Here is a 142,566-nt window from a genome sequence, read left to right on the forward strand (position 1 = left end):
TCTTTCTGTCTTCCTGCAGCCTCTCTCCTGGTGGTTGCATCTTCTCTCCCATGCTCACGCGTTGAGCTTAGGAAAATGCCTCCTGACTGGTGGGCCTAATTACTGGCTCTTCGCTGACCCGCGCCGGGCCGAGGCCTCGTCAGAACACTGATTCAACATGAGCCCCGCACCGGCCAGCACCTCACACTAATGAATACTAATGAATAATTATCACTTGCTGGCTGGCGCGCCGGCCCACTGCAGGGACACATGTTAACACGCCCGCATGTAGAGCTGTAGGAGAGGCATCGAGGCCTCTACCCAGATAACAGGCAGCCCGGCCGGTGCACAAGGCTAAGCGGGAATATGGACGCCTCCCCGAAGGGATGAAGAGGAGCCGCGCAACCCCTCAAGGTTAAAAGTAACACTCAGCGGTGTGCAGCACGTGGACCCTTTGCGTGTTGTGATTGTCACGGCCGGTGCAAGGTCTAATGTATATCTGGGGGGGTAAAGCTGTGGCACTTGATTTAGGTTAAACCAGACGCTCAGAGACCATGAGCCGGACGCTCGCTTGGTGATATTATGAGCCACGTCAGCTCAAGTGCAGTGTCAACAACCGGAGCGATGCAAACCTCTCCTCTGCACACTCCTGCTGTACTCTGAGAAATCTATACGGCTGTGGAAGGGGCCGGCTATCGAGTTTCAACCGGGCACAAAACAAATAAGGTCGACAACCTCCGACCTCAAGTCTGGAATCGTCATCAAACATTACAACTAGAATCATCTATCGACGTCCTCTCCGGTACGGGGAGGATGAGAACGTTTAGGTTATTGATGAATGTGGGCAAAACTGTCAATATCTATTGATATTTATATTTCATTTGCAACAACTCTTCAGCTGATGAGTGTTCAACAGTGTTTGTGTGAACATCCTGCTATCGTGGAAGCAACTAATGGCAGACTACTTTACTTTTACCTAAATAACATATTTACTACTCTAGGTATATTTTACTTCAACAACTTTAAAAGCAGCACTTTTACTTTTTGTTATTAGACGGTCGTCAGTCTGCAGAGACAGCACCAAAAAGAAGGGATGATATGCAGCCAAGGGCTGTGGCCTGAGTGAAATAAGCGCCGTCGTCTTGGAGCCATTGCTCCTGTTGCAAATAGCCTCTCACTTAATCTTTGGGTCCAATGGGTTGAGGGGAGGGGCGTCTGTGGATCATCCCACAGATACCTGATCAGGTTGGGATCTGGTGAATTTGGAGGCCAAGTTGTTTATGTTTTATGAGCTGCTCCTAAAGACTTTTTGTGAGTGTGTTTGTGTCGGGCTGGAGAGAGCTGCTCCCAGGAGAGCGGAGTGTCATTGCTACGGGGTGGGGGGTGGGGGGTGGGGTGCCTGGTCTGGTCTAGGTGGGTGCTACATGTCTAAGTAACATCCACATGAATGAATGTCAGGTTTAATAGTTTCCCAGCAGAACACTGTATTATCGCAAGATGTTATTTACTTCTCCTGTCCATGGTTTTAATGTTATGGCTGATCGGTATATATCAACCAAGATATTTATACATCTCCTAAGATGAGAGTTCTCCTTCATTGTTGCAGAAAATGAATAAGCTTGTGCAATTTTCTGGAAGTAATCTACACTATGTACAGAATGTTTCAACCATTCCTATGGAGTCCTAAGTTAATACCAATTAAATCAACAATCTTTTAATTTTCAACCCATCGTAGTAGCACCTATGTCTGTGTGTGGTACTTTTCTACATTACATTACCTATTACTGAGTGTGAGTGCATTCATTCGCATGCATGGCTCTGAATCCCGTGCATGTGCATGTGCGTGTGCGCGTACGTGGGCGCAGCGGCGTGCACAGCTCCCCGTTTCTTTTTGCCCCCTTGTGAGGAAATGTAAAACTTCTTGGTGCGTTATTTTTCTCCCCACCGTTTGTTCTTTTGATCTGTGTGTACATTATCTCCAGCTCTTTGAATTTCAATTTCACTGTCATGTAAGCTCTTTTCATCACAGCCGACGGTTGCGGCTCTAATAATATTCAACTTTTAGGTCACAGTGGAATGCTAATTAGATTGCTATTTTAATTAATATGTCCCTGCAGGTTTCCATATCAAATCAGTTTTAACACTGCATCGTGCACTCTGAGCCAATAAATTACAACGAATCCCCAAAATAAAACCACTTCAAAAAAAAAAGGAGGATTTTAAGGTGTACAGGAGCAGAGCTCGTTTGAACTGTGTTTACATAAATTGCTTATTGTTGCTTAATAAAGTGCATAATTTTAACCATACGGAGAGGAGGGGAGGGTTGAAACTGCTTCAATAGGCTATAGTGGTCTATTTTCTAATAATAAATCCATACATGAACAAGCTGCCGAGATAAAAGCCTCAACTTAGCTGGTTATTTCCAAGGCCAGCGTGGTGTAAATGTGGTTTAAACAGAGGGAGATAAGTGCAGGTGCTGTTACAGACTCTCTCTCTGTGTGTGCGTCTGTGCGCTGCTGCTGGTGGCATTTAAGGACTTAAAAGTGCTTCACTTTCCATCAGAGTGTCATTTGTCTGTCAGCATTTCTTTGTGCGTGCACATGGGTCCGCTCGTGTGTGCGCGCGCGAGCGTCACCCCCAGATTCTCAAATGGTTGTTCTGTCCTGCAGCTCAGGGTGTCCCATTCATCATGTCGAGAGGGAACGGGGAGGCCTGGGATATGAGCACCGCGGTATTCCTCTCATAATCAAAGGTCATATCGGAGCCCGGTGTTCAAATTGCTTTACTCCACTGCAAAGAGGACACACGCGCACATACAAATTAGTTGATACCAAACACTGTAGGTTGTGTATTTCTCAAAACTCATCTCCTGCACAAATATGTGCACGACGCAGCGTTATTCAGTGACCTCTGCGTATAATTTTAGCTTTAATTCTCCATAATAATGTGTATTTTTTTTTAACTTTATTGTTAGAGCTTTGAACTGTTGTGATTAAAACAATTTTTTTTTGTCTAAAACTACACACTTCAATTATGCTTTTACTAAATATAAATTCTTCCTGGACCACATTCACCAAACCCCTACTTTCTGCACAACCTCTTTTAAGAACAGGAAGCTCTGTGCTTTTGCACACTAACCAAAATTTATATTCATGGATGAGGAGAGAGGGAGGGAGGGGGGGGTGGGCTATTTGGATGTTTATTATACTTTAAAATGAAGTGATCCGCATTTCACTGCCTGCGAGGTAATTAATGTGGGGAAATCTTGAATTAAAGATGTAAATCCTGACACTTTGGCAGGGGGGCCGGTAAGGGACAGTGGTCTCCAAGGTCTGGATTATTCTTAGCGTATACCAATTAACACCATGTATCTTCTTTTATGTTCACTTCAATTAAGAGCCTTTACAATTTTTAAGTTCTTTTCTTCTCAGTAGTTAGAGAATGTCAGAGAGGCTGATCAAAGGCATTAGCTGCCGTCCGTGCACCATAGGTAACGCTGCTTTGCATAAAGAAATCTGCATATTGCTAAGAAGGTTTTCATTTCACTTTGCATGAATTAAAGAGCTGTAGTAGACGGAGATGCCGAGGTACGATCGCGCACCTTTGCACAAACACGCCGGAGAAGTCTTCCAACTTCGTCAAATCTTAGGAGGATTTTTATTTACTTCTTTATTTTATCGCGGTGACACCATCAGCCACCAAACAGGCCACCGCCACCAGTTGAATGCATACAATTTTTCCCCCCAATTGTAAAAAAAAAAAAAAGGAGATTTGGGTGATGCATGCTGTCGCTCACCAGTAAGTGCTAATCCGAGTGCACAGCAGTGTTAGCACCCAATAACTCCAGCTCCTGAAGTAATCACGGCCTGATTTATGTGGGTGATTTTGGTACAAGTGTCTCACAAAGCCCTGCTTGTTTTCCAGATGACCATCTTCTAATAGGCCTGCAAATCAGCCCGCGTCTAATAGCCTTCTCCGCTCAGCTGCCTTTTTTTCATCCTGCTCATTCCGTCCCGCTATGTTTGAATTACCTACTTTTTAGCCCGGAGACCTTCTGTCTTCGGCGCGGGGTCAAATGAGAAATCACACAATACACACAGCGCTCTTGGACTGCAGCGATTCTCAAATGATTAAGCGGTTGTAGGTGCGTGTGCGACTGTACTTTTTCATGCACGGCCGGCGTTGAAACTCTCCGCACCGCAGAGAAGAGATGCGGGAGAGACAAACAAACAACCTGTTCACCCGTGATAATCACTGCTACTTAATTCCATTACACTGTCAGCCACCGATAAATCAATGAGCAAATGAACTGACCGGCTATGAGGAATCGCGATCCAGTGCGCGTCTGTATTATTCTATCGATGCTGCACAAACGGTCGTCCTGGAGATATTGAATGCTCCTTAAGCGAAGTGCTGACATCATAATAAAAGGCCACCGCGAACCGGCCGGCCGTGCGGTTTGGGAGCTCCGGGGCTAAAGAGACGGACGGCCTCTGAAGGAGGAAGAAGAAAGGCAATCTTCAAAGTCAATACAACCAAGTGCTCTATGTGGTCGCATTTACTGCACGTAATGAAACTACAAATAGCCTCTTATACAAAGCACCGCACGGAGTGGATTCACAAATGGCACTGCAGTCAGAATAATTATACGATAACTGGAGTGATAAATTACGTGCTCGGTGGTTTCTTTTGACACTAATATTACCCCCGACTTGTTTTGAAACCTGTCAAGTCTTTCCCGCGCCACGACGAAAAAATCTAGACGCGCGGGACGCATATCAAAATTGACACTGCACAGGGTTTATTTTTAAACGCACTCGAATGCACTTTCACCTCAGAGAGCGCGCGCATCTGCGCCTGACTTTTTCTGATGACAGTGTATTTAATCCATTGTTCGTGACTTCATAAAGAAGAATGAAGGGGCTGGCGAATAATTCAAACATCAAAACTTTAAGTTGGGAGGAGGGGGGGTGGGGGTGGGGGTGGGGGCCGCTACGCCTGTGTTTCTGTGTGTTTTCATAACCCAAACGTCTCGAAGCATTACGAACAAAAAAAAAAAAAAAAAAAAACCCTTTTTGCTCTGCCTTGCATTTCTAAGGCCAATGAAAGCAGCGCGAGGAGAGGCTGCACCGGTGCTGACACACAAAGCACACGCAGCACAGACAGCCATCTAGTGTCGGAAGTGAGCAGATGCACACGTCCACCGCTGAGGGGAATGGCACTTTCATACTGCAGCCTGTAAACCGCGTTTGCGCCCCCGTTTGGGATTTAAGGGCCACATAGGAGGGATATTTTAGTCGGCGCAGAAAAAAACATTGTAATGGACAAACAAAGGCCGGATTAAGAAGCCGGTTATTGGTCGTGTGTCATCATTACACCCGCGAATTGGAGGGAAAACTCTCATGTGCTTTTGTAGCGGGGAAGAGGTCACCGTCGATGCGCTAATGGTCAGAACTTGTGTCTTCAGCCTCCACAGAACGCAGCGCACCCTGGTTTAGCCTAATAGCTAGCCTGCTGCGAGAGCTTAACCTCCCCCAAGGACGCTAGTGAAATAACAAGGCATCAGTTCCTAGTTCCTCATGTCCAACTCTTTTTACAATAAACCTTCCGTTAACGTTACCTTTCACCCCTGTTTGTGTAAAGACAGCAAACGAAACAAAAATGAATGCTAATGAATGCAACCCAAATAAACAAGGATTATAAACAAATGTGTGGATATTGGGAGCATGAATATGTATTTGTCGAGCGCTCAAACAAAGGCACAAAGGGAGGCCCAACCTGTTGTCAGCTCTGCCCCCTTTTTTTTTCCCCTGCTGCGCAAACCCTGCTCCCTTAATAATCGCACATCATTATGACAATAGGCGTTAGGCAAAACGCATAAGCCAAACAAGCGCGTGAGCAAATTACACGAGGAAGACGGAAGCACGAGCAGACAAAAACAGAAATGCGGCGTGCATATCATCACAGGCTCCTTCTCCCCGTACGTAAGGGGGATCTGATTCAGGGCTGATTCAGGGATCTCCCGGCTGCTGTAAAAGGTCCCGGCCCCTGTAGTCACGCACACGCAAGGCCCGCTCCCACAGACTTATCATCTAATTGCTTTTCATTGATCCTGTCCGATCAGCCGCCTCATGTTCATCCTTTCCCCAGCGCTGCACCCAGAGCACGTCTGACAGTCCTAATCTGAGAAGTGTGCGGCAGAGAAGGGTTTTTATAGCGTTTGAAAAGGTTCCAACCAAAACCTCAGCGAAAGGGGACATTCGCTTGCGGGTTTATTTAGTTTATTTTTTTTTATGAAACGGGATATCTTCTGGCTTTTAGTCACTTCCCACATTTGCGCTCATTTTCGTAGCATTAATTATTTTTAAAGCATCGCGAAATGGGCACCGAAACAGAGGCGTTTCGTTACCTGAAGGCAGCCAGAAAGCGTGTGTGTGTGCCTTGGACAAGAAACAGTACAATAAGGAGTGTGTTTATGTTGGAGGGTGGACAGAAAGGATCATCCTGTAAGGTGAACCAGATCAAGGATTTGGGACAGAAACTCCGCACTCCTAGTGAGGATTAAATGATGTCAGCATGAGAAGTGAAGGCCAATGTGCGTTGGCAGGCGCTGAGCTGGACTTCTGAGGCATATTACAGTTTGTATGACTATCAATGGCGGCACATAACTGAATACATTTATTTTGGCTTCTTTATTTTTTGTGTTTGTGTGTGTGTGTGTTTGTGTGTGTGTGTGTGTGTGTGTGTGTGTGTGTCTGTGTGTGTGTGTACATGCAAGTACCCCGAACCTGGACCGCAGCCACGAGCACGCTAACATGTACAAAATTCATCCGTCTCGGAGGAGATGTAGCACAGCTTCGGTTTAATATGCAGGCCAGTTCTTGGTGGTATCAGATCAATGGAGGGTTTCAAATCAGACGCAGCCACTGAGGCAGACAGAAGAGACCGTCTTTGGCGCACATAAGAGAACACTTTCCTTCCCCTCAAGATCACAGTTATTCCTTTTTTTTTTTTTTCTTTTCCTGATGGAGCCATTGAGTAAGACTCAACCGTCTTGTGATGCCCATTAAAAATATTAACTTTAAAAGGTGGAGAGTTTTTTTTTTTTTTGTTGTTTTTTTTTTTGCTTCTTCAAATTGTGGGTTTGGGTTACTTTGAAAGTAGTGGCTTAATTACACCAAACTCAATGTATTATTATACTCGCCCATCTCTGGAAAGATCTGAAATGGCGAAACCTTGACTGCTTTGTTTTCAGTTGGCCTTTTTGCCAACTAAATACTAAATCCTAAAATAAAACATATTAGCCAGATATTTGAGTCAGTTAAGCTCACATTGTGTTCACATTGTGTTCTTAAGCTTTTGCTGTGCATGAAAAAAAACAAAAACAAAAAAAAAAAGGATGCACGCGTGGCCTAAAAACAGCACCACCTACGTTCCGCTCACCTCGCAGTCTGGCGCTGCAAAAATTCAAGATGCTCTATGATGCATTTACCTCTCCTCATGTATATCCTAACTGCTCCACACATATATACGGTGTAAGGAAGCAATCATCCGACTCTCTTTCGAGCCTTTCCCTGCCCTCTCCCGTGCATAATTCAGTCTTTTCCTCAAGTAACAGCCGCCCTCTACATGCAGACAAGCCGACCACTAACACGCCACACTAATGTGATGTAAAAATGAATGATGAAATTCAAGGAGGCCAAATGAAAGAGAAACCGGTGTGTGTGTTTGCGTGTGCGCGCAAACGCTGGCCCTGGTGTAAGGCTGCATACGTGTGTGTGTGTGTGTGTGTGTGTGTTCAAAGGTGAGGCCTTGGGTGATGGAGAATAGGATTCCCTTACCTCCTATAAGTACAGAGGAGGATAAAAGCCAGCTGTAATGACCTTGGTATAATGAAGGCCTTGCTGATTTCCATGATTTTCTTGCTTTCATGCCACGAATCGGCTATTCCATAGGAGGGCCAAGAACAGGAAAAAGAGGGAGCTTTGTCTGGCCAAAGATTAGCAGCCAACAACATTTGCCCAGAATCGAACACAAAGTCTTGTTCCCATGTTCAGGTCGTTATGTAAACGATTATTATCTCGAGGCGAATTAATAGATGAAACACATTTCTCCTAATGGGCTTTTTTTGTTTTTTTTTCTTTTAGGTGAACAATTTACTCGCAATTTCCTTAATTCGCGAAGTTATTTAGAAAGTGATGTAATGCGTGCCTCGTTTTATCTTGAAAGCGAAAAGGCAGCACGTCGTCTAGGGCCGCTCGGTGCAGCTAATATGGCACGACGAAATGAAAGGGCTTCAAAAGGAGCCGCTCCACTCGGAGGCTGATGTAGTGCCGTGGCCGACCTCCAAATATGATTAGACTGCAGTAAACACGACAATAGCAAACAATAAACAACTGGTAATTGGTGTGATCCTCCGTTCCAACCAGATCTTTCTTGATTTGCTATGAATTATGAGCGTTAATGTGTCTGCGCTGCGTGCCCCTCTGAGGATATCAAAAAGCTCCCACTCCGTCTTGATGGGCTTGTCTCATTAAAGAAAGAAACGGAGGCCGATGTGGGACGCTCATGTACAGTGCATTGATCAGGATGACTGTCGTGAACTCACCTCTCATTCATGCTGCCTGTGTTGCCTCATATAAGATGATCACACTTGAAATGTTTAGGTGCATGCCTCCATCCACATGTGTGCGTTAAGAGAGACAGAGAGGAGAAAGGTGTAGACCTGAAGCATCCCAGGTGAAGTGCGCCCTCTACAGGAAGTTGTGAGAACGTCCACACACTTGCACATACTGTATATCAGTAGCAGTTTAAGGAAGCTGCAATAAATAACATATCACATCACGTAAACACAATATGAGCCGGTTCCATATCTGTTAATGCGGTTTTCTAGCTCACAACCTGGTTTCTGCTGCTCTAAGCTCTCCAACTCCACACATGCCACCTCTTTCATTAATATGTGATGAGAGAGAAAATCTCCAAAGACCCCAATAGACAGAGGCATTGTTTCCCTTTTAAAGTCATCTCAGATGGAAGGAGCAAACTTCAGAGCCGCAGCGAAGTGTCTAATGAAAGAAGTCTCCTCCTCTGTGGCTCCGTTTCGCATTAGGAATCTAAATGTTGACTGAAGACGGTTTTGATTCCCCGTCTGTGATTTTCTCAAGGAATTAAAACAGCGTGGCGTGTTTACAGCGCCGCCATGAAAGGGCCGCGAGGAGGCTCGTCACCGCCTGATGCCATTTTTTTGGGAGGCGGAACGTGAGGTTTCGCCACCGCCGTTCATTTGAAAGCCGTATCAAACGGAGGATGTTGAAGAGCGACATGAAAGCCTTCCTGGTCAGAAATATCACGAGGCTGGAAACGTTCTCGCAAACTTCACCGGCTCCACGTTGACGGCAATTTTCAACAATGCCTGGTTATTACTGGAAATAAAACAGACACCGTGCACTGACGAGCGGTGGCAAAACAAACAAACAGACACATCAGGACTGTTGTGGTAATTCAGGTAGTTCAGGTGCAGTACACGCAATCGATATCTGAGAGTTTAAATCCCCCTGTGAGGCAACAGTATATAAGCCCGTTGTCACTATTAAATTTCACTGAATCGGGGCCCTACAGTGTGTGGCCTTTTCTTTACTTTTTCCATTTTATTTATTTTTTTCCAGCTCAGCACCTGCACAATTTGTGGATGTGCGTATGTATTTTTCGCTCCAAGAGCACATAATTATTCCTAATTCTTAATTTAATAGTTGTGCAAGAACAACAAAATAGGTCCTTAACTTAATGTTTGTGAGGTCTGATTGTTTTTGGAGCTTTATTTTAATGATGCAATCACAAATAAAACATTTTACCTCAAATATAAGGGGGTGTTTCTGCAAAAAAAGAATGAATGAATTCAGCAATTTTTATTTTAGACATAGGCTCCAAACTAAATGAATAATACAAAACAGAAAAAATAATACTCCAAACTCCTATAGGTAAACAGCGAGGTCTAAATTTGTTTTCTGGAGTCAATGCTGGATCCCAGTTCCGTCTGGCGTGTCTCAAGATGTTTTTTTTTATTCATCTAAACCAACTGCGGTCATGTCTTCCGCTTCAGCCTGGATAAAAGAAACAGATGCCAGGGGAAGATATAAAAGAAAAAAAAATCCATGATGCCCTAACTCGCTCCGAGTGACTACGAGTTGTTGAAAAGAGGTGAAACACTGTCTGTATCAATATTACTTTTACATACATTTAGTTATCGTGCATTTTGCCTATAGTTCATGTATAACATTGTATTATTATAGAAAAAGTGTTGTGAAGAGTTATTCTAATAGTTACAGTTATTTTGTGTAAATAGACTAAATAGATCATTTAGTAAAGTGTCTACCGCTGCGTTTCAGACAAAAGAAGAATAATCCACCTCTTAATTATACAAAAATACAACAGAAATCAACGTTATTAATATGTGGAATAATATAACAGCTGCAATATGTCCCTAAATAAAGTACCTTTCTATCTGTTTACCTGATTTCAAAATGATTAAATTAAATTAAATCCTAGCAAGTTGCATACGTCCTGGGAAATGCGTTAAAACTATGTCTGCAATTTTGGAAAATGTGGAACACATGTCGAGCCCATTTGTTTTGTCTGACTCAGGTTCGTTCTTATCTCTGGCTCACACAGAAACGCAACAAAATCAGATGATTGACAATAAATGCTGAACAGAGAATTTGCTGAAGGACCGGTTCAGCCAGAGGTGGTAGAGCAAGCTCAGACATGTGATCTCCAGGATGAATTTGAATTAGGGGGAAAAGCATGAACAGAAAGAAAGGTTAGCAACACCAGAATCTCCCGAACCTTAGGATCCGTGATCTATTACCAAGTGTCACATTAGTTTAAACCTCAATTTAAGTCATCTATATATGTTTAAAAGCACTTTTTCACACCTAAAGAAGCTAAAGAATCCATGGAAATTATAACATTACATTATTTCCCCTTTACTTAAGTGGAGATAAAGTGCCAAAGACAAGAAACAAAGAGAAAAAAAAAAGTTATATTTCAACTTATATAAGGTCAAACCAGCTTAAAATAACCACACTCTAGCATGTGAATATGGTACGGTCCAAATATCTCCACAGCGCATAACTACAACACAACACTTTCAACTATATTCACCCTCCTTATTAGAGCAGATTGCTTATCGTGTACTTCACAGAGAGCCCGTATAGCATAGCTGACAGCAGTAAGGGAGAGCTGCACACATGAACTCCTCACTAACACTTTCCTACGCTAACCAGCTGTCCCCCTGTGGCTTCAGCCTCGGCCAAACCTTTGAAATGTCCTTCAAGGCGTGAAAAAACAACATGCACACTGCTTTGGGTAAAATCCTATTTGTACACCATAATTACACTTTGAAAAGTTGCAAAGTTTAAAGTTTCGAGACCTTCACTTTTTCTCCGCTCATTTCGGGATATTGATTGGGCTCTAAAACGCATGTAAGGCTCGCCGTTCCGCAGAACAAAGAGGTTTCTCATTACATGCGGCGCCTCAGACAACTTTGAATGTTTCAGATTTGATTTTGCCTGCGTTATCAAGGGAAGCAATCAGGAGAATTCAGTCAATAATTTTCACAACTGTGGAACCGCTGTTAATCTGCTCTCAACAACAAGGCTACGGGCATGTTGAACGCGGCTGTTAACGAGATGGGAGCTCGAGTGATAGGTGTCCCTGATGTACTTTCATGCTGAAAACGCAGCGAAAACATCAGACAGGCGATATTTAGTAAGTCAACATATAGCCGTGCTGCTAAAGAATGCCACGGCTGCGTCTCAGTCGTGATGCAAAATGAGAAATAATTAAACGCAAAGCAAATGATACAAAAATAAAACTTGAATCTAAAAAAAAGTGTTTAGGGATATATTTTGTCATTCCCAAAAGGGACAGATTAGTCTAGACAAAATTTGTTATGCTGGCTGCACCGTGATAAGTATAATTACCCCAAAACCCCTGTATTTACCGAAACATACTGTAATTAAGTTGTTGTTTTTGGTTGCAATGTTTGCGTAAGCGAAAATAATTTCAAGCGAAACTGTTATTGCACCATTAATACCTGACCCCCTTGGTCATGAAATTGGTTTCACTAATGGCGTATACTGTATATAAAGCCGAACGTTAGGCACTCAAACAAAATGTGCATTAAACTGAGATGGCTGTGATCTTTTCTTGTTATGCAAAAAATGCCAAATTGCTGAAAACAACCCACTCCGTTTTGGGGTCAAAAGTAAGTGTCGATTATTTAACTGACCTTGTGTTGCGTGCTTTCTGCACTGGGGGTGTGTTGAGGTAGCCACTGTGTCTGGGACCACTGTAATCAATAAGGATGCCCAGCTCCACACACACCAGGTGCTCGGCCCAGCTGCTTTGAGATGAAGCCTACGGGGAGAGAAAAGGGAGAGGAATCAGGCACAGATGCATCATTGTTATTCATGCAAAGAGAGCCGGGATCAAGTTCATAAGAGGCTAAATTAAACACACAGGACTAGTTTCCTGGAAATGAACGCTGTGGTGATGGCCGGCTCAAAATTGGACTTTGCGATACACAAATCAAACCAATCATCAAAATGAACAGGCGAACTCTGCAGCAGAGGTTTATTATACATGTGGGGGAACATTGCGCATTAAAATAAGTTTGTTAAGCAAGATAAATGTCTTCCAAAAACAGACTAGGTGAAGTAGATACAAATATATCTTTTTTTTTTTTTTAACCTTACAGGCCTGTAGCAATGAGAGCACATGTCCCGTGGAAGGAAAATGCTTTAACTTAACTTATATATCGGTGCCTTGCATTGTTTATTGTGCTCGAACAATGTGCAGATTATTAAATTTAGTAGTTTCCTAATTTGCAGTTCTACCTTATTTTCACAGGTATAGGTTTTACTTTATTGTTTTGATACAAAAACACATAAACATAGTAGATTAGATGTACATTATCAAATTTAGCTTGAATTTGTCAGCAACCAACTTTAAAAAACATTTTGTTGATCAGTTCTGTATCTGGTTAAGGATGTGAATTCTCTCTCCACCGCTGGTTAGTGGCGTGCAGAAGGTGGAAAGGTGAAAGCACGATGCTGTGAGGTAGAAGAAACAAATTTATATTTACTTTTTAAGGCCTGTTTCAAACTTACAGGTGTGTGTAGCGTTCTTCTTCTTCTTTCCGTTTAATAGCGGGCGGCACCAGCTTTTGAGGCGCATTAGCGCCCCCTTCTAAGCAGGAGTGTGAGTCAATTACCCTCCTCTATCCTTTCCTCTTAAATTCTCTTGTATTTACGACGAATGTGTTTATGACAATTAAGAATAACATGCTCCACCGGCCCTTCAGCGTTAAACTGCTCACATAATCCTGGCAGATGTTATGGTGTTTGATTCTTTTGGTAAGACAAAGGAAGTAGGTAAGATTTTAAATACCTGACATGTTTAGACTTTTTAAATGGCACGTCACCTCTAACAGATGACGCCTCTAAAGAAGACTACAGGTGATGTCGAAACATGTCACTCGTGGTATTTAAAATCTTACCTATTCCCCCTGTCTTACCAAAAGTATCAAACTCCATTATTGAAAGTTGAAGAAGACAAAATTAACATTTCTGTGCCTTACAGATGTGGTTGGTTAAAATATTTTCCTCCTCAGTTCCTCCTTTTAGCTGCCCTGACTGGGCCCTACTCTTGCTGAATTCAATAAAGATGTCTTACCGTGGTCAATGTATCCCACAAGTGTAAAAATGGCCCACCAGAGGGTCTGATCTGGCCTGTGGGATGAATTTGTAAAGTGCAAAAATTACAGTGCAGACATTAACTGCAATTTTCCAATAAAAGTAACTGCTATTGTGACGTTTAGTAAGAGTTGTGAACATAACACAACGCTGAGACATAGAACAGAAATTGCACTTCTTTTTTTCTTAAGAAATGTCCTGTTGCTCATTACATGCTTTGGGGCAGTGCTGTTCATTAAATGTAAACATTTTCATGTTTACATTTAAACTAAAACAAAGAGAAATATTTGGAGTTGCTGTTATTTATAGGTTAATACGCTATTGTGTTACTGGTCTGGCCCCCTGCAGAATGAGTTTGACATCCCTGATCTGTATTTGCTGCCATCCATTGCTTAAAAAAAGGTCTTTTGATTAACCCCTTGGCCTCTGCCTTGCTAAAAGAAATCTATATTTCTTCATGAGTCCTGTTTTGCTATGATTATCTACAATTTCATTCCCCTTTTACACACCTCTGTGTGTCCTGTTACCCATATAAACGTGATCAACCTGTTCCTATTCCTACTCCTGAACAAAGTTTCATATTATCACCCTCTTAAAATAACCAAATATTAAACTACATATTATATTATATATAATATATTCAAAATTCAAGATCACTTTATTGACCATGTAGGGAAATTATGTTGTCCAAGGAGTCACGAGATAAGAACAACATATATGAGCAAGGCATATATGTATAAGAATAAAATAAAATAAGAACAATATCCTACGGCGTGTATGTGTGTGTAGACACGTATTTGCTTTTATTTGGAGGGAAAGGGGAAACTCGTTCACCGCCGTTCATTCTGGGCAAGATCTCGCGATAGCGCCGTGTGTGGTTACCGGGGGAACGCGAGATTGGAAAGTTGTCTCCTTCTTCTTTCCTCCAGAGAAATAAACACCGGAGTTGTATCGATACATTTGGGCTTCACTAATAAATATAAACATGCGCGTTGCAGCGTCGCCATCGGAGCCGTAATGTGGAGTCGTATCTACGCATTTGATTCTGCCGTTCGTTCACTATAAGGTTGGTACGCTAGTTAGCCTGTTAGCTTGCTAAAGCGGTCTTACCACGGAGCACTTGCATTATATATTTTAGCCAACGTTTAACGTCTGCATTAACTATGCGCTCCGTTGCTCTTGTTTTCTTCTGCAATGTGGGGGTGATTCGGCGTAATTTCTGCTAAGTAAATAAGCAATGTTTACACAACTGTGTGTTCAGCGGAGGAGATAAAATATGTGATGAATGGTGCAGATGATGTCAGTAAGGGTTCACGTTTGTTTATAGGGTTTCCGCATGTTTTCAGGGTTTCCGCATAGTCTTAATTACGAGCATATTTTGCATCGTACGTCTTAAATTGCATTTAGTCAAGTCTTAAATCCTTACGTCCATTTGCTACCACTCCATTTGCAGTATGAGCCCCTCTGGCCCCGGCCTATTATGTTTGAATGACAATACATTTTGTTATTTTGAAAGTGAGCCTGGGTCTCTGATTTTCAATATTTATTGTACATCGTGTAGGTCTTAAATTTTATCTATAATTGTCTTAAAGGGGTGTTTAAAGTCTTAAATTTGACTTAATCAAACCTGCAGAAACCTGTGGCCATGTGAGGGTTAAAAAAAAAGCATTGACAGCGTTGGAAAAAAATGCATTGACACTTCACACTGAAATTCAATAACATGCTTAGCATGTTTTTAAATCTAGGGCGACTGACAACAAGCTGCTGTTAGTATTGTTTTCTATCAAACAAGGGCTTCATTTGCAGTGATCTTAACCAGCAAATTGTACAGGTGGACGTGCAAGTTCCACTGAAATTAAGTAATTCATTAGGAAATATACACGATCTAAATGAAAAAACCGGAAGGCATCTATATTAAACACAAAGGCATGTGGGAGGAAGGTGGGTTTCAAATGTAGGGAAGGAAATATTGTAATGCGTCTCAGAATAGCTCGTAAAGGTCTCAGTCACACATTACACACAAAATAGGCAAGCACCCAATTGGAAAATGCACACAGTTTAAGCAGAAACAAACAATAGAACATGTTCTACTTCACAGTACGCAACGTATATAATGTCCAGAGGAAAACCACACGAGTTTACATTGGGGAAAACAGCAGGCAAGACACGCTATGACATCATTAAATTAATGTGCTGTAATTAACAGAATCTAGAGTTGGTATTTTATTAAGAAGTAATCTGAACCCATTTTTGATGTGTAACAGCGTCGTCCTGTTCATTGATGTTCATGTTTTTTGTGTATAGCTCCAGAGGGCTTTGCTTTGAGGTTTGTTTTATTTATTTATTTTTTTAAATATATTTCTACACAGGTGCGTTTGACAGAGAGTAATTAGTCAACAAAATGCCATCTCCACAAGTCCTCCAACCGGTTCTCAAGATGAAAGTGGACGAGCTGTTTCTCAACTGGCTGAGTGATCCCGCGACCCAGTCACTGCTCAAAGATTACCTTGACCTCATCAAAAGTGGACAGCACATTGATATGGGCGTCGGGGATGCCCAAGACAAAAGGTCACTGAGCTTCAATGAGAACAACAACGTGGCGTCCCAGAAGAACCTGGCGGACAAAAGGCCTGCTCATCTCAGCACTCCCTCCAGTTCTGCCAGCGCCCTGCCATCACGCAGCAGCAGTAACACTAGACTGACGGGACCCAATGGCAGAGTACTTCGGAGGTCTGTCAGCACAAAGAAGGTAAATAATTGATTCAAGCTGAAAACGAAAAGATGTCAGACTTTTATAACTGTGCAGCGCATCTGTATTCTTAATATAGACATTCTTTAATATCTAAATGGTTATGAAAAATGTTTGCAGGTTTAGACAAGGTTTAGGGTTGTTTTCTCACATCACGCCCCACAGGGCTAAGGTTGCTTGAATAAAATATCAAAAACAAGGTGTGTCCCGCAGTCCTCGTAGTATTCTTCCCTGTGTCACCTGAGGTAGACTTTGCATAATTGTGTGTTGCAAAATCGGTCTCGTGATTTCACATCACGTGGTTTTAAAGGGCTACATTGCATGTGAGTGCACTGTTCGCTTTAAAGATGTGTCCGAAGATCTTTGAGTCCAACACCTTCAACGTTAACATTTAAACTAGTGACGAGGCAATGCTCCACGGTTAACAAAATATATAATGAGGACACCTTTTCTACATATCATCAAAGTAAGTTTGGCATTTCTGTATTACAAGTGAGTGGACTAAACACTTTATGGGGCTAGCTCTTCTGCACTTTTCTGTCCACCGAATCACCTGTTTATCTCTGCTGTTAGATTCACTCCAGTAAAGGAGCTTGGAACAAAGTTGTTATTTACAAAGCTAAGTTAAGAATCTCTTTGATGACAAGCATGTTAACTTGACTTAGATGACCCACGGATAGAAGACAGTTGCAAAAAGGACGCGTCCACCAAGCATTTTTTTTTAAGATCGCACCATTAACCATAGAATGTAAACTTACACACACACACACACACAGTGATACAATATCTTGAAGTGATCTGCAGCTACTGTAGTTGCTTTGCTTTCAGAGGTATGTCATTCTGAATGCAGGCTCACTTTCACACTGTTTATCGGGAAATCTGAATATAAGAGATATCAGGGCAGTGTTTTTAATAACACTTGTTTCTTGACGGGTCAAAATATATGCTATCAGAAAAACTAAAATATAACTGCTCTTAAATATTATTTTTATATTTCCTATATTATCAAAGAAGTGGAACGTGCACCAGCAGCATAGCTCCTCTAGTATCCTATTCACCAAATGTGTTTTCATTCTCCCTGGCTGGCCACAAGGGGTTGCTGAGTAGCCTGGGGCATCAAAGGCGTTGAGATACTGTCCAATCTGGACTCTCACAGTGAGGCCTCCTTGTCTGTAGGCATATGTGCTGTTTATTAGTCAAATACTTTCCAAATGTTCAGGCCTCACCCACGAATTAGTGTGGTATGAGAGGTGGGAGTGTCTGAACCTGGCCTATCCCTGGCACGCTCCATATTAGCCCGCGACTTGCGTCTCTAGTGGTAAAGAGCATTCAGCTTTTGGAGTGTTTTAGTTATGGAAGTGGCATAGCTGCACAAAAGCAATTAAAAAGCTCACAACGTTTGGCATGTCTCCTCAAGGACTCGCTCTCTGTCTACATGAGTAGGGAAAGGCTGCGCTGGCGGAAGATTCTGCACATCGGTGAGCGCGATGACAGTGAGACAGCCAGACAGCTGGGGGCACGTGCTCCTCAAGACTCTAGCTTCTGCATGTAGTTGACGCGCTAAAGATGGGCATGAGGGGACGTCCAAGGAGTATCTAATGTGACATCTGTTCTCCTTCTGACTTAGACGGCAGGCCAGGAAAGCAAGGGTGAATGTGAGACTCGGAGCAAGATAATGAATGCTTTTATGTCTAAATGAGGACGATGCTAATTATTATTGTGTTGTGTGTGTAACCACCAATAAGCCTCCGTTTGCAAATTCGCAGAAACCAGTTAGTGTTTTAATCTACTAAAAAAATAAGAAATATGGATTGATTAAATTCTCCATATTTCTTTTACCGCAATAATCAAACAAGGTTTAAATATCCATTCCTGTTTCTCATCTGCTACGTACTAGTTACTTAGAGGTCAAACTATAAACATGGGCTGACCAAAGCCTTTTGTGCGGTGATTACAAATAACTCATAGTTAAAATAGCCCGGCCACCGGAGGGAGAAGCATTGGTTGCAGATTAAAGGTTTTCTAACTAGAGTCATCATTCGGCTGTAAAAACTTTTAAGAGCTTCCTCTCTGCAATCATTAACTCGTACTGTGTAATGGAACAATAACGCGGTTGACAGATGGATCTTTTTTTTTTTTGACGTCCACGTCTCTTTCGTTGGCTCCCAGTGCCCTTTGACCTCAAACGCCCTCTCACCCCGGATTAATATAAAGCCACTGCTAGGCAGTTTCTGTGTTCTGCTCCGATGTGTCATGACATGTGGTCGCTGCGTGTCACTCAATATTAAAGGGATTTCGACGCGGCGTAAATGTAATACTTCTATTTTAAGACAACAAAATGAATTCCTGAATACTGATGCATTCTTCAGAGGATTACGCAAAAATTCAATTTATGTCCCACTGATGCTGTGTGGAACAGCTGGTCTGACTTTGACATCAGACACTGATATAGATAGCCTCGGTTCCCTTGTGTTGGCATTAGATACCCAGAACTCTGCCAGGGAGATGAGGTGTGGCAGCACATGCATCCTTCCTGTAATTTACTTTGAAACGGCTTCTATTAGATGCTGCTCATTGTTAGGATAGGTGGTCGCGGATGTTTCATTTACACTATGTACAGTAAATGTCATTCCTTCGCGAATTCTTGGCTTACAGGTCTGTGACTCGACACGAAAAAAAACGGGTCGCGTATGAGGGCAATAGGTCGCGCACACAAACACCCAATAGAAATACAGATTGGTCACACTAAGGTATGTTTGAGTGTGTGCTTTCTTCTGTCCTCTGCATCTGCATTTAGGATTCGCTGATTTCCTAAGATGTCTTTTTATAACGTGGTCGGTTGGGCTCAGCAACATAGAAGCTATTTGAAGCAGGGGGGTCCGAGGTCACGTTATCAGTTGCCTGACCCGTCAGAGAACGTGGTGTTAAACTGTTTCCCGCAACTGCTTTTATTTTGGAGTCTTAGTCACTTGTGAGTCTGCGGTGTACTCTTGCAAACTGTGGTTTCCAGCTCGGACGTGATCCTGTGTGTAATGCGTGGTTGGAAGGAAATGGGAAGTTGGTGCTTAAAGATAAACACACAGTTTTCAGTGTATTAAGTTCACCGGTGAAATCAGATACATTCTCCTATACCTGCACCCAGCCTTAGCTCCGTGACGTTTTACTGTATTCAGATTTTGTTTAAAATGCCTGAGAGAGCTGTTGATTCAACTATGTTTTCATTTTGGAGCCTGTGGTTTATATTGAATTGTGTTGTAGCAACACTTGGTTCTGTTATGTTGGGAACCCTGTTTTATAAATTTATAAATAATTTAAACACTTCTTAGTTTAATTCAGTCGAGTTTAATAGCGCCACAGACTACATCCTTCAAAATGATCATGTACTTCAATTAGCACAGAAAACTGCAAAGTTTTGGCAAGTGCAAATGTGAGGTGCAATTTTGTGTTTTAGATTTTAATTTCTACGTCCTTGTTTCGTCATTATTCTCAATTTGCATTTTGTAATAAGCTCTACAGTAAGTCCGTGTGGTCTACAAGCTGTAGCCTGTTTTTAATAACTAATTGCTGATACATAAACTCCACTGCTGTTGCATAAGTAAACGAGCGCCGTTTTCACTGGGACCTCTCATCTGCGGCTTCTTTCTTAAGCACCCAGAAACATTTGGTCCACTTCTCCTGCCATGCAGACGACATTTCAACAAACATTTTCGAGTTCGACTCCGCCGTCGCATTGCTGCTCTGATAAGATCTGCTAGCTGAGCTGCTCGCATCACGTTCAACCCCGCCGGCCTTTTCCCGGAGGCTACTGTGCGGTCGGTCAATCAGGCCTATTTCTGGCACATATTCACATGAATCCCAAATCCCAGTCTCAGACATCCAATCGCGGTGGCTTGAGCTGGAGATTTGGGGATTTCACAACAGCATCGGTTGTGTTAACAGGCTCTACCTAAGGACTGTGTGAAGGTTCCCTCGGTTTGGAGGAAGCCGTTCGTCTCCCTGGTTCAGTCATGTCAGATTTATCTTTTTATTGACGGTTCGGTAAAGCTCATAGTGGGGGTTGTGATTAGCTTTGCTCTACCCCCGTGTAATGTATTTCGCCTCAGCGTGTGTTTGTCTGACCTGCATATCGTCTCTTAAATAATCAGTGCAGCAGTTGACCTCAGTCATCTGACTGCATCGGATTCCAACATCTACCTACCAGCGGCCTCTAACTCCAGACAGCATGTTTCATAATCTTATCTTTCACAAAACGAAGTGAACATGACTGGACACATGTTTATGCGCAAATCAGATTTAACAGTTTACAGATTGGACACCGTGTCGGGTCAGCCTGAGTTTGTCACAGCGACCTGTCAGACGGTGGATGTAGTAGCAGCTTGTCTGACTGTGTGCGTCTGAATGTTGCTCACAGTGGCCCTAAGATGATTTGGTTGAAGATATTATTGCTTAACGGTGCCCAGTCTGGATATTTGAAAGCTGTATGTAATTTTATAGGATGGTTAAAGTCAGAACCTGCAGTTCTTTTGCAGCTTTTGTATATTAAATCACCACAAGCACAGTTTTACGAGAATAAAATAACACATTATCATCCCTGCTGCGTTGCGGTGCCTCCGTTTGTTGAAAGGTTTTTGTGCTATTTGTTTGCTCACTGACCTAACTGACTGAACAGTACATTGGAGCTGATTGTTTCATGTGCTCTGCTATTTGTTTTTTTATTTTGCCTTGGTGCTTTTCTTTCCATGTTTTATTTGAGTTGATGTGCTTGAACAAAAGGCGGCCTGTGTGCAAAGCCTTCATACCAACAGCTTATCAAGCCTGTGCAGTGTCCTGTGTGGAGGACAACAGGAACTGGGGTTTGAGCAGAAACCGGTGGAAAACACTGGACTTTGTGATCCTGTCGTCTAAAAATACTGTGGCCGCACTTTTAGTTTCCACATACATATAACGGTGACATTAGTAGGTGTACCATTTCTGTTTAATTAGCATTTACGTCAGTAGGCGTATGGGGCTACCCGTGCCTTTAGTTTGCACCGCGAAGAGCTGTTAGATCAACACATTTACGGAGAATTGATGTAATTGCCGTCACTCCGAGACAGCAGCCACCGGAAGTGGATGTTTGTTTGAGGAGTAAATAACCATATCCACTTTCTTGGATTGCCCAAACAGCGCTCCGCGGTGCTTTTAATAGGCGCAGACTGGTTCGGTCATCTGTCTTTGAATTTTGACATGTCCCGTTCCCTCCCCTCTATTGCCCATCAACTATAATAAGACATGGAATGGCTGGCAGCCCAAGCTTGCGAAGGGAAGGCAAAACAAAGACCACCATAGTGTAAGATGCAGAATAGTTGGGAATACGTGTGTCTGATAGTTGTGTTAGATCACGTTTTTGATTTGGCCCACCATCTCACATGCCAGTTTATTGGGTACACCAGTGAAAATTATTCATTCTAATATAACAATCCCTCATTAAAACTCCTGCTTCATGACAGCTGTGATCTTTCAACTTTATGTTTAAGAATTACTGGATAAAACTGTGTTGATTTTGTGTGTCCATTGAGAGCATACTTTGTGCAGTAACACTGTGTATTGTAGATTTATTGATCCCCTTGGTTCAGGCCACAGTTTTGTTCATTGTTCACATGCTTTATTTGTTTAAAAGGAACTCTGCAGGAGCTTTATTTATACATTTTATTTCACATTTGCTATGTTTACTTGAGAATTTACGCCCATCTATGTCTCCGCTCCCGGGTGGTGCAGTACGGGTGATTATTTTGGAGGATGCTATTTGTGGTGCTGTTAAAGTAGATTGAATTAAACACAAAAATGTTAAGTCTAGCCAACTGAATAAATTGGGGTTTTCAAAATAAGAGAAACACGTGTCCGTATAACACAATACACTTCAGTAGTGCCACAAACCACAGCTTCAAAATTGAAAACATAGTTGAATGAAGAGCTTGCTCAAAAGCGTAACCTTTATGAAGCTAAGAGCTGCTATCTGCATAACTATCGCATGCGAATGCATTTGTTTTCGCTAGTGTTCCCACTGAACTGTGAAGTATGCGCACTCACACCTTGGTTATCTTCTTTATTTGCCTGTTCCTCCTTAGTTTGTTTAGTGTTTCTTTTGTCCTTGTGATTTGCACCTTCAGGCAGAGGTAATAATCACTATTTTATTTAGAATTTTCAATCATCATCTCTTCTCGAAGAGGAGCCCCGTTGTCGGAGCTCAGATCAAAAGTTTCTCTTTCTGTTTTGCGTTGTTGGAGCTTTTTTAGAGGAAAAGTTAGTGCACACGTTGTGTGTCATCGGCCCGTGAAAGGTGCATCCTTCGTTTCCACCCCGTGGCCGTTGCAAGCTGCAACAACAGGTCTGTCCCTTTACATAACCTTCTATGAGCACTGAGGAATGCAAACTGGAAAGGGCAGATCCACCACACACACACACACACACACACACACACCCCTCCCATCACACTCGTACACTAAGTGACTCCCACAAACATGCACCCAGTCACTCCTTATCTTCCCAGCAGCTTTGAGGCAAGGGCTTCCTGACCCTGCAGTGTGTGTGTGTGTGTGTGTGCGCCCGTGTGTGTGTGTGTCTGTGTGTGTTAGGTAGAGACTGGGACAGAGCGGCAGGCTGAGCTGAGATTGTGCGACCAGATCTGGAATGGGAGAGAGAGTCACAGTAGCAGCTGCTGCCTTGCATTAAGAGGCTCTCACACTGACAGAGGACAATCACAGGGACATACACACAGAGGACCTCCACTGCTTTCCACTGCCTTTTACTGGCCGGCTACAAGTGATCCGTCCAGCGGAGAGGACGGCGGCGGATTGAGCGCCGCGCTCGTGTGTGTGCGTTCCCCCCACCTGTCCGATGCGAGGATGAGGATGAGGGAGCTGTCCCTGCGTCAGGACCCTGACCTGAGGAAGGAGTTGGCTTTGCTGGCGCGCGGATGTGACTTTGTTCTGCCCTCTCGGTTCAAGAAGAGGCTCAGAGCCTTCCAGCAAGGACAGGCAGGTGTTTGTACGAGTTGTACCCTCTGCTACCCTCTACTACGCAGGCTTTACTGGCCTGGCAGCCAAGGGGGCAGGTCTATTAATGTTGGCTGGTATTCGTGGGCTTCGTGTCTTGGTATTCAGTTTGCGTTATAGTGGAATAACTGTTAAATTACAGTGATTGTTGGGGCAAATTAAGAGCTATCTCACATTTCTCTGTGTTTCAAACCTTGCGAAATGCGATCAAATCATGTGATTTGACATGTGAGCTTTGGTTACTGGATGTTGGTTTCGTGTTGTGTGGCATGTTGTACTCAGCTGTCTCTTTGCTGTCCTCTTTCAGACCACATCATTGTGAATGTGCAAAATGTCATGTGGCTTAGCAGTTGTACTCAAGAGCTCTGCTAGTGGCTAGCATGAAGTGAGAGAGAGAGAGAAAGAGGGGGACAGTACAGGGAGGGCAACAGGAGATGTTTATGTCCTTTTATAGCCATGGCTGACACCAACACACAGAACAGAAGAGCAGAGGATCAACAGCATTTATCACGTTAAAAGAGCAAATTATCGCTGCACAACATTTTCAGTCGGCGTTGACACGCGTGGATGTCCCATTAAGCCCGCGTCCATAATTTTATGGCTTTGTTAAGATACTGTTGAAAGTTTTACGGCTGCAGATGCAATGTCATATGTATATATTACACAGACGGCGGGTTTGGATTTGTGTTTTCATGCCTCGGCCGGCCACTGTGTGTGTTTATGTGATCAATGAAGGCCTCACAGAGCAATGCAATTAGCAAATTCTTCAAACATGTAAATAGTCTTTAGGCATGACACGACGATTGAGAGCAAAACAGTCTCTGCTCGGGCTGTTTTTAGTAGCTGACTGCTATGTGCAACATCACAACATCCCGGGCTCCAAGCTTTTCTTTTTTTTTTTATATATAGATTGTTTTCTGTGCATATGATCTGCTCAGTTGTGAATAGTGAATCATACCTACTATTTTGAGATGAAGGTTTGTCCTCGAACTTGACGTCTCTGTTGTTAGAGTAGGAATGTCATCGTCAGAAAACACGCACTCTTTTGTGTTATCATGCTGCAAAGCTGTTATAAGAACACAAAACCATGCACTGGTGCTTATATCAACAGGGACGCCTACATAACACAAACTACTCCACCTGATGTGTGAAGTTCAGACATAACACAAGCTGTTCATACGCAGGCCTACACTAATTCTGTCTCTGGGTCAGCAAAACAACTGTAATTGGTTCACTATTTAAACTACAAACCGTTTTATCTCCTTTGTTATGTTCTATAATTAAGCAACACACACTCTTACATCCTTTTACATTTAATCATTTAGTTCTTTGTTCCACTACAGACAATCTTAGGTTTCATTAGTAACATCAATAATGCCAGTACGTCATTTCTAAAATCCTGATATGTGCTGACTCATTGTGTATTCATTGTCATTTAGTGCTTTATTTAGTGAAAAGATAACAAGACCGATTAATTGCGGGGAAAAAAACTTAATTAATTTCTGGTCATTGTTCACCTTGATCGAGGCAGTATTGTTAGAAATTACATTCATATTAATGCAGTTCATAATGCATAGGGAGTTACTTATTAAAATTAACTTTATTTAATTTATATAACACCTTAAAAGCAAAGAGCATTTGCACCAAAGCTTTGCTTCACAGGCAAAATGTGTAAAAACATTTAAAATCAAGATCAGTTTATCAAAGAAATAAAAAAGTTATTAAACCACAAAGTTATTAAAACCCATGGATGTAAATTAATAACAGTAATACAGTCACATTGCAGATGCTGCTATGAATGTGTCAGCTGTTGCAGATGGTGTTGGATATAGTCATTGTCCATTAAGAATTGTTGAATATCTGTGATTTTATCTTACGATGCCAAATAAAAGAGTTTTTAGACGACTGAATTACCTAAGATGAGTTCTTCCTCTCACTAATTCATTAACTCATAATGTTCATTAGAGTAGGATGGTCATCACATTATTTATATTTATAATAGGATGATATTAACAAGGTTTTAAACTGACTGACAAACAATTCCACACACATTAATAACAGTTGACACACTGATTAAAACCTGCAAGAGAACGACTATTAGAGAGGAATGCCAGTCGCAGTGATATCTATTGCACATAATGGAGATAATTCCTATGATTGCTGAGTAGTCACAACTTGTCACTAACGTTCCCTCAGGCCGCCGAGAGGTACGGTTACACGCAAATACTGGATTACATCTGCTGAGAAGTGTTAGCGTGTCCTAGCATCGGCCGCTAACAGTTTGTCTCTCTGTGTGTCTGTCCCAGGCCCAGGTGAGGACGGAGGAGCCAGTCACCACAGCATTGAGTGAAAGCATTCCCAAGTTTTACTTCCCACAGGGCCGGCCCCAAGCCAACCTCAACGTCGACAGCCTCATTTCCAAAATTGAGAAAATATTTTCCCAATTCCCAAATGAAAGGGCCACCATTGAGGACATGGGGCAGGTTGCCAAGGTGAGAATGTGATTTGTAACGTGGAGACCGAGCTGCCACCCAGACCCAGCAAATTATTTTCATTAGTGCCGTTTAGCTTCTGACTTTACGAATGTTTGCTGATTTTAAAAACCCACGGAAAAAATGATTTACTTGTCTCGGAGGAATGTGAGAAACCAGAGTGAAGAGTGCAGTGACAGCTCGGTTTCCTCTGGGAAGTCTCATGATGCAACGGCGCTTTTCCACCGACAGGATTAGCTGTTTTTTTTTGTGCTCTTTTCTTTTTTTAATGGCCACATGTGTATTTATGAGTTTTACATTATACTATTAAGTGTTTTCCTCTTTGTCTTCTCTGCATCCTTTCCACGTATTGCCTCATTTCTCCTGCCTCCTCGTCTCCTCAGGCCTGCGAGTGTCCCCTCTACTGGAAAGTGCCATTGTTCATCTCAGCTGGAGGCGACAGGACGGGCTTCGTGTCCGTACACAAGTTTGTGGCTATGTGGAGAAAGTAAGACAATAGCTGCTCTTATTCTCACTAGAGCGCTGCTACATTCACTCGCAGCCAAATGGCTCATACAATCTCCTCCGAAACAATGATGACCACTCGCTGGGGGATCAGACGCTGCACGCACATCTCTGCTATTATGACCTAAACACAAATCACAGCTCTCATCGGCTCCACAAGGGAAAGTCGCTGTGCATACACAGCGCATAAATGAAAACATCCCTTTAGTGTCGTTCTGCATAAAAAGGGACACCACTGGGCTTTTATATTGGCGACTGCGTGCTGTTGTGTGCAATAGGCATGCTCTTGTGTTACTGTGTGAGCCTCCAGAGAACTGGACAGACCTGGCCTTTTACTTAAACTCGTGAATGCGCCTTTTTTTTAGATGAGAGGCAACAAGACACGCTACTATAATCCGACCAGCAGTGAATTCAGAATCCTAATTTCCAAATCCATCGTACCTGTGATGCATTAGATATCACTTTAACTGTGTAAAACAATTAAAAATTAATAAATGAAAAATAGACTGGTCTCTGTGACGACCCAAGAACTGTCCTACTCTATTTTTTAAAATAAACATTAAATACAAATCAATTACTGAGTGGAAGAACTCATCTTAGGTCTTGATTCAGTCTAAAAAGTGTTTTATTTGGCACCGTAGTGTAAAATGACAAGTATTCAACAGTTCTTAATGGACAATAACTACATCCACCGCCATCTACAGTATCCTACACATCCATAGCAGCATCTGTAATGTAACTGTGTAGTGGCTCTGATCAACAAATAGACAAAACTGGACCCACTTAGTGATCATTAAAGATACATTTTAATAAGTAAATGTGCTATTTACTGCATAAATATATGTCATTTATAACAATACTGCCTTGATCAAGGTGAACGAATGAAAAACAGCTAATCGTGTGGTGCCAGTTTTCACAAAACACTTTAAATCCCTTTTGAAATAAATGATAAAAAAGACCAGAGCGAACATCACAACCAAAGAGGACGTAACCATCTGTTATCTTTTTTTTTTTTTTTTTTTTTTCCTCTCTCTCTCTCCAGAACTCTGCAGACCTGTCACGATGATGCTTCTAAATTCGTGCACCTCTTGGCCAAGCCCGGCTGTAATTACCTGGAACAAGACGACTTTATTCCATTCCTGCAGGTACTGGCCGCCGCACACCCAGGGAGAGGGCTGGACTTGGCAACGAGGGGTGGCCAAATAATTAAATTGGCTCGTTCGGTGCGAAACTGGACCACCGCTTTTGGACTGCCCTGCTGAGGCAGTGCTTTTTCATGTGGCGGAGGACTAATTCAGCGGCGCTACTTTAAGGCTGGTAATATAGTGGAGTGCAGTATAGGGGACAGGAGACTCCCCTGACAATTCAGGATTCGGGCTCAGCAGTTATTAAGGGAAAATAGAGATGTAAATGTGTCTCCTGTGTTAATCACATTACAGCACCGAAATAATCCATTCGCTCCTAATTTATTTGTACGACAGCTTTAATTGAGTATTTCTCACTGTTTGGACTTGCTGTGGTTGGCTATTTGTTTCCTCATTCCAGCTGACAATCGGTCAGTGTGCCACGCTCGCCCCGCCCTAAACCCGATTCATTTTCATGCCGGTTCTGAGCCGAGCGCCCGTTAGCATACGGGCGGAGATGGCTGGTGGCACCCGCTGTTTAATTTGTACGGTCTCCGCTCCGCGAAATCGCCTTTGACTGTTTTGATGAATGAAAGGCGGATTGCAGTGGAGTAGATTTGACTGTCCCCGCCTGTTTCCTGTGCCCCGTGATTTATGTGTTTCTCTATGATTTAATTTCTCACAGCGAGAGTCAAAGAGGCACGACGGCTGCCCTGAAATAAGGCCTTTTAATTTCATTGCCGCCTTCGCATTTGTGTCAACAATTCTTTCCCTCCGTAGGCAGGAGAATGTGGTGGAGTAAAGCGCAGGCACGGGGGAGTTTCGTGGCGTATAGCTACAGTTCATTTGAGGTGTGGCACACTGTGTGTCTATATGGCCCGAGGACGAAGAGAAGGTTAACAGCCGTCTCTGGCAAGACTCTTCTTTCCCGCCTTCCCATCACATTTCTGTCAAATTTGAAAGCTCATTCTCGAACCGGTTGACCGGGTGTTTTGTGATTTCGACGAAACGTTTTAAACCGTATGGCCTCGCCCAATAAGGCTCGGAGCTATTTCTTCACAGAGCACACTTTATAAAGCATATGGCATGACAGAGTGACGTAGATAGCCCCTGGCAACCTCTCACGTCCTACTTTGTCATGTGTTCCGTCTACCAAAAAAAGAAAGAGAAGACAGATGTGGTCTGCCCTTCAGCTTGTCTCAGAAAATAGCCGTAAACTTATTTCTTTGTATGTATTTGTGTGTTGCAGGCGTAGGACTCGGATTGCCAAGTTCAAGTGTTTGTTGGTTTTGTTATGGAAATGAAGCGTGTAAAGGCTGACTCTATTTTACGTTTGCAGGATGTGGTGAACTCACACGCAGGCCTGGCATTTCTAAAAGAGGCGCCGGACTTTCACTCACGATACATCACCACGGTATACCGCCATGACACAACACAACAACACAGCAGCAACCGGTGACACACGGCAATTATACCAATAAACGTTTCCACTTCGTTGGTTGTTTTTCAGGTGGTTCAGAGGATATTTTACAATGTGAACCGGTCGTGGACTGGGAAAATAACAGGTTCAGAGCTCAGGAAAAGTAACTTTCTTCAGGTAAATCTTCACTTTCTGTTGATCTTTTTCTATTTGTGCTGAAAAATAGTCATTCAGGGGTTCTACGTGTCTCTAAAACTACTAGAAGTTAGAGGTACAGGTGTTTTACACAAACAGTCCAGCGTTTTTGCAGAAAAAAACATACATACCCAAATTAAACTGTATGCTGTTCATGAATCTCAAGACTCTTAAGTTTATATCAGAAAAGTTTGAATCAATCTAAGTGGTACTTGAGTCAAATAAGTTAAAAAAGTAAGAAGCTGTTGATTTCACCTGATTTTTTTTTTGTTTTGAAAAAATGTATTGTTTGAATCCTTTAATGACTTTTATCAATGAAAACTGAAGAAAATTAGACATCACATGCAGCATTTACTCAAACACAACTCATGTGCAGAGCTACTTCTGTCCCTGTACAACTTATACAACCCAGCAGAATCTAAAAGGGTTAATCAAATTATTTAATTTATTGTTGGTGCCACTAAGCACCACGGTGAAAGCTCTCTACAGCCAGCGAGATGTGTGCTATTAAATCAAAGTTAAACTAAGAAGTCACAGATTTATGGTTGTACGCGCTCCTCTCTAGAGATGTAACTACACGTCGTGGTTGCACAGACTGAAACATTGTGGTTCTGGTCATGTGTCTCAGCAGCCGGACAGACACAAAAAAAAGTCTCCCTCCTTATGCCTCTTGCATATCATCTGCTCAACATCTTTGCTCTGCATTTCTTTGCATTGTACGAGTTCAAAACTTGCTGTCATTCAACATTTCTTAACTAAACTCCAAAATGACACAAAGAAATTCTACAAGGTTAAGGTTGTAGTGGCTTAATCACACAACAATGCCAATACACAAGTGTACTCCTTAAATAGATTCATCACAAACCAAGCTCCTGAGACCCTGCGTCCTCATATGAGGACGTTAAGTTTTAGGTTTTATTGCAACTTATTCTGCTTCTTTTAAACCCATTGTCCCTATTAGTGGACACTTTAGTCTGCTATCTAGTGGTAGCAAAGGTTAAACCTTATTTATTTGTGCTTATTAACGTTTGTAGTTTGATATGACGCTCAAATTTGACAAATTAGCAATTTTGCTAATTAGAAAGTGCTCATTTTAGGGCGCTGGCACCTCGTTGTTTGCAATTCTTTCATTGTGCTGTTACTGCACAAATCTTTAACAACACATGTTCAGGTATTAAGATAAACAGTTTTTATATTTTGTCGCATATTGGTGACTTTATAATAATATAAATAATGAAATAATTCCAGTGTCCACATATGAGGACATTGTTTTGTTTTTTTCAAAAACTACTACTTCCTGTTCAAAGATGACAATTAGTTTTTATACGTCTTAGTTCCTACTGTTCCAAAATACCCTGGAGGAATTAAAAATGCATACTAAATAAAAGCTCGGGTCTCAGGAGGTTAGGTCTGTAAAGTCCCCTAGATATTTAAAGAGCCTGTACACGAATTCATTTAACCGTGTTCAATGATTATGATTCATACAGAATGTGGCGTTGCTGGAGCAGGAAGAAGATGTGAACCAGCTGACAGAGTTCTTCTCCTATGAACATTTCTACGTCATCTACTGCAAGTTCTGGGAGCTGGACAGTGACCATGACCTGTACATCGACCAGAAGGACCTGGCGCGGCACAATGACCAAGGTGCGCCGACGCACACTCACTTTCACCCCAGATTTGATCGTTGTTTTTATTTATTTTAGCGTCGCGTCAAGTCAACGCGCTCGGTGCAAAAAATACTTCAAAGGACGACCCTGTCGGAGCTAAATGAACTCTCCTTAAATCTTCCTTTCGACTTGACGGCACAGTGACTACAATGAAACCGCGTGTAACAGTTAGAAGAATTTGTAAACGTTATTCGCACCGAGATTCTTCCTCACACACAAATGCGCAGCCAGGAAAAAAAAAAAAAAGATCTGACGCTTTCTCCCCACTCACTCCACACCACATGTTCTTGGTTGATGGTCTGTGAGTGAGGCAGGGGAAATGAGACACAAGATCAATAAGAGCAGCGTATATACTCCGCTCCAGTGACGCTACGTCTGGAACAATTTCTACCGCTATATGGTCACAATGATGACCAGAGGATTTATGGCATTGTCAAGATATAAAAAAAAATATATATATATAAAAAAAAATAGAAAGAAAAAGAGCTGCACTAGCCAATCTGGATTTACAGTCTGTGAGAATGGATTACATGTGTTGTGAAAGATTTGTGCAGTAACTGAAAGAGCTGTTGTCTAAGAGAGAAAAGACATGCTCTGTTCCCAGACTGGGTTGTAACCTCTTGCTGTGTGCTTTTCCAGCCATCTCGCATAAGATGATTGAGAGGATATTCTCAGGAACAGTAACGAGGTAAGTTGGAAAAAAGTAAAAAAATAAATAAATAATAAAAAAAAGACGATGGCGTCGTCTCCACTGCTGGTTCTAATGTTTTTTTTTTTTGGTTGGTTTCTCTCATCAGGGACAGACGGGTGTATAAAGAGGGACGGCTCAGTTATGCCGATTTTGTCTGGTTCCTCATCTCCGAGGAAGACAAGAAAACCGACACCAGGTATCTTGAAACTCAAACTTGACCAGTTTGACTTGAACGATTGTAGGATTTCTCACACGTCTTCATCTCTCCATCAGTATCGAGTACTGGTTCCGCTGCATGGACCTGGATGGAGACGGGGTGCTCAGCATGTACGAGCTGGAGTACTTCTACGAGGAGCAGTGTCAGAAGCTGGAGTCCATGGCTATCGAGCCCCTTCCCTTCGAGGACTGCCTCTGCCAAATGCTCGACCTCGTCAAGCCCGAGGTCGAAGGTCAGACCGGGTTTTACATTTACACTCGCCCTCAGGAGTTCTGACAGGTTGCACTTTGTCACACGGTCACAGCGGCAGAGACACATATATACGTTTTCAGGTCAGAGCATTGATCACTGGCTGAGTGAACAGTTATAGATGAGACCGGCCGCCTGCTGCCAGCTGCTGGTGTCATCCACACTGTCAACAAACTCCCCCCCAGCACTTAGTCCTTCCACTGTGTTATTTAGAACATACGAGCGGCACTGTGAAGTCTGCACATGTTTATTAGAGCCGGCCACAGCGAGAATGTGACCCTCTGGTGGTCCGGTGGTATTCTGCACCGCTGGAGCTGCGTAATATAACATGTAACGTGAGATGGAACGACTTCTTCCCTGAATGGTTGAGATGTTTGAAATGGCTAAAAAGTCTGTTAAAAATTTTGTGACGGCGGTGAGACGTTAGATCTGTATTACCTGCAAATGAAGCTGTAGGTGGAGGTTGTTTTGTTGTTTTTACATAATCAAAATTATGTAATCACAAGCAGAAACGAACATTTTCTCTAGTTTGTGGTTTATCACTGGTAAAAATCATAATCTGTTGGGTTTAGACTTTGACACTAGTCCTGAGTAGAAATCGACCGATATGGATTTTTTAGAGCCGATACAGATCACATCAGCGTTGGCCAATGGTCAATACGTGCAGCCGATTTTTGCTGAGCCAGTATTTAGAGCCGACATTCTCCCTCCATTTACATGATAAAAATAACACAGTGATGTTACGAGTCTCAATTTAACCAAAAACATTGAACATTTATTGAACTCAAAGAATATTTAACACTCTCATGCATACATGCAATCTGTTAGAGGGGGAGGGGCAATGTATGGGCTGCACAGGTCTGCAGCGTCTCAAGCAGCACAGGGCTGCCTGTGGATGTGCCCGTCTGTAAATCTTGATGGGGGAAAAAAAATATATTGTTAAACGCACCCGTGTAGCAGCCGATACCGATACTAGTAAAAAAAATTTTTTAAAAAATGGTCGACCGGCTGATGTATCCGTCAATGAGTCTTAAAAGCTGCTATAAAAGACGGTCAAACAGGTAGAAGACGCCTCTGTCCACTTTATTGAGACCGTTTGTCTCAATAAAGAAAGAATTATCCTCTAGTTTCTTAAACACATAAATACATTTTCATACAAATCCAGGAACTTTGCTCTATAAATGTCATATAATGTAATATCATTGTATTGGAATGAACATACTTAGAATCCCTGATCTTGGAAACAGTAAAACCCTTGTAGTGAAACTGTTTAATAATTCCTATGAATCAGCAGTGAAAGATTTAACCCTTGACCCTTAATTTATCCCTTGCAGGTAAGATCACCCTGCGCGACCTTAAGAGGTGCAAGCTGTCCCACATTTTCTTTGACACTTTCTTCAACATCGAGAAGTACCTGGACCACGAGCAGAAGGATCCTTTCTCTGTTATACGGGTAAGCGGAGTTAAACCCAAAACCAGCATCATGACTTGTTTTCCCGCCAGAGGTCAAAGGTCGATTGTGTGACCTGTGGTGTTTTTTAAGGAGGCGGAGACAGACGGCCAGGAGGTCTCAGACTGGGAGAAATATGCAGCAGAGGAGTACGACATACTGGTGGCCGAGGAGGCTGCCAACGATCAGTGTAACGATGTGTAAGTGTGGTCTTTTATCTCAGTGCTACAACAGATGTACATTATATTATACACAAAAAAAGAGTCGTCACTTGGATTTAACGAAGCAACTTGCTGCAGTTGCTCAGGCCTTTTTTTCCCCATAAATTTAAATTTCTTTAAATACACCTCAACATGCACCCAACGTATTTTAGTAAAGGCATAAGGGCTTAATAGTGAATAATGATAATAATATTGTATATTCATAATTAGCACTAGGTCGAGTTTAATGTAGAACACAAATAAAAGGTGGGGGTCCAGTTTAAAGCACACATGTGGTCACTTTCTACTATTAGCTGTTAGTAGGAGTGAGCTGCTGGGTTCATGTGTAGCGTTTGATAAACAAGAGTCCTGATAGAGGAATTACAAACATGTGTCACGATAATCATGTCAAGGTCCAGTGTAGCGTTATTGTTAAATGATTGAGTTTCAATAAGCATTTTGTCTGAAAGTGAAGGTTTGAGTATTTGGAGGTGAGGTCCAGTTGATTTCAGTCATTTTCTATCTAAGTAGACAGTCTTCATAGCGGATTAGCAGAGCCTGACGCCCCCTCCTCCCCCCCCCTCCCTCCTAAGAGCAGAGCCCCTCTGAGAGTGAGTCAGTGATAAATGAGGCTGCTGACAGCTATGTTGTGTGGCGGTTTTAGGAACACCACCGACTCCTAAAGGCAGGCTGCTAACCGCTAACAGCAGGTAAGACACTCAGGGTACCAGCAGAGACTATGTGTTCTCCTCCTTGCTCCTCTCTAGTCCTTTCACCCACTCCTAGCTTCCACTCACCCCCCCCCCCCCCCACCCCCCCCCCCCCACAGACCCGAGCATACCGTTGACAGAAGGTAGCTGTTTGTCAGCCGGCACAGTGTCGTGTTTATGTGGCCACGTCGCGGAGCTGGGGAGTCTGTTTTTGAAGCAGACGGCTTCTGTTTTTATCCTTCCTCTATTTCTGCCTCTGTTCATGCCTTCGTGTGGTGGCTCCCGTGTCCTTTCCAGCCGCACTGGTTTGTTTAGAACCTCTTCAAGGAGACGTACTTCTGAATTTTGGGGACTACGTTTGTTTGCCTTCTTGTTAAGAATCAGATGAGAGGGTTGAAGTTTTTTACCAAAGCCACCAGTTAGCTTAGCATTAATAGGCCACCTAGCATCACCTCTAAATAATGTTTTTTAACTATTTGTGGCTTTGATTGGTTAATTAATGTATGAAAACATTGGTTTTTTTGCCTGGTACAGTTATTTCTGTCTATTTATTTCATCATATAGATAATTATGATGAACAATATATTTGTGCTGCTCACATTTTTGCATTTTTTGTTTGAACAAATGCGTTTCTTTGGCTGTCACCATGCTTCATGTTCACGTGGTGGCGCCAATAAATAAGCTAAGCTAAGCTAAGCTAAGCCAAGCTAGCCGGCGTGCACTCTCCATCAAACTCTTTTCAAGAAGGCAAAAACGTTTTTCCAAACCATTTTTGCAACATAATGGTCCTTCCATTCACCACAGTATCACTGCTGAGTGTGTTTCAATGACTATATCATATATACCTTGTTTGAAAACATATTATTTGTTTTAGAGTTTTTGCTTGGTGTGATCATTCCTCTTGTTCATACTGGCTGCTATGAAAGGGAAGTATAATAAAAAAATAATAAATAATAATAAATAAAAATAAATAAATATGAGGCTTAATGGCACTTTAGTTCGAAATTCCTCTTTTAACTTCCTGAGACCTGGTGTCCTCATACGGGGACATTATTCTTCTTCGTTTAGACCTGTTGTCCTAATAAGGAGACACTTTTTTCTGCCATGTACTGGCATCGAAGGGACAGTAAACTTATTTATTTATGCATGAAAATTTAACAAATTCACAAGTTCTCGTTTGAGGACGTTGGGATTTCATTGTTTCCAATTTTGCGTTTGCATTAAAATAAACAGTTTTATGTTTTGGTTCACATTAGTGACCTAATTGTAATATACAGTGAAATAATTCCTGTTTCTGCATAATAATAGTAATAATAAACATAATTTAAAAAAAAAAACTACTATTATTTTATACTTCTTAGGTCGTACTAATGCTAAATACCTATAAATATCTTAATCTTATTTTAAAAGATAAACAGAAGGAATGATTTCAACGGGGAAAAAACTGTTTCACTGTTCACACAGGCTCCTGATTATCGTGTTTTGAATCTGTGCAGGTATGAAAATCCTCTGAGCCCGTTAGGGCAGCACATCTCCAGTGAGCTGGGTCTGACCAAGAGACACTTCTTTGAGATCCCCAGTCCGCACTGCAACCTGGACCTGGACGAGTACGAGTACGAAGACGACTTTGAATGATGCTTGATGTGTTGCCGTTTGTTTTTGTTTGTTTGTTTGTTTTCTTTTCTGTTTTCCCACAAACCTGCTGATCAGCCTCCGCCCCCAGAAGTCGAAGAGCTTGTGTCGGTGGTTGAATCACGTGGACTCGAGATCACAAGATCTGGACACACTTCACTAAACAGAGTAAACAGAAAACCAGAGGACTCAGCTGAAGCTCTGAACAGTTGGAGAAACGGACTTTTTATCACACATTTGACAAACGGGAAATAAAAATATCTCTCGGTGCAGACGGTACATGTTTTTATATATATATATATATTTGTTTTTCACACTTCACCACAAGCAGCATGTCTTTTTTTTGGCCTTTGCTCCCTCCACGCGAAATAACAGGCTGTTTTTCTGCATGTAATCTTTCGCGTCAATAATGTTCGGAGTTTTTTTTTCTTTCACCCGTGTCGTGTGATCATGAGCCGCGTCTCTTAAAACACCGGAGCTCCCCGAGTCGTCGGGCAGAAAACCACACGCCGGGTGTCGGACTTATTGGCTGACGTCACATTCCTAACGAAGGGATTTCTGCGAGTCGGAAAGTTGCTGTAAATGCCAAAACGAAGCCACCGTTGAGCCTTCTGGAGACACAAGCACACACTTCACACACACACAGCGTTTGTTGTACAGGTCTATCTATATTAAAGAGTTTAATGTATGTGTGACATGGGCTTATATATAAATTATTAGAGATGAATTTATAAGTGACTGTAAATATTTATTTTGTGCTTGCTGTGTTGTAAATGATTTGGGCAAGTGTTTTTTTTTTTTTTTCTAAGTCACAAAGTGCGTATAAATTGAACGTGCTTTGACAAAAACAAACAAAAGGAACCATTTTAAGATGTTTTGCTTTTTGTTAAATTAATAATAAAGCCTTAGTCAACGGAGTAAAATGTGCGGTGTCATGTGGTGCATCCGGTTAGAGCTACTTTTGATATGTTCACTGCTAGAGTTTATGTACCGCAGGTGAAAACAAAAATAAAACAAACGTATTAATACAATGATGTTTTTCAAAATGTAAAAAATAAAAGTTTTGGGATTCATGCTGCTCTGCTGCTGCTGTACACAAACATTCATGAATGTACGGAGGAAAAGATGTAAAAATAAAAGTGGAACAAGGGTGTAAGGACATTTACAGGAGTGCTTGGATATGTTTTTATTTTATTTACATGAAATACAATAAAGTGGCAAGTAGGGAAACTAAAGCACCTGTCATGATTATTAAATTACACCTGGACCTGATTGATTAAAAGATAAATATGTAGTGTCACCTGTAACATTCAAGTAGATTTTACAGTGTGCAAAAAAAAAAATACATAAATAATCCTCAAATTAAAGTGGTATGAGAATAATGACCATAATAATGCCACAGAAGAAGAAGATGACTGGTGTTGGTTAATATTTTCTTATTTTTAACAAATTCCATGAGAAGACTAAACCCGGCTGACTTTGACAAAAATCCATTAACAAACATCAGTCTGCTTAAAATATTAAATTAATTTAGATAAACATCTGTAGCTTTTAGCAAAAGTCTCTATAAAGTGGGTAAACAGTGCATTAGCTGCGCATTTGTATCATTTATATATTACAGGTATTTTTGGCAGCAGGCTAAAAAAAAAAAAGAAAAAGAGAAAGAAATACTGTACACACTGCAGTAGCACAGGACCAGGACCCATTAATGCATCTATGTAAGATAAGACACACGGATCAGCCACAACATTATGACCACTGACAGGAGACGTAAATAACATTTAAACCATGTTGTGATAATTCAGTGTTCTGCTGGGAAACGTTTGGACCCGACATTCATTTCTGTATGTTACTTAGACATTTAGCACCCACCTAAGACCAGACGAGGCACCCCATTCTGCAGTCTGACACAGACACGCACAAAAACGGTTCAGGAGCAACTCCCCAACAGACCCCTAACTAATCAAGTGTCTGTAGGATGATCCCCTCCCCTCGACCCATAGGACCCAAAGTCCCCCACTAACAACAACATCCTGTTTCCAGACACCACAGGACGCCCTCAGAAGGCCCGTGTCCATTCTCTGATAAGTCACAACTGTTTTGGAGGCACAAGGGGAAACCTATTTATGACTATTTGGTCATAATGTTATGCCGGATCGGTTTTGAAAATATTGCACCAGAGCTGCTTTTTATAATTCTGTACTTACTCTTATAGATTAAAAAAAAACAAAACATCTTCTAGTGGCTCAAGAGAGACAATAAACAGCAAGAATATGAGAACATTAACAATTTACATTAGAATAATTTCAACAATTTTAAGATTTTAAACTGATTCATGATTTCCTCGTGGTGGTTTTAAGGTGGTCATAATGTTACGCCTGATCGGTGTATGTCAGACATGTTCATAATTCATAGCTGGTTTTGGCTTTTGCATGACAGAATATCTGAAGCTGGGGAGATCTGCTCCTGAAAACATGACATGCTGCACGCTCAACAAAGCTCAAGTTTGGTTGCAAGGTGCAAAAATAAACCAAAAGCGATGGAATCATCTCTGGGATGTGATGAGGTCCGGACAGAATTGCTCTCGGCCGCACTTCACAGTTCGACCTCCACGGTGTCGTCGTCCTCCGGCTCGTTGCCAGCGCTGAGGACGGACCCCTCGGCGTTCAGCCTCTTTGCGGGAGGCTCCGACAGAGGGACAGACGATGGATCCGTGTCAGCCGTCCTCTCCTGATGGCTGAGGACATGAGTGACATGAGATGAGTGGCTTCGTAAACAACCTCTAAAAACAAACAGAGCGTCCTGAGTCTCACCTCGAACTGAAGCTAGCTCTGTGAACTTTACCAGCTTTGGGATCGGCGGAGCTGAACGGCCCGGGAGACTTGCTCCCTGAAAACACACACACAAAAAAAGAAGATGCACATTTAGCTACTGTGCGACAATAAGGACGTGCAGCGTATCTGTGTGCTGCTGTGAGTCGTGTTGTACCTTCCAGTTTTTGTTTGAAAGGAGAGCGGCTGTGCAGGCAGGGCTTCCTGTCGGAGCTCACGTACGACACAGCGTCCTCGCCCTCAGCCACGGCCAATAAAGACGCGCGGTAGTAGATAAGCGGCTGCCAGCACTCCTCCCTGAGGTCAATGATGTGCTCGGCGGTGTGCTTCTGCAGGTAGGAGAACCTGCACAGACACGAAAAAAAACTCTCAGCAGCCTTCAACCAGATTTACCTGACACACAACAGCGACAACAATAGCACTCACACCAACTTCTTGTCTGGTTTGAGGAGTTTGCTGGAGAACTCGCTGAGGATCGTCAGGTAGGAGAGGTACGGAGGTGTGGCCGACTCCGGGCTCTGACTGAACTCTTGGAACACAAACTCTATGCCGTTTCTAAAACATGTAACCACAAACAATTTAGACAAGAAACTTGGCAAAGACAGTCTACAAAAAAAAAAAAAAAAAAAAAAACACTGCGAAAAATCCTCGCATCAAAGAAATACATCTTATATTTTGTTCAGAGAACTTATTTTAATAACTTTGTGCTAAGATTTTCTGTCAAGCAAAAAAAAAAGTATTTTTTTTCTAAATACAAGATGATTTGACTGAATACAAGAATACTTTGCTTCTTTCTAGTAATGCTGCTTTTGCAGTGCAAGGAATAAGCGGTGACTCCAGTGCGGCGCTGCTGACCTGTGGATCATGACGACGCACTCGCGAAACTTGACGAGGTCCCCCAGGGTGAGGGCGAAGCGCCTGGCCAGCTCCTTGATGCTGGTGAAGGTCTGGACTCCCGGCTGAGCCCTGCCGCCGCTCTCCTGCTCCCGCTTCAGTCGCACAAACAGCTGTGGAGGAGACAAAAACACACACAGCGTATTTCAGCCATTAGACAGTTAGAGCCTGAAGTTTAATACATATATATATATATATTTTTCCGTGGACTGATTTTACCTGCTGCAAACACAGCACCAGTGTGCGAGCGCTCTCTATCTTGTCTATCTGCCTGGTCCTGTACATCGTCTCCTTGATGATGTCTCCGAAGTCATTGTAGTACTGGGGACAAACGGGGACAAGCTTTCCCGTTAGCGGCTAGCTTTGAACATTCAGGTCATGCACTAAAGTGAACTCTATTTCCTGAACCAGGAAGTCAGAAATAACATGTTTCCACTCTTTTTTTATTGTCAAACAGAAGAAATATACATGGAAAAGTTGAGAAGAGTTGTGTCTCTCTGCAGAAAACAGATGCTCAAAGATGAAATGTAATCAGAATACATAAATCAGGATGTCAGTGCACAACACACGGTGAGGATGTCCTGTGTGGGAATCTCTTCTTCTTTTTTAGATGAAGTGGCGTTCCTGTCAGATCTATCAGACGGTTCACAGACAGACCGACACAGGGCCAGGGCGAGAGAGTCAGCACCTTCACGTCTGATTCTCTGCATGGAAACGGTGGAGGGATCTTTCCAAGTTGGCGCTAAGCGAAGGAATTTATCTGGGGGTGTTGGTTCATGAGTGATGGCAAAATGGAGTGAGAGATGGACGGATTGAACCACCGGGGTAAAGAGGGAGGGGAGCTGACGTCAACGATACAATTAGCTGAGGTGAGTATCCTCTGGGTTCAGCTTCAGAGGAAGGGTTAGGTGGTTCAGAGCAGAACCACTGCTCCTTCGTGTCATAGAAAGTGCATAGTGCTAGCTGGAGCCAGTTAGCTTGCTTAGCTTAGCATGAAGACTGTAAGTGGGGAAACTGTCAGTGTAGCTCAGCTGAAAGCTAATAAAATCCTGTGACATTCCCAAGGGCAATAATTATCTGATCTGTTCACTTAAGTGCAAGATTTATTACACTCGTCACTTCGGAACATGCTAATTCCTGCTTATTATAATTATTATTGTTCTCTCAGGTCTCAACTGCAGAGTGCACAATTGTGCAGTATTTTAAGTTTTTTTTATATTACTATTTTTTTATATAAAGTGGCAAATCACCACATTGTTTTGCTTCTCATAATAGCTCTTCATTAATTGTGTAGACCCCTTCACTGCCTACGTCACTGTGATGTCACAACATTAGCTGGAGGCAAAACAGAGGGAAGCTTGAGACAAACACAGTCACTGTCAACCGAGAAAATGTTGTTTCTGTATATTGCTGTATTTTAGGCTGACGAAACCGAACAAGCAAAAGAAAAATAAATAATAATAAAAAAAGAAACCTGCCACTGCTAGTCATAAATGACTTTGGTTGAATGTGATTTAAAAAAAGATTGGAATGAGACAATCATCAACAACACTTGTGTTTGCAGTGCATATTTTATATCAGGTGAGATTAACATTTAATGCATCATCAGTTTCAGCTTGGATAATGTTATGGTTCAGAATAAATCGTGACTGAAATTACGATAAATTAATCATTATTTGGGGGATTCTTGTTACACGTTCATACTAATGCTAACCGCTATTCTAGCTAACTCAACGTTAGTTGTATGTTTCATTGGTGTCCCAGCTGAAGTTGCATTCACTACATTAGCCTCCACAGTGGTTACACTTAGTTCTTGTAATATCTTTGTTGTAGAGGCTTCACTTGAGAAAGACAGACCAGACTTCGTCCCCTCTGTGTCCTCTTTTGGTCAAATTGTCCACCCAGTGAGTGAGAGTGTAGGGTGGGTGGTCTCAGGGACTGAATGTATCAGTGTATTATCTAAAATAAGTGTTTTCCTCCTCCACTCCAGCTGTTGAAATATGCTAACAGGCGTTTACAGGCTGTAGTGTTTTGCCTCCAGCTAAGCCCCGCCCCTCTAAATATGGCACATTGTTTACAAGCTGTTAAGAGGTCTATATACTTACTGATCAAGTTCATTGTGTGTATCTGCTTCTGCCCGTTACTTCTTTCTCTAAATTCTTTTATTCTGACGCTGTACCGTTTTTCTATTTTTTACGCTTTATTTTTACGCTTATTTAAGAGCTTTGTCTCGTACCATTGAGCAAATTGATGACTTATGTGTAACAGCTCGGTTTAAAGTTTTTATGCTAAGCTAAGCTAACCACCTAGCTTCAGATTTAGCAGTCACAATGAAGGTGTCTCCTCAGTGGACCCCCCCTCCACAAACCATGTCCACCCTTTACCTTCATGTAGTACATGAAGACCTCCGCCGCCATGCTCATCTCCAGCACTCCGTGAACTATCAGCTTGCAGAAGGCCGCCAGCAGATTCCTTCTTTTGTGAAGGTCCTCCAGCCTCTCGCCTCCAGGGCTTTCGCCGGCTGAGCAGACCAGATGCAGTTGGACGCGAAGTGGTCGAGAGCGGGAGACGGGGGCGAAGTAAGAAGAGCGATCAATCATGAGAAATGGCACAAGAGAAAGAAAAGAACAAAGCAAAACGCGAGGAACGGGCGTTTCGGTTTCAGTGTCTCGGGCCGATGGCTTTAGCAGGTGGAAATCAAAGATAACACAAGTCTGGAGTTATAGTTGTGACACCATGTGGCTTCAATCTTTCACAAGGCTAATAAAATAGGCTCGGAGGTGAGCCAGAGTTAATGGAATTTTCTCACGGAAAAGAGATTGCCCTGATTTTATGATTTAACTCAGTGGCCTTGCCCTCCGAGTGATCTCTGATCCAGCAGCTAATAGAAAACACTGTCTTTATAACAAAATCGTTACCAGGCAAATCCAATAAAACAATAGCTTTTTATTACATGTTCAAAAACCAATAATCCTGTATCGTATTTGGGGCGAACATTTAAGAGAGTCCCACCAGGGCAGTTATTGACTTCTATGGACCATCGCATATTTGGATGCAATATGTCTCCGGGAGTAGAAGCTATTGTAAAGATAATAAAAATGTTTTAGCTGGGAATGAATTCACGCGTTTACCTGCAGGACTTGCACACGGGGATCTGCCCTGGGTGTGCGTTTTTCCCAACACATCAATCCTCATTTGGGAACAGGCGGCGGCACGGTGCAATTTACAAGCCGCGTCGCTTTGCATAACAAAGTCTAGCGTCTTTTCGCGCAAATTAGTCGACCCTGTTTCAGTCTGAGGAAATTAACAAGACCTCCTTTGTAACTGAGGGTCAATTGTCAGGTCAGGTTGGAAATCAGAGCCCATTTACAGTCAGCAGGCAGCTCTGCAGCGACTTATTAGGCCGAATGTGTGGCCGCGCATTTAAAATCTGCATGTGTTAAACACCACGAGGCCAGAAATCACTCTGAGGAGGAGGAGAGGAGGAGGAGAGGAGGGAGAGTGCCATCTACAGTTCAACATGTCGACTCCAAACAGCAGGGACGATTTTAAGGCGTCACAGTTCAAAAAAAAAAAAAGAGAGATTCTCGACATGTCTGTATTTATTAATCAGCTACAGTTATGTTTTCTGATTTTACATTACAGTCATATCAGTAAAATTAAGCCAACAGTTCCCACGCGCTTTGCGTCAAGTTTCACACGTCTTTAAATCGTTCGAGCTTTTCCACCGAAGAGACGTTTCCCTCCTGACGTCTCACATGGTTTCATTTAACTGAATGTCTGAGGCCCACAGAGGTCAAACAGCTTCACGGCAAAAGAAGAAGAAGAAAAAAAAAAAGAGAGTAGGGATTGTGAAGAAAAAAAAAATGAATGCAAGTTTGTGCATCAGAGATTAGTTTTCTGTTACTTTTCCTGATTCTGTAATTGTTTTTACTGTGAGCTTTATAAGTGGAGATCTAATTAACTGTAGCCACAGCTACAGCTTTCACTGCAAAGTGTCTGTATTGGTGGCTGCATTTTGACTTTTGTGATCATATATCAGCAAAAGAGGATGATTTTCTGCATAATCAGAACGTATTTTACTTAATTTTGCAACTCAGACTTTCAGTGCAACATTTTAAGTAAAGATTGTGTCATTTTTTTGATCCCGCGTTCCTCTGATCGTCATCAAAATAAATGAAACACAATCGTCAACTCATCTAAACTGTTATAAAATGATTTTAAAAAAATAATTTTCAACATATAAACATACTCTTCTTAAAATAATTAGTGGCTGCTGTTTGACTATATAAGGTTAAATTAGTTCATTGTGTTGTATTGTCATTTAAAAGTGTTGAATCTGTGTGTTTTTAAAAGTTTAAACACTCCATAAGTCGCCTACGTCCAAAATTTTAAAAAAAAAAAAAGTTCATTCTCAGTTTATACGACGCACTGATTTGTCTTTGAGTGATTTTCCAAACTATTTAATCGTGATTAAATAATTTTAAAAAGTCACAAGTAGGTGAACTTAAACAGAGCAGATCACACACAATCACACACAAGCGGAGCTCAGACTGCCTTCAAAGAGAAGCAACAAAAAGAAAAACATATTTTATAATCGTCTGGGAATTTGTGTTTTTGAGTCTTTGTAGATTAAAATCTGCACGAAAGGTTGAAGTGGAAAAAAAAAAAGAGCACTCACCCCTGTTCTGTCCGTCAGAGTCGGAGCCGACGAAGACGTGGCTGCATACGAAGGTCAGCAGCGCCCTCTGCAGTTTGGGGCTGGGGGTGTAGAGCAGCGGGCCGAAGGAGGTGGGATCCCACAGGTGCAGCTGGTAGGAATGAGCCGTCAGGACGTCGCACACGCCAAGGAAAGCCTGAAATCCATTCAGATTCAGACGCTTTTATTAACCCCACCAGGGGTAACTGGTTTGGACGGTTTGTATAATATTACACAACACATATATACGATAGGAACAGATAAAAGTGGAATAAAAAAAAGCAGAATAGAGCAGGTAAAATGCTGAGGAGCACAGTGGAATCAATAAATAGAGTAAATAGATAAAACTAAACTAATTAAAAAAGTTAGATAAAAGATCATATAGAATTTCAGAGAATTTAAGGCAGTTTGAAAAGGAGTGAAATGAGAAATGAGATGAGGTCAGAGAGGAGAAGTCGTAACGGTGAGTGTGGTGAGCTCCATCCTACCTGCTGCCTCACGCCGTCGTCGCCGTGGGAAAGACAGCGATGACTTCTGTCGCAGAAGAGACGCAGCTGGAGCCTCTGGGATACGGCTTTCTCCTAAAAAACACACACACACACAGAGGGACACATCTGATACACAAACATGTACAGAGTGGGAACATTTAATCTTATCAATGCAGGACTCATGAAACTTTAGTTCATTTAGTTAAGTTACATTATTAGTTACCAGGAAGTCTGCACTTTTTTTTAGTTCAGAAGATCAGGGCGGTGGAAGGAAATTTCATTTTAAACAGACGTGCATTTCAAGGTGTGGTTTCAAACCCCAAAAGAGTTGAAAATGTGTGTAAATGTGTTTCATTTAAAAAATATATATGTATAAGAATAGAATATTTAGGCTCTGTGAACTTGACAAGTGATGGCTGTTATGTAGGCTGTAAATGATCGTGTGAAAGATGATTATCTTTTTGTTGTTTAGTGTTGATTGTCAAGTAATTGACTGACAGACCGTCTGTTTGTGTGTTTATGTTCAAGAAAAGGAGCAGGAATTATAAGATTTTCTTCTTCCTGCTCCTTTTCTATCATGGTGCTGCACCAAGATTCGCTTTTGATCTGTTTTCAATTTGAGGTTGTGCATTAACATGTGCAAAATAAACATAAATACTGACACACATTATTCATCCACCGTTTGACTATTTTTATTATTTCTCTGTAGGGATGAAACTAATTCATCACTTCTTTTTTGATTCACATTCAACAAAAAGTCTGAAATATTACGTTAAAAAACCAATAAAATATTTAATTTTCAAATGAAAATAATTAAAAAAAAATTGAAAAAGCTGAACTCATCTTCAACAATTATTAAATTAATAAAAAATAGATATAGATTGTAGATTAGATTATTTCAGTTTTGTTCTACTTGCTTGGTTGTTATTAATTCTATTAAATAATAATATTCTATTATAATAATTTAAATAATGTTTCATCTCAAAAAGTCTCCATCAGAGTCTCCTTTCCACTTCTCCACCATCAGCGTCTTGGAGGTTTTGTCCTCTCGTCCCTAAATTCATAAGTTCATGGATTCAGCTCCGTGACACTGCTGCCCAATAAATGTTCATTTTGAACATGTGATCTCTTCTTATTAGGTTCATATTTCTCCAAATAACGTACTTTTACTCACTTTTTAGACTTCACCTTACAGCATTTAATGATTCTGTAACTTATAATGACCGATTTCTTTTAATGTACCTATTCAATGGAGTCTGAAATAAAGAACTGAATGAATCTTTACTAAAGTCTCATGAATCAAAAAACTCTCGACGTACCAATCTGAAATAGCGAGCGTTAACGTCTCGCCACTAAACCCTGACGAGCGTCAGCTTCCTGCCTGAGAGGTAAAGCAGATGTGACTCACTCTGCAGGTTAGAGTTTCACCGCTGGTGTTGAGAGACCAGAGCATGAAGTAGGACAAACACTGCAGCACCTCTAGCAGCACCTGCAGACGATCAGAGGAGGATATAACGATGAAGAGGAGCAGGGTGAGGAGATGAATGTGTTGTAGTTGTGGTGGTGGTGGTGGTGGTGGTGGTACCTCTGGTGGTGGTGGTCCTGCCTGGTTGATCTCCTCCGACAGGACAGGAGACAGCAGATCGAACAGGTTCCACTGACTGAGGTCGTGGCAGCTGCACGTTCAGCACATAAAACACACAATCAGTTCTACGACGACACGGCTTCACAGACGACGTGTCAACAAGCGTCTCATCTTACTTGTGGAAAGCTCTGAGTTTCCTGAGTGGAGCTAAAATTTCTTTTATTCTGTCGTCGTCAGCAGAGAAACTGTCACCCTGCAAAACAAAGAGGAAACTTATTTGTTCTGTGTACGGGTGGCCGACGTTTGGGAACGGTTTTACTTGAAGTGAGTCCAAGCCTCCTCGCCTTGAGGGACTCCCCCAGCAGAGCGGTGAGTCTGTCCACCCAGCTCTGGACCAGAGCGTCTCTAGCAGCTCGGGCGGCGGATGTCCAGGCGGCGCCGTCCCCACACAGGCTGAGGTACGTGCGGGACGCCGCCTCCAGGACGGCGGGGCTCGAGTGGACGTCCAACGCTGCTCCCATCTCGGCCATCAGGCTGGACACCGCCTGCAGGAACGAGATATTAAAATGTACAGACAGTAACGGCTAATAAATTAAAGATCCCCTTTTTTTTTTTTTTTCCAATCTGTGGGAAACCGGTGGACAAATTAACAATTCACTACAAAATAATCGTCCTGGTTAGAAGAGTTTTTTATACTTTTTCTCACAGCTGTGCCAAAAAAAATAAGAAAAATTTACTCTATTTTGGAGGCGCAGACAAAACTACTTCATTGTTTACAGACTTGAAGTAAATGAAGTAAAACAGAAAACTGTAATAACTTGTTAAAAACACAGAGATGTGAATAATTTGTGAATAATTTCTTAGTTTTAATCTTTTTTTGTCTTTTAAATTGAATCCATTCAGTACTTTGCATTTGTTCATTTGATGTTTGTGATTATTTACAGAGTTCATGATGGATAATTATAATTAATTATATATATATTTATTATATAAAACATGATAGATATATCAAATATCTGCTCTAATTAGTTTAGTTTTATTTATTTCAGACATTCAATCGAAAAGAAATGCATCAAATGCACATACAACTGAAAAAGACAGAAAAATAAAAATACTTCCAATAAGTTACTTAAATTACTGGTAATGATCTTAAAGGAGTGGGGGGAGGCAAATAATAATAATGATAATAATAATAATGACAGCAATAACAATGACAATAATAATATTTAAAGTGCTTTCACATTTACATTTTACAATTAAAAATGTTATAATACTGTTCTGTATCTATTGGGATAATCACACTATGAATTTCATCATTTTTCCATTTATTTTTTAATAATAATAATAATACATCTATAATGAACTATACAGTTGTAGCAATCAGACCAATAACAGTGATTTCTCATTTAAACAGCCCTGATGTTTAATGGTTTAACACTACAGTCTTAATAATTGGAGAGAAAAACTCATCAGAGTTGAATAATCGTGGTATAATTTGTGTAAGTGAAGAGTGAAGCTGTGCAGACCTGTGTGTTCTCGGCCTCTGGACACTCGGGGAGGAAGAACTGAGGGATCCTCATCAGGGAGGCGACGATATCACCGCTACTTGAGAACTGCATCATCCAAACAAAAAAAAAAATAATAATTATTATAATAATCATTTTAATAAATGTGTGCAGTACAAAGGTCTGAAAACTATGGAAGCGTATTAGGGCCACCTGTGAGAGGAAGTAGATTTTTTTTCATCATGCACTTTGATAAAAAGATTAAATGTTTCTCTTTTTGAGATTCTAACAACCAGTGGATGTGACTGTTTCTACAAAATGCACATTTTTGTAAACTGCAAGAAAATAGGGAAGAACTCTCTGAAAAATAATTGATTTCCATTTTAGAAAGAAAGAATGTCACGATGTTCACACGTTAAATCAGACAAAGATGGTTACATTGATGAAGTTTAGAATCCAAGTGGTTCTAAACTGATTCCATGATTTATTTTTTAACTTTTATTTTAACTTTATTTAGTCTATGCTTTTATTTCAGAGTAAAATATTACTGTTCTAAATAAGTTATAACCGGTAGTGTATGTTTGTCAAAATGTGGATTAATGTGCATTGTCCCTTTTGAAATAAAGAATAAGAAGCTTTTATGTTGCCACCTCTTCCAAGCTCGTGTGGTTTATCCTTCGTAAAAGTCTCAGTTTTCAGCACAGTCTCTTCAAAGTCCTAATACTGAGAACTACTCTGTGTTCGTGAGCTGAAAGATTATTTCTTTGTTACTAGAGCTGAGTCTGAAGTATAGTTCACTTATTTCTCGAAGTGCATGACGATAAAAAATAAATAAATAAATCCACCTCCTCTCCTTTTTTGTCCCTCATGGATGGCACTAATACTCTTCCGTAGAACTCAGACTGACTTATACATTAACTGTTCTTGGTGGATTAAATACCTTGGATAGTAACTTGGGAAGCACCGCGAGGAAATGCTCGGTGAGCTTCAAACAGTCGTCAGTCTGAATTTTCTTTTCTCTGGCGTTCATTACCTGGAACACGAAGGAGCCCTAATGTAATTCAGCAGGTTCCAGGACGTCCGTCACATCACATTTTAAGTTTAAGTCATCAAAGGTGCAGATGGATCTCCCACTGACCTTCTTAGCTCCGCTCCTTCCCGCCAGCGCCGGTCCCTCCGAGGCCTGACGCACCGACGCCGCCAGGATCTCCACCAGCACCGCTTCCTCCACCTGAGTGAAACCTGCAGACAGGAAGAAACGAATTAAGGCGAGACACTTGAATGAACTTATTGAAAAGTTAGTGTGATATTATAGATGTTTGAAATGATTAAATGATATATGGTGAAGGATTTGAGTAGATTTGGTTTTGGTTCATGGTGGTTTCCAATAGAAACATAGACGCTTTTGCAGTGAAATCAAAATGAGTTTTTCTTCGTACTCTGAGCCAGAAATCTCCACTTCAGTAGCTTTTACACATCCCAAACTTTCCAGACTTATTCCTAATTACATTCTGCAGGTATTTACAGAAGGGATTTTTCATACATCATTCAGAGCCTGACTTATATGACATTTTACCCCTGAAAACAACGCAAAATTAAGTTTTTTTTGGACTGTAGACAGTATTTTGTGATTTATGGAGTGGTAAAAAAAAAGATTCCCTCTGTAAATACCTGGAAATCTAATATGTTAAAAAAATGAAACGAGAATTCTGAACCTTTTTTAAGTCATTGTTCAGATTTTTATTCTGGAAATTCATGCAAATTAGCGCATATTTAAGTAGGTAATGCCTAATTTGCATATTTAAATAGAAATTACCAGCAAACTTGTAATACAAAAAATTATTGTATTTATGTAAGAAATCAACTGGAGAAGTTTCACAGTGATGTCTATTAGTTAAAATTTAACCTATTCACCTGTGGTGTCGCTCCTGAATGTTTTCTAGAGGTGACTTGAAATTATGTGTATTTTCCTCAACATAAGAGAAGGATGGTACGGAGGAAATTAAGTGAAGCACCAAACGCTTCCAGTAAAGAAACAAAAAGACGACTCGATGAAATGGACTCTTTCTACACGCAGACATTTTAAAAGGCCTCACGTCGGTTTGAACAGATTAAAGGAACAGTTTAGTTTCTTTGAAGTGGACATCGTTCCGGTTTGAAGAAGAGTCGGTACACAGACGAGTACCAACACAGACGCAAAGCAACGAGCTGAGTTAGCACCACAACATATCTCAGACACAAGGTCCATCTTTGAAGAACATCTAGGAGCTGCCTTTTTCAACCATGGTCTGTGTGAGACTATGTGAGTTTACATGTTTATTCAGATCCAAACAAACATGCCAACACACCAACGTCGCACAAAAACACAACCAATCGAGATATAAGTGGTTAGAATAATACTTGTAGCTGTTGATCTAGGTAACAAGGTGGCTATATGTACAGTATACTGTCAGCCACAACATTATGACCACTGACAGGAGAAGGAAATAACATCAACCATCTTGTGACAATACAATGTTCTTCTGGGAAACTTCTGGACCTGGCATTCATATTTCAATAAAACCAAAAACAAACAAATAAAACATGCTCTGACCTGGACTGAGTGAAGGAGGCTCTTGCAGCAGTGTCGACGTGAGCGTGGGCCAGTCCTTCAGCAGAGCTCCACCACAGTCCCACAGACTGTCCACCAGGTACACCACGTGTTCGTGCAGCTGAAAGTGTTCACATTGGCCCAACCGTCATCGTGACATGAAGCATGTACTCAGACTGAAAAGATGTTCTGAAGGTCTCACCTCAGACTCCTGGTAGAACTGCAGCAGAGCCTTCAGTCTGGCAGATGTTTGTCGTTTATGTTCCTCCTCTTCATTCATGTCATCCTGAGTATGAGCTGCAGGAGCTTCGGCCTTGAGAAGCCTGGCAGAGACAAACAGCAGCCAGTATTAATATCAAAGAAGTATTTGTTTGTTTGTTTGTTTGTCAGATAATAAAGGCATCTATACCTCCAGTAGAGCAGCTCCCCCGCTGTGGCCGCTAGGGGGCGCTGTGAGGAGTAAACAAACCGCAGGAGCTGCTTGTAGTCTTCTGGATCGAACGCATCGTCACACGATCTGAGGAGTGAGGAGGAGATTGAGGCAAAGAACAGCAAAAAAAAAAAAGAAAAAAGAATAGATAAATAAATAAATGAAGATTAGAAATAAAAACCAAACTCACTTGGAGATGAGCACCAGTAGCTTCATGGTCTGCACAGCCACTTCGTTGTCCTTATCCAGCGTCATGGAGATCATCCGGTCCTGGAGGACGAACAATAAACATTATGCATGTAAGGAGTTTTTTAAGCCTATTTTAACTCACTGTTTTGGCTTAACAACCAACAAAAACGACTCATTGACGGCTGGTGTTTTTCTGAAGAGTTGGTGGAGAGCAAAAAGGAGGGTTACACTATCTAACAGGGCGCTCATGATTTGAGTTGGCCAGACTCTCTCTAATATACGGCTCTGTGTTTGTGTAGATTTGTCTGCCCCCTAGTGGACGCTCCCTTTGCTCAGCCTTGATGTGGCCTGATTACCTTGAAGCGGCTGATGAACAGGTCAAGTTTAGGCAGAAGGAGAGGATCATCGTACAGTTCCTGTAGACTTAACACGCACTTGAGACGCACGTCCGGTATCTGAAAGAGGATTTTCATTAGCATTTCCTGGTTTTATACACATACATATTAAAAAGAAAACACAGCACAAGCATATAAAAAAAAATGACACATAATCGTGCTTTGTGGTCCACCTTGTCGTGCATCATCCAGCCCATGTATTTGAGGTAACTATCGTTGAGAAACGCGGAGCTGTAGAGCTTCATCCACAAACCCAGCTCCTCCATGCAGATGGAGCGGATCTCCGGCAGAATGTCGCTGCACGAGCAAAGAAACAGTTTTTAACTAACGACGACTATGATACAGATTAAAGCTGAAAACAACTACTGTATGCCACAAAAAAAAAACTACCGATATCTCTTGAGGAAAACTCCTTTGAAGATGATGTCCATCATGCTCTCCACCTCCGCTCGCTTCTCCTCCAGCTTGAGGAGCATCCGGAGAAGCCACACAGTCAGTAAATGATTATTTAAATGGTTATTTACATTCTAAATTCCTTCATCCTACCTCTGTGATCTTCTTCTGTATTCTCTCCAGCTGCTGAGTGCTTTTCTGCCTCACCGATTTTGTCTTTTGCACCCCGTACAGTTTCTGGCTGTTTTCGATCCCAACGCTGAGGCTGAGGGCCACGTTCACCAGAGAGCTCAGCAGCTTCACCGCTTCTCAGAGGCGTCCACGTCAACAAAAAAAAACAAAAGAACAGAGCACGGATGAGCTAAATCCATGCATTTACTGTACATCGCCGTTATCTTGCTGTAGGATGAAGCCCTGACCAAACGATGCCAGAGGACACGGCGTGCGGTTCTAAAACTTTTGACCGTCATGCTTCATGCATCTCTTACCCGCCAGCGTGCAGGTGTGTCTGAACGCACGGACGTACGAGTCCGACAGCTCGGCGAGCAGCGAGATGAGGGCGTTCATCAGGTAGCCGTCGAAGACGACGCTGTGCTGGCACTGAGCCACCAGCACCGACACGAAGTCGCAGAACTCGGAGTGGAACCAGCGGCCGTACGGGCCAGACTGCACCAGGGGGTACTCTGCACTGTCCTGCAGCCGAGGAAAAGAAGCAGAACGACATTAATGCGCAGCAGCAGTGATCTGGAGGATAAACCTTTGATGTAGTATTTCCTGTGAGACTGGGACAGAAAGCAACAAAATAAGTTAAACTGCAGTAGGATGGAGAAGCACAGCACTATAAAATAATGGTAAATTAGGTTATCGAATGTTAATAAAGTAGAGGGTTACTTTGTGCAAGTACCTCTAATGTTTAAAAACAGATCCTACTTCTAAAAAAAAGGAAAGGTTATCTGTCTCTTGTCTGAATTTTTTTTTCTATTTATCATGTTTCATGTGCACTCCTGATTGCTTGTTTTGTAGTATAACCCTGAGTTAGTCCTCTGAGGGGTTTCATTTGCAGCGCGACTGAGCATGTTTAGTTTAAGTTCATTTGTGAGTTTGGGGTGAAAACGAAAGTAACTGAAACTGATATGTACAACAGTGTCTTCATGCTCAGTGAACCTGCATAAACAAACATTGCGGCACTCACTGAGCAGGAAACCAAAACCACTTCTTCTCTTCTCTGTTGACTGTTTCTGCTCTCAGTCATTTACACCCTCACTGCGTGTGTGAATTTTACCAATAACACTCGTATTATAATAATTGAAAAGGACCAAAAAAATAAAAATAAAAAAAATGCAGCGAGCGGGTACTGACTGTGTCCATTGGCCACGTCACTGTGAGGATCCACGGAAAAGCCAAAAGCTTCTTATACTGCAGACCAGTGACCTGAAACAAACACACAGATATTCTCCAAAAAAAAGTCCCACAACAAGCACGACACAAAAAAAACATAAAAATAACCTCCTACCTCGTCCAGCTCCTCCACCATCTTACTCATCACGTCACCGTCCTCTTTGCTCTGACACATCTCTGCTGTGACCACACCTAGGACGAAAATAAATAAATGATAAATACATAAAACATGAGTTCGTCCTGCATGTGCTCATGTGTGTGTCTGCAGCTGCCGTCCGTGTGTCCGTCCTTGCCTTTGCAGCCGCAGCACTGGATGAAGAAGCCGATGAGGTCGAGCAGAGACGTGTCTCTGTCGGTCAAATACGCTTCGATCCAGTCGTCGATCACCGACTGCGCACGCGTCACAAAAAGAGACGGCCAGTGAGAACGCGCTAACAATATGAACAGAAGGTTTGACAGACGGTGGAAACGTGACGTCCACCACGGAAGCCAGGGTCGGACGTCTTTACCTGCATGGCGCTCTTCCCCATGGTGATCACCTCAAACAGGGTGACGGCCTCCACGTGCTTCTGTTTGCCGTGGCCGCCTCCTGCTCGCCGCACGCTGCTGCCGCTGGCTTTGGCCCGTTTGCTCTTGACATTCTCGGAGGCCTTGTGCGCCCTTTTCCTTCGTCTCTGCAGGGGGGCGGGGTTGAAAATGTGATCAGGTCAAATGCATATTTATGATGACAGACTCCACCGTATAATGGGATAATGCATTAAAAACTAAAAAACTGGTTCTTTAGACCGTCTCTAATATCGGTTTATGGCATCTGCTGCACAATAACAACACAATTCTTCTCGGTAATGAGACATAGCTGTATTCACTCACCCACACCCCATATATCAATCATAACTATCATAACTACTTAACTACTTACATAAATCCCGCTTGTACAAAACTGAACAATATGTTCAGTTTCATTCTGATATACATCACCCTGCAGAAGACACTTAATAAAACATGACGCATTGTGTCGAGATATATGGTAGTGCATATAAAAATAATACTTATCGTAATTTAAATACCCTTAAATTGTATGATTCAGTTGAATTTAAGAAGGTACAGATGTTGTACACAATAATTTACTTAAATTTTTACCTAAAACAAGAACTAACACCAAAAAACGGTGCGCTTCTGTTCGAGGTGTCAACCTGTGGCATAGCTACGCTGGTGAAATGAAAATGTGTAGTTCAATTTCCTCATTTAAATACGTGTTTAAAACCAAATTATTACAAAAAATACAGAAATTAGCTGTGAGAGATGAGATGAAAGCTGAACGCCTGCTGTTCTAGAGACCTATGATTTAAGGCAGATCACGTATTTTAAAAGTTGCTTTGCTAAGGATGTTTTGTTTGTAACAAGGGTCGGCGTAAGAAGCATAAGATTAGCTTCATCCCTTGTTGTGTTTTGTGTGTGTTGAAAGTAAATTTTGTTTGTTTGAGTAGAGGTGGTTAAGATCACTTCACGGCACAATGTCAGCTAGAGGCAAAACAAAGGGAAACTTGAGGCACTGTCACTTTTAGCCATGAAAATGTCGTCTTGTCGTATTTTTGGGGGCCAAAACCAAAAAAAGTGAAAAATACCAGTACCAGTCACTGCCAGTCGTAGACAACTTTTGTTTGGCTTTAGCGATTAAAAGAAAGGATTGGAGCCAGACAATCAACTCAATCACGGCCTCTGGGAGTGAGTGTATTAGTATATTCTCTAAAACATGCGTTTTCCTTGTCCATTCTTGCCAAAACAGTCGATTGAAATATGCTAACCACCGTTTACAGGCTGTTGTGTTCGAGATGTTTTGCATCCAGTTAAGCCCCGCCCCTCAAAAAACATCACATTGTTTACAACCTGTGAAGAAGTCTATAAAGACTGCAAATGCACACATAGATTGATGTATGAATCTAACATGTGTTTTCTTAGTATGTACAAAGTATATTTGCAGATTACTACATTTTCTCACCTTTCTTGTTGTTTTTCTGCTGTGTCACCCTGAATTCATGCAAGACACACATTTATTCTGGTAATAAAATACCGACTATCGCCTTGAAACGGTTTTCATTTACACTCTTCTTGTAAATACATTTATGAAGGTAATAACACGCACAAACACCTACCACACTCTTTTGTCTGTTCTCATTCCCCGAATCATCCTCTGACTGATTTACAGCTGCAGACGACTTTGCCCCATCCTGAGAGTTCTTACTGGAAAATTTGATCAAACGAAGAGAAAATAATTACATGTGAGTATTTAAGGACATGCAGTGCATTAATAAGATCCATGTTCTTACGTCTGCTCCGAGGACCTGGATGCTGCTGAGGGCTCAGGGATCATGTCCTCCTCGGATCTTCAGGTCTCAGGCGTCTCTGCATCTGCAAACACACATGTTTCAGTGCAACCACAAATTATGGCTCAATATAAATGATGCATGCATGAAAACTTGCCTGCCCTATCCACAGGGAGGAGCCAGTCTCTCTTTACATTGTTGCTCAGTGACACTTCGGCACAGAGGATGTTTGGACCCATGAGGGCTGAACATTTTCATGTCCTGACGCTAACTCGCAGATATGTTTCCAAGAACAAACACAGCAATAATGTCCTGGGATAACCTAAGTCTCTTTGTTTATTGCATGCAACAGCCTCAAGTAAAACAAACACACGGACAAGTCGCGCAGAAACTTTTCAGACTCACCTTTTCCGAATAGATTCATTCTGACGTGATGTTCGTTAATGAATGCTTTTAAATCCGGAGCCTGTCTGGAAATAATGATTCAAGTATTTCCACGGGTCTATTTCCTTCCTTGACCCAGCTCTCACTGTCAAGTTGCAGGACAGCCTAACAATGTTCTGATTGGCTGCCGCGCAGAAATGGAGCTCTGTGATTCGTTGAAACGATACGTCATTCAAGGCTAAGTCCTGCCCTTAATTATGGAGTCATGAGAGTGACACGAAAAAGAAAACAAATGTATATCTGTAAAACAATAATAGGAACCAAAAATAAACGCCCATGTCGATGAAAATAAACGAATGCAGAAATAAATTAATGAATACTTGGGGAAATAGAAATAGAAAATACTTATACGCTTAATATACTTATACAAAACTAAATGACCAATAATAATAATAAATAATACTCTTTTTTTAGATAGATCATTTGTTTTATATTTAATCTCTTATTTCCACATTTATTGTTATTCTCTATTATTATTATGATTATGATTGTTATTATTATTATTATTATTATTATTATTATAAGCCTCGATTTACACTGGAATATTTATTTTTGTATTTCTGTATAGTTTTCTCGTGTCTACATTTTTTTTTTTTTTTTTTGCTCCCTGCCGCTGTGATATCCTACTTTCCCCACGTGGATAAATAAAGCCATATCTTACCTTATCTGATGTTATCTTATCTTACTTCATCTCTTTATACTTCACATATTTTATTCATTATTTTCTCTAATTTTCTTTATATTTCCTTATTTGAGCTTTTGTTTTATTTTATTTTTTTTATATTAATTTCCCGTTTTTGTGGGACTCATTAAATGCCATAAAATACAATATAGCATACTATATAGTTTTATTTATATATCCTCCTGCGTGTTTTTGTTAATTAACGTCACTGGTTGCTGTTGAATCAGGAGGGAGCTGTTCTGATATAGCCTGAGCTTTTTACATGAACTGAACACCAGGGGGAACCATTTACTCATTTTATGCTACTAGGTGTCTTTTTGTTTTGCAGGTAACAGATGAGGCTGTGCAACAACTATACCTCAGAATATGGGAACATGCACTTATAATAGTAACATTATCATTATTATTAATCATGTTTATAGTGTCACAAACTTTATTGGCACTAAATTCATCAGTTTTGTTCTTCAAGATTAATTTTGCACAATAATCTGCTTTTTTACACTACCTATCTTGCACAAATTACCTCATTGTCTACATTTTTAAATTTTACCAATTATATTATATACCAATTTTTAGCAGTTTTTAATCCCCAGTCCACAATATATACAGTATACAGAATGTCAGAATGCTGTATTTTTTGTATATTCTTTCAAATTTGATATTGTCATTTATGGTTTTTTTATATATTAGGGCCTAATTCTACTGTGACAAGGAAATTTCCCATACGTGGAATTAATAAACATTGTCTTATGTCTTATTTTAATATAGGTATTTGTCTGCAAGTCTGGAGAGACAGGAAGACAGCAAAACACATCACCCTATTGCATCCAGTTTTATTATCCCGCTTTAAAAATGTGTCAGTAGTTATAACATTAGTGCAAGAAGGGATTCAACAGGCTTACATTCAATCCCAAATAACTCACTCAGCACGGGGACAATTAAGGGCCACATTCAGGAACACAACATTAAAAAAAAAAGAAAAAAAAAAGTGATTTTGAAATGTACGTAGGCTTTCCAGTCCCACCATTATTCAGCTGAATCAAACTGAGTAGCACCTTTTCACAGTCATATCATCATCAGTTCGTTCAGAAGCAGGAGCCTCTCGATTAAAGAGGCGTCCAGTCAGAGTCAGGAGATGAAATGGGACATGAAGGACACGGCCTGGTGAACGTCTTCCATCAGCTCCTCTGGCAGAGACAACACGGCGGACGTTAAGCTTTGAGTTATTTCTAATATCCTGCACAGAGAAAAAAAACAAAACACGAGGGCAAATCAAACCACTGCCGCATTAATTAATCCGAATCTCCCAGTTTAACATTTGTATCTGAACCCACCAGTTGATATAATGAGCAGCCAGCTGTGGTTCATGCCTGGAGCCTTCCTCTGCAACCAGAGACTGCTTCATCTGCTTGAAATTGGCCTCAATATCCTTCTTGATTTCAGAGAAGACCTGGATTCCCCTGAAAGAGCTGATGACTTGCTGCAAAATAATAATAAAAAAAAAGGTGCACTGCAGAGTTTAGTGGAATGGACACTTAGGAAATGAGAAAATTAAAAAAAGGATTAGAGAAGAAAATGTGGGCGTTAATTTGAGTCTCCTTACATATATGACCGAGAGCTGGTGGGCGATGTACTTATGACTCCCAAGGTGCCTGATATCCTCTTCTAGCTGCTGACTCAGCACCAGGAGCTGGTTCAGTTTAGCCACATGGAAGAAGTATTCTGCAGCAGTAACATCAAATTTGTTATTGGCGCACCCCTTAAAGTTATATCATCATAAATCTAAGAATAAATCCATAATATGAGGAAACGTTGACTCTAATCCTCTTCCGCAGCACTGTTAAATTAATAATAGATTTGCATTAATACACAACAAGAATGTAATGTAATTAACAGCCAAGATGGAGCTGATTTTAAAGTCACATTTCAGTTTTGCATGTAAAACAAACTAATACGCTTTATTTGACATATTTAGATACAAGTACAAGAAATTTTACTGTATCAGGTTGCATCCATCTTTTTGCACAAAATGCACATAGATTGAAAACTAGTAGTAGCACTACTGTGATTAAACTGACATTGATGTGATTAATTTCTGGTGTTTTGACTGTGAACCATTCATAATTTTATAAAAGTACTCAAACCTTTTATTTAAGTTTATCCACCATCATGCTCTAAATATATATAGACATTACTTCTGTATATGCATTGATTATAAATACCAATATGTATTTTTGGTGACCCATTCCCACCCAAGTTACAAATTAGCTTTGGATATAAAGTGTTGCTTCTGCAAATGTTTCTCTGAACGGGTCCCTAAAACAAATAAATAATTCAGAAATACAACTTTTACTAGTGTTTTTCCGATGCTAAGATAGCACAGCATAGCATAAGGCTTAATAAGAAAATCTATGTAATTGTGGTCCATTGCAGATACCTAGATCACCATAAAAAGAAACATAGATGAGTGTTTTCCGATTGGAAATGTGATATGTCCTAATTTTTCTTGATTTTTCTTAAAAAATGCTCAGAAGCCTTTGAAAACTGCACGAGTCTCAGCTGAGTCTCACCGTCCATCTGTGGGCTCTCCAGCATGTCGACGGGGCTGCCTTGAATGAGAAACACCTCTACGCGAGGAAACATCGCTGACAAACCCACCATGTCCAGGTAGTCCTGAGGAGACAACATTGATTTTTTATTTGTATTTTTTTCACTTGATGTGCAACAGTGACGTCAAACCAGAAATCCTCTTCCATCTGGACAATAACAGGTGTGATACCTCCAGCTGGGGCATAGGCTTTGGTAGGTGTTCAAGGCACTGCAGCATGTGGTTGAGAATCTCTGATCCTTTAAGAATATTTAAGCACAAAATAAATAAATAAAAATCATTAAATGTGTACTCAAGACAGACTCTTGGAGGAGCTGTTGGAAATACCTTGAGCCTGGAAAGTGTCTGACTCCTCTGGGCTGCAGCCTTGTCCTAACTGCTCCTGGAACTGGAACATAGAAGAAATCAGGGACTTTACTAAAGTAAAACTACTAATACAGCAATAGAAAAAAAAGTGCTGCATGAAATCCATCACTCTCACTCTCACTATACTTTTCCAAGGTGATCAATCTCCATCATTTAAAGTTGCTGCTGCCTTTCTGTCCATCTCATTACGGTTATTAAGTAACGGGTTTCTCCTTATTATTGAACTTATATACAGTTGAATACAAAAGTACAAATAAAACTAATGAAAGAAGTTTTTGAACTTTTTTGTCTACATTTAAAGAAGTTTAAAATGTTAATTTGCAGACAGACGAAACACATATTTCTTTCTATAATATGTGAAAGGCAGAAAACTGTCTGCATCTTTTGCAATATTTTGCATTTTTTTCAGTTTCCTATATTGTTTATTCTGTAAAATCTTAATATTAAGAATAACTAACAAGTAAAACTGTTAAATTAAAGTGGTGGAGTACAACGTACAGTATTTTCCTCTGAAATGCCGTGGAACAGAAGTATAGAGCAGCAGAAACTGGAAAAACCAAAGAACAAGGACCTTGAACTTTAATGCAGAGCTTTAGTTGGTTAATTTTCCACCGGGTCCAACGTGGCAGACAGCACACTGGACATGAAACCAGGTTAGAGAGCAAAAACGTCTTGAACTGACTAAACCAAAGATCCCCTAGGGGTCTACGGAGGTACTGCAGGAAGGGGCTGCAAAACCTTTGGTTGATTAGAAATATTTTTGACATATCTTTTAGGGATCCTTGGCCTGAAAAACGGTGAAGACCCCTGGAATAAACATTTTACAGCTGTAGTTGGCACCAGCCTCACAGAAATAACTCAAAGACACAGTCAGTCAACTGGAAAAAAATAAAATAAAAATGGAAATTTGTCCAATTCAGAGTAAGGAAGAGCAGCTGTCTGAAGTTGGCAGTTGCTCACGATTAAATAGAAAGAAAACGAAGCAAAATTTGCTGATTTTTCTTCCTTGATGGTGGAAACTCAGATAAAAGACTGGACGATTAGAGCTGTTTCCTGATGCTGATGATGATTATAGTAAAATACAGTAAAACAAACACAATGAAAGATTTGTTTAAGAAAAAACTCCTTAGAGATGATGGAACATGAGCACTAATGGGTTTCTTGGGAAACGTTAACCTTACAGAGCCCACCCAGCTTCTAACTGACTCTCATTTAAGGGTTCATTAGCCATGTCACTCCCTTAACGATGCACGTGAGAATAATTAGCGTCTGATGGAACATTGTCACATTAAAATGTGAGCAGTGGTGTAATGTGGACGTAGTGGCGCGGTTACCTGCTGCGTCTGCGCCCTGATGAGGAGGTCCAGCTGCCCGCAGAGACACAGCATCTCCAGGCCCACCTGCTCGGGACTCAGCTGGACGGGCATCAGGGGTCTCTTCACCTGTAGCTCCACTGACCACACAGCAATCACACATCAGTTCCCCTGCCCCTCTTTCTACCACCACTTAATGATTAAACAAGCAGGCGCAGCATCACATCTCATCTCCTACAGGGTCCAAGAAGAAGAAGAAGAAGGATGGATGAGGACAAAAAAAAGGTGGTGGGGGGGGGTGTCAGTGGCCCGGAAGGCTCATTGAAAAGGGGGATGAGATGAGAACGCCTTAAATGAAAACAAAAATAAAAACGCCGGGGCTTACCTTTGAAAGCTTCATGGTAGGCGCACGGCTGGATGAGCGGCTCCGTGATGCTCACAGCCATATCCGAACAGACCCGTCCTGTCACACCTATTCTCCTAATGCCCCCTCGCTTTTAAAGGCCATATGAAGCGCACTAACTTGCCTAGAAACAAGCAGATCTCTCTTATTTATTATTATTATTATTTTAATTTTTTATTGGAGACATCCGTCGGCCGGGGAGCGTTCGAGGCGAAACGGTCTTTCTCCATTTAGATCTCACTTCCGCAAGGTGATGAGCGCATCCTTCGCTGCGCGCAGCGGCAGCCGAGAGACTGATGGATTTATAATTACCATAATAAAAATAATAAGGATGAAAAAATAATGAAATAATGTCCACGCCCTTTGCAACAGCGGCCGCGCGGTCACAGTCTGTCATTTGCAGCGTTTAACGCCCCTCGAGCCCCCACCTCCCACCTCCTCCACCCTCCCACCTCCTCCATACACGCTGAGGACCAGCCTTTTACAATGATGTCATGTTTTAGGGAAGAGGATGAGGATGCAGCCATAATAAAAAGAAAGAAAGAAAGAAAGAAAGAAAGAAAAGCAGCGAACTGACTTCAGTCATGGAAATTACATTCTCTCAAGTCTTGTCCTTGAACGTTGCTCACTGACTGTTTTCATAATTTCACAATTTCATGTGGTTTTTGCTCCAACTTATTATTATTATTATCATTTCTTCTAAGGCTGCAACTAATAATATGCTCATTTAATGCTCAACTAATTCAATCAACTGATCTATATAATAAAAATTATTCATAGTTAATCAAGATTTCCTGAATAAACAGAAAGTAACGAGGAAATAATGAATATTTATGATTATGATCTAATGTTCTCAAGTCTGTTTATCGTCTATCTCGAGTGACTACTTTTCTCATTAAGATGTTTTTTTTTTTTCATCCATAACATTTAAACGTACAGAATTATAAGAAGCAATATTTTACTGGTGCAATATTTTCAAAATCGATCAGGCGTAACATTATAACCACCTCCTAATAGTGTGTAGGTCTCCTTTGTGCCTCCACAACAGCTGTGACTCATCGGTGAATGGACATGGGTTTTCTGAAGGTGTCCTCTGGTGTCTGGTTACAGTTAGTGGGGGGTCTTTGGCTCCTATAGGTTGAGGGGAGGTGTCTCTGTGGATCATCCTACAGATACTTGATTAGTCTTGGATCTAGTGAATTTGGAGGCTAAAACCTTGTGCCGTTCTTGTTTGTTTTGAGTTGTTCCTAAAATGTTTTTTGTGCGTTTGCCTATCGAGGAGTGTCATTGCTATGGAGTTATACATTATATTGTCAAGATGGTCATTGTTTTGGTGGTTTTAATGTTGTGGCTGATCGGTGTACATGCACTGAATAAGTAAATCTGTAGATGAAATTGTATATTTTTCATTAAATGCATTTGTTCTGTGGGAAATTTTTTGTAAAATTAGTTTTGAACAGAAAAGCCACATTATTATTATTATTATATTATTGGCCTGAGTCCATTTATAAAAGCAGTAGGAGGTAAAATCAAACATCCAACATATTTTTTCTTCTAACTGCATGTGAGACTCTTCGATAACGAGTATCTTTACTTTTTACTTTTTATTGTTAGTGCTCCTCTACAATGGCCTTGTATTGGTGACGTTTTCGTGTGGTCGTGCGGCTTGATTTATTTTACCACTGCGAGAGGAATATCCTCGAAGCACAAACCAACTGTGGGCTTGGTTTATTAAATAGGAAAGTCAGACAAGATGCCTCGAGCCGCCACCAACTGGGACTCGAAATAGGTCTTAATAAAATACAACTGGCTTATAAAGTTTGTCACAGTTTTACAGTATCCAAAGAGAAAGTGGGAAATAAAAACGCAGAGGTATTGACAAAAGTAAAGGCAAGAGGACAGTTAAATAGTTTCGCTAAGGAATATATCTCCTGATACTACAATAATATCAGTTTGGCATAAAAAAAAAAGGAAAAAAAAAAAAAAAAGACAAGGCTCTAGCAAAAATCTACCTCACCTGATTCTTTTTAAACAAACAAATATACAACAATTTACATATTTTTCGTAAACAATCTCATTTTCAATAGATAATCTTGTTTACAAGTGCAGCTGGAGGAGAAAAATAACATTTATATCCTTTTGCATCCAATGACATCCTCGTTTACAAGATCTACCTTCGATGATAAATCTCACGTGTAAGATTTAAAGACTGTGGTCCACGACTGTACATGTTTTAATGCCTTTCCTAACAGCAGTATTTTTTTTTTTTGCATCAGGTCAAAAGTCCAGCCGCTGAAGAGAGAGAGGATTTCGGACATCTTGGGGACCACAGCGTTTGCTTTTCTCGTGTCTCGTCGGGTCGGGGACGATCCGTGCGCCATCTTTAAAGAGACTCCAGTTGATGAGCTTCGGCACAACAGCCTCCGAGTTTGTTCTTCCTACTGACGGGTGCCGGGCGGGAGGGTGAGGTTGGCCATCAGCTCGTGGACAGACGCAAATATGGTGCACTCACCTGGGAGGAAGGAGAACGTGATGAGCAAAAAGTGTCCACCACAACAATAACTTGTTTGCGTTTGAGGTCAGTGAATTATTCAGCGCATCTCTCACCCTGTCTGGCGGGATGCAGCTCGTTGAACCTCTTGAGGATATTAGACACCATGAGAGCTGCCGCCCCGGAGGAACTGGGCTGTCTGGGGATGTCGGCCTGCTGAGTGAGGCCTGTTGCCATGTCGTACACAATGGGCACTATGATGCTCACTGGCTCCTGGGGCACTGGGATACGCTGGGTCAGCTGCAACTGTGTGGGGGGGAAAATAAAAAACAACCAAATCTATTATATACTTCACTTATGGTGCCATACATGACATACTGAGCAGGGGGTTTGGGGAACAGTTAATAGAGGGTCTGCACTTGAATCACAGAAAGTGAGGTCTCCATGGTTACGGGAACCGAGTGGCAAAAAGTGACAGAGTAGTTTGAATCATAGACTCTAATAGCATCTAAATTGTAAAATTAACTTAAAAAATGTGAAGAGCTGTTCTGTGATTGACTGAACCAGCAGATTAGAAAAGCAGTCGGAGATATTTTTTTAGTTATGTTGTTCTATATAAATGTTCAAAAAAGCCTTGAAATGTAACATGACTGAAGATTATACAGAAATAGAGTTCGAAGTGACATGACTAAAGCCATTGGATTGATTATCTACTACTACTACTACTACTACTACTACTACTCAATACTGCAGTTCAATACTTGTTACAATCAAATTACTTTTTGTTGCGATTAAATACTTTTTGTATATATATGCCAATACTTGTATATTGTTTATTCTATTCATCTTTTTTATCTTTTACACCATCTACTCTTTATTCTTGTTACTTTTCTGCCCAAATAAATAAAGGACAAATAAAGGTTTTCTAATTCTAATTCTATAAGCCTTGGGTTTCTGCTTAAATCCCTTTTTTGGTCCATTATTGAGGTGTTATGTTATATACTGAATCACACAAAGTGAAAATAACGACCAAAATAGAAAATATTCATATTGTGTTGTGGCTGCAGAAGCCTTAAGTAAAAGGTAAAGCTGAGACTTACAAAGAAGAGCATCTTGGATTTGAGCACCACAGCGATGGTCCCAGGAGGAGCAATGGGGGGAGCACTGGGGGGGATGGTGAGACAGAACTGGACGTTCCACTTCAGCTGTCCAGCCTGGTCAGGGAACTGCAGGAAGACAAATTTATTAAGGTCAGGAAGTAGAAATACACCAAGCGATCATGCACAGAAACGCAAACATGCAGCATTTCTTAATTTTCAGATGTTTTACTTGACGTTTTTTACATTTTCTGGAAAAAAAATAATAAAAAAAAGACCACCAAATGAACAACCACAATAAAGAAATGACAACACACCAGTTCAAGCTTCATGATGCGAACACAGTCCCTCAGGATGTTGGTGGGCGCCCCCAGCAGCTTTGTGAAGGCATTCAGAGTGTTGTATTTAAAGGGAGGACCAGCAACCTAGACGGGAATGAAGAGAAGGAGGATTAATGACACATGTTAATTAATCATGTTTTAATGATCACAAAGACTCAAACAAAACGATGCCTTCACTCACCCTCATCTCAAAGAACCTCTCCAGCACCTGAAGCTCCTCCTGGGACCAGGGACCTGTATTTTCCGGAGTGACTTTCAGCTGCAGCGTCTGATAGTTCTTTGGGTTGAGAGCCACTCGGCACTTGAGGACGTCCGTCTTGAACATGATGACGCCGGGCTCGTTAGAATTCACGATGGATAACTGGAAGAGAGGCGACACGGTACGAGTGAGAAATAATTAACGCACACAGACACGTCTCTGCGGACGATCTGCGCGGGACGCTCACGTTGGGCTCCTGCTGGATGATCCTTTGGAGGTGCCGTCTCATGATGACCGAACCCAGAAAGCGCTCCAGCGGCGAGCAGAGGTAGCTTCCCGCCAGGCCTGGCACCAGGCAGGGGGTGGGCGAGGGCAGCAGAAGCACATGCAAGGCATTGTGGGTGAGGATGGTGGGAATGGAGGCGGCCCAGGGGCGCTGAGGTAGCTTGCGGGGCGGAGGCATACTGGTTGGCATGACTTGCGAACCTAAAGAAAGAAGGAAAAAAAAGTGAACACGGGGAGAAATGGAAACATATTCTCTGATAATATTTAAGAAACATTATCAAACCAAGACAGCAGCACTTACTGGTCCCAGCACGTGGAGAGTGAGGGTCAGGAATAGGTGAGTGCAGCGAAGGGTTACCAGGGGACATGCCCGGGATCCTAGCCCCAGGAGAGGGTCCCGAGACCTGGGGTGAACCTGGCCACTGGCCCCTATGGCTGGGAGACACGATGGCGTATGGAGAGCTGGGATCCAGAGGACCTAGGGGTGAAGGAGAGCCGTCCATTAGCCGTTAGTCGTAACACAGCTAAACCAAGCTTAAATACATTCATTGCGCGCCCCTCGATTTTAAAAAAAAAGGCCTCTTTGTCTCATGCTTGGTTAAAAGTCTGCAGAAGATTTTTTTCAGTTTCAGCCTCGTACCAGCCTTCACCCAGCAGAGCAGAATTACCATTTCTGGCCTGCTGCTTACCGTGGGGACTGGCAAAGCTGGTCTGGCCCATGGCTATGCCCAGGGAAGATGGAGACGGGGTGGGCCCGAAAGGAGAGGGTGCCCTCAGAGCTCCACTAGGGGAGCCAGAGGCATGGATGTTCCCTGCACACACACACATACACACATCAAAGGGCTCATCAGACTCTAAGGACAAGTACTCCTCACTCACACACTCACACACACACACGCACGCACGCACACACACTCATGTGCACACAAGCTAAAGCCGGGCGGAAGGGTTGCGGTCTCTGGCTGGCGGGCTGAGATGAGGGAGAAATGGAAGAAGCACGGCTAAATGCATGCTTTGTTCCCTCGTAGCTGCGAGGTGTGGACATGTCGTTAGAGAAGCACATCTGATCTCATGGCTTAACGAAATTTAAAAAAAAAAAAATAAATAAAAAAACGGGGCACACATGGTCTGTGCGTTCCTGTTCTCTGACGTACGCGCTTAGAGTAGGTCAGCAGGGAGGCTGGTGACAGCAATGTGACACACATTCATAAAAAACAACCACTCGTTGTTCATAATGTCAGATGGCAGCTTAACAAGCGGAGATGACACAAACGGTACAGGGTGACACTCACTCGCATGTGTTTAGACAAACGCGACAGTCATCCCCATTACCTGGCGACGGCGTGGGCATCATGGATGGCGAGGGCGTTACGTTAGTGTGGTAATTTGGCGGCGGCGAAGTGAGAGGAGGATAAACGCCTCCCGCGCCCCCTCTCATAGTCTGCAGCGGGTTCATGAGGGTGTCCATCACGTCCACGCCCACCGGCGACGGCGGGTTGTCGTCTTCGTTGACCGAACGCCTGCGAGCGTCCTGGTTACTGTCCACAAAGATGTTCAGGAACGTCTAGAGTGAGGAGACGAAGAAGGGGAATGTAGCATTAGAGGTGAAAATCTGGATCGGAAATGTTTATGTTGCCTCTTATAAAACTGTATAATCTGCAGAGTGTCGTGATAAGAAAAAGCCTCATAGTCACAGGGGTGACTAGCAGGGGACATGCAAAGCTAACTGGCTAATGCAGTTGTCTAAGGTCGCTTTCACATTTGATCAAGAGGACTTTTTTTTCTTTTTCCATTCATCGTTTGGCCCAGTTCTGCTTTCACGCTGCAATTTCTGAAGTGCACTAAATTTTCGAGCAACGTCACGTGGTGGTTGAAATATGCCGAATACAAGCGACAAACATGGAGCAGCACATGAAGTTAGCCGTTTTGGGGGCTGCGTTTCTTTTCTTTATTTATCAAACGCATATGGCTCAGCAAACCACGCAGCATCACCGCCGTGTAAAGGCAGCGAGGCAGAAGAGATCGTTTCTCTCTTGCAATTAACGTTAAACGAAATGAAAAAGAAACGGCACCGGAGGGAAAGAAAACTTGATGCACTGTAGACTGTGTTTACTGCCTAAACCAAACAGCTCTAGTGTGAAAACGACCTAAAGCGTCCAGTGGTTTCAAACCCTGATGTACCTTTAGCCCTGGAGCTGGGTAAAATCCCTCTACAATCTTAGTGTTGTCAAAGAGACTGTAGGCTCCATCCCTGATGGCCACCACGCCACGGCTGCGGCAGTAGATGTCGATGCAGTACATGTTACGAAACGCCAGTCGGATGTGAGTGGGCGACTGGGGCAGGATGGAGAAGCACTGGTAGGCAGTGTTGGTGCGCTGGGTGAGGCCCAGCATGGGCACTGTTGGTAGCTTGTTGATTGCGTTCAGAGGAGCCAGTGTGTCGGAGAGCACCTGGATGAAGAAGAGAGAGATTATTGAGCATCAGTGAGGATACGCCAGGAAAAACACTGTTAGATATTATATGACGCAGACACAAAAGATGAATCAATGTAAACTAGATTTTGGAGAAAATGTGGAGTAGATGAAGCCGATACAATTCCCAGAAACAAATGCATGTTTGGATCATTTCTAGTAAGAAAGATACAACTAGAAGCTGAAGCAATTTCACTTGAATTGTCCACCCATATTAAAGTAAAATAAACGAACAATTTCCAAATTCTACTCCTGTGTCTGTTTATTCATTGATCGTGTAAACACGGTAAATACTGCAAATTTAATGTATAAATAAATGCCTCTCGTTCCTCTTGCTGTAAAACAGAAAAAATATTTTCCGTTGCACTTGGGGGTGGATACAGAAATGTATCCAATTAAACGGGTGACTAGGCACCGGAGAAAGAATGTGTTGGAATTTAATCAGGTAAAACTAAAAACTATTTGTTAAGGTCTAGTTGGTTCTTTAGACCGTCTCTAATATCAGTTTATGGAATCTGCTGCGCAATAACAACACAATTCCTCTCAGTGATGAGACGTAGCTGTATTCACTAACACGCACCTCATATATTAATCACAACTACTTGATTTAAATCACACTTGAACAGAGACAAACTACACGTTCAATTTCGGTCTAAACAGCCGGAGATGAAGACACGTTATCGAGTAGTGAAGGTTAATACATGTGAGAGGAACCTTAAAAGTCTCATCTACTACTACTATACACACTTTATTGTCCTGTGTTACTACCATACATGATGTATTGTGTCGAGATAATGCATATAAAACTAATACTTGTCCTATTTTTAAATAACAAAATAGAGCTATAAGATTTTACGGAACCAACGAACGTCCTCTTTCTTGATTTAAATACCCTCAAATTTTATGATTTAGTTGAATTTAAGATGGCACAGATCATGTACACAAGAATTTACTTTGTCAAAGTACCTGAAGCAAGAACTAATATTAAACAACGTTGTGTTTCTGTTCGAGGTGTCAACCTGTGGATCAGTTACGATGATGAAATGAAAATGTGTAGTTCAATTTCCTCATTTAAAAACGTGTTGAAAACCAAATTAATACAAAAATATAGAAATTAGCTATGAAAAAAAAGTAGCAATGATTTTGGAAGATGAAAGCTGAACGTCTCCTGTCCTATAGACCTATGATTTCAGGTTGATTGAGCATTTTAAAAGTTGCTTTGTTAGGATGTTTTGTTTGTAACAAAGACATAAGAAGCATGAGCATCAGCCTGCAACTTCTGGATTAGCTTCATAATAAAATAAGCTGCACACCTGCAATAGCTGCATCACGTTTGGACTCTTGTTGAACATCTCTTGTAGCTGGTGAAGGATGATGTTGTGGCAGTTGGAGCAGCCCGAGTTGGGCCCCACGGTGCCCAGGGAAAGGTGGAACCGCTGGCTGCTGGAGTTCCACTGGATGGTGACGGAGCTGCCCTTGGTGGTGCCGTAGCACAGCACCAGTTTACGGTAGTTATACAGCCGCACCTCTGAGAACAAGCTTAAGTAGGACGGCATCTCTGGGGAGGGAAGAAGTCAGCGTGTGCAGCTGCATTTAGATGTGTGCGTTTCATTCAGTGCTGGAGTACAACTCACGTTTTCTATTTTTACTTCAGTCACATTTTCTCTAAAACAGATAAAAAAAAGTGACACTCTTAAGAAATAAAGCAGCCCTTACCTGGCAGTGCACGAGAGAAGTTGAGAACACACTGGTAGAGCTGACTTATGGCGTTCCAGTCATTGAGGAACATCTCAACCACCTTCCGACCTCCCACCGGCTCCGACAGAGGGTTTTCATAAGTCAGGTAGACGTGCCGCGTTGAAGCTATAAAACAGAGGAAACGATTTTAGAAGATGACGAGACTTTCTCTTACATTCACGTGACAGCTTAACGTATATTTCTGCCCCTGGTGTGCACCTTGTTCCTTGCTGTGCGTGCTGTTGAGGGGGCAGTTGGCGAGCACCAGTTCAGCCACCCAGGTGCGGTTGTTCCTCCCCTGCAGCCGGAAGGTGCAGTCCAGCAGGGAACGATCTAAAGCTCTCCTCGTCTCCTCTCCTACGCCTTTACAGGCAGGAATCCTGCAACACAAAAAATATAATAAATCTCTAAATGACTCCCTTTATAACTGTAAAACTTTGCATAAATGAAATGTTTGAGGCATTACTTCAGGAGACGTATTGCGTGACTGCTGCCATCTCCCTCCACTTGGACGCCCTGATTTGGAATCTCCATATTGGAAAGCTACTCCAAGACAAGACAGAAAAATGTGGAGAATTAGAGTTATCCTAAAAAAAAAAAAAAAAAAAGGGATTGTTTCTAAAACAGACTTAAATCAGACTTACCTCTGTTCTGAGGCCGATAAAAGGCATGTTGGTGTCACACATCGCTACTAGGTGCGCCAGCTCTTTGTTGAAGGCACACATTTCCCCCGACCGCTTGGGCTTCTTTGGCTCTGGTTCCCCTTGGTCTCCAGAAATCTACATAACGCACATAAATTTTTTGTTTAGCGAAGCCTTGTCACACATGAGGAAGATGAATAAGGAGGTATCATAACGGCAACAGGGCCGACACAAGCGGTAGTAACCAGACTGAAAAGCAACGCAGATTTGGGCGCTACATTTCGGTGCCAATGAATTTTTAACTGAAGTGAACCTTCAAAATGCCTAAGGCCAAACGGTGAAAGATTTTTCTGTACTTCACCTCATAAGATGCAGACTCTGCAATCTGCAACAAGTGCTGGAAGGCGATATTGTGCAGGGGAGGTAACACCTCGAATTTGATTAAATATAGCATTTTTTTTTTTAAAAGCTGAGAAATGTACCATATTTAATAGCCTGAGATCCCAAGTCATTGTTTTTATCATGATAATTATGACACTTTGCTGTGAATTTTATTTTAAATTGGTTAATTTATTAAGCACCACATCGCTTTGGCTCCAGCATCGGATAAAGTCTTGACCATATCCGTCCTTTTTCTTCCTTAAAGAAGCAAATTCATACTTTATACTCCACTAAAATCTGGAAACTATTCATGTCTGTTTGAGGAAAGATATTTTGAGGATTCACTACCTTCCTCTTAGTCCCGGGTCGGGCCCCTCTCCCTGTGGTCGTGTCCTGGACAAGGTGTTCTAGGTTGGGCTTGAAATGCTGCAGAAGTTGTGCGCACATGGGTCCGTCCTCTCCTTCCAACTGTGTCACTGACAGGAAAGAGTACTTGTACTGCAACGCTGTGGGACTGCTAGGCACTTCGAGCATTTCCACCACCTACAAACGATTAAAGAGAGGAACGATAAAGGGCGGAAAACAATTTAAAAAAGTAATCTACCGCGACTTTAAAGTCTGTCGCGTTACTCTCAGCAGGGCGCTGGCAGAGAAACTCACAATGTAGTACTGTGGCAGACGCGTGAGCTTGATGAAGAGTTTGTGTTTGGACAGGTTGCCGATGGGGTGGGAAGCAGAGTTGGAGAGGTGAAGGACGTCGGTGCACACGGTGGGGAGGTGTTTGACTGACTGTCGACTCCGCTGCTCCCCCAACCAGAACCTGATCAGAGAGAAACAAAGAAGCCAGAAGCCTCTTCAGCTCGAGTTCACGGCTCATGCTCATAAACATTGCTCTGACACTGACACTAGTGTGAGACTCTTACAGCTCGAGCAATTCATCTCAACACCCATCAACCCACATGCTCGGCTGAGTGTCGCCGCTGGCTGCGATTAGTCCGTTATGACAAGCTCGAAAGCAGGCGTCACACACTTAACCGTCCGCTGCTGTAATCTACTGAATTACTTCTGCCCCCGTCTATGCACAGATATATTTTTGTGTTCGTGTTTATTGGAGGTGGACTCACTTTAGCTGTTGAAGCCAAGATATGATGCGCTTCATGTCATCGTTGATGGTCTTTTCAATGTCATCCAGCATGGACTGATCTATAGAGAGAACACACAGAGCTCAATACAAGCAGGAATTTCAATCAAAGCTCTCATATAAACACAAAAAACAAAAAAAAAAAAGTCACAGTTATGACATAATATTTGCTGCTGCTTACCTAATCCATACAGCATAGGTTGAAACATGCCAGAGTGCAGGTCTACGAAAATGTGTAGGCACTCTGAGCGTCCGCAGGGCTCCAGTATCGGAATAACAAGTGTGGGTAAAGCAGTCTCGATGAACGCTGGAATAAATGACAACGCAATTAACGTATGTGAACAAATGAATGAAACAAATTAATGTCAGTGATTTCAATCAGTGCGTTTACATGCACAGTTTATTCGAACTTTCTGAATGCGGCCCTTGTCCCAGTTTATATCCAGCGGAGAAAATCGAATAACTGACAGAAACATGTCCTCCTCCTCCTCCACACTAGGTGGCGATATCTGTCTTTTCAGTGGGTTCATACGGCCCCCTTTCCGGTTGAGCTATTACATCATATAATAAATAAGAGTTGTTCATGCTGGCATTTCAACAACAAGACTTAATGTGTGTGCTACTTATGGTGCAGATAAGATGGTGCTATCCCTCAGGTGGTTCTTCTACCGCCTCTGTTTATGGCTTTCTTGGATGTTTTTGTTGATTTGTTGATGTTTTTCTTTGATGTTTTGTTTAGTTGGGGCATGCGCACGCGTGTTATCCAGTTATAGTCCAATTAGGGCGTATACATGTCAGAGAAAATCAATTTCCATTTGCGTAATCTGGGCGTCTTGATTGGATAAGGAGAAGTCTGATTTTAGTCGGAGTAATGTGTTTACATGCACTTAAGTTGTCAAAGTCAGATTAAGGCAATAATTTGTTGTTTCTCACATGCATGTAAACGCACTGACTGATACAAAAGAAAAGCTCATACGTACAGTTGTCACTGGGATTGTTTGTCTTTAAAATGGCCTTCAGTTCCTGCAGCTTCTGATGGGACCGGGCATGAACACTGTCAATCAAAAGTTTCTCTACTGACAGGTGGTCGATCTAAAAAAAAGTAGTGAGACAAAGGGAATGTTATTAAACCTGTATGGCAAGATAAACAGGCCCCGGCCTAAACAAATTTAATTTATCATGTGCACTTCACCTTCATAGCTCTCTCCATTAACTTAGAGTCACAGGCAGGAAGAGGAGGCTCATGAGATATTTGTAATGGCTTCGATCCATCCGATTCATCAATCTTGATGGTGACTTTATGTACTGATGCCGTACCCGTTTTCCTCCCCAAAACTTGTTGGCTGGAGAAACAAACACATTAAAGACATTAAATTATACATACTTCTTTTTAAGAACACATAAGGGAGAACAGCTGATGAAGCCTTACTTCCAGACAGTGAGCGTGAGGTATTTTGCAGGAACATATCTCTCTTCTTGCACCAGGTCTCCCCAGCGCTCTCTGATCAGCATCAGTGTCTGAGAGTGGAGCACCTCCAGTTGCAGTGACAGACAAAAGGAGTCTGGAAACAATGTAGTTAAACAAAAAAAAACGCCGTGTGGGGAAAACACCGGTCCAGGTGGACGAGATGGTAAAGTATGATAAACATCTTCCCATTAGCATTCGAAACACACTTGCACACATATCCTCAAGACACGCGGCATTGGTAAAAGGGGTGTTTGTGCCTCACACAGACTGCTCTTTGACATGGCAGTGGGGGGAAAAGGAGAGCAGAGACGTACTGATTAGCATTGTGATTAGCACAGTTGTGTGCTCAGCTCGCATGCTTGATTAAGGACTTTGATGATAGCGTGAATGCTAACAAGCAGTTAACAGCACATTTTACCCAAGACTCGTGAGTTACAAGTCTCTCAATTGCAAATTACTGCCTGGTGGAAAAAAATAAATGTTGCTTCTCTGCCTTTTTATCTTGCATTTTGTAGAAAATGTTTTTTTACTACAATATCAATGAATGTTGAAGCATCTCTACGATACCTCGCATGATCTGGATGACTGGCTGAAGGAAGAACAGCACTTCCTTTTCCTTGTAATTAACAAAAGGTTGTTGTGTTGTTTCAGAATTAATGAAGGGGGGGCTGAGAAGGGTGTGATTCTGCAGCTGTGTTTCTCATTGGAATGCTGCACTTGTCGGCTTGACCGGTCAATACTCTATATGCTCAAACTCACACTCCCATCCTACTGCAGTGGTTCAGAGCAGACTGGGACAAAAGCCAAAAAGACACCCAAAAAAAAAAGAAATTCCTGCATGCACGGATCAACAAAAACTAAGAAAGGATACGCAAGCAGTTGTACATGTCCTGCAGGGGCTTTTCATCTGCACAGAGACGTGCTTGGACCAATTCGTGGATGAAGTTCACCTGCAAACTGTGGACCAAGGCTCGGCCGTCTGTTCACACAGAGTGGGATGGGGTGGAGGAGGGGATACACCATGGGGACGGGGTGACAGAAAGACAAATCGATGGAGAGAGAAAGGGAAACGCATTAGCAATTAAGTAAACTCTTGATCATCTTGGAAATTTCACCCACTATAAAGTAAAGCTAAGCTGGATGAGTGGAGGCCTCACCTCCAGTTTCTTTATCCTCCACCAGAATCTCCAGCTTGAGCAGCCTCCAGGGAATATCGGGGTCATCTCCCATCACGGTCAACGTGGCCTCAAACTCTCCTTCCACGCGAAACTTTACACGTCCATTAGCTACACACAAGCAAGCAAAAGGTAATCATAAGATTGTCTCAACTGAGGTGAAACCAAAATATGCAACACAAACTAACTGCTTACCAACGGTGAGATTTGCAAGCTGTGGCGGTAAGTCTGTCGTGACGAGGCGGTGTCGCAAGATCTGGTTGAGCTGGCTCAGGGTGGTCTGCTTCTCAGCCTTCGTAATGGGGTCTGGAGGAATTATCTTATCCTAGACGAGTTCACATACCAAACAGACAAAGGAGAACATTTTACATCTTGTTTCCATATGAAATGATTGTTAGCAGGCAGCGAAGGAGGTTTGAGACTCACCCGTATGCATGTGGGCAAGCGAGGGTACGACCCCGTAGTGAGGACGTCGATGGCGAAGGGGATGGCGAAGCTGGGCAAACGAGCGTGTACCAGGGCATCTCTGGCCAGCGACGCCAGCCTGTCGGCGGTATCCACAAACAAGATGGTCTGCTGGTCCAGAAAGCTAGAGATCATCTGTTACCATGGATACAACAGAGGAGAGGGGAGGATGAGTTGATTTCAGAGACAAGGAGCCGATTGCACCAAAACATCCAGCCTTGTGATAAATATTTCTACTAGTTGGACTAAAACTACACCAAGCTACGCTAGCAATTATGCTACGGTTACCAACTTTACACTAGAGGAAAAATATTGCAGAGCCTAAGAATGAAAGATTAAATTACTCTGGCTGTGAAGAGAGAAAATGAGTGAACTTTATGCACCGTCACTACGTATTATGTCAGCGAGTCGTGCCTCCTCACACATTTTTGGCAGAGTAAGACGTGTGCAGAGGATTTGTGTGTTCGCTCATCACACCTAAATGCTTATAGTTAAATCTATTGTCTCAATGAGTTTACTTCCATCATTTAGTCTCAGACACAAATGGTGAAACAAGCACCCCGTGTAGGGCTTAAAACACATTTTATGTGTAAATCCACAGAACCAGTAATACCAGTAAATAACAAACACAACTCACCGCACACTTCTCAACTTTGCCTGCATTGCTTGCCCACTTCACCAGCGCTAGGAGGCGGACAAACAGCTGCCTGGTGCGACTTGCAAACTGAACGATCTCAATTTTCCTAGAAAAGGAAACAAGAGACAAAGGTTAAAATAACTGTGTTTTAAACAATGACTTGACTCAACGAGTGGCAAACTGAGCGAGGGGATAAATAAGAATGAATGAATGAATGAAATCTGAAAGAGGCGTACCTTTCCATGTCCGTTTTTCTGGGAAGACTGGAAGAAAATATTAAATATATGATTATTATAATGTACAACATTTTGGCAGAAGCAGGACCACAAATCTTTGATGTTGAGACATATTGTCAGGTGTTGTTTGCCTGTGCCACTTACATGTTTAAAGGTGAATATGAATAGCAACTCGACAACCCAAACTTAAAATGTGTATTTGAGAGTCTGGATTAAGAGCAAGATTTCAGCCCCATTAAGTTACGTGAACGTTTTTCTTCTCTTTAAAGCCAATCATCTACGTATTGAACTCAATATTTGATGCTTTAATAAGTTTTCTAAACGTATACTTCAAGTAATCCATTGTCTTAACTTGTTATGAGTTTTGTCAGTGTTCATTTAATTTGCATCTTTAAGTTGAGAGTTGGAAAAAAAAAACTTGTGGGGAGGAAGAGGAAAGATGATGTGGTTTGAATGTCTGTAACATGGCTATATGTTTGAAACAAGGCTGTCCAAAAGAGGATTAAACCACGGTATTATTACAACTTCAGCAACAACATTGACACCACAATGGATCGAGTTTTCATTTCCTTCTCTACATAAAAACAACTGTTACATTTTTGACAAGATGTGAGTTTACATAAAGTTTTAAACGTGCCATTAGTCATCAAGACGAAAAATTGTACATAAAAACATCAGTGCTCTCAACTCAAAATGAAAGTTGATGTGAATACAGATAAACTGATTAACTTTGAAAGTGAAGCTGAAACAGTGAGAAGCTCATTTGACAAGATAAAACGAGTTTTCTTCAATGGATAATGAATGTATTTTAAATGGTTGTTGTTTTAAATAGAAGATTCCTTCAGGTTGAGTTTACTCACATGTTTGGAGGCAGCAGGTGAACTCTGGTTTCTAAGTTTTACAGACTTCAAATGTTTTACAGTGTTATGTGGTGAGTTGACCAAGGCTACAGACAGTTAGCTTTGAGGCCTAGCTGTTACTTACAGTTCTGCCAGCAGGGTAATTTCATGGTAGGTCCTTTGGAGAAGAAACTCAATAAGCAGGCTGAGTCGGACCCCTTGCGTGGCCGGGGCTCCCGGTGGCGGTGGCTGTGGACCCGAGACAACCGGACCCCCGAGTGGGACGAGTTGTCCATCTGAGCCGATCTGCACCGGAGCCATTTTACAATGAGGCTAGTTAGCTTAGCTGCTTAGCAACACCCAATGCTACAAAAAACGGTTGCAGTTGTGGTCGCTAACTCCTTGCGAAGAGATTTCTCTCGCAGTTTCACAACATTTCTTTCGCGAAAACGGTTTATCCGCACGGACTTTGCTTCCCTAATTAATAGAAAACTCTGCAAATACTCAAAATTTGGTAACTCATTACGGAGGAGGCTCAACGCCGCTAAGCCGCCATCTTTGCTGTCGGGAATGATTATTACTATGGATGTGCGTATCGATGCAGAAATATCGATACTTTCGAACTAGAGGTGTGTTTTTTAGAATCGATCTTCACATCAAAATATCGATACCAAGTCCGCTTTCACATGAAAAAACTAATACTTTTATGACACCGAATCTCCAATCATTAAAAAAAGTAAAACATCTGAGACAGATCGCTATGATGGAGCCTTTACATTCAGAGAGGCAAGCAACACACAGGTATATGGTGAAAATACATCACAGGCGTACGCACGTAGATAATGTCAAAATGCTGTTGTTTCTTAACAAAAACATATAAATGGGAAATGATAGACAATATAGAATGCGGCTTTTGTTGTCAAAGTTCAAGTTCTGTCAAGTTGTAACGTGAAAACCGCTCTGTCTGGGTCCAAAAAGTTTATATTATATAAAATTACATCAAAGTCAGAGCAACTGTTCTTATTAAGTTAAGTTATGTTAAATTCTTATATAGATACAATACATTGTCATAATTACATTCACAAATGATTATTGTAAAAGTCATTTTCATATACACAAGTAGCTATCTAAAAGTATCGATATTTGTACATGTATCGGGATATTATCCGTGGTGTTGCTTGGTATCGGACCGAAAGTAAAAACCGTGGTATCGCGCGACCCCTAGTAAATGCGGTTTGAAGGAAAACCCCGACAAGATCTCAGAGGAGCGAGAGTCACCAATTTCTGTCAGCTGCTGCGTTTCCGTAGAGCCAAACTATTTGTTCACTGTCAGGTTCAAGTTAAGGTAAAGAGTGCGCAGTAAACAGGAGCCATAAAAATAAGACACAAGGATAACACAATAATGACAACAACTAGTGCAAGAATCAGTGAGTAAATACTAAACATGAATGGTCTAAGTAAAATAATACTTTGTAGAATATATATAGTAAATATATATATACATCTTATTCACAATTACACATGAAAATATAATGTGTGTATGTTTACAGGCTTAACTTTGCTTGTAGTGAAGTTAATTGCCTGGTAGTACTTCACAGGAAAGATGTTTATGAATAAACAATTGTAAAAAATGTGCAGTAACTATATATTTAAAATGCACCACCAGCCACAGTTTGTGATTCTACCATTTAGAACTAAGTTATACAACTAATATTTGCATTAAATCGTGTATAGGAGGCACTTTAAAATCAAGACACACCTTTATTAAAGGGTTAGGAGGTCAGAATATATGATTAACTTTAGTTTCTCTCATTCATTTACTACAATTCCCAAACTAGCCCCGAATCAAATTTATTGCCTCCTTATCTAAACAGGTTAAATGAACGTCATTTATATTACTTGTTATTTGCACAGTCGGGAGCTGCAATGTAATTTCGTCGCCGCTGTTCCTGTACATTAACCATGTGATAAATGGTTTGGACTTTGCATCTTTGAAAAAAACTTTGTATGCTCACACATACAAGGTGTATGTCTTAGCGTTCGATAAACACATTAAGAGAAAAGAGACGATATAAAATATCCAATAAATATATCATAAGTGTGGTTCTAAATAGCAACATAAGCATACAAATTGTGTGTTGAAGTGCAAAAAAACAAACAAAAAGAGCCACAAATGTCTGAAATATCGATTAAGGGACAGAATGTAGAGGCTATAATCCAGGAAAAGTGTGTTGATGTAACAGATAGACACTGTGTGTGTGGCTGTATGTTAACCTCCCTCTGAGTAGGAGCCCTTCTGCGAAACAGCCTTTATTAAATGTGCATTTCAATTTAAACAGGAAGCTCCTACTTCAGACCAAGGCAAACCACAATCAGGCGATAAAGAACATCTACAGGCCGGGAGGAGGAGCCACATGCCTTCTGCACTGGATTCCTCAGTTTCTCTTTGCCTCGTTTTTTTGCTGTCTCACCAAAGGAGTATGTCTGGAGACGTGGGCTGATCTTCTCTTCCCGATCAACATTTCCTTTCAGCCTTCGCTGAAAAGGCTCCACTGGAAGCACCACTAAAATGTTTCACGCGAGATTAAATTTAACGCACTGAGATTCGGTTTCCTCTAGTTTCTAATTTTCGTAGTCGCCTATTGAGCAACAGAGTAATTAAAGTGCAAACTCTTTAAATTGACGATGAATTAATAAAACCAATTATAAAACAATTATAAAAAACCTGTGAGGTGACCGCAGAAAACGGAAGGGAGCCGTACACAAACACCATGTGGCATTTGAGATAACCATTGCTGGATTACCATTGTTACCAATGTGAGAAGTGGAATATCAAATAACACAATAAGTGTTGTGGAGTGCATCCTGCTCTATTGTGTCTAAATGTGGCTGTAATGTGGCCTATTATACAGCATATGGGTAAACTTTCTGCTGTTTATTATTTATGAATACACAGCAAATTTTGTGCTATGTCCCTGGAGTAAAGTACTCAAAACACAAACAGGGTGGAGAATATGGGGTCAGGGTTCTAGTGGTCTCCATACAAGTTAATTAGATTTTATTTTAACTGTATGTAAAACAGTATAAATGTACCCTGAACACTACACTTTCTCATAAACGGCCTTTAGTTTACTGTTGGTGCAGCTTTAAGTGCAAGTGTGTACTTTCTTCTTCAAATATATCCTTACTTACATGAAGGTTTACTGTTGGGTCAACTCATTTGTATTTTATGAAATGAATACACAGCAAATGTGCGGCTTTATCCCTGGAGTAATGTAGATAAAGCACAAAGTGGGTGGAAAAAATGGGGTCTGTCGGTGCTGAAATGTGAGATTGTGTTTGAATATGATTACTTGCTGCTTTTGGGTAAACAGATTTGTGTTTCATCAAATTAAAGCACATTAAATTTGAGGCTATACTCTTGGAACAATGTTTGTTTATTTATTATTTGTTTTATTCATCACATACACAGTTAAAGGTACAATGCGCAGTTAAGTGTATAATTATACCTGCAGCTAAAAAAAAAGCACATAAAGTAAATAAGGTAGCTCTTCTTCAGCCTCTCAGTCTTTGTTTATAAGTATGAAAGCTGTTTGAATAACGGCATTTTGTCAATTATTTATTTATAAATGAACATAATCAATTGTGACCACTGGGGGCAATTCTAGGAGCTTTAGGGCAAGGTCTTCAACAGGGGGTCCGTGACCCCTAGAGGTTCCACAGAGGCGCTGCAAGGGGGTCACAAAATCTTTGGTTGATTAGACATTTTTTATATCCATTTTTTTTTTCTAATTTCCCCCCACAACTTTTGTAACTTTTTAAATGCACATAATCCACCATATTTTAGTAAAGGGATCAGTGATAGCTTAATAATGAATGCAAAATGATGATAATAATAATGTATATTTATAAATAGCACTAGTTTAATATAGAACACATATTCTAGCCCTACTCAATCTCTCCATCAGTTTGGGGGTTCTTGGCCTGAAAAACACTGAAGACCCCTGATTTTAGGAGGTGCTTTAATGTCAAACTACTACATCACAAAGCTATCATTTGGTTTAAAAGAAAGAAAGAAAGAAAGAAAGAAAGAAAGAAAGAAAGAAAGAAAGAAAGAAAGAAAGAAAGAAAATAAATCGTATTTAAATGAGAAGATGAAGCAGGAATAAATGCAAAATAAACTGACTAAAGATATGAAGGTCAATAACAATAATAATATTATGTTTAAACCACATACTTTCTACTATTGTGCTGTTTTTTATCATATTATCGTAGATACACCTTTAAAAAACAAAACTATAAATATGTAAATAAAACTATAACAAATAAAAAAAATGTAGGGGTGCTGGAACAAAGTTTGGGGACCCCTGAAAATGTGCTAGATACGCCTATGCTGAACACCCTGTGCGATAGGAGGCGATGTAGCTGCTGGGATTTGTTTTTCTTTTCTCCTGCTGGTTTTATTCAAACTGCGGATTGGACGCGGGAGCCGGAGTCAGATAATCATGATGGTTTTGTGCTCTTTCCGTTCAGCGGGCTGTTGTGTTGTGTTGTGTTGTGTTAGCCGAGCTGCTCCCGTTTGTGGTGCAAACTGGCTCACGGACATTTGCTGTTTTGTCTTCTCGCAGTCGTGTTAATTACTGAGCAGCATTTGCAGCCCGACGCTGCGCTTCCGCCATGTTGAACTGAATCAATCCAGAAGTATCGATACTTCCGATCTAGACGTATGTGTTCTTTTTAGAATCGATCTTTACGTCAAAATATCGATACCAAGTCTGCTTTCATTTGAAATGTTAATACTTTTTATGACAACGAATCTGTAATCAATTATAAAAAATAAAGTCAAAAAATGTGTGAGAGAGGGTCTCACACGTGAGACAGACAACTATGATGGAAACCCTTCAGAGAGACAGGCAATTTTTTTTTTATTATTTTTTTTTTTTGTGATTTTGTGATCTATATAAAACTTGTTAATTTGCACAGATTGCCTTTAACTGCTCTGATTAAAGAGAAGTTAAAACAAAAACAATCTCCTACCAGAAAACATTCACAAATTATTTACTGAAATAGAAGGGGGTTATAATATAAGAGGAAATATAAATTACAGAACACAACAATGAAGACTTTTTATATGTGTGGGGTGAAACTATGGAACAGTTTTGAGTGGATGCTCAAGGAATGTCCAAAAACCAGTTTGAAATAAAAATATATAAAGAGACGATTTTTACAAGGTAGAGAAGGGAAGATGGTGTTTGATTATCACTGGGTGTTTTTTAGTTATTTTGTGTTATCGCCTGTTGTGCGCGTATGTTATTGATAATAACGTAAAGAATATTTTCATTATTATTATTATCATCATTATTATTATTACAATAGAATAGAATAGACATAACATAGCATGTAGCCCTTGTAATTTTCAGTTTATGTGTATCTTTCATGTTGTGTTATTTGTTATATGTTCATTATTTCCATAAACTTAACTTAACTAAATATTATTTAGATGTTTGGCAACTTGTTTCTTATACCGAAGTATAAAATACATTTTTCATTACATTCACAAATATTCATCGTAAAAGCCACCATTCATTTTCATATCAACACCCTCTCAAAATATAGCCCAGATCTTTTTTTCCCAGAAAATACAAAAAAAAAAAAAAAAAAATAGTGAATATATGATATTTATTATTAAAAATACTTTTTTATCAAAGGCCATTATTTTAGGAAGGTGACGAGATACACAAGTGGTATCGATATCGCTATCAGTATCGGGATAATAGCCGTGGTATTACTTGGTATCGGACCGTGCATCCCTGGTGAGTGAGTGCTGCTGGGACCGAAGTGACAGTCGAGCCCCAGAAATCGGACTAGATAGAGTTATTAGGGGGCCGGTGACGCAGGAAAAACACCCAGAAGCAGAGGTAAAAAAAAAAAAAAAAAAAACGTAGGAATTAGATCTTTCTAGTAACAGGTTTGTGGTGCTCCTGCGAAACTTGTCACTGATATAGGCCACGTTTATGTAATATACGACGACACCACCACCACCACCGTTCAAGGCTTGGACGTGAGTAGAGGGGAAGTCATATCAAATTCCTGGTGAGTTGTTAGCCTTCTACCGCTACTATTAGCGTCAGCTGGTGGTGTTGTGTGTGCAAGGTACTGGATTTTGAATCACTTGTGTTATTGGGTTTGCCGGTGTTGGGGTCCCACTGTTAGCTACCGCTTTACTGAGCATTTGACAGTGTCGATTAAACTGCAATTCATGGTCTAAAACAGTCTGGTTTATTAGCACCGAAGCTAATGCTAGCTCCCCTGGAAATAGTCTCCGATACGGTCTAAAGACTGGGAATGGACATTTCCTTTTAAAACGTCTAATGTTTACAAGTTTAAAAATGTAGATACCCTCCCACGCATATTTTAAGATTATTTTGTTACATTCGCTTCTTGCTGGTAGCATTTTACACCACATAGGCCTCGAAAGGTGTTATTATCAGTTTGTTTTAGCCAACTTATAACTTAGCGTCAGGGCGATAGATTTCAGGAAATAGACGAGTCCCCTGTCACTAACGTTATCTAACGTTAGCTGCCCGGGTTGACTTGTGTTGCACACCGAAATATGGTTTAAACACGGGGAAGGGGGGGGGGGATCGTTTTATTAGATTAGTTGTCGAGTCATTTCAGCAAGCCGCTTGTCAAAAACGCAAACGTGAGCTTACACACACACACATACACACAAAAAAAAAAAACCCTCACAAACCTCTACCCCAACATCAACTGTTTGGATCGTTAGCTCCGACCGATGCTCTTTTGCAAATGGCGTTATGGTGACACAGCTCGTCAGCAATAAGACCCGAGGAAAAGCGGTGTGTTGGCTCGATGCTGGGGTTTTTTTTTATATATGTTACACAAACTCTCTTTAGAGTTGAGTTTGTCTTTTATGCAGCAAGGGGGTTTGCAGGAGAAGTGTAACACCAGGCCCCACCGGATAATGAGGCCTGCATGGACGACAAGGCCTCCGCTGCTCTGCTGTCTGGGCGGATGATCGCCTTGTAGACTATATAACCCTGATGTTAGTTGATGCATCTTTTCTAGCAGCTAGGCCCTTATTAAAAACACCCAAAAACCAGCTGCTTTTATTGGCGGTTAATGCATCTAGTATATTGTGATAGGTGTGTGATGTGTCCCTTGTGTTGCATTGTGTGCAACCGGATCGTGTTATTTTGCAGAGACTCCAAAGGTAAAACATGTATATATATAAAAAAAAAAAAAAAAAGACCGATGTTTTTAAATAACAGTGCGGCTAATATTTTAACCCTCCTTGTTGTTTTTCAATCATTTAATGTTTAACGTGTCTAAATATGTGATGAACGTGTATGTATTTGCTTCATTTTTAATGACTTTTCCTAATTTAATGGGGGACACTGACACAAATATAATATGTTATTATTCTTGATAATAGCTGTGAGAATGATTTTTCATGTTGTAGATAACAAGAATATGTACTTATAAATGATATAAAGCCAGTTAAACACATCTCTTTCTAATTTAAGGTCAGTCTGTGAGATTTTATGGTTATCTGCATATTTCTCCATTCAGTGTTTAATGTCTCTGAATATGTGATTTACATATTTATTTAATATTTTTTTTGCTTCACATTTAATGACTTTTCACATTTAATATGAACACTGGCCCCAGCATAACATGTGTTATTATTCTTGATGCACAGTCCTTTCCAGATAATAAGAATATGTGTTTAGAAATCATATAAAGGCACCTAAACACATCTTTTTTCCAATTTAAGGTCAGTCAGTGAGATTTTATGGTGATATGCATATTTCTCCATAGTCGCCTAACAGGTATTCTGAGCTACTCAGTTAGTCAACAAAAAGATACAAAGTACCTGACCCGTAAACCTGGGAAAGCGTTTTAATTGTAATCATTTTCTGGAGGTTTAGTTTGCTGGAGTCAACTTGACCCAACGAGGATGAAATGTTAGACAAAGCGCGTCTTAATCGTCGTGGTGATTGTTATTGTGCACATGGCTTCTGTATGTTTTTGTGCATCATGTAAGGAACCCATCTTGTCCTCCTTTTAGTAGACTCTGATAGTAGCATTAATATGCATTTCGTCCTCAACAACTCAAAGACGCGCTCCACATTTTGCTTTTATCAGTAACTGTACTTTACTGTTTGCTATGAATTTTGAAACCTTCAATGCTAATACTGAAACAGGTGACAATGGCCACCTCTAATGTACGGAATAATCTAGTCGCACTTCCCTTTGCAGTTGATAAACCAAAAAACAAGTCAAATTTCTCCGTCCATATTAACCTGTTGTTACAGAGATGCAAGTTTTAGACACAACAACCGGTCATTATTCAAGGTGACAGAGTAGCGGTCCTTACCGACGTTAATATTTACATCCACAACCTCAAGTGTTTCTGTGAAAACATCCTTACCTATAGGAAGTAATTGCCAATCTTGCTTCCTTGAGCTTTCAACTGGTTAAACAACATACATTTCCCTTTTCATCGTGTTCCAGTCTCTTCATGTTGCCGTGTATCTCGCTGATTTTGATCACATGAATTGCTTTGGCTTCAGTCCCTCTCCAGCTCGAATTTCTGAAGTAAATTACAAAACTGCATGACTCTAAACCTGCACATAGCCTAAGTTTTAATCTAAATGACAAGAAGACAAAAATGTGCAGTCCTGGGACATCAGATTACTGCCTGGCTAATTTTTCTCTTGAGCTTTACAAAATTGTAGTCTACTTACTTTGTATTGGTAGGTTTTAGACAGTGTAAGAGATGCAAAATTTCCTTTTAATAGCTTTTCATATCATGCTACACTTAAATATTTCTACTCTGGTTACCATACCAACGTATTGGTCTCTCCTTTCACAGTTTAATCACTTTACAATTACCATAGCTGCCACTCTTAAAACATTGCAAAAATGATTGTGAGAATAGGTTACTTGTGTTGTTGCATGTCCTTCATAATGCAGGCTGAGGTATAACTGTTAAAGATCAGGATGCAGAAAGAAGATAAAAAAAATAATATGTTCCTTTTCAGGACCTTGTGGTCAGTAGCAAAGTAGCAAAGCTGTCAGCTTGAATCATATATATTTTTGTGATTGTCACTCTTTAAAGGGAAATTCCTGTCTCAGTTCCTATCATATTTTTAATGACTTTGCATGAGATGTGTAGGCGTTGTAACTTGGTGTAAAATAACTCCGATAGGGTCAAGGGACACGTCGTGGCACTGATTTGATGAATGCATTTCGAAAGTGAATGCAAATGGTATTACCCCGGCGTGGCACCGTTTACAGACCAATTTCCTGGCTGAACTTTGACGTTCTGCACAGGTACAGAGACGCTTACACAGCTTACTGTTTTAAGTATGCTGTCGAAAGTACACTTGTGTTACAATTGACCAAAACATTTGCAGATACAAAAAACATACAAGACCAAAGTTGTAATGAACAGATTAAATGGAGGTGACGTTATTCAGAAAAGCTGAAAGCTGATATTTCTGAATCTTAGATGAACTAGTTCTTTATAACGAGGGATGCATCGATTAATTGGGCACCAGTTAGATTTAGATAATTTGCATACTAATAACTAAATCAGTAGTACTTGAATGCACCAGTTAGAAGATTCAGAGGTCTTTCTCCACAATCCATCATGGATGCTCTGTTGCCACGATCCCCACACACACACCTGTATGTTCATATCTGCCTTTTAAAATGGTGATGTTGTCCTTGGTGGGCCTCAAGAAGAAATTAGACAGGTATAATCTTTTGGCTGCTGCTTCATAGTGTCTGTTGCGGTGCCCGTGTTCGCAATGTTCAAATTAAAATAGGCTTTTGGAAGATTACTTTTAGGTTCTATCAGAATTTGATACGTCCCGTGGGTTCGCCAAAGTACCTCAGCGTATCCTGACGTGTTTTGCAGCTGCTGTGGGGGAAAAAAAAGTGGGAACATTAGACGCATTAAGTTTGGGGCAGCATTATTGTAAGACCAGGAGGGTGGACAGTCGCCTCTGCGGCGTCGTCCCCTGGTAAATGTGCTTGGTGTCTGAGTGGTGTAAAGATATCGGAAATATCACTTCTCTGTGGTCATTTGGGAGTCGATGCAAGACATGTGTAGAGCTGTAATTATATCATAATCAACGTGCATAGGTGTAACTCAGAAGCAGTGAATCAGAAACATATTTTGCGCGGCTACATATTTTTAATCTGGTTACATGTAATTCACTGAACCGAATCAGCTCTTCATTTATGTAGATGGCTGAACACAGAGCTTCTCTTAGGTGACAAGCACAGCTCGGTTCTCTTGATTTAGATGGTAATTTCTGCAGGAGAACATTTTAATGATCTGCTACCTTTTTTTTTTTTTCTCGCACATTACAGTTAACTTAACCAACCAGCTGACGTCTCTAACCTTTGCCCCTCTTCCCCCTCTACAGGTTATGCAATGGTCTCAGCAGCACATCCAGCTCTCCAGGTGCTTGTGTCCCTCTCTCGTGTGTTCGGGCTCTCTTCCCTCCGCTCTACAGCTGAGGTGGCTGTGATTTCCCTACTGGCCAGCGCTCCCTAAGAGGCCAAGATTGCCAAGATCTGCCCCGTGGCGAGCATGACGGCCACCACGCGTGGCTCTCCGGTGGGGGGCAACGACAGTCAGGGCCAGGGCCAGGCACCTGATGCTCAGAGCCAACCCCCGCTGCCGCAGAACCAGGTCGGTACCGTCTCTCAGCTAACACACATGTAATTAAAATAGCCCATGAACAGAGAAAGTAGGATTTCTGTCTTTAAGAAACTGCAGCACAGGTTTTTTTATGTATATATATATATGTTTATATATATAAAACTGAAATTGGTCTCACCTAACCACACACAGATGCCCAAGGGGAATGGGAAGGGAGGAGGGAGCGGAAAAGAGGGAGAAAGGGGAGAGAAGGGGAGTCATCAATGAACAGAGCCTCCTGAGTGATGGATAAAAGATGTGTGTGTGTGTGTGTGTGTCTTTGTGCGCGTGCATGTGCAGTCCTGTGTTGGTTAAAGATGAGCCGTGGTGAGACGTGAGAGGCAAGCTGCCTATGTAGGTCAGCCAAGCAGAAGGAGCCTTCGCCACACACCCCCACATTTTATATTTCTCAGTTGTGCTCTCAACGATGTGTATCCCGCTTTTTTTTTTTTTTTTTTTTTACTGTCGTATACACAGCTGCTCACACCAGCACCGACGCCGGCGTACGCTCATTATCGAGGAAGGAAATAAAAGATGCGAGCGATCCTGGTGCTTAGATATCCATTCATGGATGCCCATTGTTGTCTGTGTTTCTCTTACACTCTTCCTTATATATTTCTGTTTGACAGCTCTGAAGCGGAGATACACCCACGTACTAACACATTTATATTTAAACCGCGTCGGCCCTCACTTTTTTTTGTTTTCTCTAGGTAGATATGGATGAAAAGACCGTAGCTCTGTACGCCAAATACTATAGGAATGATGACTTGAATGGCATTGTTTTAACAAAGGCCTTTCAGGAAGGACACCTGTCTCTTTTATTTCCATATGGGTGTACACTTAGTGACCAGAACAATTGGAACTCCACTCCCAAACAAGAAGAGGGGCTTTTTCTTTTCACTGGCATCCATCACTATAGAAACTAGAGTTAAAAAAAAGAAACACAATTTGAAATTTCACTTTTGCAGCTCAATATGTCCCACCTGGATCTTGCACTGTTGTTATTTCAACACGAAATAACTTAAATGCATTTGGCTGTTTTGTTTTTTGCTACCCTTGGTTTAATTAATCCAAGCAAATGTAGGCATTAGTAAAATTACATTAATCTTTTAGGAGACAACTGAGATGCAAGATGTTGTTTTTTTCCTTTTCTTTGTTACTACGGATACACCTGGGATGAATTGTGCAGCTTGTTAACAAATGATTAGAGGAGCATTTAAAATGAAATTAAAAGTAAAAAAATAAAACAAAGAAAAAAAACAGTTTCAGATAAAAGAAGACAAATGTCAGTGGTTGCTTTACCACGACTCGGCATAAAACGATAATGGTTCCTTAAAGCTGCATTTACACCTGATCGTCTTCTACCAAGTTATAGTTCAGACAAATAATTAAAACAAATCAGTCTGTACCCTGTTATTCAACTGGTTTAATCCACAAGCCAGCTAACCACGGCATTCCTTTACTTTTTTCAGCCTGGATCCTTTGTTGTGTGTCACCAACTCATTTTCATACACTATACTTCCTGCTTCTCCTAATCGTTATAATTAAAAATAAAACAGCAAAGTTGTGTCTTTCGTGGACATTGCTGCCTAATGGGGCCTGGAGCTTAAATTACATTCTGCAGGTGTTGATATTTTCCTCACAATGTGCATCTGTAGCCGTCTCATGATTCAGTATATTATGGCTCATACTCTGGTGCCCTTTGTGCTGAACCATTGACTCCTGACATATGCCCACTCAGCTGCAAATGAAACCATTTGTCATAGCAGAAATTGGCTTTGAAGCGTGCGTGAGAGTTGAGGGTTATTTATTCACTTACTTTAACCAGGAAGCGTCTTGGTCGTCTTGAGAGAAAATTGAGCTAATTTGGTGGCTAATGTTGCTGTAAAAAACAAAAATTGGTGTAAAAACCCACCAAGATTGATTGAAGGTGATTTTGTTGGTCAGTGGGTCATAGTGCTGCAGTTTGCTGAAGTTTGTCATTTAATATGTGAATACGTAAAAATGACACTCAATGCAACATGCATTTAATCAAATAGTTGTCAAATTCTTTTCTTTTTTTTTTTTTGAGCTACGTGGTCTGATATTGTAATACTGCCAGGTTTTGGTTGCATCATTCATTTACGGGTCTCTTAATTTCTATTCTCTGTTTTGTCTAGACATCATCTCCCAACTCATCTAATGAGAACTCTCCAGTGAGCCCTCCGGATGAGCAGGGCCAGGGGGACGGGCCCCCTCAGCTGGAGGAGGAAGAGCCCGCTTTTCCTCACACTGACCTAGCCAAGCTCGACGACATGATCAACAGGTACGTCCTCGCTTGCTCATTCAGTCGCAGTCGCAGCCTTGGGTCACATCCTAGTCGGTGATTTATTAAAACCGAGCGCATACTACACTCACTTCCTCTGTCTTGCCAATGTTTGTGGTGAGGACACTTTGTTTTTATTTTTAAGTCAAGTTAAAACGTTTTCAGATCGGACAGAATAGATGATGGTTTCAATCCACTGCACCTTGACCCATGCATATTTGAATTAACCGTGTGTTAGCTTCACCCCAAAGCAATGGTCACATTCTGACAGGAAATGTACTTAACAGCAAGAAAATTTAGGTCTTTTTGCTCCAGTTGGACAATATCAATGCATTATTCACGCTTTTTATGCCCATATATTGTTTTTTTCTGGTGATTCATGTCTCTCTCTTTTGTTTTTTTTTTTGTTCTCCTAGGCCTCGTTGGGTTGTTCCAGTTTTGCCAAAAGGAGAGTTAGAAGTCCTCTTGGAAGCTGCTATAGACCTGAGTAAAAAAGGTAGGAATGTACAGAATGTTCTCTGAGTTCGTAGAGATGTTCACCGTGTTTAGACCCTGATCTTTATGCAGCGGATCCACTTATCACACTGCACATGTTACATTTAAGGTGCGGAGCAGAGGCCTAACGAGCTGTCATTTCTATATTAAATTATCAGGATTTATCAGGACTTATTTCTAAATTGATATTATAGAATCTCAGTAAATTGTAATGGTCCTGCCCAAGTTATTGCCCCATATTCTGTTAAATCGTAGTTCTTTGGGTGTTAATTTCTGACGGTGTCCTGTGTCTTTAAATTGAGTAAAAGCCGAAAGCCTTTGCAGCTTATCGTCTTAAAGCTCATCTTGAGATATGGTTGGCTACATTCTTTGTCCGTCAAGGTCTAAAGAACAGAAATGTTGTCTTTCAGTTAAAGTTTGTTGTAAGTTAAAGGACAAACTCTTCTGTTTTTCTGCTTTGGCTCATCCATTGATGAAATAGTTTCAGAAATAATTTTTTTTACTGTTGATTCATCTTGGCTGTCGTGACAAAGGGAGATTTTGTGTTTCAGCCTTTGGTAGTTTTATTTAATCGAATGGGTATCTTCCCAAGTTGCTGTATTTTGTTACTACAACTATTTGTTTTTACTCTCCACCAGAGTGTAGCAAGGCATGAAAAAGAGGACTGTACTGTAAATATTTTATTTAGTTTTTTCCCCCCCACAGAATAAAGATTGTGGACTTTGCCCCAGTCCCTGCTTTGAAAGACATTGCTTCACAGCCAGTATAGATTTGAATTGGGACTGATGTAAATGTGCGCAGTTTATCTATTGTTTTAGATAAAATATCAGCCTGTCTTTTAAAGATCATTAAACGTATGTATATATCCGTCTTTGCTTGGCTTTACACCTTGTTCACGCTCTTAAATCAGTTTGTACTTGTCAAAATGTCTAAAAATTTTTCATTTATAAGCATATTTAAATCTAAATATGTGATATTATCTAATGGGTGTCTCTCCTTTGCAGGACTGGATGTGAAGTGTGAGGCATGTCAGAGGTTTTTCCGAGATGGTTTGACCATTTCCTTCACGAAGATCCTGACAGACGAGGCAGTCAGCGGCTGGAAGTTTGAGATTCATGTGAGTTTGTTTCTCATTCCGTTGCACATTTAACAGCAGATTCAGATTTTCCATGAGAGTATATGTGGCTGACATGTGACGTATTTTAAAGACTGTTTGATGAAGAATAACAACTTGTGGAATTTGCAACGAAATCTACCCAGTGCAGATTAAAATGGATCCAAAGGTTGTGAAAGGTTAACAGAAATCTGTTTCATTGTCAGGTGCCTCCGCTTCGTTCATTCTTTGACATCTCTGTCCTTATTTCATTGGCCGTACGCACGGTTCACACCTGGGTCCTGTCTTTTAAATGGAGTTTTCCCTTTAGTTTTTGCAGCGATGAGGGGGAAAGGGCAACGCCAGCAGTGACCGATGATCTTTTTTGTTTGAAGTCGGTGACTGTTGTTGTTGTTGTTGTGTTAGGGAGATTGATCCCTGGAACCTTTTTCACAGCGAGCTAGTGAGACAGCTGAGGATGTAAAGGATAAAACATTTTCTTGTTTTCTCCTGTTACCCTGACTGTAAATAGTATTAAAAACGCTTCGGTAGGTTCATTTTCTGATGACCGTCCCTTACGTTACACACACACTAAGTTTTCTGTTGTTTGTCCTCCGGTTGCTTCACCGGCACCTTTTGAGCAACTAAAGTCTCTAAAATCTTGCTTGGAATGCATCAATGGGTTCAGTCCCATATTGATTACTGCTATCTGGTTTCTTCAGACATCTGAACCAGCCAGAGGGGGTAATGCAGAAGAACCAGGGTTATTGCATTTTTACTAATGGCACGATTATTATAGGACGCGCTTCGAATTTGTTTCAGTTTACTCCTGTGCACGTTTTACATCCCACTTGTTGATGATGTGAAATCCCAATAAAGGTACCAAAGTGTCACAAGTAAAATGTGAGGCTCGTCTATTTTAGGAGTTGAGGCTGCAGCAGCTGCTCAGTCGTGGCATGTTTGACTGCAGGGTCACTGCTTAGGAGCCACGAATAGTAAATTATAAATTATAAGGCCGTAGTTATAAAAGTTACTCTAAACATTTTATCGATTACAACCTTATGTATATGTCTCAGAGCTGTGGCACAGAAGGTTGTGTATCACTACTGATTTCCTGAATGGATTAGTTTCCCATTTGATTTAATTATTTTTTTTTAGAAATTTCCATTTTGAAACGACTGGTTTCGTAGCTTTGTGTTACTCCCATAATTAATTTAACCTCATTTTTGGTACATTTTGTACACGGCTTTGGCTTTTGTCCGGCTCTTCTTCTGTTCTTCTGTCTGACTTTTTTATGCCCAAAACGCTGTCACACATGAGCTTTCAAGTGTGACGGTGCTATACAGAGACGTATGTCATGTTTCAAATCTCTCCCAGGAGACTAGCCGTTGCAAAAACAGTGTATGCACAAACAGTCAGCGAGACCTCGGCAAGGTTTCGTAGAAGTTACCGGAAACGGCAGATATGTTAAAAATGAGAGAGGACAGCTCGCTCTGTGTGTGAGTCTATAGCTTTTTTTCTAGCCCCCCAGCTAATGGTAACAAAATAGTAGCTTCAGGTCTGTGTTGACTGTAGTATTTGCGTTGTGTTCGAGTGCAGCCTTTTTGGCACCAACACAGGCAAATTGAGGCAACGTCACTGTCGGCATTTGTTGCCGGTAGTTCTTTAATGTTGACTGGGTGTGTCTGTGCCTTCAAGCTGCTGTTTCCGACTGGTCCATTCTTTTTATTTGTGCGAAAAAGCATTGAGTAATAACTCACACTCTGAACTAAATTAAATGAAACCATGTCAGTCTTTAGGAAGGACGTTTGTACCCAGTGCTTTCTCAGTCCTCTCATAGTTAAATGGTTAATTCATCACCGTGTGTTCTGCCTTGTTCTTTTTTTCTCCCACAGAGGTGTATCATCAATAACACACACCGGCTGGTGGAGCTGTGTGTGGCCAAGCTCTCTCAGGACTGGTTTCCTCTACTGGAGCTTCTGGCCATGGCCACCAACCCTCACTGCAAGTTCCACATCTACAATGGCACTCGGCCCTCGGAGACCGTCCCCGCTGGAGCACAGCTGGCCGACGACGAGCTCTACGCCCGACCACCAGACCCTCGGTCTCCTAAGGTGAACTACTTCTAACGTCCTTATTGCTCCGGTTGTGATTCAAACTCCGCATTACTAATATTCTCATAAATGTCTGATGTTTAGGTGTGTAAATATAATTAAAAGTCATCTTGTGAAGAACAGTTGTACAGGAAACGGGTATATTTTTATTCCCTTTTCAAGATGGACAGTCTGTCTTTCTTCTTCCAAGATTTAATCCCTTGTGGCACGTTAGTCTTCCCCTAAGGGCCCTCGTGAAACGAAGCGATTCCCTCTCTGGAATGGCCCGATAATAAAACAATATGGAAGGCACTTTCCATACGACACTTAACGCTTGTGTCAGGAAACGGGATCGTACAAAAGAGAAGGTGGATACACCAGAGAATAGAATTTTACACTGAGAGAGTGATGAATGCAGCGTGGGCACGGGGTCAGTGTGAACAGTGTTTCAGCACCGCTAGTCTGTCTGCCTCTGTTGGCCGGGGGCCAAGGACTACTTAGGTCTCTGCTGTGCAACTGTTAAGTCAGATTTTGTTACTGTTTGTTTTTTAGGGTCACACATCTAACCACAATGCAACCATTTTGTCTGCTGAAAGGTATTTTCGGGCGAAAGAGCGACAAGTTAAATCAGTTTTTTTGGACGAGATACGAGTTTTGCCTGTGGTTATCTCGATGTAATAGAAAGTTAAAGTTAAATCTCACACCTCGTTAATAAGTTAACGTATCTAATGTGTTTTTCTTTATCCTTTTCACAGGGCTGGTTGGTGGACTTAATAAACAAATTTGGCACGTTAAACGGGTTTCAAATGTTGCACGATCGCTTCATGAGCGGCCAAGCACTGAACGTCCAGATCATCGCTGCACTTATCAAGTGAGACTGCTGGCAATCCACATAATTTCATTAACTTAACATTTCATCGGCTACTAGAGTGCTTCTGCGTAACGCTCCAGTTTTTTTTTTAAGGTAATTTCCCCTGTTCTCTGTGTTTGCAGGCCTTTCGGCCAGTGTTATGAGTTCCTCACATTGCACACAGTAAAGAAGTACTTCCTTCCAGTCATCGAGATGGTTCCCCAGTTTCTTGAGAACCTCACAGATGAGGAGCTAAAGAAAGAGGCCAAGAATGAAGCCAAAAACGACGCACTGTCCATGATAATCAAGTCTCTGAAGAATCTGGCTTCTCGTGTACCAGGGCAGGAGGAGACCGTGAAGAATTTAGAGATTTTTAGGTTAAAAATGATTCTTAGGTGAGTAACATCGTGACCTGAAAACTGACGTTACTGCTCAGCTTCATGTGCAGTTATTCATTATATATCGACAACAGGATCAGATGTTAATTAAACTGTCGATTTGTGTCCCCCAGGTTATTGCAAATTTCTTCTTTTAACGGCAAAATGAATGCACTAAATGAAGTTAACAAGGTGATCTCTAGTGTGTCCTACTACACACATCGGCACAACCCCGAAGAGGAGGAATGGCTGACTGCAGAGCGCATGGCGGTAAGCTCACTTCATCTAGGCTTATACCAATTTTACTTTTCATCAAAGCTTTCCATATCCCCGTAAAAAAAAAAATATATATTCTTTGTACCTCAGGAATGGATCCAGCAGAACCACATCCTGTCGATTGTGCTGAGGGACAGTTTGCATCAGCCGCAGTACGTCGAGAAGCTAGAGAAGATTCTGCGCTTCGTTATCAAAGAGAAAGCTCTTACCATGCAAGATCTGGACAACATCTGGGCTGCACAGGTAATCTGCAGCTAATGACGTTTTTAGTAGCTGAACGTTGACTAACTTTGAGTATTACTTAGCACAAAAAAGGGACAAAATATGCGCTCATTCATTTCTTGATACAGAAATTCAACATGATGCACCACTTCATAAAAGTCGTCTTCAATGGTTTAGATAGGCTTTATATTATGTTATTTTTTCAGTACATATACAACTGTTTGTTCATTTCCACCTAGAAATGAGGCAATACATTATATACAATATTATACAATATAAATAATCTTGGACAAGGTGTGAATGTGCAGGAAGGAGCTCTACTCAGTACCACATCTAAAGCACATTTTGTTAGTGTATAGTTCAGGTTTGTCTTATTTCTCTGGGCTTAAGTATAGTTTTGTGAAGAAAATTATAATGAACAAGCACTAACCATGCATTAATAGTATGTTGTTATGTTCAAACCCGATTCCCATCTGAAGTAGAGGTCACAATGTTGTGAAGCCATGAAAGGATGCACAAACAAATATTGCAAAACAAGCTTCCTATTGTGCAACGTGCTGCTGTGTTGCTCTTTTGTCTTTTCTCCACTGTCGAGACACACTGTCATTTTCAAGAATGGTAAAAATGTTTTGACTGCTACAAGCGCTCCCTTTTGAAATTGTCTTGTCCACATTATTTATAGCAGCCAGGAACAAACTTAACAATCTCATCCGACATGTTTCCTTTTACCAGTTAACTTTTTCAGATTAGATTAGGCCGGCCCTCAAACTCGAGTCACACCTACTCTTCCCTGCACGAGGGAAATTGTCTTTCACTTTGTTGCGTTTATAGAGGAGTGAAGCCTTAGTCAGATAAATCCTGGTGATAAACCAGAAGATATTAAACAGTTGCTTTGTTTGTGTACGTCTGCAGGCTGGCAAGCACGAGGCAATTGTGAAGAACGTCCATGACCTCTTGGCCAAGCTGGCATGGGACTTCTCACCCGAACAGCTCGATCATCTTTTTGACTGTTTCAAAGTAAGTTAGTCTTTTCAGCAGTCGCATAAGTTCTTTTTGTGCACGACCCCTTTTTAACGTTTTAATTGTTAACATCACAAAAACCTTGCTGTGCTGCACTTTAGTCTCTCAACTTGGCTTGTCCTCTTTTTTTTTTTTTTTTTTTTTGTTTTTTTCACAGGCGAGCTGGACCAACGCCAGCAAGAAGCAGCGTGAAAAACTGCTGGAGCTGATCCGGCGTTTGGCCGAGGACGATAAGGACGGCGTGATGGCCCACAAGGTCCTCAACCTGCTGTGGAACCTGGCGCACAGCGACGACGTGCCCGTGGACATCATGGACCAGGCTCTAAGTGCTCACATCAAGATATTGGACTATAGTTGTTCACAGGTAATAAAATATTTGAAAGCAAGAGGAAATAATAGACACGTGACTTTAGATTAATTATTAACTTATGGCTGAGGATGTTTGATTTTTTCTTTTCAGGACAGAGACACACAGAAGATCCAGTGGATAGATCGCTTCATAGAGGAACTACGAACCAATGACAAGTGGGTGATCCCTGCCCTGAAGCAAATCAGAGAAATCTGTAGCCTCTTCGGAGAAGCTCCTCAAAACCTTAGGTAAGATCATGGTAGAAATCGATGTTGTAGGAATTGTTTGTGTTAGATTGTAGTAATTATTAACATTTATATTTGTCCAGCTGACATTTTGGCATGTTTAGTTAATCACATGTGCAGCTGTAGCTTTTGTGTTGCTCTTAGTGCTGAGGAGAGTAAATAGCTTTGCAGGTTTGTTTAGTGTTATACCACCGCCACTCACTTTACTGCATTAACTACCCAGCAGTGCTGACCAACACGGCTAAGATATACATGCATTTTTCAAAAATCTTTCAGCAAATCAAATATTTGAAAAGAACTGAAGAGTGAAAACGAATGCGGCCTAATGTAACACTCCTGCACTTAACGTTAATTTAATGATCGTTGTAATTGTGAAACAGTTTAAGAAAGGTGCTAATCCAACTGTGTGATCATGTTAGCGTTCGGATTTAATTTAACAAAAAGAAGCGCGCGTTGGAACAACACAACACAATTCAACAGTACAACGATCCACAGCCTCCACAATGAAAGCACAGTTGAATCAACAGCTCTCTGTTATTTTAAACACGTTTGTAACAACGTAACCTTCACGAAGCTGCGATTCAGTGCAGGATTGTTACATGTCAGTGCATTTATTTTTCACTAGTCCACCTCATGCTGTGTACAGATAACTGTAGTTCTAGTTCTAGTTCTCACTAGTCTGTTTCTCTAGTCTGTTCAGCCACTGTCATTCCAATGATTACGTTAACCCTTTTCACTGCAGACTTGGCACAGTGTAAAAAAAAAAAACAAACCAAAACAAATAAATTAAAGCTTGCATCATTTGATTCAAACGTCCCAGTTAGCTGTGACAGGGAGCCAGCACGGACAATACCAGGTCCCTGAAACTAATGCAGCTTAATAGCATTCAGCCATCATTCATTTTATCATTTAAATCTGTGCTTACTATGTCTTACTATGTCAATAAATTGTGTTATATGCTTATATCTCAGCAAGCTGTTGTTGGTCAAAAAAAAAACATTTTTAACCAGGCTGAACTAACACAACTACTTACTTGAGGTTACCCTGGTAAATTTGTGAAACTATTAAAAAAAAGATTGATTTGCTATGACGTTGTTAAACAGTAATGATAAAACTGTTTTGATCTGAAGTAGTGTTTTTTTATAGTCACTGTAGAAAATATGTAGCACACATGCCTGTTGTTTTTTCAGAAAGAAAATGCCAATTAACATACAAACGAACTTAGCGGGGTAAGTTGAGTGCTAATTCCAGGGTTCTACCTATTTTCTGTGTTACGTCAAGTCTTTTCTCTTTGACACAATTACAGTATATTTTACTATGTAAAAAATAATGTAAATCTCTGCCATGAATCTGCTTAAGCAATTCTTTCCCGGGTTTCATCTCAAATGACTCGTCCTGCACACCTGTAGTTCAGTCGAGCACGGTTGAAAAGATTGAGACTAATGACTAATGGCTCTAAATTTTAGGGTGCAGGGGAGCATTAAATTATACCTTCATAATTTAACGCTTTTCCTCATCTATTACATTCTTTGTAGGTTGCGGGCACTTGACCTTACATTTACTGAGAATGAATTCTGCAGAGAATATAAATGATATAGGACAGAAGCCAGTTATTTGTAACATATATTAGCCTTTATTTGTATGATTAATATATAATAATAATGGTTATTTTTAGATTATTTGCCAGGATAAATTAGGGGTGTGGTTGCTGAATTCATGCCAGTATCCAAACAATCTACAAGGTGTGATTGCATAATGTCAGAAGCGCAGAGATAAACTCCCTCTGACGTGCTTCATTTTTTTTTCTAGTTGTTGTGAGTTTTTGTGCAGCTTCTCAGTGCTGAAGACAAGCCACAGTGCATGACACAGAGTAGCCCTTTTAACCGAGTCAGTTGCAGACCTAAATGAAAGGTCCTTTGAGATGGAGCCCCACTCTTCCTGATGCCAGTTCCTTTCAGCTGAAATCGTTCAATGCAAAAAACAAAAAATATCTCACGGTTATTTCATGCCTTGGATCCACTTATTCAAATTTACGCACGTACCTGTTATTGTTTTCCCCACATTTTTTATATGTGTTTTAATAACAGTGAAGATTTCCATGGGAGTCTTCTGTACTATGGTGGCTATTGAAACTGCCTGGATTGCAGGCTCATTCATTTCTCAGGCTTGGTTTTCAAGCCAGAAACATTCATCTGGAAACAAGGCAGGAAATGACTTTTAATGATATGACTTCTTCTGCTGGTTATTCTATGACACACACACACACACACACACAGACAAACAGAAACCTGCTTTCTTTATGTCCCTGATAGAAACGAATAAGAAATCAGCCATGCAAAGTTTTCTTAATCAGAAAAAAATATATCGTTTGTAATATCTTGTCTGCAAATTCTTTCTTTCCTTCTTTTATCACTCAATCACATGTGTTTTTGTATCCCTTGCATCCACTACTCCTCCCACTTTTCTCTCTTCAGTCAAACCCAGAGAAGTCCTCATGTCTTTTACCGCCATGACCTGATTAACCAGCTGCAGCATAACCACGCTCTGGTCACTCTGGTGGCTGAGAACCTCTCGGCCTACATGGAGACCATGAGGCAGTTCTCTAAAGGTACTTTGAGCCTGTTTTACTTGGACGCGTTTCATCCTTGCGGCGGTCGGATAAGAGAAGTGTTGTCTGACGAGTAATGAGTGTGTGTGTTTTACAGAGGAACAAGCAGAGTTTGACCCCCAGACCGTCAGACCAGGAAGCCGCTACAGCCACGTCCAGGAAGTACAGGAACGACTCAACTTCCTTAGGTAGGTCACTTGAACTCACTCTGGCTCAGATACATTCAAAGAACAAGGCTATAACACTTCACACTGTGTAGAGCAGTTGAATTAATGTGAGCATTACTCTGCCCTAAGGAATGAAAGAGTGTCGGAACATAAACTCCAGCAGTGCACTGCTTCCACATCTACCCATTATCTATCATAACCGGTAGCCCAACAGTCCTTTAGTTAGTTTAGTCTTGCCTATTCGTCATTAACCTGCTTCATTTAAGTACCTTGTTCAAGGACAAATGTTGCTGATTAGGAAAAGATCAAGTGGCTCTTAACCTCCACCAGCAATTAAAGTACAAGTCTGTGACCACCCCTGTAACCTTTACGCTAACCTTCAGGGTGTCGTTCTCCACTAATGATTTTCCTCCTTTCTTTTTTATTTTTTTTTACCTCCCTCCAGGTTCCTGCTCAAAGATGGCCAGCTGTGGCTGTGTGCCCCCCAGGCCAAGCAGATCTGGAAGTGTCTCGCAGAGAACGCAGTGTTTCTCTGTGACCGCGAGGCCTGTTTCAAATGGTACAATCTGCCTTTGATCACTCTTGAAGCTTGAATTAATTCCCTCCCTCACGCTTAATAATTCATCCGAACGCTCTCCTGAAAACACCCCAATAGGTACTCAAAGCTGATGGGCGATGAGCCGGACCTGGACCCGGACATCAACAAGGACTTCTTTGAGAATAACGTTTTGCAGCTGGACCCGTCTCTGCTCACGGAGAATGGCATGAAGTGCTTTGAGAGGTTCTTCAAGGCTGTCAACTGCAGGGAGGGCAAGCTGGTGGCGAAGCGCAGGGCCTACATGATGGATGACCTGGAACTAATAGGCTTGGACTATCTCTGGAGGGTGAGGAGGATGGCTGTAACCAGTGCACACAAACAGATTTTCTGTTTTCATTTCTTCTGAGGGCCATCCACTGTTTTTAGTCACCTTGAGCACCACTTAAATCCCTGAGATCAGACTTTAAAGGCATCTGATATTTTGGCAGCAGCTCTGCAAACGTGTGCATACTGTACACAAACAAAGGCGGAATCGCTCATTGTGTGCATAGATGTTACTAGCGTGTAGTTCTTGGAGGGCTTAAGAATTAGGTTTACTATAACATGTGTATGCTGTACTGTCCATAATGAATTTCTTTAACATTTTTTTTTTCTTAACATTTTTCTTTTCTAGGTTGTAATTCAAGGAAGTGACGACATAGCTAGCCGAGCCATTGACCTGCTGAAAGAGATTTACACCAACCTAGGACCAAAACTACAAGTCAATCAGGTACTGGGTCTGACTGATTCAAAAGCTTAATCTGCTTCTGTTCTATGCGTTTGTCGAAATATGAGGGACAAGTCGTGACCAGTTTCCTCTCCCTTTTAGGTTGAAATTCATGAAGATTTCATCCAGTCATGTTTTGACCGCCTGAAGGCGTCCTACGACACCCTTTGTGTGTTGGACGGGGACAAAGACAGTATCAATTGTGCCCGTCAGGAGGCCATCCGCATGGTGCGAGTCCTCACTGTGCTCAAAGAGTACATCAATGAGTGCGACAGTGACTACCATGAGGAGAGGACTATACTGCCCATGTCCAGGTACACTCACAATTATAGCCTCGCTTATGATAAACAGTTGTTACTGTACTTGAAAATGCATGAAAACTACCCACAACATTTTGATAATTTCATCCTGTTCCTCTTGCAGAGCTTTCCGTGGGAAGCACATCACTCTGATCGTACGTTTCCCCAACCAGGGGCGTCAGGTCGATGATTTAGATATCTGGTCGCACACAAACGACACAATTGGCTCGGTTCGGCGCGGCATCCTGAACAGGATAAAAGCGAACGCTGCGCACACCAAGATCGAGCTCTTTATCGGCGGTGAGGTGGTCGATCCAGCGGATGACAGGAAGCTGATTGGACAGCTCAATTTGAAGGACAAAACGGTGAGAATGGGCTCGTTTATTCCACCGACTAAAGAAATATTGTGCTGTGATATTTCCTTGATGCACCTGTTCTAAAAATATCTTTGAACTTACAAACTCGGTGCTGAGTCTTCTATGCATGAGTTCCGCATTAAGTCACTCTCACCTTTTTTGTTTTGGTACAGCTGATCACGGCCAAGCTGACACAGGTGAGTGCCAACATGCCCTCGAGCCCCGACAGCTCATCAGACTCATCCACCGGCTCTCCGGGTAACCACGGCAACCACTACAGTGACGGGCCAAACCCCGAGGTGGAGAGCTGTCTTCCTGGTGTGGTGAGTTACCAACACACATTCTGTACTAAGAACTGTTTTCATTTTACTTCTGCGGCCTGTGCACGATATTTAAAATCTGCTTTGTTTTAGTCAAGCTTACATAGTATAGGGGGGGACACATTATTGCCACCTGTGTTACATGTATTTTATTTATTGCCACTTCATCTTTTGTGCGTCATGTCTACTGTAACGCTCTTGTTTTGCAGATCATGTCGTTGCACCTGCGGTACATCTCCTTCCTGTGGCAGGTGGCCGACCTCGGCTGCAACCTCAACATGCCTCTGCTCAGAGACGGAGCTCGAGTTCTCATGAAGCTCATGCCCCCAGGTAGACGCACGCAGTCATATCATCCACATGCTTTGTTTAATTTGAAAGCATACTTGCGCATTAACGCATGCGGAGAGTGAAATCCTACTGGTTAATCTTCGCTCTGTTTCTGTGACTTAGATAACACTACAGTGGAGAATCTGAGAGCCGTGTGTCTGGATCACGCCAAGCTTGGTGAAAACAGCCTGAGCCCTTCACTGGACTCGCGCTTCTTCGGCCCCTCACCCTCACAAGTGCTCTACCTCATTGAGGCAAGTCCTGATATTTTCCGTTCCCACAAATTGTATCATTTCAGACTGACTATGATCAAAAAGCCTTTAACAAAGCAGCTGGACTTGTTTTTCAGAAGAAGTGTAGCTTCTTCAGTTCTAAGGGACTGGTGGGAAAGTTTGTGGTTTAAAAAGGGAGATCTGTGGGTAAAACCCACAAGAGCTGAAGAAGCTACTTGGATGAGTGGCAGAACGTCTTCTCAAACCTCAACACGTTTAAAAAAACAAAAAACAAAACAAGCACGTGTTTTGGATATACCATGACCTGGATAACTGAGAACCTTCAGACATTCACACTGACTAGTTGTGTTTGAATTGTGATGAAGTAATTTTCCATCTGCAATGTACAGCAGTGTAAAAACAATCTATATAAAAACATGAGGTCCCTCTCAACATGGAGGAATTCTCTGTTTTAAATAAACGGTGAATGCCACAACCTTCAGCCAAGATTAATGCAGGATGTTTCCATTAGAATGCAAATGATTTTCACTAGTGTATCTAATGCATTGGCCATTATATACTGTGGTATTCTCATGGTATGTTGCAGCTCCTGCCTGTTGATTCATTTTCACGTTGCTCTCGTGCACGTTCCAGGTTGTGTATGCTTTGCTGATGCCAGCCAGTGCCACTCTGGGCGAGGACGCCAGCGACTTCCAGTACAACTTCTTGAAGAGTGGCGGTCTTCCCTTGGTGCTGAGCATGCTCACCAGGAACAACTTCCTGCCGTCGGCGGACATGGAGACACGACGCGGGGCTTACCTCAACGCGCTGAAGATCGCCAAGCTCCTCCTGACTGCAGTCGGCTTCGGGCATGTGAAGGCCGTCGCGGAGGCCTGCCAGCCCAACGCGGAGGGAAATATTCCTGTCTCTCCGGTTAGGCCACACACATGCCCTACGCAGAGAAAAGAACCTGTATTTCTAGTTCCCCACTGACTGTTATGCGCCTGACATGTCTGCCTGTTTTCTCCACACCCCCATAACCGTCTACAGATAAATCAGGCCACTCACGACCAGGCTCTGGTTCTGCAGAGTGCCCTGCAAAACATCCCCAACCCCGCCTCAGAATGCATGCTGCGAAATGTAGCCATCCGCCTGGCCCAGCAGATTTCTGATGAGGTAACAGAAGGGGAAATGATTTGCAGGCCTGAAAGATTAGAATATTACAAGCCTGCACTGGCGATGAATTTTTATGAAAAGTTTTACATGCACTGTCCGTTGTAGCTGCACTGAGAGGTGACCTGTAAGAAAGACGTTTTTTAAGCCCACGTCGAACAAGCAACTTGTTTGTCGAGTCGTACCGTCTGAAATAATTGATTTTATGGGAACTGTTTTTTCATCAGAATTTCTTCCAGGCATCAAAGTACATCCCAGACATCTGTGTGATCCGAGCTGTGCAGAAAATAGTGTGGGCCTCAGGCTGCGGTACAGTTCAGCTCGTCTTCAGTTCTAATGAAGAAATCAGCAAAATATACGAGAAGGTAATTTTAAAGTCGTCTCTGAATGTTTGTAGTTGTAGTTTGTTTTGTTAACTGAGACAATGAGCACTATTAACATATAATATTGTTCATCTGTCTTCCTCTTTGTAGACAAATGCCGCCAAGGAGCCGGATGGAGAAGATGAGCAGGTGTGTTGCGAGGCCCTGGAAGTGATGACTCTGTGTTTCGCCCTCATGCCCACGGCTCTGGACACACTCAGTAAGGAGAAAGCATGGCAGACTTTCATCATAGACTTGCTGCTACACTGCCATAGCAAGTAAGTTACACCAGTTCCAAGCATGAATACGCTGACCGAGATGGAGGAGAGTTTGATGCTAACGTTGACACATGTGACTTTTAACAGGTCTGTGCGTCAGATGGCACAAGAGCAGTTCTTCCTGATGGCAACTAGGTGCTGTATGGGCCATCGACCCCTCCTCTTCTTCATCACCCTCCTCTTCACTGTGCTGGGGGTGAGTGGCTTTAAGCGTCTTCTCGCGTGTCAGGACTCGTTAATGCATCACTGCGACCGCTTTAAGAATCCTAATTTCAATTTGTCCATGCCTCTGCTCAGAGTACAGCCAAAGAGCGAGCCAAACATGCTGGGGACTACTTCACTTTGCTCCGACATCTGCTCAACTACGCCTACAACAGCAACATCAACCTGCCAAACGCTGAGGTGCTGCTCAACAATGAGATCGACTGGCTGAAACGGATACGGGTAAAAAAAAAATCTATATATATTACGGAAAATTAAAGTTGTATTGTGAAAAGTCAGTTTGTTCATAAGTGTCATTTTTCATCTACTAGGATGAGGTTAAGAGGACAGGGGAGACTGGTGTGGAGGAGACGATCTTGGAGGGCCACCTTGGGGTCACCAAAGAGCTTCTCGCTTTCCAGACACCAGAGAAGAAGTACTACATCGGCTGTGAGAAGGGAGGGGCCAACCTCATTAAGGTACAGCCTGAAACTGTTCATGCAAAAATATGTTCTCTATTTTTTATTTTTTTTTTACCTCTTTGCTTATAACATTACTTAAATCTCACCTTTCTTCTTCTCAATCAGGAGCTGATTGATGACTTCATCTTCCCAGCGTCTAATGTTTACCTGCAGTACATGAAGAGCGGCGAGTTCCCCACAGAGCAGGCCATCCCAGTGTGCAGCACCCCCGCTTCCATCAACGCCGGCTTCGAGCTCCTGGTGGCGCTGGCTGTCGGCTGCGTCCGCAACCTCAAACAAATAGTTGACACTCTGACTGACATGTACTATCTAGGTAGAGAGACAACGCCGTGGCCTTTTTATAGATGTATCCCATCATGTACGACACAGCATGAATAATGGTGTTTTTTTGTTTGTTTTTATTTAAACTTTTCTCTCATTCCAGGTTGTGAAACACTGACAGAGTGGGAGTACTTGCCTCCAGTGGGTCCACGCCCCAACAAAGGCTTTGTAGGTTTAAAGAACGCCGGGGCCACCTGTTATATGAACTCTGTGATTCAGCAGCTGTACATGATCCCTCCCATACGCAACGGCATCCTGGCCATCGAGGGCACCGGCACAGATGTGGATGACGACATGTCAGGGGATGAGAAGCAGGAGAATGAGGTACAGTTAGAGTTTGTGTTGCAGCAAATGTTTTTTCCCGATGAAGACTTTCATCCTTTCTCAGTATCCAGTGACTGATAAAAGGGCAAAATAACTGTAAGCTTTTAGGCCTTGTAGGCTGGAGCTTGGAGCTGAGGGCTGATTCCTCTCAGTCGTCTTTTCAACTTTGTCAAAGTTATCGTCTTGTCTCCACAGAGTAATGTCGATCCCCGGGATGAGGTGTTCAGCTACCATCACCAGTTTGATGATAAACCCTCTAGTAAGTCGGAGGACAGGAAGGAGTACAACATTGGCGTGTTGCGCCACCTACAGGTCATTTTCGGCCACCTGGCTGCATCCAGACTGCAGTACTACGTCCCCAGGGGATTCTGGAAACAGTTCAGGTATTTCAGAAGACTGTTCGCTATTTGCATTTTGCTTGTTTAAGCATTTGCGGATGTCTAATAGTCTTCTTCTTTCTTTTTTTTAAGGTTATGGGGTGAACCAGTCAACTTGAGGGAACAGCACGATGCTCTGGAGTTCTTTAACTCTTTGGTGGACAGTTTAGATGAGGCCCTGAAGGCCCTGGGCCACCCTGCCATGCTCAGCAAGGTGCTGGGAGGGTCCTTCGCTGACCAGAAGATCTGTCAGGGATGCCCCCATAGGTAGGTGTGGTTATTTCCCTGTAGGTAACTTTTTAGAGCTTTTGTTGGGTTGTTTTTACCTAATAATTGTTGTGTTTTTTTAGGTACGAGTGTGAGGAGTCGTTCACAACGCTCAACGTAGACATTAGAAATCACCAGAACCTGCTGGACTCCATGGAGCAGTATGTTAAAGGAGACCTGCTGGAAGGAGCCAATGCCTACCACTGTGAGAAGTGTAATAAGAAGGTGAGAATGTAGCGCCCTTCTGTTTCAAGACCGAGTGTTATATTTATGTTGGACAACAGGAAACTGTTTTTGGAGGAGGTATCAAAACTATCTTTTCCTCTCGTTAACATCCAAGAGATATATTTATTGTAAATCTGTGTGTTTTTTTTTCTTGTCAGGTGGATACAGTGAAGCGTCTGCTGATCAAGAAGCTGCCGCCTGTCCTGGCCATCCAGCTGAAGCGCTTCGACTACGACTGGGAGAGGGAGTGTGCCATCAAGTTCAACGACTACTTTGAGTTCCCCCGGGAGCTGGACATGGAGCCGTACACGGTAGCAGGTGTGGCCAAGCTGGAGGGCGACGACGTCAACCCCGAGAACCAGGTGATACAGCAGAACGAGCCCTCCGAGCCCACGCCGCCCGGCAGCTCCAAGTACCGTCTGGTGGGAGTGCTGGTCCACTCGGGCCAGGCCAGCGGCGGACACTACTACTCCTACATCATCCAGAGGAACGGGGGCGACGGCGAGAAGAATCGATGGTATAAGTTCGACGACGGCGACGTGACGGAGTGCAAGATGGACGACGAGGAGGAGATGAAGAACCAGTGCTTTGGAGGGGAGTACATGGGGGAGGTGTTTGATCATATGATGAAAAGGATGTCGTACCGGAGGCAGAAGCGTTGGTGGAATGCCTACATCCTGTTCTACGAGCGAATGGACTCACTGGACAAGGACAGCGAGCTTGTCAAATACATCTCGGAGTTGACCATCTCCTCCACCAAGCCGCATCAGGTCAAGATGCCTGGTGTCATCGAGTGCAGCGTCCGCAAGCAGAACGTCCAGTTCATGCACAACCGAATGCAATACAGCCTGGAATATTTCCAGTTCATTAAGAAACTTCTGACCTGTAACAGTGTCTATTTAAACCCTCCTCCAGGTATGCATTGTTTTCGTTGCATGCAGCTAAATGCAAAGTTTTGTTGTTTTTTTTACTGCATATCAAGACAAGAAAATACTAGCTACCCACTCAATGTCTGCTTAAACTTTTCAGTACAAACATCTAGTTTAAACACAGGTTTAAGAAGCTTGTTGACATTCTAGACCTCATGAAACTCACTCACTTATGACTGAGATTTTGATTAATTTCTCATTGTGTCTACACTTTGGATTTCAGAGCTTCTCTCTTAAAGATACGGCAGCTGCCACAGTACATTTCAAAGTGGTTCTAATGTGCAGCATCATTGTGGTGGGAAAGAAAACTGACGTGTACCAGTTTAGCGAGGTCTGCCGAGAACTGCACCGCCTCTGTGTTGGACAGTAAAAAGCACCAATGCATTATTAATAGAGCCAGAACAATAATGTTTCACAGTAAAATCCATGTTTGGGTGAAGTTGTCACTGAAAGAATTTAATTGGCTCTGAATGGCTGAAAAGATTTGAGTCCACATCTTTATTTTTTTTTTAATATATTAGAGTTTGAAACCGTTCACCCTCTGACCCGGCATGTAGACCCAGTTAAGCCCCTTTTTAATGTATGATTCAATATTATTGATTGGAGCCCTCTCATTGAGTTTCATCTTTCCCTAAGCTTGAACACAGCTGTCTCGTATTTTGAGCTGATGGTTTCCCATCTGCTGCTTCACCTCACTCGTGTTGGAAGTGGATTTAACAAGAATACAATTTCCTGCCGCTCTTACCTGACTACTTCATCTTTAATTAGAGGGTGTTGTCTTGCGCGGTGATTATTTTATAGTGCAGAACCGGAACAAAGGAGAATGTGTTGGACTGTAATGTGTATTTAAGTGTGCGGTGTCGGGGCTTTTATACGGCGAACTCCGCCTCAAGCTGATGGTCGGCAGTTTGCAGGTGTTGCAGCTGCCAGTAAACATCTGTCACTTCAGTCTTTGCAGTGTGTCCCGCACCGTTGTCTTGATTTTGGTGGTGGAGCAAGTCAGTCAGAGAGTTTATTCTGTTGATCAGTGTGAATCTTTATCTCATCAGATGCTCAGATACGTTAACGACAATATGAATGAATAAACTGAAGATCAGCGTGATCCAGGAGAGACCAGCTCTGAATGACAGTTTGTAGTTTGTAGATGACAGAAGGACAAATGCTGACTACTGCCACCTGCTGGTATGAAGAGGCATTTCCTTTCACACCAGTGTAGAGTGTATTGTGTCTTTTTTTTTTTGTCCAGGCACAGGCGATGTGAGGCAGCATCATTGTGTGTCAGTACCTAAAATAATTTGTGGATGTCTTTGTCAGATGAAATGAGGATATGTGGTTGGTAGCGATACAACTGACTAGAATTGTTGAGTTTTTTCACTTCATAGCGTGAACCCGGAAGAAAGTCATTGTGTTTTGGTATGTTTTCTGTGTTTTTATCAGGACAAGACCATCTTCTGCCAGAGGCAGAGGAGATTGCTATGATAAGTGCTCAGCTGGCTGCTAGGTTCCTCTTCAACACAGGTTTTCACACCAAGAAAGTAGTACGGGGTCCTGCCAGTGACTGGTAAGTTCAGTTTTTTCTTTAAAAAAATAAAAATAAAATGTAGGCATTTTGTCTGTGTTTTTGTTGTCTCTAAATGTTCTCCACGTGTTTCCCCATAGGTATGACGCCCTCTGCATCCTGCTGAGACACAGTAAGAATGTACGCTATTGGTTTGCACACAACGTTCTGTTTGCTTACCCCAACCGGTTCTCCGAGTACCTGCTCGAGTGCCCGAGCGCCGAGGTCCGCGGCGCGTTTGCCAAGCTCATCGTCTTCATCGCTCACTTCTCCCTGCAAGACGGCCCGTGTCCCTCCCCCACCGCCTCGCCTGGGCCCTCCACTCAGGTTGGCATCGGACCTCAGCTCGGACTTTTCATTACGACTTTCTGGAAGATACTTTAGGCAGCTTCTAATGGTTTGACTGTTTGTGTATCAGGGCTGTGATAACCTCAGTCTAAGCGACCACCTCTTGAGAGCTGTACTCAACCTGCTCAGAAGAGAAGTCTCTGAACACGGCCGTCACCTGCAGCAGTACTTCAACCTCTTTGTCATGTACGCCAATCTGGGTAAGGAGCACGCGGACGTCGCCTCACCTGTCACGGTCACCTGTTCCTCACTTAATTATTCAAGGCTTCTGCAAACTCATAAATAAGTTGCTTGACGCTTGTTTCTCTTCCACTCGCAGGCCTGGCAGAAAAGACCCAGCTGCTGAAGCTGAATGTTCCTGCCACTTTCATGTTGGTGGCTCTGGACGAGGGTCCCGGCCCCCCGATTAAGTACCAGTACGCTGAGCTGGGCAAGCTCTACACTGTGGTCTCGCAGCTGGTTCGCTGCTGCGACGTCTCCTCGCGCATGCAGTCCTCCATTAATGGTGAGTGTAATGCTTTAACTCAGTTCTAGTGGTGGTCAGAGTTGGTGCCCAGTGAAGATTTTCATCCTTGCTCAGGATCTAGTGACTGACAAACCAGCCGCTCTGAGCGTCTGCTGTGTAGCCGTCGCTTGGAGCTGAGGGCTCTCGGAAATAAAACATCTGTTCGTCTTTTAGTGGAGTAGCTCTAACCTTCTTCTTCTCCTCCTCTCTACAGGTAACCCTCCCCTTCCTAACCCCTATGGGGATACCAACCTGACGGCTCCAGTGATGCCTGTGCAGCAGCTGGTCGCGGAGATCCTGTTCGTAAGGACCAGCTACGTGAAGAAGATCATCGAGGACTGCAGCAACTCGGAAGAGACGGTGAAGCTGCTTCGCTTCAGCTGCTGGGAGAACCCTCAGTTCTCCTCCACTGTGCTCAGTGAACTGCTCTGGCAGGTAAACGCCTGATTCTGATTTAAACCAGCATCTAGAAAATCTGTTGGCTGTATTCGTCCACGTGGGCACGAGAGCTGGCGCTCAGATCATACACGTATTTTCTCTGCAGGTGGCGTACTCCTACACCTACGAGCTGAGGCCTTACCTGGACTTGCTGCTACAGATTCTGCTCATCGAGGACTCCTGGCAAACACACAGGTCGGACTCATTGCTCAGTGTGTAAATTAAAGCTTTGGCTGGAAATACGATCCTGGTTAAAGGTTCTTATTTCCTTCTTTGTTTGTTTGTTTGTTTTTGTTTTTGTGTGTGTGTAGGATCCACAATGTGCTGAAAGGCATTCCTGACGACAGAGATGGGCTTTTTGACACCATCCAACGCTCCAAGAACCACTACCAGAAACGGGCCTATCAGTGCATTAAGTGCATGGTGGCTCTATTTAGCAACTGTTCTGTGGCTTATCAGATCCTACAGGTAAGACTTCCACATGCTTAGCACCTACACTTATCAGTCATAACATTCTGGCCAACAGGTCAGTAACAGATAATCACTGGGTCACTGGGTGGGATATGTTGGACAGTAAGTGAACACAAGTTGGAAGGATTTGATTAACTGACAATCTCAAAAAGGAGGCATCAAGGCTTATTAATGCACATGAGGAAGTTTAAGCCGAGTGTCCTGGCTAGATAGATTTTTTCCACGCAGGCATAGCTTTGGGATTTTCACAGCTTCGGCTGTGTTTGTAGCCACGGTATTTTATTTCATCTTTCTTTTTACTTGTATTTTTTAAGATTCTTACTTTTTATGTGCAACAACTAAGCTACTGTGGCCAAGTAATTTCCCACGTGGATCATTAAAGTCTATCTAAGTCTAAGTTAGCCACAGGGTTACAGTGCTAGCGGCTGAGTGAGTCTGACGAACTAGCTTCCCAGCTATCGGGTGAGACGGGGGCTAGCGTCAAAGGGAAGAATTATTCTTTTCTGGAGGTATTGCTACCTGAAGTGAGGTGTTGTTAACACTGCCTGCTGGTATTGCCAACGTTATTTGTGTTGAATAAAGTATTGCCACTTCTTATGGTGAAAGTATTGCTACTTTGCACCGATGGCCTCGGAAGAGTATTGCTAATTCTCGTCGGCTAAAGCGTAACCGTACAATTGAGAACAAAGCGCCAAGTGTGACCAAGTTGTGCACTCAGATCTATGGACAGTTTAGCTTAGCACCGAAAACAGCACATTTGTACACAGGCTTCTGTGAGAAGCGAGAAGAGGTTTTTGAATGACGTTTAACGCTATACCAGCCTGTTATATAGGCATAGACGCCACGGGAGCCGTAATGTGACTTGAGCTTCTGATGAGGTCACGCAGGAGGCGTTCCCCATAGTGAGACACCCACTCATACTAATCAGAGAACCGGGGTTATAGTCGTAACCTTAACTTTTGTATGGGGCTGTGTAGCTGCAGAACAATCAGGGTCCGTGTTGAACCCTGGGATGTCGTCATTGACACAACAGTGTTCAAAGTATAAAAGTAACATCCATAAATGCCAAATAAATTTCTCAAACAAACGTCCACATCCCGGTTTTAATGTTGTGGCTGATTGTGGTGTATCTATCCAAACTGCTTAATTAAATAGTTTGAAATTAAAACTGCAGTTGCAGCATGTTGATGCTAATTGGGATGTTTGCTGTGTGCTTGTTTGTGTGTGTGTCCGTAAACAGAGTAACGGTGACCTGAAGCGAAAGTGGACGTGGGCGGTGGAGTGGTTGGGGGACGAGCTGGAGAGGAGACCATACACGGGAAACCCCCAGTACACGTACAACAACTGGTCCCCTCCGGTCCAGAGCAACGAGACGTCCAACGGATACTTCCTGGAGCGCTCTCACAGTGCACGTATGACTCTCGCCAAGGCCTGCGAACTCTGTCCTGAAGAGGTAACGGCACCGACGTCGCACCCTTCACACCCACTGCTTTCACATTATCTTACAGCCGTAGGGAGTGAACAAATAAATAAATAATGAATAAATAAAATCCGACCGTATGAGTGAGGCTGAGCCTGATGTGTTAACAGCCCACTGAATGTCAGCAGTTAATTGGGCGTGTATGTGTAATAGAGAGTGTAAACACTTCTTTTTTTTTTTTTTTTTTTTTTTTGTCGTATAATGTTCTCAGTTTTCATGTTTTCTAGCTGATGCCAAAAAAAAAAATACTATTAACAGTTTTGCTATGATGAGTATGTTTAGTTGTTTCATGGCTGCAGTTCACAAATACACACGAATATCATTTAATTGTTCTCACTTAAAATGAGTTACTTGTATTTTTCTATGATGAAAAGGCCAGTCCAATGACACACTTCTTCTGTAATATTCCATACACAGCTCAAGTGTACTCAGGGAAGCCCAGGGAAGGTCAGTATTCCAGGCACCACGACATAAAGGAAGGAAACTAAGTCTTAATGAAGAACTAGTGTCCAGGTCTTCAAACACATTTAACTTTAGCTTAGTTAGAAAAATCAGAGACTAGAAACACTGACATATTGAGTTGTATTTAATGTATATGATTTAAATAAATAAATGAATAGTTGAGGACATGAGTTCAGCCAGAATGCATCACTGTGAATAAATGTGTCCCTGTTCTGTGTCTGTGACATTTAAATCACGCTGTTTCAGTAAGAACGATTGTGACTGTAGATGTAAAGAAAAAGTAAAACATATTGTTGATTGAGGGGGAGATGCTATTTACTCTCCCAGGCCAAAACATTAGGTACACTAGTGAACGTAAATGCCTCCTAATGTAACAGTCCTGCACTGTAATGTTCAGTTTATGTGTGATCATTTTGGAGGATGTAGTTTTGTCCTGGTGTTTAACTAAAACAGCACAACATCATCAACGATGCTACAAAAAAAAACACATTCTCCAAAATGAAAACCAAGTAGAAGCAACATCTCTTGGTTATTTTTAAACACATTTTCAACACCACAACCTTCCAGAAGCTGAGATTTTAGTGCAGGACTGTCGCATTAGAAAGCGTTCGCTCGTGTACCTAATGAACTGGCCAGCGAGCGTAGTAAGTGTAGCTGGTGTAATTAGTCATGTTCGGCAGCTGCACGCAGTGAACAGGCCTTTGTTTTCTTTTTCCTGTCCTGTTGCCACGTCTCAGATTGGCCAAAGCGTGGACGTAGACGTAGCCGTAGCCATTCTCCCGTCTCAGTCTCAGTCTCAGTCCAGAGCTCCTCACCCGCCTGCATCTCTTATAGCCTCAGCTCTGCTTTAATATTAAAAAACGTAGTCACAGTATTTTAACTGATGGGCTAAGATTGAGCTGTTAAAGCCAGTTCGTGGTGTATTTATAGACATTTATTAGTGTCACATTCCTGGCAGCTTCCTGGACCATGTCCCACAGATACATGATGAATATATTAACAATTAAACAATTAAAAAAACAAAAAAACAAGAGGCGCACTGAAGTTAGCTCCACAGTAGAAGCCTCTGTTAGTTTCCAAAGCCGAGAGGGAAGCTCTCAGGTGTAGCGTCCACCCACACATGTGATCTAACCTCATTTAAACCTCATTTTTTACAGTAGAAAAAACTTTCCCACGCAGCCACCAAGCTTGACATTAAGAAATACCCAGGGCTTTGTTCAAATAAATAAATAAAATAAGCAGCTCCCACTTTGCATTTCTGTGTGTGTGTGTGTGTTTGTAGAAAAAAAAAAAAAAAAAAAAAGCTCGACTCGCGCTAACATTTATCTTGTCGTATTTCTAGGAGCCGGATGAACAGGAAGCACCTGACGATCAAGACTCCTCCCCACCCGAGGACACGTCTCTGTACCCGCACTCTCCTGGAACGACTCAGTTTCAGCAGGTAGAGTTCAGCCCACGACGACTCTGTTGGTCGAGTAGATGTCGGGGGCAGGATCACTCATGTGTTTGAGACGAACGTTTGATTATAAGATCCATCTATTTGTTGCTTTTTCTGGGATTTGTGACAGTAAGTCGAGAGCAGTGATTCTCACCTGGGCTCTGCTGACCCCTAGTGGTCATAAGTGTAAATGCAAGAGGTCCATGAAAATAAAATATCGTTTACAAAATAGGTTTATTTTACTCAAATGTGACTAAAAACTTTAAATACCTAAACTACAGAAGGTAACAGGACTTATTTTCTCTAATTACATCTGTATTTTAAACAAGTCGGAATTTCAAAGTCGCAATTTTCAACTGGAAGTCGGATTTTCTCCTCTGTTTACTGTTGCAAACTGCAGTTTTCCCCCATTGTGTGTCAGAAAATAAAGGATTTCTAACTCTAAATCTAATTCTCCCCTTCTCTCTATCTAAACAGAACAACCACCCCCATGGGCAGCCGTACACCGGGCCCGCCGCCCAGCACATGAACAACCCCCAGCGCCCCGGTCCCGCCTCCGCCCCGACCCCGGCGCCGACCCAGACCCAGACCCCCACCTCGGGCCCCGGTCCCGCCCCGGGCCCAGGCCCGGGCCCGCGAGCACAAGAGAACTGGGACGGCACCGAGGAGGTGGCCCCCGCCCCGACTTCCACCTCCACCTCCACCTCCACTTCCACCCCGGCGGCGCCCGCCCCGCCTAAGGAGTAACCTCCCGTTCCCCCCCCCCGCCCTCTGCTGTGCCTGGAGCCTCCGTCGTCCCGCTCTCCTTCCTCTCGTCCTTTCGGTCAACAGAGCTCCTCGCTATCGGGGGGGGTTAGGGGGGGGGGCTCCCTCTCTCTATATCTATCTCTGTCTCTTTCTCTGTGGCCCCAGGGCAGGGCAGAGCCAGGCCTCGCCACCCTCCCTCCCTCCCCCTCCAACCCCGACACCGGCCCGCGGGAGGCGCTCTTCCCTGGCCTGGAGCTGCCTGGACAGACAGGAGCCTGCTGGCGGCCGCAGAGGCGAAGGGGAGCCGAGTTCTAACAAGGAAAAAAAAAAACAAAAAAAAAACAAATTTACCCAGAGCTGACGATGCTGATGCGCTTGTCTTCACGACGAAAAGGTGTAAATATTATGTTAATGTTTCTGACTGTTCAGATCCCCCCCTGGTAGCATAACTCTGTATGGTTTGCTGTTGGGTTGGGATGTTGCAGATATTATGAGAAAACAAAAATGGATATTATAAATAAGAAAGAAAAAAAAAAATCCCCCCCTCCCGATTCCCCCACCCCCCCTCCCCTCTCCAAAAAAAACACAAAACAAAAAAAAAAAAAACTGTAAGAAGACGACAACTCCTCTTTGTTTTATCACCATTTCTCAGCAGTACAGTTTGTTCCACCATCGGACAGTTTCTGGTCATTCAAGTGTAGAAGGACGCATTGTTATTATCATAATTATATTATTATTCTTCTTCTTCTCGAGCTCCTCGGCGACCTTACGGCCCACGAGAAAAAAAAAAAACCAAGCCGCGACGAGCCGTGGCTGGTTTTTTTTTTTTTTTTAGTTTGACGCGCTGAATGGTTGGGTGGACTTTAACGGTGTTCGGTTGACGTGAAAAAGCAGTGATGCAACATTGTTCTGAAACTCATTGCCTTTCTCTCTCTTTCTTTCCTTTCTTTTTCTTCATCTTTCTTCCTACATTTGTTTGTTCTGGTTAAATAATTCAATCCTTTTTGAAGCTCTAGTTAATATGCTGTAACATTTAGCATGGCTTCTCACCAGAATAGTGTAGCCCCCCCCCCCCCCCCCCCCCTCCCCCCCGCCCCCCCGAAGGGAAGACTTGTGATCATAACAAACCTAAAGCTGTTCTTAATCCACATCTCCGGGACGAGGAGAGAAGAAGGGGTGGAGTTCCCCTTAGGGTTTTTTTTTTTTTTTTTTTTTTGTTGTTGTTGTTGTTTTTCTACTCATCTACCCCCCCCCCCTCCTCCTTCTCCTCCTCCTCCTCCTTCTTCTACGAGGGCGATATTTTGAACCAATGTATGAATAAGTGGCTTTTCAATTGCACATTATTAATCCTTCACATTTGGCAGTCGGATTTTTTCGGTGAGGTTTAGACGAGCTTAGCTTCTCATCTTATAGGAATTCTGAAAAAACGAACACATATGCAACAGAATTGCCGCGTCCGGGCAATTATCCGGCGCGTGATAGACTGTGTGGTTTCAGCTTCTGTCTCTTCAGTAGTAGAGCCTAGTCGTAGACGGAGACGTCGGCGCCCGGTCGGCTTCCTTTTTCTGCCGTGGAGCCCGGGGGGGGGGCAGCAGGGATGGAGGTTTTTGTTTTTTTTTTTGTTTTTTTTGGGCATCTGGCTGCGCCCCCCTCACCCCCCCACCTCCCCTCTCCTCCTTATTCATCCCAGAACAGCAGCGAGACCCTTACCCCCCCCCCCCCTCCCTCCCACAAACACAAACACATAAAGTCCCGTCTCGCTCCACGGAGAGTTAGGTTTTTACCGTAAGAAGAGTCCGGTTGGTTTAGTCAACATTGCAACTTGAGCTAACTTGCAATTCTGTAGGAGTAAAAGGTAAACTTCAGTAAATACTGTATTTAAATTGGTAACTTGAACGCGTGTATTTTCTTTTTTTTTTTTTGATTTTCTTTTCTTTTCCTTTTTTTTTTTTTTTTTTTGTCTAAAAACATACCAAATACTCCTGCAAATGAAAATATTCTGCCCACCGTATTATATTTAAATATGTTGCTCTTATTTTATAGAATTTATTTTGTTGTATTTCACTAAAAAAAAAAAAAATAGAATTTGATTTAAGAGGAACATTTTTGTCCTTGTGTTATTTTTAAAGAAGATAATGACTGTACAGAGTTCTGCGCCCTGTTTTTTGCCGACTTTTGTTTTGGCCATGGTGTGACGTTGAATTCTGGAGCTACAGTCGCGATGTGGACTTTCACTTTGTGAGGTTTTTTGTGCACAGAAATATAACAAAAAAAAAAAGCATTGCGCCCTTAGCAAATAAAGAACATGGAATCTTGTGTGTGTCTCATTTTTAATTCTGAAACAGTTTATTATTATTATTATTATTATTATTATTTGTCACATGTTCCTGATTAAAAACCTAAACTTCCCACTTGTCTTTTAAAACTGAAGAAACTATTTGGGTGAAATGTCTTCAAACTGTCCAGTTATGAGTTTTATTGTTTTAAATATACGACAATATATGACCTGGGCGACTGTGAACCTTCACAGAACTAATCATGTTAACTTTATCATCTTGTTTTAGCTCAGTTTTGCTCAAACCGACTCATCTTCTTTTTGGAGCTACGCATTTCATCAGCCGGATCCGCCTCAACTTTGATCTTGTCGTTTCTGTGCAGCTGCATTCAACACATCTGGTTTCAATGTCATCAAATGTTTAAAAAAAAAAAAAGGATGGATTGGAAGTGGATTTATAGTTTCTTGAACATGTTTTTATAAGTAGACGTTGGTGACGATGCCTTTATGCCCCATTTTATCTGGAGGAACTTAAAACTTCAAGTAAACAAATATATATGTCATTTTCTTACCCATAATCCAAAACCTTCACCTGATACAAGTGGCTGTTGCAGGAGGAACATTTTAATGCATCTGCTTTGACTCATCAGCTTCAGAAGATTGTGATATGTTTTCCTTGAAGCTTTAAGTTTCTTTAAGGAAACTTTCCAGGTTTTCTACTTGAATTGTTAAGACTATTGGTACCAGGGTGACCAGACGTCTGCTTTTTGAGACCTAAAAAAAAAAAAAAAGTGTGTCAAACTTGTCTGGGATTTTGTTTTACTCGAGTCTCAAACATGTTTACATCGAATTTGTGTTGCGTTTCTGTGTGCGTCTGCTAATGCAACTTTAATCCTTTATAATGTTGATGTGGGAAAAAAAAGATCAGAAGTCAGGAAAGCATCATCCACCATCTCTCATTTTATCCACAAAACCAAAACTTAAAAATAAAAAAGGCAACAACACTTGTGTTAGATGTCGTTTTACAGGTCTCATCATTTTAATTGGCTGGAGGGAAATTAAGATTTTAATTTAGAACAATTGTGTGTGTGTGTGGTGTCAACTTTTAATTACTCGTCTGTAATTAGAGGACGTGGTTCAATTACAGGTGCATTTTACAGCTTCTGAGATGTGACCCAAACCTGGAGGACTGAAAACAGGGCTGACTCGTCTCTTAACTCCCTCTAGTGTTCAGAACTAGTCACTGCAGCTGGATCACAACACTAAATTAAAACCTTTAATAATAATTTGGCTAAAACAAATCACTCCCAACTATTAAGGACGTGACTCCTTTGGTTGGTTAATGTTTTCATGATCTGCTGCATTTAACAAGTATTTGATTCTGTTGCTAAACCTCACTAACTCCCTCGTGTTTATCTGTTGGAACAGCTGCTTTTTATTAGCAGCTGCTTCATTTACACCTTAAAATCAAAGACATTCAGAGGAACTTTAAACTTACAAGTAAACAACAAGCAACCGAAACCATTACAAGGTCAATTAGTTGTTGCAGTTTGGCTTCAGTCCACAATAAATTAGTTCCTAAAGACTAATTTATAACCAACCTCTACCTGATCTTTGTGCGTTCGGACCCAGAAATGAAGCACACGAACACAGACGGATTCTTTTGGAACACATTTTTATTATCAAGACAAGTCGGTTTAGTTCTCCTTCTCCTGGACGGTCTTTGTTCCGCGCAGTCTGCCTGTACGACGGGCAGCGATGAGACCGACCTTACGACCAGCAGGCGCATCCCTCCTGATTGTTGAGGGTTTGCCAATATGCTGATGGTTACCACCACCGAAGGGATGCTCAACGGGCTGAAGGGAGAGAAGAAAGTACATTTAAGTATGAGAAATTAGAGGCGTTAAACTTCTTTCTCCTCCTCCGACGAAACTCTAGGTGCTTTCTTTCATATTATTTAGCTACTTCTGGCTTATCTTAGTTGTGGTTGACTTACGTTCATAGCCACACCACGGACACGTGGCCAGCAGTTCCTCTTGGCCTTGTATTTGTGGTAAGCGCGACCGGCCTTCAGGATGGGCTTGTCAATACGACCACCTCCAGCGACCACACCTGTAGGACGACACGGGGGGGACGAATGGTGAGACACGTTGTTCAGATCAGACTTTTTAAGGAGCACAGAGTTGTGTCGTGAACGTGACGGACGGGTTCTCACCGACGACGGCTCTGTTGGCAGAGGCGATGACCTTCTTGGAGCCTGAGGGCAGCTTGACTCGGGACTTCTTGGTCTCGGGGTTGTGGGAGATGACGGTGGCGTAGTTTCCTGATGCGCGGGCCAGTTTGCCTCTGTCGCCGGGCTTCTCCTCCAGGCAGCAGATGATGGTTCCCTCGGGCATGGTGCCAACGGGCAGCACGTTACCGATGTTCAGCTGAGCTGTGGAGGAGAAAAAAATATATAGAAAAAAATATAAGACACAGGTCTTTATCTCAGAGCGGCAGTTTAGAGAATCTGATATATAAATATATTAGAAGTTTATAATCACAGCACTAGATGACACATCTTTAGTTAAGACTAATCTAAAAGTGTCTCCAGTGTAAAGGAGCATGTGGAAAATAAAACAAGTGACAGTGTAGACAATCAAAATACATGTTTTATTCCTATTCCCCCTAGAAAATGAGCAAAACCTAAATATCACAATAAAAACATCAAAAAACATCTAAAACATCTTTATGCTCATGAGGTTGTTTTTCAGTCGTATCGAAATAAAAGTTTATCCACATTTCCCCGTCACTGTGACCAGTTCATTTGTAGTGAATCTTCCTCAAAATGAAGAGGAGAATTATGGGATATAGAGACTTTACAAGAGTTAAAGCTCATTCGCAAAACACCTTTAAGTGAAAACACGTACAAAGCTCAATTGTATTTTGTCGAAAATTCAGAAATATGTCTTTGATTTTGTAAAAAAACTAACAGAAAAGCAGCTAGAGACGCTAAACGGGGGCGAGGTGAAACTAATCCAGATCAAAACATTCAACACTTCAAATCCTGAACAACATTAAAACACAGAAGTTATAAAACAGACGTATGTAAATGTTAACCAGGTCAGTTCAAACATGCACCTTACTAAAGTCCAAGGGCAGTTTTTGTCACTTTAATAAATTGTTCAATAATCCTACTACTTCAGATGAAAAGACCTTTAATCTTGTGCTAAGATCAAACCATTAAGAGGCAGAAAACATCAACAGCACAAACATCTTTGACTTTTGTCTGTGTTCAATTTAAAAGGCAGAAATATTGCTTCCATGTCTAAAACTAATTTTCAGCTGCTCCTGTAACACCAGTAACAACTAACAGCAAAGTGAGGATTCTTGTTTTAATGGCAGCGTCTTCACGAGCCTAAAGAGTCGTTCAGCCTGATGCCAGGACCAGGTGTGATCTCTCAAACCACTGTAAACTATCAGTGGTTCAAGGAAACTACTAAATGAAATCTAAACACATTAAGTTGGTAAACACACTCTGCAGCGTCTCACCTTTCTTGCCGCAGTAGATGAACTGTCCGGTGTGGATGCCCTCGGCGGCGATGAAGAGCTCGGTCCTCTTCTTGAACCGGTACGGGTCACGGAAGGCCACTTTGGCCAGGGGGGCACCACGGCCGGGGTCATGGATGATATCCTGTAAGGGAAGAACGACAACGACGACAACGTCAATAACGTTTCTACTCGCAAACACAGACAAACGTTAAGCTCAGACAGGCGCCTACCTTCACAATCCCCTTGATGTAACCATGGCGTTCAGCGAAGTCAATGTGACGGAGTTTAGCAGCACCTTTCCTGTGCTTGACGTGGGCTTTGAACACGGAGCCCGCACCTTTTCTCTGTCCCCTGATCACACGTCCCATCGTGTACTGAAACAGACAGAGACACATCCAGTTAGGACCGAGTTAAACATGGACATCCCAGCTGTGTGCATGGTTTCTGCAGGTTTGAACAAGTGAAATTTAACGCTTTAAAACCATTATGGGTTAAATTTAAGAGCTACACCAACGGCAAAATATAGAAAATCAACCCAGGACGGACTCCACTACTGAAGAACAAGTGGTAATAAATGGACGTAATGATTTAAGACTTGACTAAATGTAACTCAAAACCTACAATGCAACATATGCTCGTATTTAATACTTTTTAAGGTCTTAAATTGGGACTGACATGAGAAAAACAGGCTAGTTTAGAGGCCTATATTAATGTTATTACTGTTTATAGCTGTTTATATCGTATTATCATTAAGGCCAAACTTATACTGAGAAATAATGAGGCTCAAACGAGCTGCTACAATTTAAAAAAAGCAACTTTTACTTCACATGTTCGCTACAAGAGATGAGTAGCTGCTTGTTAGCATTAGCTTAACTACTCTGCTAATGTTAAAATAACTGCACTTTCCGGACTGACGGCTGTCAAGAGTTAACTTTACAAATATTTAACACACGTATGAGAGATAAATTTGTCGCTACTTCGTCTGAACGGCTTGTATTAAATCACACTGTGGCCCCGTGTGTGTGTGTAGCGGATACCGGCCTCTTAGTTTTTAACACACCGCTGTCACCAAGCAGCGACACACAACCACAAAACACCTTAAAAAGTAAAGTCTGCCGCTAAAATACTCATCGCGTCGTGTTCTTAGACTTCTGTTGTACATTTAGAAATGTCGTTTTAACGCGGATGACTCAATAAAATCATGATTTAGAACAGATTTCAGGACGGGGAGCAGAAAGTAGCTGTCCTACCTAAACTCCGTTGACGGAAAGAGGAAGTGTAAGAGGGAAGCGGAGGTTTTCTTCCGGAGAAATCACCGCGGGGGCTGATGGGAAATGGAGGCATTTCTTCTTCTTCTTCAGCATTAGCGTCTTTTTTCTTCTTCTTCTTCTAACTACATTAAAAGCTTCACGTACATTAAACTGAATAAAAATGTAAACAATATTTATATTATACTATGTATTTAATAAGAGTAATTGTATTTAATGCCATATAAATGGCAGGTTTCCTCTTTTAATAGGACTACAAAACCGATAAGTTACTTGTGAAAGGATCTCTTTTAGAAATTATTTAAAAATGTTCTTTCATTTTTTAAAGAAATTGAAGAATAGTGTCTTAATAGTATCGAATCTTCTTATATTGTATATTGAATAACTCCTGTCATTTATTTTATTTATTGTTGATTTATTTATTTTCCATATTTTTGTTTGTTTGTTTGTTCTTGCTGTTTGTAATTATTGTTTCGACTGTGTTGTTGCCAGTTTGTTACTGAACGATCTTATAGGTTAAAGGTTTAAAAGAAAAACTTGTGAAAGTAGACTATCTAATTTCAATTCCAATATTATTAAAAATATGTAAGAATTTTAAATTGTGTGGAAAGTTTAATTTCTAAATCTTATTTCTGATGTTATCATTCTAGCTGTCTTAATTTGAAATGTTTTTGTTGTTTTTTTGTAAACTTCATTCAAATTTTTAGTCTCTACCAGGTAACAATTAATGTATTTGGTTGTGAACCCATTTGCAATTAGAATATTTGCAGAGAAAATAAAACACTATTAAGGATAAATAATAGGAAAAGAGGTTTAAGTGATTAACAGATTAAGATCAGTCCTTGAGAGAGAGGAAATTAATTGGCGTTTAACTGTCTAACCAAAATATTAAAGAGCTCTAAACCCCTCCAGATACTGTGGTAATGAATGAACTCCAGAAGATGGCAGCAAGACTGCACCAAAGAGGAAAAAGCAGGAGCGGCCCCGTGTGGAGGATTAAAAGTGAACACCTACTGTAAATCCACTGCTGCCCTCTGTCATTTAAAAGGGGTGAACTTCTATTTGTGCCCCCAGTCTTGCTGTGAGCATTAATGATGGAGTAAATAAAGGTGATCAAATCAGTGACATCTGCTGAACAAATGCTTCTGTTAAGACATAGTTGCAAAGACGACCAAAAAATAAATAAACACACAGTCGATACAAGGACCAGGAAGAGGAGTTAAAAGCAAAATAAAGAGTGAATTAAACACTAAAGTGGAAAAGCGAGTTTTAAAAGCAGTTTGGGCACGAAAATAAAGTTAATATAGTTATTAGATTTATAAAAAGCTCAGATTGAGTCACTCCTGGTTTTGTTGCTAATTGTGTTCCCCTTGAGGTTGTGACCCCTGGAGGAGGCCCTGCTTTAGTTTTTATAAGAGCCGGAGTCAGAGGAACCAAGCAAAGGCGTCTGACTTCAGTGATCCACAGACCGTTCCTCCTGCACCACCACAGGTTTGCAATTATTATTATTACTATTATTATTATTATTATTATTATTATTATTATTATTATTATTATCATTAACGTTTAGTTGTGTTGTTCCCTATAGAACATACTGTAACTAAAGCTTTGTCCACATTAAATCCACAAGGGGAATTCAGATATATAGCAAAAACAAAAAAAAAAATATACAAAAGGTGTGTGTATGTGATAAGGTGCATGTGTGTGATAAGATATTTGCTACACACAACAATACAATGTCTGTATTTGACTGGTTTATTTTATCGCCTCCCTTTGTAAAATAACTCAAAATTACTGGTGCTTAATCGCTCTAGATAAAGAACACGTTGTTAAAGCTGCAGCATTTCCTTCAAGATATCATATTTTTCGTAGGGGTTATTCATCCAGCTGAGGGCTGCACAGACTGGATTCTTTTAAAAACCCTTTTTATTCATGCTGACATGACAGAGATGTATTTTTATATATATTTCTACTTCTCTTATATTATGCTTTTAACTTGTTACTTTTAACTTGTAGCACTCTGGGAATGAGAAGTGCCTTATAAATAAAGTGTATTATTATAATAATAATTATTACTATAAGAAAAGTTTCTCTCAAACATCATGTTTTTATAATCACTGTTTCCTTCGTCGAACATATGAATTCTGTTAAACTTTAATCAGCAAGACCTTGTTTTGTCTTGTTTTGTTTTGTTTTTTTTTCTTCTTTTTCTGGTTGCTCAGTGTTTTCACAGTTCTGTGCGTGTCCTCCCACCACAGAAGAAGAAGAAGAAGAAGAAGCAACAGCTGGTTCCCCTCCTGAGATCGGGGCGTCCCGCTGGAGGAACAACGGCGGCGTGATTAATGAAAGCACGCGCACACGGGGCTGACACTGCAGGTGATAAATATGTGGTTCACTTATTATGATGCTGCATTGTTTTACACGCTCCCGCAGGTATTTCATGTATAAATACTGCACGCACACACATCCTTTATTCTTTATTGCTTTTCTTGTTTTTTATTCCTCCGGGATCACGGATTCAGCCGGACAAAGACGCTCCAATTGATCAAAATCTGCTGATATTTGTTTAATGGCAAAGAGTTCTTAAAACCTTTAATGGTCAACCTGTTTTTTTTAAATTATTTATTTATTTTAAGGTTTAAGCTATCGCAACAAAGTGCTTTCAGTGGAATGGGAACTTTCTTGAGTCTAGTTTTATACACTTTGCCTTGCGTGAAACAAAACGGCGATAAAAGAGAAAAGTGTCCCAGGAGAAGCATTTATTTCCGTTATTTTACTTTTCCCCGGACATTAATGTGAGTTTAATGTGAGTTACAGTTAGAGGATCAACAAGACGAAGGATATATAAATATTATAAAGTAAGTTTTCACAGCTTGATTTACACCATTCCTCTTTAAGAAGCTCTTTTTGTCTTAAATAGAAAACAGGAAGGACGTTCGCCATTTTTAAATGTGGAGAAGTTGAGAAATGTTTTGTTATTTCACAACAGGCTTGTTGATCTGCAAACTGACACTGTCCTCACAAAAAAAAAAAACAACTTTACTTTTGTTTCTGTTTCAAACACTGAAGCTCCATAAAGCATTTGTTGGAATCATGATATTTCCACCTCTTGGAGTCCTCATGATTAATTATCAGGCCTGCTTAGACTTGGAGTTACAACATTCACTCATTGCTGCAGCTAAATCATCTGTTTTTACAACTATTTCACTCCTCTGTGCTCTAGTTTATCCTTATAGCGGTTTATGAGGGCTTTGTGCATCCATTAAACATTTCTACGACGAGTGTTTCGAGTCCCAACTATGTCTATTCTGCTTTATTTATTATCAGTCTCTCATGTAACACACATCCGCTGTATCTTGTATCTATCATCGTGTTCATCTTTTCATCTCTTCTCACGCTTTTTCTGTCCTCGTCAGACCTCATGTGAGATGCTCAAGGTTTCTTCCTGTTAAAAGCAAGTCCTCGCCACTTAGTGTTTGCTCTTGAGTTCCAGACTCTGGCTTCTGTAAAGCGTCTTGAGACAATTTCTATAGATCATTTCATGGCCTGTGCGTCCACTGTGATGTCACAATGTTAAGCCGGAGGCAAAACAGAGGGAAACACTGTCACTGTCAACCATGAAACTGTCGTCTTGTTGTATTTTCTGGTGCCAAAACCTAAAAATCAAAAACGCTAACTTGAAGTTTTATCACATAGCAGCCACTGCCAGTGGTAACGTGCACACTTCTTACCATTTAAGATTAATATGTAATGCACCATCAGTTTCAGCCTGGATAACGTTACAGGTTAGAATAAATTGTGACTGAAATTATGTTAATCATTATTTGGGGGGATTCTTACATTTAAATTAATATGTAACCGCTTTCAGGGTTCCAGGCTGATAGTGCAGTTTACAGTTACCTCACAGTGGTTTCACTTAATTCATGTTAATATTTTTGTTGTAGAGGCTTCACTTGGTAAAGACAGACCAGACTGTGTCTTCTCTGTGTCCTCATATGGTCAAATCATCCATCCAGTGAGTGAGAGTGTAGGGGTCGGTGAATTTAGTCCCATTAATCAGAGTCAACTTTTTAAAATAACACTCACGGTCTCAGGGAGTGAGTGTATCAGTATATTCTCTAAAATATGTGTTTTCCTCGTCCATTCTTGCCAAAAAATAGTCTATGAAATATGCTAACCGGCGTTTACAGGCTATTGAGATGTTTTGCCTCTGGTTAAGCCCCGCCCCCTCAGAAAAACATCACATTGTTTACAAACTGTGAAGAGGTCGATTGTTATCGACACCATATTTAAAATTTAATTGAATTTGCAAACGCCACCAACCTCAGATCATTCACGAAGCAACACCAAACAGCTTTTGAGTCTCACCTTTGAGCCCCTGAACACATTTTTGGAATGATGTTAATACTCTGAAATTGAAGCTAAGCAAAAGCCTGAAAACATTTGAAGCTTTAAAATGTTCTGTCCACACACATGTGATCCTAACTGTATATTAATGATTCAACATAGCGTCTGCTTAATCAGCCCCTTGAAAAAGTTCTTTGTTTTGCTCACAAAGAACAACACAAACTCACGCTAAGACTCAAGTTTAAGCTATAAGACATCAGAGAGGGAGGAGGAGGAGGAGGAGGAGGAGGAGGAGGCGACCTCTGACCCCTGACCTCCCTGCGGTGGAGCAACCTTCGGCCTCCGTATGAAGGAAAATGCAGAGAGCTGCAGATGTGACAACGGCGCTCCATTCTGCTGTCCAACAACTAAACACTGCACTAGGTGTGTGTGTGTGCGTTAGCCTCTTTATCATTAACGTAGTTAGCTTTGTCAGATCTGGGACAAAACAGAACAATAGAGCTGCAACAACACACACACACACACACATATACACACACTGCTCCGTATATTTTACTATTTAGTTCACGCAGAATTTTAAAGAAACTTTTTAATACTAACTTGTTAAATATACAGTTATCCTGCACCCGTTGTGTGCTGTGTGTGTATTTGTGCGCTGCTATAAAATCAAACACTGTACTGTCTCTCCCACGGTCACCATGGGAACTACGGACGGGAAGTTCACATTTAAACTTTAATTAGTCATGGTATTCACACACACACACACACACACACACACACACACACACATGCTGTATTTCCCCCTTTCACATTTTGGCTCCGATCTCGGTGTTTTTCGGTCCGTCTGCTGATTTTGTGAAACTACTTTTTCCATCGGTTACGATACGCTCCTCAGTCAGCAGCGAAGAGGAAGGAAAATGAACCCTTTACTGGATTTAGTCTAATCTAAAAGTCAGTGAAACTGGACTGAATCACTTACACAATACACACACTCACAATCGGATCATGCACCGATCAGCCACAACATTAGGACCACCAACAGAAGAAGTGAACAACATTTACAATAATAATAATACATTTTATTTATAAGTGCTTTTGCATGGTACTCAAAGACACTTTTTTACAAAAATGATAAAACAGAGCAGGTCAAAATTGTGATTCAGTTAAAAACAGCAGAGACAGTATAAAAAAACACAGAAATTATATCTTAATTTAAACCATTTCGTGTTCTTCTGGGAAACTTTTAGACATATAGCACCCACCTAGACCAGACCAGACACCCCCAAACCCCACAGCAATGACACTGCTTGATGGCATCAGCCATCCTCAGCAGGATGCAGCCTGACACGGACACACACATCTAAAAACGGTGCAGGAACCAACTCAAAGCATATGTAGGACGAGCACAAGGTGGTGACCTGGCCTCTGAATTCACTATCTGTGGGATTCATTGGAACAGGCCTGGTCCACTGAGGAAACCTAGACAATATTAGGAAGTTGGTCATAATGTTATGCTTGATTGGTGTGTCATTACGCACTAATTAATCATATACTCTGTTCGCCTGGTAGTCTTGTTGTGCTGTCCGTCTGCACTGTTTTGTATTGTCTGGATAAGCATGTTCAGTCCCATGTTGTCTTCATGTTGGTCCATGGTCCTTTAGGAACGTCTTCTCACAATGTACTGCAACTGCTATATATGGTTGACATTAAAAACCTTTCTGACCTTTGACCTAATCGACCTTTTTTTTTTTAATGACACCGCAATAAAAGACAAACAAATCTGGAGTCAATGTGGGCAGGAAAACCATCTTCTCCATCTTCCTCTAAACACAGCAGCTCAACCACTTGGCTGCAGTGAGTTGTATTGTGGTTAATGGTTTGGGGGCATGTAAACACGTTTTTTTTTATGAGATCATTTTATTTGGTGGCCATGTAAACAGGTTTGAAAAAGTCACCCTGATCTCTTGGCGCAGACTCTCTGTGAAGTGAGGGGGTTTTGATTGTTACAGTTTTGAGTCTTCATCGTTCGTCACTACCTCTGCAGGGCTGTAAACATTTCTCCCTGCGCCCCGGGAGACCGTCACACCCCCAACTGTCCCACCATAAACAACGACAGGTATGAGCTCATGTTACTGTTAAAATGACACACGAGTAGAACGAAATGCAGATCCGATAAACTTCTAATAAAATTGTGCAAGGTCCTAGAATAACGCAGCTTAATACACACTATAAATTATTATGGTAAAACAATGTCTTACAAAATAAAATAAACAAAGTAATCCACAAAACTAATGTGTGTAAGTTTATATAAATATAGTCTGTGTGCGCTGTGATATGATATAATGGGAACTAACAAGAGTCCGTCCGTGTGTGTGTCTCTCTCTCTCCTTGTCTCTCAGTCTTTTTGTGGGTCTCTCGCCCCCTGGTTAGAACAGCTGTTTTACTCCAGAGGCATTGTGGGTCTGCGTTGCCGCGGCGAAGCCTCCAGTTATGACAGCTGTTCCGTTTCATGCTGTCCACATCGCTACTGGCAACCGCCATCAAAACAACAACAACATCCACAGCGAGGAGTAAAAAAAACGTCATGAGAGTAAAAACAGGACGTGTCCTCTGTGTGTGTGTGTGTGTGTGTGTGTGCGTCTGTGTGTGTGAACCCAGTTGCAGTACTCAGATCCTCCATCTGATGGCGCTGAGCTGACAGGAAGTGGCCGCACAGCAGATCTCTGATTGGACAATCCCCCCGCCCCTCACAGGACGTCCCATTCCTGTCATTCTGTCTCACTTCCTGCTTGTTCATTTCAGACGAGAAAATACACATCATGCATGGGTTTCTGGAAACGGGTTGCCATGGAGATTCCAGACCCTCGATTCCAGACCCCCCCACACACACACACACACACAGACACACACACATATACGTATATACACTCTGACTGCAGCTGTCAGCTGTTTGAGAGGACTTCCTTGTTGTTTGGGAGAGAGATGAATGAACAGTGGAGACGTTGTTGGGAAAACAATTAAGCAGGCATCGCATTTAAAGGATGATTCCTGTTTATTTCAACCTGGCGCATTTCCATTAATGTCACTATTGTGGCGCTCTGGGTCACGCTGACTTAGTACTCTCTGTCTGGGTTGGTCCAGTTTTTGTTTTGAGCTGGTCCAAACATACTGGGATCCTTGTAAAGAGGCATAAAGAGGCCAGCGTATGCACTTTTCTTGCGCGGAGAGTCCACCTACCTGCAAATCAAACGTTATTTATGAATTGCAACACAAGGTGCTTCACATATAAAAACAACACACGCAAACACATGCACGCACATAGAGTAGCACACGGACAGAACGAGCACGGATAAACTGAGTGACGAGGGTGAGCACAGATGGACCAGTGAGGAAACGCCATCAGAGAGGAACGTCCCAGGCAGACGGAGGAGTCCATGCCACAACCACAACAACAACAACAATAATATACTGTACATAAAATAGAACACATTTAAAAAAATAAATAAAATAATAGTAATAAAAATCTAAAAAAATAAGTAAATAAAAATATGAATAAATATATGCTGGATAAACCAATAAAAATAATAAATAAATATATATAAATAAAAAGAGTGTTAAGTAAATAAAGCTAAAAATAGACATTTTAAAACTGACTAAAAGCTAAGATAAAAACGTGGATCTGGAGTCTCTTTTTTCTCTTTTTTATCAACCCTGAGACAAACTGAGCAGCTGCACCTCTTGTCTGTTCAGGGGCCTGGAGCGTCTCTGACTGGAAGTCCCTGCAGACGGTGGTGGTGACAGCGGATAAAATTGTGGGGACTTAACTTACTCCCATCAAGGACATTGCAAAGAAAGAAAGAAACGCTGTGTGACAACCCCCCTCCCCTCCTCCCTCCATCATTCAACGTGCCGGTCGAGAGAGCAAAGTTAACATGACATCGCCTGAAGAATTTGCTAAATTTAGTTCATTTTTTCTTTATTATTTTTGGACGAACGTTGGGCTGATTTCCTGCCTGTCCGGCCTCTCTGCTTTCCCTCGTGTTTGTTTCTTCTGACATGTCAGAGTCGCAGATTTGGAGGCAGACGGGAAGAAAGAAAGAAGCGAGTCCAGGATGTTGCTTGTTTCTCACTGACGAAAGGTGAAGGCCCAAACCCTTATTTTGACAGGAGGTCAGCATGCTTTTATTTTGACGTCCCTAAAACGTGGGGCGGGCCTTGACAGAGACGAGCTTCCTGGGAAGAGGGGAAGCAGATCGTGAGACTGTCGCCGGGGGCAACGTGTACCAGATCCTCCCTCTTTGCTGTCAGGGCGGCAAAGAGGAAGTTCAGTGCAGTCCTCATGGTTACTGAGGTATTTACAACCAAAACCATCTGAGAGGAAGCGGTGGCTAGCGTGGTGACCTTTGACCTCTAATGACTGAAACACTTTTTTTTTTTTCCAACCACAGACGCAGTTCCTGAAACTTTCTTAGAAAAACCATTAAAAAAAAATCTCTTTCAGTGGAATCAGGATGTGACCACATAAATTAAACATACATTCATATGTTCCTTCAGTCAAGTGAATGTACATAGATGTACAACAACTAAAACAAAGTGTTGTACAGTGTTGTACAGTGCTTTACAGTGTTGTACAGTGGCGGTCGCTATTTGTTCCCATGAAAGTTGTTCACTTGGTTCACAAACCAAACAACATCCACCGCATTTCCACAGCCTTTCCCACTTCTGCTTTTTCTTGCGTGCACATGTATATTTGTCTTTTTTTGCAAAGAGTTGCAATGAAAAATATCTGTCAGCTTTCTTCCTGCCAGCTCCTCTTCCCCTCCCCTTCTAGAGGAATGTGTGCATACGTTTTCTGTACGCGAGCAACCATTTGCACTCAGTCGTTCTCTGGCAACAAAAGACTTAGTTATGTAGACAAATTCTTTGCAGCAATTATGATGAAAACATCTTTGGCGCTGTAAGAATCTTAACCCTCGAGGCGACGACCACTGATTGTCTTATACAGTTGAGTGACATATGATAAAACTTTGGGTCTTACCACCGAATTCACCGTACTGATGATGATTATGCACAGAGTAGCAGAGGCGTTAATTTCTTTTCAAATAGAGAGTGCAAAAAAAGAGTTTAATGTAGGAGGAAAACCCCCACAAGGCATCTGATTGGCTGAAGAGAAGTGATCGCCTCATGTTATTGGCTGTGCGTATCCACATTAGCTTAAAACAGGACATCTGGATTCTGGGGAAACTCTATAATGTGCAGCCAAACTAAACAAACATGTAGGACAGCTCTGTCCATACTAGTGGTGTGCAAAGCATCCAGTATTTGTATTTGTTTTCGAATAAAATTCAAAATAGTTGTAAAAATACATTTTCTTTGAGTTACACTTCTAATTCAGAATGAGAATAAGTATCCTTTAATTATCCATTATAATAATTATGGGTTTATATGCAATATTGGTTGATGTTTTGCATTAAATACAGCTAACAGAGGTGATGTATTCTGACTTGAAGCGGCAGAACATGACTGGGAGGATGATTTGCTGCTTGTGGGAGAGAATAGTGGTGACTGTGAGTATTAGTAGGTAGAGAGGTTAGCTGGTTCGATACCAGGAATGTGCCACGTGCCAAAGTGTCCTTGAGCGAGACACCGGACCTCCAGTTGCTCCCATTGAATGTGTGAGCGACTGGGTAAATGTGTGAGTGACTGTAAAGCACCTTGAACACCAATACGTAGAAAAGTGTTACATAAAAACAAGACTATTTACCAGTAGTGTACAATAGTCTGAGTCAGCGAGCTAACACGATGAATGCTAACATGAGAGTAACCATGTAACGTAAAGGAATTCAAAGTCAAACTCCGCCTCTCAAAAGCTACATGGTGCCTCTGCAAATCAGTTAAGGTAAAAAAAATCAAGACTAGATATATTTTTATGTTCGACTTGTTTCACTCTGAAACATTTGGCTCCACACAATAAGAAAAGGAACACAGAAGTGGGACATAGATCTGGTCAGTGGTCGTAGAAATGTAGATCTGACCGCGTGGTGTCATGTGACGCGTCCATGTTGCATTCAGGGCAGCATGTGATCCTTTTAACCCGTAAAATCAGACAATGGAAAGAGGTCATTTTTACAGCGGAGCCGCTTCGAAAGCGCCGTCGTCTGTCCTCGGTCACGGGTTAAAAGTCCTGGAGCCCCGGAGTCTGACTGGGCCTCTGCTGATGTCGGTGTGACTCTAGTCACACAGACATTCAAAGCCAAACATGTGATGGACAGTGATGTGTCAATATGTGTTACATAAATCTTTAATTTACATGTCAGGAACTGAAAGGTTCTGATCTGAAGTTTGACTTAGCAAACCTAGAGTGATAATGAGTGTAAAGACGGAACATATATGAATAGACAGATGGTAAATGATACTTCTGCATCGGTTACACTGCAGCACGTTGTTCAGGAGTGATGTAACCATGTGCCTGTTTTTCTTTAAGTTTCCTGTTTTTATTTTTAAATATTTATTTGCTTGGTGTCTCGTGTTTTTCGCTTCGCGTCCTGTTTTCCCTCCTTTGTGATCACGTGGTTGCTTTCTCCTTGCGCTCCTCCCTAAGCTCCTCGTTAGGGCTAATTTATACATAGACACTGAATCATTTCTACTTGTGCACTCGTCTGTCTCGCTGCGTAAAAACGCCAAATGCTGGTCGACTGCTGCGTTTTTGTTTTTTTTTTTTGCCAGTCGGGTTCATTTTTGTTTCCACTTCCTGCTTCGCTTTCAAGAACGGCGACTGAAACGTTAGACGAAAGACAAGTCGTACAAATGTTTGTGTCCCTGAACATGCTCAGTTAACCTCTCCTTGATGTGCTCCATCTTTATTAATTCAAAACAATCAGTTTGGAAGTGCAAACACACAACTTCCAAGCCGACCACACCGTTCTGCATTTCTGGGCATGTGCGCTAGGGCTGGACGTATCGTTCTAAACATCGATAGTGTCAATACCGCGGCTAGTACCGGTATCAGTTCGATACTAGCGTGATGAGATCGATGCTTTTGTTACACTTTCTCTTCTATACATCCAGAAAATTACGTGAGCTTCTCCATCTCCTGTACCAAACAAAAGGTGGGATATGGATGGAGTTTCAGATCCTGGCATCACAGCAGCATCGCACAACTGGCACTGATGCCGTTGTTGAAATGCGACAGTGTTCAGAAGAGGAGACAGTTACGCGGGATGCAGACCCACTTCTTTGGGGGAAAATGAATGAGCCAACATTTCTCTCTATGAGCAGTTTTTATATTTTTGTTATTTATTTTGCACCAATGAACATTTCTCCTAAAACAATTCTTTGTAATAAGTACACTGTTTTAGTTTATATTGTAATTAGTTAATAGAAACGGGTTTGTTCTGTGTTTCCTCATAATCACAATCAACGAACTAAAGGCAAAATTACGAAGTTATTCAATGGTCACGACATTCCAAGTAAAAAGTATCGGTATCAGCAACACTATCCCTGTATTTACTTCCTGATTCTTGGTATTTACTTCTCTTACTTTCTGTATTATTCTGAATCACTTTTAGTCAGATTTCATGGTACCACCCTAAGTCAAATCTTCTTTAAACTGTGCTTTGTTATTTCACCATGTCTTGCTTCGTTGTCTACGTGCCATTTACTCGGACATCTTCTCCTTTTTTCAGTGTTGCAATGATTTCAGTCAAAGTATTGATCAACATGTATCAGCTCAGGCCGTGTTTGTTTTGGTTACTGGATTTTCCGTTCAGAAAATGACATTAAAAAAAAACAACAACAAATGAGCAGTTATTTGATTTTCATTTTAAAATTCAAATATTAAATTTGAAATTCGAGGCATTTTTCATTATCGGGGTCAAGAACGGACAAACAAAACCAGTTGATTTCTTTTTCTGTTTCTAAGAACAAACAATAAAACAAAATAAAAAGAGGCCGTTTTTTCATATAAGTAAGAGCACGTATAAGGACGGTCACCCAAATAACACATTTTCTGTTTTTTAATGTCCTTTTCTGAACGGAAGATCCTATGATTTCAGACCATTGTTTGAAGTGTATATAACACAAACTCGACACAGCTGATTAGCTGTAGCGTAGCCTCTGTGTGGATCTACTGCAGAAGCATAAATCAAGCTTTAACTGTAACAACACCTTGTTGTTGCTTTATAATAAAAGTGGTTTATTTGATCTCACATGGAAAGACAAACTGTGTTGTCTTATCATGTCCTGCTGTTTTTTTTTTAGTTTCATTGCACAAGCAGACCTCAAAACATTTCAAGATGAGCCGACTGACGTGACCAGAAGCCTCGCAGCACTTCCTCCCGCTTGATCTCATTTGGAGATGAAGTACAGCTGTGTGACGATGCACGACGACACGCGGCCGCACGGAGCCGCACATCGGGAGGACGAGCGCTTCACCTCCAGCAGAGTCTGTAAATGAACCACCAGCAGTTGGAAGTCGGTGGAGGAGCCGCGGGAGACGACGCAGCTGTTAATGCGAGAGTGTTTCTCAGTGAGACGTCACACTGCAGCCTCTGTCTAAATGCTGACATAATCACTTTCCATCCACTTCTTTCCGGGCCTCCGGGATGAACGAATGAATGAATAAAAGGGTTTCACAGCCTCGGATTCGTCAAAATTAAAGGTTAATTTCACCCACCGTGTTCTACACACTGTGTTATGAGGCTGTAATTCAGTCAGTTAATTAACACCCTTCTGTTCTTATGTAAAAATTAAAAAACCCCACCCAACTGTAGCAGTCAACATCTAAAAACCTTTTCCTAAATGTGAGTAGACGACTCTTCTGATATGTGTCTAAAGTCAACAGCTGTTAAAACCAAATAAACACAATTAAACACAATTCTGTTAAAATAGAACAGAAACACATTTTAAGCAAATGTTTTGCTTTTTGTCTTTTTGGATCAGTGTGACTCATCTTGATCCGGAAATATTCTCAAACTCAAACTTTCAGATTGACGACATCATCATGGTGAAAGTTCAACATTTGCTTAATTTTTCACCTCACTGTTTAATCAAATTCAGGAAACTTTAGGGGGAAGTAACACAGAACAGACAAAAACAACACAAAACTGAGTGGAAAAGCTCAATGAAAGATTTAGGTAACGTAGGATAAACAAATGGAATAAATATATAGAAACAAATAAATGGAAAAAAAGGACACGCAACTGGTGATAAGCAGCACCATAACACTGTTTACGTAACTTATATACACATTTATGTGTAAATCTGGCCATGAGGCGGGTATGTGAAGGTTATGTTTCATTATTGACTGGCTCTTCCTGATTCCCTCCATCTTCACTAAAGCCTCAGCTTTATGTCAAGAAAAGCAAAACATGATGCTGTGACCTCCATGCTTCACTGCATGTGTCACACTCCTGAATATGGGCAGAAAAAAAAGTGAAGAAAAAAGCAATCGATCTCAGATTACGTTATCGCACGTACATCAAACATCAAGAAATGATATGCAATGTGGAATAAACGCATATAATATATACATATAATACAAATTAAACAAGTTTTTGCCCTCTGTGTGAACATTTTAACTTTCATAGCTTGAAGTAAGAGTGTTATTAACTTTCTGAGTTTTTTTATCATCTATTATCCTGACACATTTCTTTTTTTACTAGGCTTTTATTTAATCAGGTGAACTCATTGAGATTGTGAGAATCTCTTTTGCAAGAAGCGGCCTTAGTTAAAAGCAGTGGCAAACCTCAATGCTTTCAAGTTCCTTCTCAGAGAATTGCAACAACGCTGTCGAATGTCATCAGATCAGGCAATTTTAAGACGGCCTGCAAGGAGCTCCATGCACAGGGAGCAGCATAGCAGAACGCCCTTCATCCCATTTCCGTGAACACTCGAGGGACAGTCAGTGTGTGGAAGTCAGACGATCGTAGGGTCTGATGTCCTTGGTTCCTTATCAAGTAGTTTCCTCGCTAGGATGGGACCAAGGAGAGATTTAAAAATAAAAGTCGTCCAATGTGTGTGTCTCCTGCTGGACAAGGATGATTGTTCTGCTTGTTGCTTCAAAGTGCAACGATGGGTCAGATTTGTACAACCAGCGACAAACCGTAATGCACAGTGATTATAGAGTGTGCAGGTAAACAGGTGGCTGAAGAGTGCACATACAATATGTCACCACAATCAAGCAGTGAGAGAAAGGTTGTTTACACAACATATTTCCTCCACAGGAGAAACACTGATGTGTTGTGTAGTTTTTAAGGCCAGAACTTTCAGTGTTTGTCTCATTCGATCCAGGCACAAATAGTTCTGAGAACCTGGACAGATGTTTTTGTAAGTTTTAACACAGCTTGGTTTTACCAACACTGCACCATTAACCTTTAACAAGTGTGGCCACATCCCTTTTCGCTGCTTTACCTCCATAAAAACAAAACATGTACGACTATTTTGGAGTCACCTCATGTGGCCTATATTTGTACCAAAAAGTCAAATGCACTGCAAAGACTGCAGCTCACATCAGTTTCTTTTCCTGTGTCTTTGCACATTTAACATTTTGCACATTTAAAGTTTTGCACTACTACCATCATTCATGATGCTTGTTGCTGTTTTATATCTTTATTTTTATTCTTATGTACATTTTTTTTCTACCTTAGCTTATCTTATTTTATTTATCTTGTTAGACACAGTTATTAATGTTATATACGTTTACTTGTGTCTGTTATATAGTCACTCAGTATCTATATATCATAGTTACTATGGGTAACGACCCCGGCTCATGCTTCTGTGTGGTTGTGAATGACAAATAAAAATTCCTTGAATCCTTGAATCCTAAGCTGAGAAAGAATCAGAGTGATTTCTTTTACCAATGAGCTCCTCCTCCGTCGATTCGGAATCTGGGTTAAAATAGCAAAGATCAATCAGAGGAAATAGAAATAGAAAATTACTCATCACAACATGCACTGAAAATCAATCACGGACCAAGACAACAAATATTAAATATGTTGCACAGGAATTTAAAACATTATGTGGGTTTTATGGTTGCTGAGTCACAGAGAAGTGTGATTCCACCACAGGCGGTCACAGATATGAAGTTATGGTCGAGTGTGGGATGTTTTAATGGGCCCAACACTCCACCCCGACCTCCTCCCCTTCACTCTGTGACAATAACATCATCAAAACATGTTCTCTTGATGGTGACAGATGAGTCATAGTTCTCGTGGCCTCAATAGTCTCCATAAAACACAGCCTTAAGGAAGGAACCAGTTCCTAAAACCCAGCTGTCATGGTTCTTCGGAATTCGGCACCGGGAATGACGTCACACTTACCGGAATCGGAAAACTAGATGACCGTGTCAGTGAAAGCGCTTTCCTGTTCCGAATATAACTTGGCGTGTTCAATTATTACAAGAGATTTTTTAAAAATTCTTCATATTAACTTGATATTAACTAAATTTAGATGATTTAAGCTGCACAAACTGTAAATCGAAGAGATAACTTGAACCAACTCATGTGTTTTTTACTAGAATTATTTACAGTGATGCAATTTACAAGACCACACTAGGCAGAAATTTATTAAAAAAATTAATATTCAGAAGTTTTAATTGTTTAATTTAAAACTTCTGAGAAAAAAACTACACTATTAATCACAGTTTTCCACAATGGTGTTTTGCAGTCTTTTGGTTTTTACCAGGCCATTCAACATATGTGTGTGTGTATGTGTGTGGAAAAATACTGTTAAAGTAAAATATTACAGGAGGTTCTAGTTACTGTTTACACACACGGCGGCCATCTTGGTGGATTCTACGAATTCGGGCGTCGTTCCAGTTTAAAATTCCAACTCGGAAATTCCAACTTATGAGTTGGAACCGAATGCACCATTTCTATGCACGTGTTTTAAGTTTCCTGTTTTATTTTGTTGAGTTCCTTGGTTTCCTGTTTTGTGTTGCTCCCTGTGTTTGCCCTGATTGGTTTCACCTGTGTCTTATCTGCCCTCTGCCCGTGTTTGTATGTGCAGCTGTGCCGTTCTCTTTGTTCTCTGCCGTCAATATCCTTCTCTCTTTTTCTTGCTGCCGTCTCTGTCAGTTTTTCTTGTCTTTACTAAATACATTTTTGTTTTGAACTTCATCTCCTGGAGGCCCTGCACTCGACTCCTGCATCTCAACCACGTTTGAGATGAGAAATTGAACGTGTTTGTTGTCTAAATGACTTCATTAGAACATTAGAGGAGGAGGGTGGTAGCTATGACACGTCGTTTAAAAGGCTTCTCCAAAGGAAAAAGTTAAATAACAAATCAGTTTTTATGTAAGTTTCATCGGCTGCACTTCACTTGTTCTGATTCTGTGCAGCAAATAAACGCATTGGTGTGGTCACAGAGTTTTGGTCTTTTGTGGTTTGAAATGAAATCTAGCGAAAAAAGCAAAATGTCCTCCATCTGCCGGCCCCTCGCTCTGAGGACACACACAAACACGCACACACATGTACACACACACACACGCAGGGACGTCATTAGAGATGATATTAGGGTGAATCCGTTATAGCTTCCTTCCCCCCAACATGCACACACGCCCATCATAGGAGGTCACAGATATGAAGCCAACAGCTGGATATAACGCACACACACACACACACACACACACACACGACCTTGCCTCCTGCCAGACAGGAAAAGATCTGACTGTGTGTGTTTGACAGTGTGTGTGTAGTTGTCAGAGATAAGAAGGTCAGGGCCACAGAGAGATAAAATTGTGCATAAACCCCCCCTACACACACACACACACACACACACACACACACACACACACACACACACGGGGTGAGGGTCTAACGGCTCCTTGAACCAATCAGATCGTCTCTCAGCTCGTTAACAGACTATCTGTTTCCCTCCAGGAGAGATTTTAACTGCACCTCATTAACATAATTAATTGACGCTCGTTAGCTTAATGAAGCCGCAGGTTAACAGACAGAACAGGCCCTTCATGTTCATTTAAGACCCTGACGCAGCACAGGAGTTCATTAAACACTTTCAGCACTGCTAGAAAAGAAAAAAAAAGAACATCCATTAAAAGCATTTAACAGCGTGACATTAGACAGTCAGGTAAGATTTCTATCATTTCACCGACTTCGTGTGTTTAGTCTGAATTATAGACCGGCGAATGTTTTGTCTGCGGAGGTGCTTTCAGGCTGGTGCCTGCCGCTCCCTCTATTGTTTCCAGGGTAATAAAAAGGCGCGCAGGCATGGCTCTTTGTTTGGATAATCCTGTTCAAATGGACCTAACACAACACACTGAAAACGTGTTCTGCTTCTTTTTAATGTAACTCTTTTCATCAGTCATGTTCTGATATGTGCACAAACCTTTTGTGAATTGCACTTTAGAACAGAGTGCACACACTCCGACCCGTGTGGCTGTAAATCTACACTGTGTAAACTGTGCTACGTGGAACCAGCGCAGACCCGATGCATATGCATTGTAACGCTTTTCCGGCCGAGCATCGGAGTCACTCTGCACCGAATGACCCTCGGCGGGGGAGAACAAACTGTGCGCGGGAAGTCGACTTCCTGGCGAGCACAATGGCCGTTGTTCCCGACAGGATGTGACATCGCGGCTAAAGACCTTGGCGCAGGAAGAAGCTAATGTGGATGAAACCAGCATCTTCTCAAGTCTCCTTAACTCCTGAGGATCTGTGCGTGTCTCGTGTCTGGACGCAGCCGAGGCCTCCGTGATGGATCGGTACAGTAGCAGCCGACCCCGCGAGTGGCGGAGGCTCTGTGAGCGTGTTCATTGTCCACAGAGGACAGATATGTTAAACATCATCTGCTCATGTTATGTATTCACAGGAATCCTGTTTACATTCTTACGTTCGCTGTGTGTGTGTGTGTGTGTGTGTGAGAGGAACAATCACAATGAGAGGAAGGTTTATGGAAACAGTTTTCAATTTTGTATGAGGCCTGAATCCAACTAAAATTAGCCAACGCTGCGCAATAGAACAAAAAAACAAAAACAAAACAAATCCTCCTGGTTTGCGTTTAGCCTTCACTTTTGTTGGGAAGGATTTATATCAATTAAATTACAAAAAAATTTGTTCATTTTCCAGTTTTCTTCATGATTTGAGAGACTATAGCCAAGACACACAAGCTACTTGATTTATTACATCTGCAATGTGACAATCGAGATGAACTGAGATGTATTGAAAGAGCTTTTTGGAACAAAGAGTGTAGAATAAATAAAGAAAACAGCTACAGTTAAGCAAATATTAATTATATCAGAACTTTTACATCTGTCTTTGCAGTGACGATGAAAACCAGCGTGAAACAAGGGATTCCTTTCATGACGTTGAAGGTCTCCTGACAGTGTCCCTGACCTTTTTTTTTTCTCTTTGTCTTCTCATCAATTTTTCAGGGACATCCTGTCATTGATAAAGTCCCTGTTGTCCTGTATTTTCTCCTGTTGCTAATGACGTTCTTCTTCCGTGGTATCTGTGACGTCTCAGGAGGGTTTTTGTTGCCCTCAACTGAGCGACAAAATGTGCAACACTGATTTTAGTGATGGTGCAGAGGTTGTAATTTTGCAAATAAATACACAAATTTAATTTTTTTTTTACATAATTTTGCACTTTTTCTTCACCATAAATCTAATTATTTTTAACTTTTTAAGCCTTTGACTGGCGTTGTAACCACACAGTTGATCTTAGTAGACTATAAAATGCTTAATTTTCTTATTTTGTACCTATTTCCCAACCATTTGCTAGTCATTCAATTTATAAGGAACACAAATCTGCCCATGTGTGAACACTTTATATATACAAATAACTAAGCTGTGACTTTTAAACTTGTGGTTTTGAACAGATGACCTAAGCTCAAAAATGTACATCAGACAACTTTGGTATTTATATTGCGTCAATCTGTACAATCGTGTGGACATTTTAATGATTATATGTCAAAATACTCAGTTTGCAGTGCCTGCTATTAATATAGATTTGAAATTAACGATATCCAATCGTGGTTAATCATATTTCTTAGTGTGGAAGTCAAAGGGTTAAATGTGGCAATTCTTTATTCGTCTAATAAAGTCAAGTATGTATTGACACTGATCTTGTGACACATCCACTGTGAATTTTATTTTCCTCTCCTTTCATGTGGCTTTCCAGTTTGCAGAAGAGTCAGCGCTGAGGCCGGAGCTTGTTTATGCCTCATGAGTGTCGCAGACGGATGTAATGAGTTGTCCTTTCTCTCCAATCGCTGTTGCAATGTTTTTACCCGGAATTCTTTCCCAATTAATATCATACGGTCGGCATTTGCTGTGCATCTCCTTTTAGCTCCGGAGACGTTGGATCGCGCGCAGGAAAATGACAGACGCGCGTGTGCGTGTCCGAAGGCGTCTTCTTCAGTAACAGCTTGTGTTGCCTGTGGGACAACACACACACACACACACACACACAGACACACAGTGTAACTGCTGCAGGCCTGTAGCTAATTAATGATTCAACATATGGCCTCACACACAGTAAATAGTCTAATTCTCATGTTGTTGTCATTAATTATAGATGTATTCAAAATAAGACAGACCGTTAGTATGAAATACAACCCACAACTCTGGACCGTGTTTATTTATGTTGAGCTTCGCAGTCGAGATTCCAGGTTTCTGTTTTCTGTCACCGGGGTCACAGTGTGCAGCCAAAAGCGGTTGCTCTGCTGTTTTATTCTAAAAGATGTTTCTCATCTTCAGCTCTATTAGGGTTCTGTCTATTTTTGGCCCAGTCTGTAACATCCAGTTCCTCTCACAGAGCACTCGTTGTCCTTCTGTGAAGGCCCTGATGGATTCGGATTGTTGCTGCGCTGCTGCAGGAAGAGTTTAAAGGAATACTTCGTCAGTTAAAACCTCCGAGGGGGAAACGTCTAACC

The 142,566-nt window shown here is 41.6% G+C and overlaps 6 protein-coding genes across 16 annotated transcripts; 2 read left to right on the forward strand and 4 right to left on the reverse strand.

Annotated features, from left to right (window-relative positions):
- Window positions 1–14,590: 14,590 nt before the first annotated feature.
- Window positions 14,591–37,076, forward strand: ppp2r3b (protein phosphatase 2, regulatory subunit B'', beta). 4 transcript variants are annotated; one of them, XM_047600517.1, is made up of 15 exons: window positions 14,591–14,799; window positions 16,103–16,482; window positions 25,823–26,008; window positions 26,392–26,495; window positions 27,555–27,657; window positions 28,976–29,050; window positions 29,147–29,233; window positions 30,739–30,895; window positions 31,558–31,606; window positions 31,716–31,805; window positions 31,883–32,058; window positions 33,410–33,528; window positions 33,619–33,725; window positions 34,390–34,435; window positions 35,932–36,073. In XM_047600517.1, the coding sequence occupies exons 2-14, from the start codon at window positions 16,135–16,137 to the stop codon at window positions 34,406–34,408; spliced, it is 1,620 nt and encodes a 539-aa protein (XP_047456473.1). In that variant the 5' UTR covers window positions 14,591–14,799; window positions 16,103–16,134; the 3' UTR covers window positions 34,409–34,435; window positions 35,932–36,073. The 4 variants fall into 4 exon arrangements, with proteins under 4 accessions (XP_047456473.1, XP_047456472.1, XP_047456475.1 ...); XM_047600516.1 differs by lacking the exon at window positions 34,390–34,435 and having other exon boundaries at window positions 14,593–14,799; window positions 35,932–37,076; XM_047600519.1 differs by lacking the exons at window positions 14,591–14,799; window positions 16,103–16,482; window positions 34,390–34,435 and adding an exon at window positions 16,904–16,948 and having other exon boundaries at window positions 35,932–37,076.
- A 148-nt stretch (window positions 37,077–37,224) lies between these two features.
- On the reverse strand, window positions 37,225–56,342 carry si:ch211-269e2.1 (cohesin subunit SA-2). The gene is made up of 32 exons (XM_047600515.1): window positions 56,194–56,342; window positions 55,792–55,873; window positions 55,618–55,705; window positions 53,974–54,138; window positions 53,758–53,854; window positions 53,580–53,656; window positions 53,426–53,497; window positions 52,555–52,759; window positions 52,220–52,371; window positions 52,064–52,137; window positions 51,847–51,970; window positions 51,635–51,733; window positions 51,280–51,359; window positions 51,069–51,176; window positions 50,862–50,982; window positions 50,663–50,780; window positions 49,208–49,311; window positions 49,010–49,102; window positions 48,091–48,177; window positions 46,909–47,109; window positions 46,741–46,817; window positions 46,565–46,655; window positions 46,388–46,468; window positions 44,980–45,072; window positions 44,474–44,648; window positions 42,177–42,313; window positions 40,012–40,113; window positions 39,754–39,905; window positions 39,325–39,453; window positions 39,056–39,243; window positions 38,881–38,956; window positions 37,225–38,804 (listed from the first exon to the last, which is right to left on the reverse strand). Exons 2-32 carry the CDS (start codon window positions 55,833–55,835, stop codon window positions 38,663–38,665), a joined length of 3,552 nt encoding a protein of 1,183 aa, XP_047456471.1. The 5' UTR covers window positions 55,836–55,873; window positions 56,194–56,342; the 3' UTR covers window positions 37,225–38,662.
- Window positions 56,343–57,730: 1,388 nt separating this feature from the next.
- On the reverse strand, window positions 57,731–62,026 carry si:ch211-218d20.15. 2 transcript variants are annotated; one of them, XM_047601097.1, is made up of 8 exons: window positions 61,587–62,026; window positions 61,223–61,341; window positions 59,850–59,910; window positions 59,694–59,761; window positions 59,485–59,587; window positions 58,518–58,636; window positions 58,249–58,394; window positions 57,731–58,151 (listed from the first exon to the last, which is right to left on the reverse strand). In XM_047601097.1, the coding sequence occupies exons 1-8, from the start codon at window positions 61,645–61,647 to the stop codon at window positions 58,043–58,045; spliced, it is 786 nt and encodes a 261-aa protein (XP_047457053.1). In that variant the 5' UTR covers window positions 61,648–62,026; the 3' UTR covers window positions 57,731–58,042. The 2 variants fall into 2 exon arrangements, with proteins under 2 accessions (XP_047457053.1, XP_047457054.1); XM_047601098.1 differs by having other exon boundaries at window positions 61,223–61,435.
- Window positions 62,027–63,298: 1,272 nt separating this feature from the next.
- On the reverse strand, window positions 63,299–77,770 carry med14 (mediator complex subunit 14). Of its 2 annotated transcripts, XM_047601494.1 has the most exons (29): window positions 77,355–77,770; window positions 76,371–76,397; window positions 76,135–76,240; window positions 75,459–75,632; window positions 75,228–75,357; window positions 75,015–75,143; window positions 74,729–74,836; window positions 73,819–73,951; window positions 73,582–73,732; window positions 73,370–73,481; window positions 72,571–72,696; window positions 72,373–72,451; window positions 71,909–72,068; window positions 71,597–71,791; window positions 70,871–71,005; window positions 70,693–70,769; window positions 70,446–70,606; window positions 70,206–70,352; window positions 69,803–70,047; window positions 68,199–68,468; window positions 67,350–67,581; window positions 66,707–66,829; window positions 66,319–66,495; window positions 65,980–66,218; window positions 65,715–65,894; window positions 65,510–65,617; window positions 65,196–65,321; window positions 64,212–64,401; window positions 63,299–64,116 (listed from the first exon to the last, which is right to left on the reverse strand). In XM_047601494.1, exons 1-29 carry the CDS (start codon window positions 77,528–77,530, stop codon window positions 64,043–64,045), a joined length of 4,290 nt encoding a protein of 1,429 aa, XP_047457450.1. In that variant the 5' UTR covers window positions 77,531–77,770; the 3' UTR covers window positions 63,299–64,042. The 2 variants fall into 2 exon arrangements, with proteins under 2 accessions (XP_047457450.1, XP_047457451.1); XM_047601495.1 differs by lacking the exon at window positions 66,707–66,829.
- Window positions 77,771–83,006: 5,236 nt separating this feature from the next.
- On the forward strand, window positions 83,007–117,222 carry usp9 (ubiquitin specific peptidase 9). Of its 6 annotated transcripts, none has more exons than XM_047600659.1 (48): window positions 83,007–83,302; window positions 87,673–87,941; window positions 90,110–90,255; window positions 90,672–90,751; window positions 91,755–91,867; window positions 93,739–93,957; window positions 94,692–94,807; window positions 94,930–95,181; window positions 95,298–95,433; window positions 95,530–95,682; window positions 96,574–96,678; window positions 96,839–97,045; window positions 97,142–97,278; window positions 98,466–98,504; window positions 99,750–99,883; window positions 99,981–100,071; window positions 100,496–100,609; window positions 100,706–100,934; window positions 101,262–101,357; window positions 101,457–101,668; window positions 101,778–102,018; window positions 102,183–102,332; window positions 102,539–102,659; window positions 102,780–102,910; window positions 103,523–103,801; window positions 103,919–104,044; window positions 104,269–104,406; window positions 104,515–104,681; window positions 104,769–104,877; window positions 104,979–105,125; window positions 105,215–105,361; window positions 105,470–105,677; window positions 105,789–106,009; window positions 106,205–106,392; window positions 106,480–106,653; window positions 106,737–106,878; window positions 107,037–107,793; window positions 109,245–109,368; window positions 109,467–109,692; window positions 109,784–109,913; window positions 110,033–110,218; window positions 110,433–110,653; window positions 110,763–110,851; window positions 110,968–111,124; window positions 112,368–112,580; window positions 113,025–113,054; window positions 114,412–114,510; window positions 114,985–117,222. In XM_047600659.1, the coding sequence occupies exons 2-48, from the start codon at window positions 87,840–87,842 to the stop codon at window positions 115,252–115,254; spliced, it is 7,872 nt and encodes a 2,623-aa protein (XP_047456615.1). In that variant the 5' UTR covers window positions 83,007–83,302; window positions 87,673–87,839; the 3' UTR covers window positions 115,255–117,222. The 6 variants fall into 6 exon arrangements, with proteins under 6 accessions (XP_047456615.1, XP_047456616.1, XP_047456617.1 ...); XM_047600660.1 differs by having other exon boundaries at window positions 104,281–104,406; XM_047600661.1 differs by lacking the exon at window positions 113,025–113,054.
- A 1,965-nt stretch (window positions 117,223–119,187) lies between these two features.
- Window positions 119,188–121,463, reverse strand: rpl8 (ribosomal protein L8). The gene is made up of 5 exons (XM_047601954.1): window positions 121,291–121,463; window positions 121,061–121,202; window positions 119,745–119,963; window positions 119,526–119,641; window positions 119,188–119,385 (listed from the first exon to the last, which is right to left on the reverse strand). Exons 1-5 carry the CDS (start codon window positions 121,453–121,455, stop codon window positions 119,227–119,229), a joined length of 801 nt encoding a protein of 266 aa, XP_047457910.1. The 5' UTR covers window positions 121,456–121,463; the 3' UTR covers window positions 119,188–119,226.
- Window positions 121,464–142,566: the final 21,103 nt, after the last annotated feature.

This window comes from Mugil cephalus, chromosome 12, assembly GCF_022458985.1.
Source record: "Mugil cephalus isolate CIBA_MC_2020 chromosome 12, CIBA_Mcephalus_1.1, whole genome shotgun sequence".
NCBI classification, from domain to species: domain Eukaryota; kingdom Metazoa; phylum Chordata; class Actinopteri; order Mugiliformes; family Mugilidae; genus Mugil; species Mugil cephalus.

Excerpts from the sequence above, each read along its gene's own strand:
- si:ch211-269e2.1 (XM_047600515.1), bottom strand. The coding sequence starts at position 55,835 with ATGATCCCTGAGCCCTCAGCAGCATCCAGGTCCTCGGAGCAGAC. Across the intron at positions 50,781-50,861 it reads AGTTCTACCAGGAGTCTGAG|CTGCACGAACACGTGGTGTA; the intron begins GTGAGACCTTCA and ends GAACACTTTCAG. Across the intron at positions 39,454-39,753 it reads TGCGTCGTCATGATCCACAG|AAACGGCATAGAGTTTGTGT; the intron begins GTCAGCAGCGCC and ends TACATGTTTTAG.
- rpl8 (XM_047601954.1), bottom strand. The coding sequence starts at position 121,455 with ATGTGTCTCTGTCTGTTTCAGTACACGATGGGACGTGTGATCAGGGGA. Across the intron at positions 119,642-119,744 it reads TGCCAACAGAGCCGTCGTCG|GTGTGGTCGCTGGAGGTGGT; the intron begins GTGAGAACCCGT and ends GTCGTCCTACAG. Across the intron at positions 119,386-119,525 it reads TCCGTGGTGTGGCTATGAAC|CCCGTTGAGCATCCCTTCGG; the intron begins GTAAGTCAACCA and ends CTCTCCCTTCAG.
- med14 (XM_047601494.1), bottom strand. The coding sequence starts at position 77,530 with ATGGCTCCGGTGCAGATCGGCTCAGATGGACAACTCGTCCCACTCGGG. Across the intron at positions 76,398-77,354 it reads ATTACCCTGCTGGCAGAACT|TCTTCCCAGAAAAACGGACA; the intron begins GTAAGTAACAGC and ends ATTTTCTTCCAG. Across the intron at positions 65,895-65,979 it reads TCATCCAGCAGGAGCCCAAC|TTATCCATCGTGAATTCTAA; the intron begins GTGAGCGTCCCG and ends CCTCTCTTCCAG.
- si:ch211-218d20.15 (XM_047601097.1), bottom strand. The coding sequence starts at position 61,647 with ATGGCTGTGAGCATCACGGAGCCGCTCATCCAGCCGTGCGCCTACCAT. Across the intron at positions 58,637-59,484 it reads GGAGAGCCCACAGATGGACG|AATACTTCTTCCATGTGGCT; the intron begins GTGAGACTCAGC and ends TTACTGCTGCAG. Across the intron at positions 58,152-58,248 it reads GCTGCTCATTATATCAACTG|GATATTAGAAATAACTCAAA; the intron begins GTGGGTTCAGAT and ends TTCTCTGTGCAG.
- ppp2r3b (XM_047600516.1), top strand. The coding sequence starts at position 16,135 with ATGCCATCTCCACAAGTCCTCCAACCGGTTCTCAAGATGAAAGTGGAC. Across the intron at positions 32,059-33,409 it reads CGTCAAGCCCGAGGTCGAAG|GTAAGATCACCCTGCGCGAC; the intron begins GTCAGACCGGGT and ends TATCCCTTGCAG. Across the intron at positions 33,726-35,931 it reads AACGATCAGTGTAACGATGT|GTATGAAAATCCTCTGAGCC; the intron begins GTAAGTGTGGTC and ends GAATCTGTGCAG.
- usp9 (XM_047600659.1), top strand. The coding sequence starts at position 87,840 with ATGACGGCCACCACGCGTGGCTCTCCGGTGGGGGGCAACGACAGTCAG. Across the intron at positions 97,279-98,465 it reads GAAGCTCCTCAAAACCTTAG|AAAGAAAATGCCAATTAACA; the intron begins GTAAGATCATGG and ends TTGTTTTTTCAG. Across the intron at positions 111,125-112,367 it reads TGGCTTATCAGATCCTACAG|AGTAACGGTGACCTGAAGCG; the intron begins GTAAGACTTCCA and ends GTCCGTAAACAG.